Source organism: Urocampus carinirostris, chromosome 12 (assembly GCF_059441175.1).
Source record: "Urocampus carinirostris isolate Australia breed hairy pipefish chromosome 12, RoL_Ucar_1.0, whole genome shotgun sequence".
In the NCBI taxonomy this organism is placed as follows: Eukaryota; Metazoa; Chordata; class Actinopteri; order Syngnathiformes; family Syngnathidae; genus Urocampus; species Urocampus carinirostris.
This window is the reverse complement of record NC_142360.1, coordinates 28,863,091-28,974,315: the sequence shown is the minus strand read 5'-3', so window position 1 is coordinate 28,974,315 and position 111,225 is coordinate 28,863,091. Positions and strand designations below refer to the sequence as shown.

General features: G+C 39.9%; 3 protein-coding genes across 3 annotated transcripts; 2 read left to right on the top strand and 1 right to left on the bottom strand.

The window, feature by feature from the left end:
• Window positions 1-2,197: 2,197 nt before the first annotated feature.
• On the bottom strand, window positions 2,198-46,397 carry kifap3a (kinesin-associated protein 3a). The gene is given in 21 exon segments (XM_088349810.1): window positions 2,198-5,272; window positions 5,274-5,403; window positions 6,733-6,820; window positions 9,281-9,470; window positions 10,222-10,307; window positions 12,611-12,709; window positions 14,252-14,377; window positions 16,811-16,976; window positions 20,102-20,211; window positions 22,301-22,409; window positions 23,688-23,788; window positions 25,044-25,206; window positions 26,523-26,701; window positions 28,846-28,944; window positions 29,053-29,177; window positions 32,581-32,680; window positions 36,578-36,719; window positions 39,113-39,171; window positions 41,643-41,788; window positions 43,584-43,715; window positions 46,244-46,397. Coding segments are annotated over 21 exon segments (2,415 nt in total). The 5' UTR covers window positions 46,285-46,397; the 3' UTR covers window positions 2,198-5,248.
• A 4,548-nt stretch (window positions 46,398-50,945) lies between these two features.
• On the top strand, window positions 50,946-67,012 carry ntmt2 (N-terminal Xaa-Pro-Lys N-methyltransferase). Its single transcript, XM_088350209.1, has 4 exons — window positions 50,946-51,380; window positions 58,270-58,442; window positions 65,176-65,428; window positions 66,756-67,012. Exons 1-4 carry the CDS (start codon window positions 51,188-51,190, stop codon window positions 67,010-67,012), a joined length of 876 nt encoding a protein of 291 aa, XP_088206335.1. The 5' UTR covers window positions 50,946-51,187.
• Window positions 67,013-77,401: 10,389 nt separating this feature from the next.
• On the top strand, window positions 77,402-88,153 carry LOC148355432 (RAB6-interacting golgin-like). Its single transcript, XM_088349580.1, has 6 exons — window positions 77,402-77,634; window positions 77,732-77,881; window positions 80,767-80,893; window positions 84,425-84,526; window positions 85,185-85,325; window positions 86,756-88,153. The coding sequence occupies exons 1-6, from the start codon at window positions 77,580-77,582 to the stop codon at window positions 87,165-87,167; spliced, it is 987 nt and encodes a 328-aa protein (XP_088205706.1). The 5' UTR covers window positions 77,402-77,579; the 3' UTR covers window positions 87,168-88,153.
• The last annotated feature ends 23,072 nt before the right edge of the window (window positions 88,154-111,225 follow it).

The window sequence follows — 111,225 nt, the reverse complement described above, 5'->3', positions numbered from 1 at the left end:
CCTTTTTCTCTCACTCTCTGTGTCTCTCTCTCTTTCACTTTCTGTGTCTCTTTCTTTCTTAGTTTCCCTTTGTCTCTTTCTATCTCTGTGTCTTTTTACCTTCTTTTGCTCTCTCTTCCATTTTTCCTTTTCTCTCTTTTGCTCTCTCCTGCTTTCCCCTTCTCTCCTTCTCTCTTTCTCTCCTTCTCTTTTCTCTCCTTCCCTCTTTCTCACTTTATATTTCTCTTTGGATATCATTCTTTCTCTCTCTTTCTTTCCCCCTCTCTCACTATTTGTCTTTATATCTTTTTTGTATTTCATTCTCTCTCCCTCTCTCTTCTCTCTCTCTTTCTCCCTTTTTTTCTTTCATTGTCCCACCCTCTCTCTTCTTCTCTCCTTCACTTTGTCTTATTTCTTTCTCTCTTTTTCTTTCTCTCTAATATACTAGTCCGGCCCCCGAGAGAATGTTTGTTCTATCGTGTGGCCCCCGAGGTAAAATGAGTTTGACACCCCTGCTTTAGACAGAGCCTGTTTTTCCATTTTCCACCATTCATACTAACAACACATTTTCCAGTTTATATTTGTTTCAGAGGTTTGATTTTTGTTTTCTGGTTGACAGTTTGACAGATGTTTCTGACCTTTTGTTTGTTACTTTGAGCCTGTTTGTAAATATCATTTTTAAGCACTTTGCCTTTTAATGCTTCATGCGTTTGGGTCCACTGCAAAATCTCATCAGTGTATGTAGTACATGAATAATGTTGGCAAAAACATGAACTAATTTCTAGAAGGGCACCATAAATGTTTCCAGACATAGTAGTGTTTTGCATTTAAAGTGCAAGTGTTAGGCGTGTGATTTAAAAATTGCAATCTGTTATAATTTACTGGGTTCTTAATTTAAAAAGTAACTCTGCAGATTACTGACAACAAAAAGTAGCGTGTGACACATGAAGTAACTCGTTACAAATTACGGAATATATTGCGGATAAACAGACTCCCTAAAACAGGAAATAGCCACATTCTAAAACAAATAGAAGAAAACATGTACAGTACACCATCCCGTGGAAGCAGTGAACCCTTCATATTTCTTTGCTTGTACAATGCTCAGAGCTTGCAAACTAACTCTTAGTCGAGACACTCCATATCCATTTTGTGACCGGGTTACAAAGCACTCGAAGGTTCTCCATTTCCGGTTACTGCCCAAGATGTTTTTTTCCAGGCATGGTGTATTGCAAAAAATATTAATAAGGACAAATTCTGCACATGTTTACCAATAACTTCTGTCTTTTGTTTGCCCTATTAATATCCCGTCTGTTTGATATTCCTGTGTAAGCCACACCTTTTGCCCAAGCATGGCCTACCATTCGCTACTGATGAAACCACTAAATATGTACATATAAGCTCACCCCGATGTCATTTTTCTATAGTTATAAAGTTCGTTTGGATACAAGTATATAAGATAGGGAGAATATCTCCATGAGAAGAAATTCAATACATAAATATAAACACGCCTACCCTGCAGCGTATGATTGCAGATTGAGTCGAGGGCAGGACATTGTGATCATGATCTGTGTACAGTTTCCTCTATGTGTTTAACTTTCTTCAGTGTTATCAGGTAAACGGCTAACCCAACTCGCTTCATGAGCCAGGGAACAACCGCATTTGCCCCTTTAATGTCTCGAAATGATCATTTGTTAACAAATGAGAGTGAAACTGTAAATAAAACAGTGGCATCATTTTTAGCACATCTTTCAGATTTAATTTCGCTCTGAAAATGCTGGTCTACTAGTGACTAGTGATCTACAAGTGACAACGCCGAGCGTTCCTCAAAACAACGCCTGCCGTCCTCCGTCAGAGTCCTGTTATCAACAGAACTAGACAAAATATTTTGCATTTGAAACAGCCTGACCTGTCATTGAACTAAAGCCTACTCAGTGAAAATCTTCATTGCATTATAGTCAATCATATAAAATCCTTTATATTCATATGTATAAAATCCTTCATTACTGAGAAGGGTTTTGTAGTGCGTTGGTAAGTCCCAAAACGATTGCAATCACAGCAATGGAAATTTGAGTATTCGTCCCACTCCCTTCCCCACAAGACGTGTTGTCGGTGTGTATATACGCAGATACACAGTACATAGTCTTTGGATTGCAAAACCTTCATTTGAGTACGTATTACACTGTAGACATCAATTGTCATACAATAAAAAAACAGCATAATGGCTACAATACGACTTTAATGGAAAGCATTCAACTCAACAGGTGAAACAATACAGAATCACGAGTGGATAAATACCTTCATTACCAGCTTGTAGTTATTAGAAGTATGTAAGTAGTAATGTGCCCTGCCAACCAATAAAACATCATGCTAGTCAAAAATCAAATTTCCAAGAAAATCACAATGACCCATCCATGGTGAGCTATTTTCAGACCCTACCTAGTGCCTATGGGAGCAATGTTGATGATTATACATTACTATGCAGTTGCACCATAGCTGATATTCAAATATTTTATGATACTATAAAATGAAACCTGGACTAACTTAACCATGATAAATACTACATACTACTACAAGGAATTTTAAACAGACATTTGAAAAAACTATTCCAACAATTACATTTTAAAACTGAGCTTGTTACAGGGACGCTGGAACTGAGGGAGAGGTGTTCAAAACAAGGAGGGTATTTGTTAACAAAACCGGGAACAAAGTAACAAACAAGTAAGCACAAAGAAAGAAAAAAAGTGGCCAATCAAGACACTAGAAACAAAACCGGATGCAACAATGACAGAGGAAAAGACAAAGACCGGACCACCAAAAGACCAAGCCTTCCCTGTCTTGGAGGCGAGGAGAAAGACCCTCAGCCGCTCTTATCTTTCTGTCCCAGTGGCGAGGAAAAAGCCCCTCGGACCACTCCTAGTTTTCTGTCCTGGGGCAGAGGACAAAGCCCCTTGGCGCTTCTGGTTTTCTGTCCTGCAGGGAGGAGGAAGCCCCTATCCCGTCTTGGCGGCAAGGAGAAAGCCCCTCGGCTGCTTTTGGTTTCCTGTCTCGACAGCGAGGAGAAAGCCCCTCGGCCGCGTCAGGTTCCTGTTTTGGAAGCAATGACTTTCAGCTGACCCTTTGTAAAAATGTTTTTCTTAGGCATCTGGCCCTTAAGTAGGAGGTTATGTTTGGGTCCAGTGGGCCTCTTTCCACTAGGGGGTGCCGAGCGGCTTTGAAACTGGCCACAGGTGTGTCCGATATCCACATAGCTATCCTTTAATTATTCTCACAGTTTGCATGGATTTTTGGAAAGCACACATTTTCTTTCCACTGCCACAAGTCTGTTTTCTTTTGTTTCTGTTTTTTTGTTTGGACGTTTTGTTAATGGTTTGGTGTAACTTAGTTTATTGCATTTCCATTTCTGTTTTGTTTCCTGTTTGGACTATGCCAAGTTTGGTTTCGTTGTTCATTGTTTTGTGAACCCTTGTTTGTCAGTTAGTACCTTCCTTTTATTATCAAATACCAAATGCCTCCAGTTCCTGCTTCCCCCACATGGGTCCATCACCCCCGAAACCATAGCAGAGCCAATACAAACAAATGATCCAAGTCTACGCTCCCGTTTTCTTTATTTTGTCATTTATTTTCAGGGTTGGGGAGGGTTACTTTAACTGGATTACTTTCAATTACTTTTGGATGACTCCAATACCAAATACGCTAATAAAAGACGAAAGAAACTAAATATAAATAAAATGACAAAATTTTGTGCAGGCTTGGGGAGTAACGGAATACATGGAACGCAAAAATGATGTTGGCAAGCTGTTTGGATTTATTTTCATTTTGTTTCCGTCGCATTTGATGTTAGTTTTGCCGGAGATCAAAGAGATCAAAGCCAGGAGAGAAAGCTTACCACGTGTTGTGAGTCATCATTTTATTCATATTTACTGTAAATTCCGGACTATAAGCCGCTACTTTTTTCCCAAACGCGGCTAATTTATGTCATTTTTCTAACGGCTGCCAGCGGCGCTCGAGTACAAAAGGTAAGATTTAGGCCGGTGGAATATATGCGCCGAGGAAGACTGCAACTTCTTAGCTTGTGCACAATTTAAATGAGCGTAGACATATCCTCACCATGAAAATTGCAATAAGAAAGGCACATGACGCAGCTTTCAGGCTAAAAGCAATCAAGCAGTCCGATAAAGAAGGAAACAGAGCTATTGCACGTAGACTTTACTTTGCGAGCGTGTTGCTAGCGTGTTTTTAAATAAAGGAGCGTGGGACGACGTCTATATGACAAAATATCTTTCCCATACAGGGGAAGACGACTTTGATGACGCCAATTATAAGGAGGAAGATGAGGACGGTTTACTGTGATTTCTACAAGTACCGTATATTTTTTTAACAGACCCATTTATTGTGTTGCGAGCGTGTTCCTAGTAGCGTTTTGCTACCCTTCACAGGCACGGTTTGAGATGAAAGTTATAATAATATTATAAAGCTTTGAAAACTCTCTCGGTGTACCGTCTTTCTTTGTAAATATGCGTAACCATGTATAATATGTATTTGCAACTGTATATTTTTGTAATGTATTTATTTTAGAGACTTATTCTGATATGTTTTCCACGGGCGAATCAAAAAGAACGGGCGAAAACCACGGGGGCTGACGGGAAGTGGAGTAAAGGTGAGACGTGTTTGTGGACGCAGCGGACAATAGTGGATATATATTTTCCCCACCCTTACCTTTGGAAATATTCGTATTTTTCCTTGGATTATTTTCAACAGGACCTGGACTCTGCAGGTCTGCATCAAACCTTAAGTACCGGTATCGTTTTGTGTTCATTTTGCCGGCTGTGACTTTTGGACTGTGTACTTTATATACTGCTACCATCGCGGGATTCAAAGTCAGGATTGGGTTAATTTTGTGATTGTGTTACATGTTTTAATGTGGGCGCATGCGGCTTATATACAGGTGCGGCTTGTGTAAGTACAAAAGCGGTTATCCTCTTATAATGTGGTGGGTGTGGCTTATAATCAGGTGCGCTCTATAGTCCGGAATTTACGGTAGTTTCTTTTGCCTTTTATTAGCATATTTGGTATTGGAGTCATCCAAAAGTCATTGAAAGTAATCCAGTTAAAGTAACCCTACCCAACCCAGTTTATTTTCTGAAATGCTCCGAAAATGACTCCCAAGTTAGCAAATTGTCACCAGATATTCGTGTCGGAAGTAACGTAACCGATTTTCTATTCAACACGGTACCCATTTATGACATTATTTAACATTAAAAAATCCACACTAAATCCCTGCGTCGTTATTGGTCGTTGACAAGATTCCACGTCAACTGGGAGGAGGTGGCGTAGTTGAAGAGTTGCTCGTCCGGTCGAAATCCGTAAGCGCTGACTGGACGATCGGCTGGAATGTAACTCGGTACGCCAAACTCATCTGAACTGCTGATAAGAGAAAAGGATAAGAAATGAGATGAAAGCCCGGCCCAGACAGCTCAAAAATACAGTGGACGCAACTTCGCAGGTTCGAAAGGTTTCCATCGATAACTCCTTCAATACCATAAATACATTATCAGGAGCATCAGCAACAGAAAGTACCGTAAATTCCGGACTATAAGCCGCTACTTTTTCCCCAAATGTTCAGCCCTGCGGCTTATTCAGTGAAGCGGCCAATTTGTGTCATTTTTCTAACGGCCACCAGGGGCGCTGGAGTATAAAAGGTAAGATTAAGACCGGTGGAATTTTGATCCAAGGTAGACTGCATCCTCTTAGTTTACGTTCGAATTGTCCGTATGACAAAGGTTCGTTCCGATGATGAAAAAAACGCCCTTGATGGCTACAGTTATAGGGAGAAAGACGAGGACGGTTTAACGTGAATTTCGCATTTGCGGTACGGCTTTTTTTAACAGCTGCGCTTTATGTGTTGCGAGCGTGTTCCTAGTAGCGTTTTGCTACCCTTCACAGGCACGGTTTGGGATGAAAGTTATATTATTATTATTAAAGCTTTGAAAACTCGGTGTACCGTCTTTCTTTGTAAATATGTGTAACAGATGTATAATATGTATTTGCACCTGTGTATTTTTGTCATGTATTTATTTTAGAGACTTATTGTGATATGTTTTCTACGAGCGAATCAAAAAGAAAGGGCGGAGCAAAAAAAAGCACACAGGGACCAGACTAGTAGATTTGACAGAAAAAGAGAAAGAGAGATGGAAAGAGATAAAAAAAAAAGATAAAATAAGGGTGATGGGGTAAGAGAGAGAAAGAGAAAGAGGGAGAGAAAGAGAGAGAGAGATAAAGAGAGAAAGAAAGAGACAGAGAGAAAGAAAGAGAAAGAGAGAGAGAGCAAGAAATAGAAAGAGCCTAATAGAGAAGGGGGACAAAAATAAAAAACAAAGATGAAAAAAAGAAAGACAAAGAGAGAGCGAAACAGAGAATCAGGAAATGAGAAAAAGAAAGTGAGAAATTATAAGATGAAAAAAGAAAAAAGAGGGAGAGAAAAAGAGACAAAAAAAAGAAAGACAGAAAAAAATAAAAAGAGGGAAAGAAAAATACAGCTCCAGTCGCTTTGCGAGTGGCGCCTGGCTTTGGCGACATCAAGCGAACATATTTGAAACAGCAGCTTGTTCTTTTTTTCTTGTGCTTCTCTCGGCCTGGTCTCAGCGGTGCTGATTCAGGCCTTCTGTTTGACAACTCTAGTATAGAATTTCAGATCTCAAATTTTCTGTAGGCCTTCAAAAAGGAGTCCGAAAGGCAAAAATAGTCGTCTTGTACCTTCCCAAATATGAGTGCGCCAGCTCTCCATTCTTGAAGGTCGTGTAGAACTCTGGACTGACGCGACCGTCTGCAGACATGATCCCGTCTGGAGAAAATATTGAAAACAAAGGTTCCCAATTTCATACTGGTGGCAAAACAAAGATTTCCAATTTCATACTGGTGGAAAAACAAAGATTTCCAATTTCATACTGGTGGAAAAACAAAGATTTCCAATTTCATACTGGTGGAAAAACAAAGGTTCCCAATTTCATACTGGTGGCAAAACAAAGGTTCCCAATTTCATACTGGTGGAAAAACAAAGGTTCCCAAATTCATACTAGTGGAAAAACAAAGGTTCCCAATTTCATACTGGTGGCAAAACAAAGGTTCCCAATTTCATACTGGTGGCAAAACAAAGGTTCCCAATTTCATACTGGTGGAAAAACACAGGTTCCCAAATTCATACTGGTGGCAAAACAAAGGTTCCCAATTTCATACTGGTGGCAAAACAAAGGTTCCCAATTTCATACTGGTGGCAAAACAAAGGTTCCCAATTTCATACTGGTGGCAAAACAAAGGTTCCCAATTTCATACTGGTGGAAAAACAAAGGTTCCCAAATTCATACTAGTGGAAAAACAAAGGTTCCCAACTTCATACTGGTGGAAAAACAAAGATTTCCAATTTCATACTGGTGGAAAAACAAAGGTTCCCAATTTCATACTGGTGGCAAAACAAAGGTTCCCAACTTCATTCTGGTGGAAAAACAAAGATTTCCAATTTCATACTGGTGGAAAAACAAAGGTTCCCAATTTCATACTGGTGGCAAAACAAAGGTTCCCAATTTCATACTGGTGGAAAAACAAAGGTTCCCAAATTCATACTAGTGGAAAAACAAAGGTTCCCAACTTCATACTGGTGGAAAAACAAAGATTTCCAATTTCATACTGGTGGAAAAACAAAGGTTCCCAATTTCATACTGGTGGCAAAACAAAGGTTCCCAACTTCATTCTGGTGGAAAAACAAAGATTTCCAATTTCATACTGGTGGAAAAACAAAGGTTCCCAATTTCATACTGGTGGAAAAACAAAGATTTCCAAATTCATACTAGTGGAAAAACAAAGGCTTTCTTGGAATCTTGAGACACTGGACTCAGGGGTCTTGCCAACTTCTAAAACAAAATGTGAGGAAACAGTACGTGTTTGTTAATCTAATCCAGGGGTAGGGAACCTATGGCTCGGGAGCCATATGTGTCTCTTTTCATGAGTACATATGGCTCCGAAATAAAATGGAACGATTGCACATCTCTCTGTGGCGTTCCAAAGTCAAGTGAGATCTCTCTCACTATGTGTCTCACTTTTTCATTAACCCTCTTCTCCCCCCCCCCTCTCTCTCCCTCTCTCTCTTTCTCCCTCTATTTTTTGTTTTTTTTTCTACCTATTTCTTCCTCACTCTCTTTTTTCTGTCTCTCTTTTTTCTTTCTCTCATTCTCTCTTTCACCTTCCCTTTCTCACGCTTTCTGTCTTTCACCCGCCATATCTTGCGCTCTTTCCCACTCCTTTTCTCTATTGTTTTCTCCTTTTACTGCTTGTTTTTCTCTCTTTTGCTCTCTTTCTCGTTTTTTTACTTAATTTCTGTCTTTGTCGCCTCTCATTCTTGTCTCTCTCTCTCTTCCTCTTTTTTCCTTCCTTCCCCTCTCCATGTGTCTCACTTTTTCATTAACTATTCTCTCCCTCTCTCTCTCTCTCTCTTTTCTACCCCTTTTCTCCCACTCTCTGTCTCTTTCACTCTCTGTGTCTTTTTAACTTCTTTTGCTCTAACTTCCTTTTTTCCTTTCCTCTCTTTTCTCTTTCTCTCTTCCTACCCTTCGCGCTTTCTTTTCTCTTTTCTCTCTTTCTGTCTCTCTCTCTCTTTCTGTCTCTCTCTCTCCTTCTCTCTCTCTCTCTCCTTCTGTCTCTCTCTCTCCTTCTGTCTCTCTCTCTCTCCTTCTGTCTCTCTCTCTCTCCTTCTGTCTCTGTCTCTCTCTCTCTCCTTCTGTCTCTCTCTCTCTCTCTCTCTCTCTCTCTCTCTCTCTCTCTCTCTCTCCTTCTGTCTCTCTCTGTCTCTCTCTCTCTCGAAAGTGAATATGAAGATATGCTTATTGTTTGCAGTAATTTGTGACATTTTTACAAAAGAACTTTGCATGCACATTGTTTTGAAACCGTTATTAAGGACAAATTTCATAGAAAAAAAAAAATCTTAACTGTGGCTCTCTCAATTTCTTTTTAAAACATTTTTTGCTTTTATGGCTTTTTGGGTCAAAAAGGTTCCTGACCCCTGATCTAATCTATACATATATATTTCATCAGTTCCAATTATTTTCCGATATAATACATGGGTTGTGACGTCATGAACATTGGGGGGCGCCATTGGCCCCCAAACTGCGAGCTTGAGACCCCTGCTCCAGAATAAAACAAGCCATTTCCAGACTGCATTTTTAGAGGTTCTCCATTTGCATAATCGTGGGGAGGACAACGACATGTATCTGCTTTTTGGGAATCCCTTTTCAAGATCGGAGTGTGGTATCACCTGCGCTGTACAGGAGATCGTGTCTCTCTAGAATGTTTCGGTTCTCCATGAAGGAGTCTCCATCGTCCCCGTATAGGAGCGGCTCTCCTGTCTCGTCCATCTGCCGGTTCTCTACCATCTCCAGCCACTGGCAATTGTACCAACGGAATTTTTCATTCTGTATTCTTTTCCCCCACTCTTCATCATATTCCTTAAGAATGAAAAGCAGAGGATAAAAACAGAAAAGTATTAGAATAAACACCTGGAGGAAGACTGTAAGTTCGATAGTACTTTTCTATTGATATTAGCGACGTATTCGCAATATTTAAACTTTTTTTTACCCACAAGTTCTCTATTTATACATCTGAATTGGACAGCAGTAGAAATCATCCTTTACAATGCGACGCTTCTCTCTTGGTGTCAATGTCAGGTCGCTGAAGTTTCCTTTAATCCTCGAGGAACGAGGATAAGCAAATGCATTTTGTTTTTTTACTGCGGCAGTGACAACCGCACAAAAACTAGACCAGAGTCTAGCATCAAGAGTCTGCAGCATTGCGTCGAACCAATTTGCATTCACTTGTCATCGTTCCTCGAGGATTAAAGGAAACTCCAGTGACCTGATTAGGACTCCGATCATTTGGAAAGAGGATAGAAACGTTTTTGTCGTCTTCCACTGCTGTTCTATTTTGACGTACGCATTGAGGATTTGATTAGTGCGAGAGAAAAAAAATGAAATATCATTAGTATGTAGTCAATATTGAATAAGGTACTACTCATTCTTTTCATTGGTCTACTGTAGCTGGGTCAAATGTTTTTCCCCACCACGAAAAAAAACAAGCTGCAGTGCAAAAAGTAGAGGTTTGTAGTCGGTATAATAGTAATAACAGTAATAGAAAATACCAGTAGAATTGCTGGCAAGGCCCTAAAATACTATGATACGACAATAAAGCATCAATACTCACAGCAATGATATCCAGTGTGTTATCACAAACTTTACGAATCTCTGCGTTGCTATCGTGCATCAGGTCAATGAGGTACGTCGGGGCCTCTTTGATGTCATTGTTCAGGAAAAAAATAGGGATGAACAAACCCGGGGTTCCTACGGCTTAAATTAAAGGGCTACATAAGACATTTTTTAATGCATTTGGAAATCACATTGAAGACCAAGTTGACCAAAAAACATATAATGTAAACAAAAACAAAATGGGTCCTTAGTCAGAACAGGCAGATCACTCCTGATTCCAAAGAACTCTTCTGCTACGTTCATGAAGCATTTTTATCATGATGCGTGACTTTTTTACTAAATATTTTTAGATAGATAGATAGATAAAGAGATAGATACAGATATAGAGATACAGATATATAGATAGAGAGATGGATAGATAGAGAGAGGGATAGATAAAGATAGAGATGGATATATATATATATATATATATATATATATATATATATATATAGATAGATAGAGATATAGAGATGGATAGATAGAGATAGATATATAGATAGATAGATATGGATAGATATAGAATGATATAGATAAAGGGATAGATAGAGAGATATATAAATTGAGATATATAGATAAAGAGATGGATAGATAGAAATAGATAGAAATAGATAGATTGATAGATAAATAGAGATAGAGATATATAGAAAAAGATAGAGATAGATATATAAATATAGATTGACAGATATAGAATGATAGATATAGATAGAGGGATAGAGATATATATAAATGGAGATAGATAGAGATGGATAGATAGAAATAGATGGAAAGAAATAGATAGATTGATAGATAGCGATAGATATATAGATATAGATATGGATAGATATAGAATGATAGATATAGATAGGGAGATGGATAGATAGAGATAGATAGATAGAGATATATAGAAAAAGATAGAGATAGATATATAAATATAGACAGATATAGAATGCTAGATATAGATAGAGGGATAGAGATATATATAAATGGAGATATATAGAGATGGATAGATAGAAATAGATGGAAAGAAATAGATAGATTGATAGATAGCGATAGATATATAGATATAGATATGGATAGATATAGAATGATAGATATAGATAGAGAGATGGATAGAGATAGATAGAAAGAGATATATAGAAAAAGATAGAGATAGATATATAAATATAGATGGATCGATATGGATAGATATAGAATGATAGATATAGATAGAGGGATAGAGAGATATATAAATGGAGATATATAGATAGAGAGATGGGTAGATAGAAATAGATAGATAGAAATAGATAGATTGATAGATAGATAGAGATAGAGATAGATGTATAGATAGATAGATATGGATAGATATAGAATGATAGATATAGATAGAGGGATAGAGATATATATAAATGGAGATATATAGATAGAGATGGATAGATAGAAATAGATGGAAAGAAATAGATAGATTGATAGATAGCGATAGATATATAGATATAGATATGGATAAATATAGAATGATAGATATAGATAGAGAGATGGATAGATAGAGATAGATAGAAAGAGATATATAGAAAAAGATAGAGATAGATATATAAATATAGATGGATCGATATGGATAGATATAGAATGATAGATATAGATAGAGGGATAGAGAGATATATAAATGGAGATATATAGATAGAGAGATGGGTAGATAGAAATAGATAGATAGAAATAGATAGATTGATAGATAGATAGAGATAGAGATAGATGTATAGATAGATAGATATGGATAGATATAGAATGATAGATATAGATAGAGAGAGATATGAATGGAGATATATAGAGAGATGGATAGATAGATATATAGATGGATAGATATATAGATAGATAGATAAGGATAGATATAGAATGATAGATATAGATAGTGAGATATATGAATGGAGATATATAGATAGAGAAATGGATAGATAGAAATAGATAGATTGATAGATAGATAGAGATGGATAGAGATAGATAGAGATAGATAGAGATAGATAGCTAGAGAGATAGAGAGAGAGATGGATAGAGAGATAGAGGGATAGATAGAGATAGATAGATAGAAATATAGATAGCTAGAGATAAAGATATAGAGATAGATAGATAAAGATAGAGAGAGAGAGAGAGAGAGAGAGAGAGAGAGAGAGAGAGAGAGAGAGATAGTGATAGAGAGAGAGAGAGGGGGAGATAGATAGATAGATAGACAGGATGTTTTCTAATCTATATGGAACTTCCAAGAATTGTTTTGGGTCGGCTCCACATTTCCAGTCAAGTCAAGTCAAATGTTTTTATTTTTTTTGCTGGGATCGGTTGGACCCGGCATATTCCCTGCCAAGAAAACTTCCCATAATACGATACATAACAAAGGATACGTGTGTCTTTGATGATGACGTCTCTGGTGGCTTTGTGGAAGACCATTTGATAGAAAACATACACAATCTGACAGACAAACTCATCATCCTCTTGTTGGGCTATAGGGAAAAAGATGCATACGTCAGCCACATTTTTTACAGGAGCTATTAAAAATATATATATCAAAAATAATATTATATATGTATGCCTTTTTAACTCTTTCAGTGCCAGACGTTTCTCTCAAATGGGAAGTGCCAGTGCCAGCCAATTGTTACCGTTTTGACTCATTTTTGAAAGCCTACAGAAAAATGTGTTCATAGGATATATCAAGAGAAAGCTTGAAAAAAAGTGAGAATCTATCAACGATGCAAAAACTTTTCAGCCCCTGATGATTCCAGTGACGTGATCACGATTCGGGTCATCGTGACGATCGAGAACGTCCCCTTTAACGTTGAAGAATTTTATTCATAATAATAATAATAATAATAATTTCCTTGTATTGTCATTCTGTGTAACAATGTACACAGAACGAAATGTCGATTGCACCTGACCCGTTGTAGCGAGCCGATGCAGCCGCAGCCAACAGAGGGCGCCGCCGACCACTTTTTAAGTCTTAGGAATGACTCGGCCGGGGCGCGAACCCGAACCTCCCAGTCTCAAAGCGGGCGCCTTACCATCTAGGCTACTGAGCTGGTATAGGCTACTGAGCTGGTATTTGACTATAAGGGATTTTTTACAATCGAATACAAAAGATATTCACTGGATGAGCTGTGAGGCAAGGTCATTGTAGCCTAGACAAGAATGATGTTTACAGAAAAACAACAAGAACGGGGACAAGGGCTGACGGAGGAGCCTGTGACGCGGGAAAAGGAGACATTGTTTGGAGAAGTGTTCTGATAAGCTTTCTTGTTGTGAGTTTATTAGACATGGCGGCGCCTTTCGGTGAGGAGGTGGTGAAGCTGGCACCTGACCCGCCCCATAGGGTGGGGGCATCGTGACGCACCGGTGGCGACGTGGGGAGTTCCTGGCCCACCCATGGGGGAGGAGCCAATGCCCCAGCGTGTAAAAAAAGACGGAAGACAGAAGACTGAAAGAGAAACGGAACGAGAGATCGGAGAATGAGAGGGAGGCTCGACGAAGACTAATTCGACAATAATTCGGCTGAATTCAGTGGAATTCACTTAGTTAAATACTTTAAGAAAATAAATCTGCCCCCGTGTGGAAATGCCTGTCTCTTGTCAATATTTTTCCCTAAATTACGAAATGAGCATGCATTGTTAGGAGAATGAAGTTTGTGTTTGGTTAATGGAGTCAGATAACTAATTCGAACAAGAAAAAATAAAGCTTGAAGTGTGAACAGTCTGTACTTATGTCTTTGTTTTTATCACGTAACTGATAACGGTGTGTACTCGGCATACTGGGCGGTGCCTACGCACTGCCATACCGTTTCATACCGTGGATGCAAGAACAAAACCAGGCACTAAGTGTTGACAAAGACCTTGAGGTTTGAGACTAAGGGAAGAAATGTGCCAAAGCCTTTATAATAGTTGTTTAAAATAAAATAACATTTAAAAAAATAGTATTTTTTACCTTTAGCCACGTATTTATACGTCATGGCACTGAATGAGTGAATGAAAACAAATGGTAATCCTATTTCTCACCATTGAGCAGCTCAATGAGAGCAGGAATGATACCCGACTTAGCGAGCATGGCTGCACAAGAGTCGTCCATGGACACAGTTCCAATCAAGATGACGACCTCTAGGATGAAATCATCTTCGGCAGCGCCTGACAGAAGATCAAAACAATGACTTAGTCTGATTGTTCATTTAAGTGTTTGGAGAAAAACAAGGCGCAAATAGACCATACAGGGTCCCATGTTGCACGTTTTGGAATAGAATAGAATACACCTTTATTGTCATTGTTACAAAATGGGTTGAACATATTGTGACAACAAAATTGGACGTGGCACTCCAGTTTCACATTTTACAGTGAGGATAAAAGAAAACAAAGAAGATAAAGGAACAAAGGAGATGTTTGTATTGTCCTTGTTGCAGGCTTTGTTTTTCTCCGGAGGGGGGTGAGGGACAAACAGAGATGGCCGGAACCAACTAGGTAGGGGTAGGGGGGAAGCTCTGTACACATGTTTGATGTTAATGTACACACGGTCCAGTGTTTTTTCCCCTGGTTGCTCAGTCCACGTATTGAATGAATTTGGGAAGTACAGTCCTTAAACATGCCTGATTGAAGATAAAAGCTCCGTCGAAGTGTGCAAGCTGCTGTTTATTGAAAGCAGCGGGCAGGAGATTTAGCGCTATGCTAACGTTAGCATCCGGTGGAACGTAAACAGCAATCATAATGACCACAGTTAGCTCTCTTGGTAGATAGAAGGGTCTACAGCAGACCTGGGCACTCCGGTCCTGGAGGGCCGTATGTTCTGCATGATTTTTGAGGTTTCTCTGATCCAATACAGGTGATTCCAATCACCAGTATCGTTAACGAGCACTTGCTAGCTTGCTAACAAGGTTATAATTTGTATCACCTGAGTTAAAGAAGAGCAAACTTCAAAATTTGGCAGGACGTATGGCCCTCCAGGACCGGAGTGCCCAGGTCTGGTCTACACGATACTGCTAGAAACTCTATATCGAGTGAGCAGTGAGTGATTCGGCTGTTATTGCAGCGCATAGTCCCCCACCCCTTTTTTACCAGAGTCTCCGTCTCGGTCGTGCCGGTGTAGCGTGCGTCCTGCTAGTTGGACTGTGGCGCCGGGGTAGCTAAGACTCCGTGATGATAAAAATACTGCAATTTCGGACAAAGCTGTTGTTGGAGATCCGCAGCTCAAATTCACTAAATTTGTGGACGATGGATCTGGCATTTGTCAGGAACATGCTTGGAAGCGCTGGTCTGTTGTGGTAGCCTTGTAGTCGAAGGAAAAATATGAGGGATAAAAGAAAACTAAAAACAAAAAGACGAACTGGAGAGCTTGAAGCCGCTGCACTCGCGGTTTCTCAAACAATCCTCATGGTTAGAATCACCCGAGTTAAAGAAGAGAAACCTCCAAAAACATGCAGGCCCTAAAGGACCAGGTTGCCCACATCTGATTTATACTAGCAGCTGAGGGCTGCGTCACGTAAAATGTGAACCCTATCTTTCTAGATAACAGCATCAGGGCAACATACTGTGAATAATTGTGTCAGATTGCAACTCAGACGTGTTTTTTGACCCATTGTCATAGGTGGTTGTTGCAGTGAGGGACCAAATTGCATTCACTTGTCATTGTTCCCCTTTCGTGTTCTTTATTTTATTTTTTATTTTAGTTTATTTCCCTTTGTGGAGGATCTATACAGCATGCACTTACTTTTACTCAAGTAATTATTTAGATACAGAGATTCTTACCTAACTTTAGTTTAACTCCAAATCACTAAATCCCAAGAAATGTTCCTCCTGTGTAATGGGGTAAAAGACGTGCAGCTTCCTCCTTCCACCTCCCTCACGTCAGATGTCATTTCTGCTTCTTGCCAATAGCTAACAAACTTCACAAACTTTCTTTCTGCTTTTTGGCCAAATCGTTCACTGTTTACGGCTTGTCATCTGCAGGATTTGATTTTCTTCTGTGCCATTCTGTTCAGTTTCACTTTCGATGAGATGAACACTTTGGTGCCAAACTGTTTATTTAGGCGCTGCACTTGTAGTGCGCACTTAATTTGAGGGACTCTAATTGTTATCCATACCATTTTGATTTTAACAATGTTGAGATTGTTTTATAATTCCTACTTTTTAGTGCAGTGTTTTCTTTGATATATTGTTCTGTGAACTTGATTATAGGGCTGCAACAACTAATCGATAACATTGATTAAATCAAGCGTTAATAACGCATGACTGGAGTAAAGCTTCGTCTTTACTTTGGTGGCAAATCAAAGCTTCGGGTTTATTTCGGGTTCACTTGATCGAGTTAATCTGTCGGATTTGGGCGGGTTCGGGCTTATATACCCGTGACTCGGGTTGGGTCGGGCTGAATGTTTTAGGCCCGATCTTACCTCCAGTGACCAGTGACATTGTGAGGGCTCGACTTTGAATAGCAGCAGGCGTCAGAACGCTAAAGGGTTAATCACATTAAATATTGATTTCTGCCTAAAATTGGCCCGAGGTCTAACCCAAAACAAAAGGTGATCATTATCACTAAAATGCTTCGACACTTAAACATCAAATGTAATAACATACCTGGTTTCAGTTTTTCTTTCAGGTAGGACACCAAGTTGTATTCTTTTAGAACTAGTGCCCAGTCCAGGTCAGAAATAGTCAGATTTGCAAGAGTCCCAAGACATTCGAATACAAATTCTTCGGATTTGTCCACGGTGATCTGCGAAGCCAAGTCGCCGACGTGGTCCTATCAATCAGCAGAGGAGATAATGGATAAACAAAATGCTATGATCTTGTTTCGGAGCAGACCTTATTGCCTCGCCCCAAAACATAAAAACAAGATGCAGGGAGATCTTGGCGGGAGAGGGAGAGCCGTTTTTTTATCTTCGTCAGAGTCCAAAACAGAGTTCTCATTCGTCTAAGAGACAATCAGCTTTTTTAAATCCTCAGACAACATCTAAAGTTACTTAGCGCCCCCTCGCGATGATGCACTTGTTTTTTCCTCAATGTGCATGCTTTTTGGGAATTGACAATGTTTTTTCAAAAAGTTTTCGTCCTCTTTCGATTTTCCAAAGTTACACAATTTCCCAAAAACTCGTTGGGTTTGGCCTGACACCTCCAAATTCCTGACTTGACCGCTTGTTCCACGCCAAGCAGAATGTAATTACTTGGCAGCCCATTTAAACTCGGGAGAAACAAGCCTGGAACTTCCCGTCTTAAACTAATGTGTTCTCCTTATGTCAAGCTCGACTACAATAAACCACAACACCTGCATACCTAAGATAACCCTTACACAGAGGTGGCTAGAGTACCCAAACATTTTACTCAAGAAAAAGTCCCGTTACTTCAGAATAATATGACTCAAGTACGAGTAAAAGTATTCATGCAAATAATGACTTGAGTAAAAGTCCAAAAAGTACTTGGTAAAACAACTACTTATGTACTTGGTAACTGTAGAAACCTCTTATTCGTTGATTGTTTTTTAATCAGATCATCAAATTAAAATTACATTGAATTTAAAAAGAATGAAGGTAAATTCAAGTACCGTATTTTCTGCACTATAAGGCGCACCTAAAAGCCTTTATTTTTTTCAAAAGCTGACCATGCGCCTTATAATACAGTGCGCCTTATTTATGGATCAATATTAAGTCGCAAAGTCTTCCAACTAACTTGCAGCCGCCGACTCGATTTTCCCCCCAACGCCAAGTAGTCCGCGGTGTATGCTCGGATTTATTTACCGGCGTTTCATTGGCTAACCAATGTGTCAATCATTATTTAAATCGATCACTATTGGCTAAAGTTATTCGGAGGTCAAGGGGTGGATCCTTTTTATCATTTACAGGCTGGCATAGGCTTGAGCGGCAAAACAAAGCCTGCGATTGGCCGAAAAAGATGAATGTGTATAGCACGTGGTTGGTGGCATACAGAAAGCATTTTTTACTATTCTGTATTTGTAAATATTTTACTCTCCTGGATTTACTACACTCACGGATATAAGAGGACCAAGGCTGCACATTATTATTGAACACAACGACTTCGGTGAGCTACTCCGGCTATATATTTTCCCCGTATCTTGTTTCAGACTGAACTCGATGTTTCTGTGATAAGCGGTGCAGATAATGGATGGAATGGAGTGTCTATTTTTAAATTAAACTCAATTCCAAGTGTTTATTGTTATATGCACAGTAGAGTTGCGAGCGAAAAAGAAAATAGATATTAAGGAATGGTTGGCATTTCTTGAATCACAAGACTTTAACCTTCCGAATGATGGAACGATGCATTTGAGTGACATCGTACGGACACCGCATCCGCACGTGTTCTCGACACGTATTTGCGTCTTTGCAAGCTTTGGGAATGTAAAGGGGGTAAGAAGTTGGACTGAACTATCTGACTGTTTTGTCGACGTTCCCATTGTAGCGCCTTATAATCCGGTGCGTCTTATGTATGTCGAATATAGGACCAAAAACTATTTTTTCGGGGTGCGCCCTATAACCCGGTGCGCCTTATAGTGCGGAAAATACTTTAATAAACAATAAAATAACAAGTGTAAATGTAAATGTTCTGCATTTATATAACGCTTTTCAAGTCAATGAAGACCTCACGTAAACACAAGTAGCACATTTGAAACCCCGGTATTTTTAATACGCTCTGCAGGCAAAACCACAAACTAACCCGGGGCTCGGCAAACCAAAATGTTAAAAGAGCCATATTGGACCAAAAAATAAATAAATAAAAAAACATTTGTCAGGAGCTGCAAAAAAATTAAAAGCCTTATATAATCCTTTTAATGAACGCAACATATGCTGTAGGAATCAATATTATCCCACTATCGAAATGACTACGTTGGAAGCAGCACATCCTTTGGAGAATGGCTACTCAGATGTATGATACTGCCTCAAGTCTATTAATCAATTACAGAATGTTAAGTTGTTTTGATGAAATTAAAGAGCTGCAATTAAGAAATCTTATTTTTGGTGTCATTTTATTTTGAGGATTCAAAAAAACAATAACAAAGGTGCATCATGTGCCCCTTATCAGGGCAACAAAAAGAGTGCAATAAAACGCAGAATGCATCTCTAAAAATAAAATAGGAACATTTTGAAAAGGGAAATAAAATCACAAGAATACAGTTCAAGTTTGATTTCTATGCCTTTATCTTTTATCTTTGAGTCCATGAATGATGACACACACACACGCTGGTTTGCTACCTGCCTGGCTGTGACGCGGCTCCTTTAAAAGGGGCGGGGCTTGGGCTACACAGTTTGGCTCTCAGTGAGAGCCTTTTGGGCGACATGGAAAGGAAATAAAATGATCTGCATTTATATAGCGCGTTTCAAGTCAATGAAGACTTCCCAAAGCGCTTTACCATGTGCTTCACATTTCCCAATAGTGGCCGTGCAGCCATGTAAGGCGCAAACCTGCTTATTGGGGGTTCAGTGTCTTGCCCAAGGACACTTCGACATGTAACACGGAGCAGCCGGGATTCGAACTGTGATCTCTTGATCCCAAGACGAGCGCTCTACCTCCTGAGCTACTGCCGCCCCAAGCGAAAGAGAATGCATATATTTACTTAGAGGGAAATTAATTTATTTTGTAACGAGTTCAATGGAGCCGAATTTAGCGGAGTAAGAGTACCGTTTCGTCTTTACAAATCTATTGAAGTAAAAATTATAGTCGTTTAGAAATATTCCCAGAAGTGCAAAATGTCCCAAAACTTGATGACTATATCAAGTCTATGGTTCACGGTTGCTGCATCCCTTAACCGCCTGTTTCCATTTGGTCTCGAACAGGGGACCTTTCGGGTGCTAGGCAAATGTGCTAACCGCTGCACTACAGAAACACTAGGCAGTAGTACTTTGCTCTAGGACTTACCAAGAATAAACTTTTGGTAGGGCCATTGTGCTGGGATATATTTCTGATCATCTTCATCACCAGAACGTCTTTTAATTTCACTCGCTTCATCAGCATCCTCAAGCCGTTTCCTATAGAAGAAAAATAAGGAGTTTGAACAATTTTTATTGACACTTTTAACAGCAATTAAACATATTCACAATTTCATTATATCATTTTCTAACAATATGAGGTTTTATCGACACTTTTAACAGCAATTAAAAGGAGTTAAAGGTTAACTTTCGCCTTGTAAAGGTCCAATACCAACTGTATTATTACGATACCAAACTGTATGTAACATCCTACATGCCAACATTTCTTGTGTAAATATTGTGTAAATTATAACTATAACCTTATCCTCCATGTTTTATAACCTCATCTTCTCTGTTCCTTTATCTTCTTGGCTTTTTTACCTCACTGTGAATGTGTGAAACTGGAGTGTCATACCCAATTTCGTTGTCACAATATGTTAACCCATTTTGTAACAATGACAATAAAAGTATATTCTATTCTATTCTTCTTCTTCTAGCTCAGGAGGTAGAGCGCTCGTCTTGGGATCAAGGGATCCCAGTTCGAATCCCGGCTTGTCCGTGTTACATGTCGAAGTGTCCTTGGGTAAGACACTGAACCCCTAATACCCCCAATAAGCAGGTTAGCGTCTTACATGGCTGCATTACAAAGGCCGCTATTGGGAAATGTAGAGCACATTGTAAAGCGCTTTGGGAAGTCATTGACTTGAAAAGCGCTATAGAAATGCAGATCATTTCATTTCATTTTCATTTAAATTCTGGGAGCATAATCTAAAAAATAGAGCAGTAGGGTCCACGGATGCCCAGGGGTTGAAAAACGTCTTTCCAGGAGGTATGCGACACAATGTCTAAGACAGAGGTGTCAAACTCAGTTTCACCGCGGGCCAAATCAGTGTAATGCAATTATTTTCAATTATTTTTGCTCATGCCCCTATTTTGGCTTTGGAAGGTAAACAACACTTATGCAATTATGGCTGCAAGTCGCTTGGGTCAGGTCTCGATCAGTTTTGCACCGTCATAATTTCTATCTGTTAAAAGGTATAAAATGCACAATAAAATCAATTCTACTTCACAATTGTGTCTATCTTTATATTTGAAGCCTAAAATGTGAATAAAGCTTAAAAAGTTTACATGACACTGCTGTCACAGTCTTGTTCCACGGACAGACTGAAGAGATCATTTCTTCCTCGTGCCATGAGGCTCTTTAACTCCACCCGGCAGAGTAAAGGCCCACATTAAACCACACCCCCTACATTGCATATCACCCTATTTTTATTACAGTGTGTATTTTCCGTAGAACTAATTAAATATTCTATATTAACACGTTATATTGGGTATTTATGTATTCTATTTATTTTATTTGATTATTTTATTTTTCAACACAAGGATACTGCTGGAAGTGTGAATTTCCCTACGGGGATGAATAAAGTATCTATCTATCTATCTAAATTGTGCTTTTATGGTCAATGAGTTTTCCTCTTAAAATTTATTTTTTCATAGGAATGAATCAACCGATTATTCATTCTAATAACGAATTGACCCCAATATCCTCTTTAATATTAATGAGTGAATGAATGAAAACTTTATTCGAACATTAAAATGAAAACAGAACAAAAACAATAACTCAACAACAAAATATTACATAATATGTTTGAAAAGGGGTAGTCAGAAGCAAATGCTTATATTCCCTACCCCTTCGACTTCCCTAATAAACACACCAATTATATAACAACCATTGTAATAATATTAATAATAACAGTTATGATATAACAATAGCAACAATAAAACAAAGGTAACCATAGTTCTCTCGTATCACTCATACCCGATTTTCTTCATCTCTGTATTCTGCCAGGAGTGTTTTTTGGTATTTATATTTGAACAAGTGAATAGTTGGACATCGTTTGATCTCGTCTTGCAAACCGTTCCAGAGCTTGACTCCACACACAGACACACACATACTTTTCCTGGTTGTTCTCACCTTTGGGATTATGAATTGACTACAGCCCTTTAAGTTATAAAGTCCTTCATTCCGAATGAATAATTTATGGATGTTTTCTGGCACTATGTTTTTGTTGACCTTAGATAGCAGTTGTGCAGTCAAAAAAATTACTAAATCATCTAATTTTAATAATTTGGACTATAGGTAACATACCTGCACACATGACTTGGGCGTTGGCCTCATTGGCAGCCAAATTAATGCACAGAGAAATGAGTTCCAAATCCATCTTTTGTTCTCCAATGTCGTGAATCATCTTCATAAGCTGTTGATCACAAAGTAATAAATTCAGGCATGAAAATGGGTCAGGCGTTAAAAAGGAGAGAATGGTGTGAAGGGAATATCTTCAGGTACACTCTACAACCCAACGAAATATCGAAGTATGTCGACAAAGACTGTTTCAGTGATCGCACACACAGAAACCTTGGGATCATTGCACAAAACCAAAATTAGTTTGGTTGAATTTAGCCTCGAATTGGTTGCATAAAAGCGGGTCTAATTTAGCTTGGCTCAGTTAAGACGGTCAGATATTCTCTAAAGCAGGCACGTCCAATGTCCGGCCCGAGGGCCAGTTACGGACCGTGAGCAACTTTTCACTGGCCTGCGGCCTCTGTCATAAAATTAATAATTTGTGGCTTGCCAGTAAACAACAACAACAACAAAAACAATTCATGGGAGCAGTCCTTTGGCCAAACGCCCTCGTCTTTCGACAAGAATTGGCGACTGTTAATAGAAAAAGGATAGTTGACTGTGAGGGCCGCCACTTCCAGGACAACATAAGAGTATTTTTTCACTGAACTCCGAAACAAAGAACAAAGAATATGATATCAAGAGTCACTGTCAGGCGTCACATGCCGACTACAAAAAGCTAACTGGAAATGAAAGCTGTGAAAATGTGAAGCAACTGGAAGCTATTTTAGCACCACAGCAGCGCTTTTTCACGAGACCCTTGCGGGTCAAATGAAAGTTCTGCAAACTTTTCAGTGATTTAAAAAAAAAAAAACTGTTCCAAATAACACCATGCTGAATAGTCTGCCCTCACACATTTTAGCTAACAAAATCTTGCCCGCTTTCTGAAAAGTTTGGACACCCCTGCTCTAAAGCTAGTCTGCTCCAGACCAGACCAACAACCGGGCTAAGATTATCCCCAAAGATACATCTGGCACTAATACTGTCAATCATGTCAAGAATTAATAGGTTGTATACTATTGTTATCATCTCAACTGGTGGGTCACAACCCAAAAGTGGGCCGAGGGCCTTTCCCATGGCAAAATAATGCTAAAAAAACAGTGTCAATCACACTCCCTAACAGTAGATGGCGACAGTTCCCAGCTTGATCTTCCGGTTTAGTCAATCGGCACCGTCTGAAATGTGTTTGAGAGGGACCGCATCTTGTTTTATTGTGATTTTGTAGGTTTCATTTCCTTTCACTCCACCTAATAATGGGTCCCAAGAAGGTTAGTGATAAGTAGAAATAGATGTGGAAAAAAATTGACGATGAAGTAGAAGAAACAAAGATTCAAACAGAAAAACACACACTTACCTGTGGTATGCAGTCTGTGTCGGCAAACAGGGGCTTGAATCTGTCCTCTATGCTGATGTGATACAGGACGCACAAACTGAGCTGTCTCTGACTGTCATCAGCTGTAACAAAAATTGAGAAAAAGATTAGGGATTCGATTTTCCACGTATCTAATATGTGTGAGTGTTCTTTATCAAGCCATTCCTATTTCCGGTGTATTTTTCGGGGTGATATAAAATCTAAAATCTAAATGCCATTATAGGGCGGCAGTGGCTCAGGAGGTAGAGCGCTCGTCTTGGGATCAAGAGATCGCAGTTCAAATTCCGGCTACTCCGTGTTACATGTCGAAGTGTCCTTGGGTAAGACACTGAACCCCTAATGCCCCCAATAAGCAGGTTAGCCCCTTACATGGCTGCACGGCCGCTATTAGGAAATGTGAAGCACATTGTAAAGCGCTTTGGGAAGTCTTGACTTGAAAAGCGCTATATAAATGCAGATTTCATTTCATTTCATTATATTTATTGTACTTTTACAACCATAGGGCGAAATTAAAAGTTTAATTTTCCTCATATTGTGCGGCGCGCCCTATCTTGCGGTGAGCCCTCTATGTCATGTAAAGCGGCGGGCGAGCGTAGGACACTATGAGGTTTCCGTTTACAGTACACCGCTTAATGCTCAATTCCGATTTATGGGCTAAAATCTGATGTTTTTGTGAGATCGTCCGCATTTCCAACTGAAATTACCCATCTCTATATCCAACGCTATTATATCCTGCTTGCATGGAAGAGGACGCGTTACGTCACACAAAATGCATTGTTAGCGGAAGTGCTCATGGATGCTAATGCCATAGCGTATCTAACAATTTGAAAGTTAATGTGCTAACGGAGGTGGAACCGAGTTGTATTAAGTAAATCCAAAACCTTACTCTCCCTCCGTTGAATGCTTTTCGTATTTTCGTCCGTCATGATGCGTTGATTTCTACGCTACTTGAATGAGTTGATCCGAAAAAGCCGGCTCTTTAAAAAGAGCTGGTCTTTTCACCGCACAACTCGAGATCGGCGTGCAGACGAAAACTCGAACCGCGAGACCAAAACAACATCTGCCGGATCTGCCTGATGTAAAGTTTGGAGTGCGGTAAATCTTTGTTTAAAAAAAAATGTAATCGGGTAATAATGACAATTTTGTGTCAAAAAGGTTGCGTCCCGGGGACCCCACGTTGATTTGAGACTATGCGTCCACAGCAAAAATGATGCGTCTAAGACGCAGGGCAAACGAGAACACTGCCGTAGAGTATGTCACCCCAAACCTTTGAACAGTAGAGTATGTTTTGTAGGTAACTAGGTTGGACGATCACAAGCAAGTTTTCAGACAGATTACCGAGGAGTGAAGAGAGTTTGGTAATTAGTCCAGCTTGAACCATTTGGTCGCGCAGAGCAGTGTCAAAGGAAAGGTTGAGCAGAAGGCGCAATGTAGTGCTTAGTAGGTCTTCATGCTCGCATGGCACCAACTGGGCCAGCTTCTCAACTGCATTTACCTCCGCCTACAAAACACAGAAATAGACATATCGTCAACTCAAGTCATGTTTATTTGTATAGCCCTTAATCACAGGAAGTCTCAAGGGGCTATACAGACTACAGACTAATATTACACTATATACCACTGTACATTTTATTCTTTCAGGAGAACAGATTACCGTAAATTCCGGACTATAAGCCGCTACTTTTTTCCCCAAACGTTCAACCCTGCGGCTTATTCAGTGATGCGGCCAATTTATGTCATTTTTCTAACATCCGCCAGCGGCGCTCGAGTACAAAAGGTAAGATTTAGACCGGTGGAATATATGCGCCGAGGAAGACTGCAACTTCTTAGCTTGTGCACAAATTAAATTAGCGTAGAAATATCCTCACCATGCAAATTGCAAAAAGAAAGGCACATGACGCAGCTTTCAAGCTAAATGCAATCGAGCAGTCCGATAAAGAAGGAAACAGAGCTACTGCACGTAAACTTTACTTTCCTAGCGTGTTTTTGAATAAGGGAGCGTGGGACGACGTCTGTATGACATAGTCTCTTTCCCATACTGGGGAAGACGACTTTAATGAAGCCAGTTATGAGGAGGAAGATGAGGACGGTTTACCGTGATTACTACAAGTACGATGTGTTTTTTTAACAGAGCCGTTTACTGTGTTGCGAGCGTGTTCCTAGTTCCTAGTAGCGTTTTGCTACCCTTCACAGGCACGGTTTGGGATGAAAGTTATAATATTATTATTAAAGCTTTGAAAACTCTCTCTGAGTACCGTCTTTCTTTGTAAATATGTGTAACCATGTATAATATGTATTTGAAACTGTATATTTTTGTAATGTATTTATTTTAGAGACTTATTCTGATATGTTTTGCACGGGCGAATCAAAAAGAAGGGGCGAAAACCACGGGGACTGACGGGAAGTGGAGTAAAGGTGAGACGTGTTTGTGGACGCAGCGGACAATAGTGGATATATATTTTTCCCACCGTTACCTTTGGAAATATATATTTTTTTCCCTTGGATTATTTTCAACGGGACCCGGACTCTGCAGGTCTGCATCAAACCTTAAGTACCGGTATCATTTTCTGTTCATTTTGCCGGCTGTGGTTTTTGGACTGTGTACTTTATATTCAGTTACAATCGCGGGACTTCAAGTCGGGTCTGGGTTAATGTTACATGTTTTAATGTGGGCGCATGCGGCTTATATACAGGTGTGCCTTGTGTACAAAAGCGGTTATCCTCTTAAAATGTGGTGGGTGCGGCTTATAATCAGGTGCGCTCTATAGTCCGAAATTTACGGTAATGTTAACAGAATCTTACAGCAGAGACGCTCACCATGTCATTTTTGTTTTCCAAGAAGATGGAAAGTTTTTTCAGGAAAGAAACTACGACCAAAAGAAGTTCTTCATCCTTCCTATCCAGAATCTTTACGAGCATGTTCACTATGTTTTTGTTCCTCATCTTCAATTCAGTGTGTGTGTCTTCAGCAAGGTTCAGCAAGAGACACAGAGAAACTACAGGAAGAGAAAAACACAGAGTAAATAGAGTGATATGTCATTCTAAGCAGACTTGTTGAGAAACATGGCAACATTTTCAAGTATTTACCACAGAGGTTGACAGATTATCGGGCGGGCTGATTATTAGCACTGATATTTGGAAATTTAATGGATAATGGTATCGGCATTTTGATGCAGCTGAACCTCTCTCTCCGTCTCTTCCATCCCTCAGTCTCCCACGCAACCCACCCAGCGCCTTCTGATTGAATAAGCGCCCGGTGGCAGGGCCACTCAAGCAGGAAGAATAACGGTAGAGCGGAGTTAACAGCAGCGGCTCTGCTATCTCCTGAGTCATGACATGCCTGTGAATCAAGACTAATATTGAGATTTTAGGTCCTTGCCGTGATAGAAAACGTCCATCCATCCATTATCTTCTGCTTATCCAAGGTTGGGTCGCGGGGACAGCAGCTTTAAAAGGGAAGCCCAGACGTCCCTACCCCTAGCCACCTCCTCCAGCTCATCAGACGGGATCCCGAGGCGTTTGCAAGCCTGCCGAGAGACATAGTTTCTCCAGCGTGTCCTGGGTCGCCCCCGGGGCCTCCTGCCGGTGGGACATGCCCGGAACACCTTCCGAGGGAGGCGTCCAGGAGGCATCCTTATCAGATAGCCGAGCCACCTCAACTGGCTCCTCTCAATGCGGAGGAGCAGTGGCTCTTACACAGAGTCCCTCCCGGATGACTGAGCTTCTCACCTTATCTCTAATTTTTGTGAATTTCCCTGCGGGGATGAATAAAGTATCTATCTATCTATCTATCTATCTAAGGGAGAACCCAAACACCCTGCGGAGGAAACTCATTTTGGCCACTTGTATCCAGGATTGTGTTCTTTCGGTCATGACCCAAAGTTCATGACCATAGGTGAGGGTAGGAATGTAGATCGACCGGTAGATCGGATAAGACTGTGCGGTACCCCATACTCCCGAAGCACCCCCCACAGGGCCTCCCGAGGAACACGGTCAAATGCCTTCTCCAAGTCCACAAAACACATGTAGACCGGACAGGCAAACTCCCATGCACCATCAAAGACCCTGCAGAGTGTGTAGAGCTGGTCCAGTGTTCCACGGCCAGGACGAAAACCACACTGTTCCTCCTGAATCCGAGATTCGACCTCCTGCCGGACCCTCCTCTCCAGTACCCCTGAATAGACCTTACCAGGGAGGCTGAGAAGTGTGATTCCCCTGTAGTTGGAACACACTCTCCGGTCCCCCTTCTTAAAGAGGGGAACCACCACCCCAGTCTGCCAGTCCAGAGGCACTGTCCCCGATGTCCACGCGATGTTGCAGAGGCGTGTCAATATTGAGATTTTAGGTCCTTGCCGTGATAGAAAACGTGTGTGTAACTAAAAAAATAGCGTAAAAAGTGTAGTTAGCTTGTTTTAGCGAAAAATCTTCAGGTGGAGATCTATACATTAGCTCTCATCATAACATTAGTTCATCCATCAAGCTAAAGTGTTTGTGAGTGAGAAAGCATAAAAGGCATGCTAAAGCTAAAGTGGATGTGATTACATTAATTCGTTAACCAAGTAAATGTGTTTGTGATTGAGAGGGAGCATAAAAAACATAAAAAGCATGCTAAAGCTAAAGTAGAAGTCATGAGCTCTTATCATAACATTTGTTTGTCAATCTGGCTCCAAACCACAATTTATGTTCATTGTATTGACATTTTTATTTATTTATTGGAAAAAAAATCAGGAACTTATAAAGGCATACTTTTATTTCCTAAACTGTGAAAGATTAGTCATGTTAGTTGTGTTGAAATTCATATATTCAATCATTTATTTACTGTGAAAATTCTCAGATCACTATTAAAAATTGTATTCGAATTTAAAACAAATGTTCTTTGCTTTTTTTTTTGCAATGTTAAAAATTTCAATTTCCCATATTTAAGCTTTTACAGCAAATGAACATCTGCTCCAAATATCGGTTATTGGCCCTAATATTAATAATCGGTATCGGCCTTGACTAACCCGTATCGGTCCATCCTAAATTTACAATCACCTTGAAAACACAACCTTAGAATTCCAAGATTTTCAAGCACCTGTCTAAATCCTACTAAAAACACAAGTTTAATCCTTTGGTCCACTACGTTTAGGAGAAACTTTACCTCTTAGAAGCTGCTCCTGTTTAGTGAGAAGGCTTTGATACTTCTTTAGGGACTTCTCGTGTTCTTTCTTCAGGTTTTGATTCTCGGAAAATTCTTCATGTGAGGCCAGTCAAAGATCAAGCGCATATAAAGTCAAGACAATGACATCCCGACATTCCGTTGCTTCTAAAAATATAAGTAGGACGAATGTTGAGATATAAAGGATATAGGCCTTCCTCTTCCTTTGGAGCTCTTCTTGCCATAGGTCATACCTCTTCAGCTCATGTTCGATAATGTTCATACACAGTGCTCCAATCTTGAAATGTGTGACCAGTCCATGAAACTGTACAAAACTAAAACATATTCGCTTGATTAGATCATAAAACGGACCTTTTGTGAAACGTACTTCAGACAAAATATGTAAAAGTTGACCCGAAGCAAGGACTTGCATAGAAGAGCATGTACATACAAGGGTTAAGTACCGTAAATTCCGGACTATAGAGCGCACCTGATTATAAGCCGCACCCACCACTTTTTAGGAGGATAACCGCCTTTGTACTTACACAAGCCCCACCTGTATATAAGCCGCAAGCGCCCTTATTAAAAACATGTAACACAATCACGGAGTTAACCCAAACCCGCAATTGTGACTGAATATGAAGTAATCAGTCCAAAAACAACAGCCGGCAAAATGAACAGAAAATGATACCGGTAGTTAAGATATGACGCAGACCTGCAGAGTCCGGGTTCCGTTGAAAATAATCCAAGGCAAAAAAAAAATGTATATTTCCAAAGGTAAGGGTGGGAAAAATATATATCCACTATTGTCTGCTGCGTCCACAAAGTCTCACCTTTACTCCACTTCCCATCAGCCCCCGTTGTATTCGCCCCTTCTTTTTGATTCGCCCGTGGAAAACATATCAGAATAAGTTTCTAAAATAAATACATTACAAAAATATACAGTTGCAAATGCATATTCAACATGGTTACACATATTTACAAAGAAAGACGGTACACCGAGAGAGTTTTCAAAGCTTTAATAATAATATTATAACTTTCATCCCAAACCGTGCCTGTGAAGGGTAGCAAAACGCTACTAGGAACACGCTCGCAACACAAGGAAACGGGTCTGTTAAAAAAAAAAAAAAATACGGTACTTGTAAAAATCATGGTAAACCGTGCTCATCTTCCTCCTTCAAACTGACGTTATTAAAGTCGTCTTCCCCAGTATGGGAAAGAGACTTTGTCATATAGACGTCGTCCTACGCTCCTTTATTCAAAAACACGCCAGCTACACACTCGCATATATTCCACCGGTCTGAATCTTACCTTTTGTACTCGAGCGCCGCTGGCAGCTGTCAGAGAAAATACATAAATTGGCCGCATCACTGAATAAGCCGCAGGGTTGAAAGTTTGGGGAAAAAGTAGCGGCTTATAGTCCGGAATTTACGGTACTCACAAAAACAAAACAAAAACAACCACAGAAAAAGCACTTTTCTCTAAAGATCGAAAATCACATTGAAATTGCAATACTAGTCAGAAAAAAATACAATCCCCCCTTCCCCCAAATCGTGCTGCTCTACTGCAGGTCATCGAATATGATATGTAAATGTAAATCTTCCTGTGTTCATTCCTGCTTTTAACTTTTCCACAACTTTTTCCCCAGACCTGCCTGGTGTGTTCTTTGGTATTCATAATGCTATCATTATGCTTCATAATGCTGTCTGTCCTGATGCATTTAAACTGAGACTTAATGACAGTTGCACTCCGTCAGTATTAGTCATTTAGGTCAACATTGGATCATTCAGAAGTAATCAGGGAACTTCTGAGGTAAGTTGGCCGAGCTGAGAGATCAGGGGGGCAATATTTTTGCAGTACCCACTTTTTCATAGTTTTCGTTATAAATATACCGTAAATTCCGGACTATAAGTCGCTACTTTTTTCCCAAACCTTCAACCCTGCGGCTTATTCAGTGATGCGGCCAATTTATGTCATTTTTCTAACGTCCGCCAGCGGCGCTCGAGTACAAAAGGTAAGATTTAGACCGGTGGAATATATGCGCCGAGGAAGACTGCAACTTCTTAGCTTGTGCACAAATCAAATTAGCGTAGACATATCCTCATCATGCAAATTGCAAAAAGAAAGGCACATGACGTAGCTTTCAAGCTAAAAGCAAACGAGCAGTCCGATAAAGAAGGAAACAGAGCTACTGCACGTAAACTTTACTTTGCGAGCGTGTTGCCAGCGTGTTTTTGAATGAGGGAGCGTGGGACGACGTCTATATGACAAAGCCTCTTTCACATACTGGGGAAGTCGACTTTGATGACGTCTGTTATAAGGAGGAAGATGAGGACGATTTAGAAAGAATAGAATAGAAGAAGTACGGTATGTTTATTTTAACATACCCGTTCACTGTGTTGCGAGCGTGTTACTAGTAGCGTTTTACTGCCCTTCACAGGCACGGTTTGGGATGAAAGTTATAATATTATAATTAAAGCTTTGAAAATATGTATTTGCACCTGTATATTTTTGTAATGTATTTATTTGAGAAACTTATTCTGATATGTTTGCGAATTAAAAAAGAGGGGCGGAGCAAACGCGGGCTGACGGGAAGTGGGGTAGGATTTGGGCACAACACCGGCTCGGGAGCTTTTATACCCGTGGTCCACACGAGAAAATGACGCAGAAATGACGCGATGAGGAAGCAGAACAGTCGCAGTTACCTTTGGAAATATAGACTTTTTTTCCTTGGATTAGTTTCAACGAGTACCCGGACTCTGCAGGTCTGCATCAAACCTTAAGTACCGGTATCATTTTCTGTTCATTTCGCCGGCTGTGGTTTTTGGACTGTGTACTTTATATTCAGTTACAATCGCTGGACTCAAAGCCGGGTTTGGGCTAATTTTGTGATTGTTCATGTTTTAATGTGGGCGCATGCGGCTTATATACAGGTGCGGCTTGTGTAAGTACAAAATCGGTTTTCCTTTTAAAATGTGGTGGGTGCTTATAATCAGGTGCGCTCCTCAGTCCGGAATTTACAGTAATATGAAATAATTTGGTTCCACTTCATGATTGTGACTCACATCTTACTTGGTAAAATATTTTTCAGTTGTTTGGCTTTAATTTTGAAGCCTAAAATGTGGCAATATGACACAAAGTTCTTGAGGGCCAATACTTTCACTTGGCACTTTATATGTATAATTGCCAGCCACCCTAGTGAGGATAAGCAGTTGAGACAATGGTGGGATGAAAGTATGATTATCCTGTTACAATAAAACTCGTTATAAAATAAATATATAATAGTGAGTATGTGTACAGGGTTGGGTAGGGTTACTTCAACTTGATTACTTTCAATTACTTTTGGATGACTCCAATAGCAAATATGCTAATAAAAGACAAAAGAAACTAAATATGAATAAAATTACTAAATTTAGTGCAGGCTTGGGGAGTAAAGGAATACACGGAACGGCAAAAAAGATGTCGGCAAGCTGTTTGGATTTATTTTCATTTTGTTTCTGTCGCATTTTATGTTAGTTTTGCCGGAGATCAAAGAGATCAAAGCCAGGAGAGAAAGCTTTCCACGTGTTGTGAGTCATCATTTTATTCATATTTAGTTTCTTTTGTCTTTTATTAGCATATTTGGTATTGGAGTCATCCAAAAGTCATTGAAAGTCATCCAGTTAAAGTAACCCTACCCAGCCCTGTACGTGTATTTATCAAAATAGTTGGAATTTGAGAAGAAAACAACTTAAATACCTGGAAAAGCAGAAAAAGATGCAAATTATAGTTGTTGCCAGGTCAACGCTTTGCTTCCAGTCTTCCCTCAGAACTCGAGCCAATGCAGCCAATGCCATCTCTGCCATCAGATTGAGAAATAATCATTCAAAATGTCAAATGAGAAATTTCCGACAAACAAATCAATTAACGTTGCTATTTTTTGTGAAAAGGTTCGAATATTACTACAAGAACTTTCTCACGTTTGGGAATTGCATATATGGCCCAACTTTAATGACATGTGCGTTTTCTAAAGTATGAACTATGAACCAACGCACATCATCATTGTCGGTTATGCTACCACATTGTCATTAAAATACCCTGGGCTGGAAATTTGGTTTTGTTTTCTATTTTTGACCCTACTGTCTTGCCGTAGTCAGCTGAGGCCTGGGGTGTCAAAGTCCTTTTAGCTGGGGGCCAAATGCTAAAAGCAAAATCTCACGGGGGCCAGATAAGTAGATTGAAGAGGGGGAGAGATAAAGAGAGGAGGAAAGAGAGAAAGCGAGAGATAGAACAATTCAGAAAGAAAGAGAGAAGGAAAAATGGAGAGAAAAAAGGAAGAGACATAGAGGGAGCACTATTAAGAGAGAAAGGGAGATAAAAAGAAGAAAAAGAAAGAGACAGAAAAAGAGAGAAAGACACAAAAAAAGATAAAGAGAGAAAAGTAATGAGGGAAAGAGAGAAAATAGTGAGCGTGAGAAAGAGAGTGAGGAGTAAGAAAGAGAAAGTGAGTAAAAAATTAAGCACAAAAGAGAGAAGGAAAAAAAAGAGTGAGGAAAAATAGAAAAAAGGGAGGGAAATAGAGAAAGTGAGAAAGGTCAGGAAAAAAAGAAAGAAAGAGTGAAAAAGATTGAGAAAGCTTGTAAGAAAAAGAGAAAAAGTGTGAGATAGAGATATAATGAAAGAAGAAAGAGAAAAAATAAAGGAGATAAAGAGAGAAAGAGAGGGGAGAAAAAAGACAGCAAAAAAAGAGAAACACAGCTCCAGTTGCTTTGCGAGTGACGTCTGGCTTTGTCAACATCAAGTGGACGTATTTAAAACTGCAGCTCATAATTCTCTTGTGCTTCTTTTGGGCAATGTTTCGGGTTAAAACCCTTGGGAGGTCGGATCCGGCCTGCGGCCTCATGTTGGACCAAGTGAGATTACTCCAAGAGTGCGACAACAGCTCATCAAGGAGGTTACAAAAGAACTTCGAAAAACATCCAAGGAACTGTAGGCCTCGCTGGCTTCAATTAAGGTAAGGTTTCATTATTACAATAGGAAAGACATTGGCATCCATTCGAGAAATCCCAGGCAAAAACCACTGCTGTCAAGAACAAACACAGAGTCGTCTCACGTTTGCCATAAAGCATCTTGATGATCCTCAAAACCTTTGGAGGAACATTCCGTGGACTTCTGAGTCAAAAATTGAACTTTTTAGAAGGTGTGTCAGCAAAATGGCACAGCATTTGACATAAAAGAACATGATGCCAACAGTAAATCATGGTCGTGGCAGTGTGATAGTTTGGGGCTGCTTTGCTGCTTCAAGACCAGGACAACTTGCTGTGATTGACGGAATCGTGAATTCTGGTGTTTCCCAGATGATCCTAAAGCAGAACGTCCGGCCATTAGTTCGGGCCCTTAAACTAGAGTGCTCCTGGATGATGCAACAGGACGACGAGCAAAAACGCACCAGCAAGTCCACCTCAGAATGGCTCAAAATAAACAAAATGAAGGTTCTGGAGTCGCCAAGTCAAAGTCCAGATTTAAATCCAATTGAGATGCTGTGGTGGGACCTTAAACGGGCAGGTCATGTTGGAAAACTTTCCATGGGGCAGATTTGAACCCGTTTTGCAAAGAAGAATGGGCCAAAATCGCTTCACAGCGTTGTGAAAGACTCATTACCAATTATTATAAACATTTGATTTCTGTTATCGCTGCCAAAGGTGGCCCAACTCGCTATTTGGTTCAGGGAGCAAAAACTTTTCACATAGGGCCAGAAAAGTTGTGATTTTCTGTGCCTTAATAAACGAAAACTGCATTTTGTATTTCCTCGGGTCGTCTCTGTCTGATATTAAAATTGGTTTGTGAGTGACAGTTATTCAAAAAACACAGAATTAAGGAAAACTTTACCTTTTCACGGCACGGTATTCTCACAAAATACTGTGACAATTCATTGAAGAAGGGTTCTAATCAATGTTCCCTGGAATTTTCCTTACGGGTCTGAGCGTTCACACAAAGTCGGTGAGCAACGCTTGAAACAACAGTGAGCAACGGCAATTCCAAGTGTGGCAATTAAATCATTATCGAACATGTCCAAAATTTGACATCACGTTACATTTTGCTGAGTTTCCGGCAATGTAAAATTATTTTTCACTTATGAGGAATTGACTCATGTATTATTGCAAAGGTTGTACGGCCTACAAATCAAAGCGGCGCTGCCACGAGCGGCTGCCTTTTCCAGCAGCTGCCCTATTGTTTTATTGTCTGCTCCTATCTTCGGTGTTTTTTCTTCCCGTTTTGACAACTACACTATGGATTACTTCTATCCTATGGACATGGGTTTTAACGCACAAAAAATGCGTGTATTCAAGGAATTTCAACTCCTTGCCCTGAAGAATTCTCGTGCCGGCGTGATGAAGGGGCCTATCGTGGAGGAAAAGCCGGAGCTAGCGAAGCGGCGTTATAAGTCTTCGGTACCATCCGTAATCATGGTAAATGCGAACTCACGACCAAATAAGATCATCGAGTGCTGGTGGAAAACATCGAAGCGCACAGGGAGCGCAGTTGCTGTGTTTTGCGGAAACGTGGCTCACGTTTAGCATTCCGGACGCTAACGTGTAGCCACCCGGAGCTACCCGGAGCAATCCGGCTTCAACGCCGCTAAACAGAGACACGAAAGCCGGGGGGAATCGGAGAGGAGGCGGGCTTGCTAACACGAGGTGGTGTATCCCTGGATTTTCACAAAGAAAAGTTTTCCATCTGCCGCAGGGATGTCGAATTTTTGGACTGGCGTGACGTCATCCACTTCGCTACAAGCACCCCTAGGGCATCATGTTCATCTGTTAATAAACAACAGGGTAGACTGCTGGAAGTGTGAATTTCCCTACGGGGATGAATAAAGTATCTATCTATCTATCTATCTATCTAAATGTCATTTGTTTTTACAACAATTCTTTCACAAGATTTTCATTTTTTTTCCCCTGCTATCTTTTGACGCATAATACTAACATTTTGGGGGCTTATTTAGTCGGTTGCACGATACAGAACTGTATTTAATCACCTTTTTGGGGGGAAGTACTAGTTGGCAACAAGATTCACTTGATATAATTGGAAATTATTTGAATGCAACACAAACCTTTTCCTCTTTTTCCCCTGTTTTTTCCTCCTTTTTTAAAATTCCTTTTTTTTTTAAAATCTCATTGTGTTTATTTTTTCCTAGCTGTTACTTTTTCTTCTCTATTTACTTTTTTTCCTTTGTTTCTTTCTTTTCTTTTTTTTCTGGCTTTTTTCTCAGCTTTTCACTACTTTTTCATTTTGGTATTTTTTTCTTTTTGTTCTATTTCCTCCCCTTCCTTTAAGTAATTTCGTGTACAATTTTACATAATATTTGGTCGTGTAGGGATTAAAGAAGCAAAAACAACCTGAAGAGCCGTTTGGGACCCGAAAGAGCCGGTTCTCTTTAGTGAGCCGAGCCGAAGAAGCCGGTTCCAGAAAAACTCTACTGACTTCACTCAACTTCGTTCTACTTCGACATTGACTTCCAAATACCGCCTTTAGAACACAGCATCAGGGGAACCCGTGTATTTTTACCTTCATGCACTGTAACTTTGACTTAATTCGCTTCCTTATAAGCAATTTCGAGCCCTGATTTTTGTGCGCTGGCTAGATTTTCTTGTACGCTGAGAATGTGCAGGCAGTGCGCGATTGCGCACGCGCGCAGCTTAGAGGAAACATTGGTTTTAATGTAAATATAATTACAGTTTGAAGTAGTACAAACCATTCTGTTTGAGCTCCTCCAAGTTGTCTGGGTTATGGGCAAGTTGAAAAATCAATGTGGCCCCCCTGATCTTTTCTTGGATGTCCTCATAAAGAAGTTCCAAATAGTCATCAATGTTGTTGATGTTTGCCTCTTCGTTGAGCTAAAGAGAAAAAATAGCTATATTTATTGGTAAAGCCTGAAATGGTATATCATTGTCAATAATATACAGATAAGCATTTTCCCTGAATTTCCACACTCAGAGAAGCGCAAGAGGAAAAAAAGCTGCAGGCTAAAATATGACAACTTGATATTGCCAAAGTGTCTCTGTCTCTCTCTATCTCACACACACACACACACACACACACACACACGCACAAACGCACGCACGGGAACACGCCCATAACCGTACATTCACAACTCCTGAAAACGTAGGTAAACACGCCCAAAAACATAAGTAAACACACTCAAAAACGTAAGCAAACACGCCCTAAAACGTAGGAAAACATACCCAAAAATGTACGTAAACACGCCCAAAAATGTTAGTAAACAGGCCCAAAGACGTAAGTATACACGCCCTAAAACGTATGTAAACACGCCCAAAAACGTAAGCAAACACGCCCTAAAACGTATGTAAACACGCCCAAAAATGTAAGTAAACATGCCCATAAACGTAAATCAACACGCCTGAAAACGTAGGTAAACACGCCTGAAAACATACGTGAACACGCCCGAAAACATACGTGAACACGCTTGAAAACATTTGTGAACACGCCCGAAAACATACGTGAACACGCCTATAAACGTACATTCATAACTCCTGAAAACATAAATAAAAACACCCAAAAACGTAAGCAAACACGCCCTAAATCAGAGGAAAACATGCCCAAAAACATGTAAACACGCCCAAAAATGTAGGAGAACATGCCCAAAAATGTATGTAAACATGCCCAAAAACGTAAGTAAACACGCTCAAAAACCTAAGTAAACACACCCAAAAATGTAAGTAAACAGGCCCAAAAACGTAAGTAAACACGCCTGAAAACGTAGAAAAACATGCCCAAAAGCGTATGTAAACACGCCCAAAAATGTAAGCAAACACACCCAAGAACCTAAGTAAACATGCCCAAAAACCTAAGTACATACGCCCGAACATGTAAGTAAACACAGCCAAACATGTAAGTAAACACGCCCATAAACGTACATTAACACGCCTGAAAACGTAGGTAAACACGCCTGAAAACATACGTGAACATGCCGAAAACATTCGCGAACATGCCCGAAAACATACGTGAACACGCCCATAAACGTACATTCACAACTCCTTAAAGCATAAGTAAACACGCCCAAAACGAAGGAAAACATGCCCAGAAACGTATGTAAACACGCCCAAAAATATAAGTAAACAGGCCCAGAAACATAAGTAAACACGCCTAAAACGTAAGAGAACATGCCCAAAAACGTATGTAAACACGCCCAAAAACGTATGTAAACACGCCCAAAAACGTAAGCAAACACGGCATAAAACGTATGTAAACACGCCCAAAAATGTAAGTAAACACGCTCAAAAACCTAAGTAAACACGCCCAAAAAGGTAAGCAAACACGCCCTAAAACGGATGTAAACACGCCCTAAAATGTAAGTAAACACGCTCAAAAATGTAAGTAAACACGCCCTAAAACATATGTAAACACGCCCAAAAACGTATGTAAACACGCTCCAAAACGTAAGTAAACACGCCCTAAAACGTAAGTAAACACGCCCTAAAAATTATGTAAACACGCCCAAAAATTTAAGTAAACACGTTTAAAAACGTAAGTAAACACGCCCTAAAACGTAGGAAAACATGCCCAGAAACGTATGTAAACACGCCCAAAAATATAAGTAAACAGGCCCAGAAACATAAGTAAACACGCCTAAAACGTAAGAGAACATGCCCAAAAACGTATGTAAACACGCCCAAAAATGTAAGTAAACACGCCCAAAAACGTAAGCAAACACGCCATAAAACGTATGTAAACACGCCCAAAAATGTAAGTAAACACGCTCAAAAACCTAAGTAAACACGCCCAAAAACGTAAGCAAACACGCCCTAAAACGGATGTAAACACGCCCTAAAATGTAAGTAAACACGCTCAAAAATGTAAGTAAACACGCCCTAAAACATATGTAAACACGCCCAAAAACGTATGTAAACACGCTCAAAAACGTAAGTAAACACGCCCTAAAACTTATGTAAACACGCCCAAAAATTTAAGTAAACACGTTTAAAAACGTAAGTAAACACGCCCTAAAACGTAGGAAAACATGCCCAAAAACATATGTAAACACGCCCAAAACCCTAAGTAAACACGCCCCAAAATGTAAGCAAACGCACCCAGAAACGTAAGTAAACAAGCACGAAAACGTACGTAACGCACCGCTTTTAACCGACAATAACGTTAACAGCGGAAACAATGAGTTAGAAGACTCCGTCACTGGAAAAAAAAAAGTATTATTCCCAACCCAGTCTATAAACAAATACATATAGCATTCAGTACACATCTAACATGTTACCTCGACACCTGCACAGGGTGCGAAATCCCGAGGAGAGGTGGCTTTTCTATCTTGCTCTTCTGTGAAAAAAGGAGACAATGCAAATGATGACAGAACATGAGAAATGGATCTTATGTCATTAGAGCAGGAGTCTCCAACATGGTCCCAGCAGGCACAAGGGTGCCCCCTGAAGGATTTTATATTTTATTTATTTGACTATAAAGGATTTTATACAATTTTTTACAAGTTACATTTATTGAATGCAATGAAGATTTGTCACAGAGAAGGCTTAAGGTCAGGGACAGGTCGCGCCGTTCCAAGTGTGAAGCGTTTTGGCTGGGGAATTTTGATAACGGGGCGCTGACGAAGAGCTTTGCTGATATGAGTTTTCTTTAGACGTGGCGGCGCCCTTCGGCGAGGAGGTGGTGAAGCTGGCATCTGGTCCGCCCCATGGGAGGAGTCAGCACGCCCCATGGGAGGGCCCGACACGGCGTCTTGGGAAAAAGACTTGGGCAGAGAAAGAATTTCAAGAAGATCGATCGCGAGGGACAATCGAAAAGGAGGCTCGAGGAAGCCTCGAGCGACCATAATTCGGCTAATTTGATGGAATTAATTTAGTTAAATACTTTAAGAAAAGAAATCTGCCCCCGTGTGAAAATGTCGGCTATTCGTGTTCATTTTCCCGAAAAGAAAAGAGCATGCATTGTTGGGTGAATGAAGATTATGTTTAGTTAATGAAGTCAGATAACTAATTTGAACAATTTGGTAAACGATAAATTTTTAATAGTTTAATTCCCAACACCCCTAAGGACCTTTTCTGAAAATAGCTCACCAGTACTGGGTCTTAGTGATTTTCTAGTAAAATGATTTTTAAGGGGTTGACTGACTCTATTTAAGCCTACTTCCAATTATTAACCTGGTAGTAACATAGTAACGACATAGTAATAACAAAAGTTATCATTTTAGAAATTCCAACAAATAAATTCCAGTTCATGGGCTTCATGGACAGAAAAATATCTATTCAAGTATTTTTAAGTAATTAGGTAAGAGAATAGAACGAGAATCTATTTGGATTATGAACAGATTTGTTTATTCATCTTTTCATTGGTTTATTTTACAGGAAATACAACAAACTTAATACCAATTTATGGGTTTTATAAAGCGAAGAGTAAAAAATGTGTTTTTTTAGCTAGCTATCTGGCTACCTTCTTAGCTAGCCATAGTCCTACTTTTTTAGCTATTTAGCAGGCTATATAACCAGCTTGTTTACATGCATGCTATCTAGCTCCCTTTTATTTTTTTACTTTTAAAGCTATCTTCCTACATTTTATTAGCTTTTTAGCTATTCAACAAGCTAACATGCTAGCTTTTTACAGATTTTGAATCCGATCTAGCTAACATTTGACCTTTTTTGCTAATTAGCCAGCTCAATATTGGCCTTCTTTCTAGCTAGCCGTCTCGCCTTGTTTCCAGCTTTCTATCGGGCTATCCAGATTACTTTTTTTCCATTTAGCTAGCTATATAGCTCCCTTTTATTGTTTTACCTTCCTAGCTAACTACATTTGACTATGAAGGATTTTATACGATTGAATACAAATTACATTTAATGCAAAAGATATTCACTGAGGGCAGCACAGCGGCACAGTGGTTAGCGCGTGTGCGGCACGGTCCTGAGGTCATGAGCTCGAACTTCCTGTGTGGAGTTTGCATGTTCTCCCCGTCCTTGCGTAGGTTTCCTCCGGGCACTCCGGTTTCCTCCCACATTCCAAAAACATGCATGTCAGGTGGATTGGCCAGTCCAAATTGTCCCTAGGTGTGAATGAGCGAGCGAATTGTCTGTCCCTGTGTGCCTTGCGATTGGCTGGCAACCAGTTCAGGGTGTCCCCTGCCCACTGCCCGAAGATGGCTGGGATGGGCTCCAGCACCCTCGCTACCCTACTAAGGATAAGCGGTTCGGATAATGGATGGATGGATATTCACTAACTGGGCTGTGGTGCGAGGTCAGGGCACCCTGATGGAAAATGTTGTTTACTGGAACGGCGGGAACAGGACGTACGGCTGATAAGATAATCAGCACATCCAGACGCTGTTGACGCAGAAAGGCCCTGATGACGTAGAAACGCTCTGTGTTGTTTTGAGTACCCCAGACATCGGGATGCTCTTCTACGAGATGGTGAATCCCGGGGGGCTTCCTTGGCGCGCCCATGGGAGGAGTCGGCACGCCATTATGCGGGGAGAAGATGGCCAATAGGAGAGCGCTAAAGGACTTGAGGAAAAGGCTTCCCACAGATGCCAACGTCGCTAATTCAGCCGTTTTCGATGGAGTACACTTAGTTAAATTGTTAGGGAATATAGATCTGCCCCCGTGTGCAGGTTGTCTTTGGTTAATGGAGTCAGATAACTAATTTGAACAATTTGTTAAACGGTATACTTTGATAATTAATTCCAACACTCTCTAGCTATTTAGCAAGCCATCGAGCCAAATTGCGCTAACGACTAACAAAAAGTAGTTTGTAGGTTGGAGACCCCCGGGGTAGAGCATGCCTCTTACCATTTGACTGCTTGCGGACTTGAAGGTAGAACAGCAGTTGTTCGACCTCGTTTAGTTTTGAAGGATGAATCAAACTACATTCTTCCACCACTTTCCGAGCCAGCAATGATGTGTCTGTGTTTGAATTCAAGCTTTTCAGACGAATGCTACAAGATAAAAAAAGTGAAATATATTAAATAGGACATCATTTTGCGTCAGCCACACAACTCGGGATTGCTCGATAGTGTTCGTTTGTGCACAGCATTTTTCCCGATCGTTCTAATTTGTAGCCCTATAGCAGGGATGTCAAACTCAATTGCACAAGGGGCCAAAATTCAAAACACACTTAAGGTCACGGGCCAACCAGGATAAACATTTATTGAACACACTTAAACTGAATGTTTTTGGAACATAAATATGAATAAAAACAGAATATTAAATTTAAACCTTACATCACTTATACAGTATTTATTATTTTGCTCTAAATAAAAATATCTTGTTAAATGATACAACTTAGAACTTAACTTAAACAACTTAACATTAAAATAACGTTCAAATTCCTTTGCTCCTATGTCAATGTATACATTAAAAAAACTTAAATATCCCAAAAGATTTTGCTCTCCTTAATATATCTCCTGTCAAAAGTAGAAATATGAAAATGCTACACAAATTATTTTGTAAAAACGTCACAACATTCTAAGAACAGGGAGCCTGATGTGCTTACCTTTGGCGCAGACGGAGGATGGCGAGAGATGGGAGGGAGTGCTTGCACTTTTTGCATAGCTCCGCCCATCCCTCCCACTCACCCAATCAAATAACTTTAAGTTCTCTTCCCGTGTTGTGGCGTATTTACAATTTGGTCCGTGGATTTATTAAAAAGTATCTGAACACTGAACACAGATTATATAATGAGCTTTTATATAAAGGATTCTTTAGCGCTGTACAGCCAAAACGAGTTTTTTTTGTGTGACACCTTGACTGTAAATCATAGTGAAAAACGTGCCCTATATATTCTGAAAAGCACTGCCTCAATAATCAGTTTAAGTTTGGCTTTGCGTATATCCGAACAGAATTAATGGCTCAGTTTTTGAACGAGATGGAGAAAATTTGCACGCAATTAAATTTGTTTCTGAGCCATAGGTACTCATAGAAAGAAACATATATGCCTCACGAGCCATAGGTTCCCGACCCCTCATATATACGTCAAATATGAAGGACAGGGGTTGGGTAGGGTTACTTTCAATTACTCCAATACCAAATATGCTACTAAAAGACAAAATAAACTAAATATGAATAAAATGACTAAATTTTGTGCAGGCTTGGGGAGTAACGGAATACATGGAACGGCAAAAATGATGTTGGCAAGCTGTTTGGATTCGTTTTGTCGGAGATCAAAGCCAGGAGAGAAAGCTTACCACGTGGTGTGAGTCATAATTGTATTCATATTTAGTATATATATATCCATACCGGATCCATATCCCCCAATGGTCACCTAATGACTCCCAACACATCAGTTGGGTTGAGCGAAGGGGCTGGGAATCCCCTCCTCTGTATCAATCTCCCAGAAAGAGCCAGAATTGTGAATGTGTTCTTGACTCTAGCCATAAATATTATATAAAACGTTGAAATTTGGTTCCACTGTACAATTGGTTTTAACATGTTTTAAGTTTTTGTGTCTTTACGTTTGAAGCCAGAAATGTGGCAATAAGACAAAAACTCGTTGGGGGGGGTCTGCACTGAACAAGAATGAGTTTGCCCACCCTTGGTCTACTGAAATGGATATTAGAGTTAATCAGGGTTGAGATAACGATCAATCACAGTTTAACTGTTACGCCGAATAGTCATTTGTTGGCCACTGATTTTCAGATTATTATCATAATTGACTATTTCTGTTGACTTTCCCTTTCGGGCTGTGCACAATTTAAACACATGGTGGTAAATTAATAAAGCAACAATGCATACATTTTCTGACATTCTTTGCGACTTTCAACCATGGCATCCCCCTGCTCTCCAAGGATCATTGCCTCTACCTCATACTGGACCACAATGGCTTTCTCGGTTGGGTGGACATCAAGTGTACACCCCTTTACTTTCCTGTAATGGAGAGATCAAAAAAAGAAAAAATCTTAGGAACAATAAACAGTTGACAGTTTGCAAAAAAATCAACATTTGTCAACGGCTCTATGTAGCATACCACTTATAGTGCAATCACTTTCGAGACCCTGTTTCTGACAAGGTCAAATTCAAACAGTTTTTATAAACTTTTAAACTTACCAATTTTTCCAGTATCATTTAAAGAAATACGGCCTGAATCTTGTATTTTGCCACAAATATATCTGTAATTTACATATGCAGTTTTTAATCTTTTGTGGATCTGATTTATGAGTTAATCTTGTTGAGATATATATGGGTGTTGGGTAAAATAATAATATAACAATAATATGTAACTTAAATTTTCAGTTGCAGGAAGTTTTATCACTGGTGAAGGATTTTATTCATTTGACTGTAAAGGATTTTATACGATCGAATACAAATTACATTTAATGCAAAAGATATTTACTGGCGGGGCGGTGGTGTGAGGTCATTGCAACCTAGTGGAGAATATTGTTTACAGGAATGGCGGGAACGGGACGTAAGGCTGATAAGATAATCGGCACATCCGACGACGCAGAAAGGCCCTGATGACGGAGGACGGGGGGCAATGTTTTGAGAAACGCTCTGCTGTTTTGAGTTTTCCAGACATCGAGGCGAGGTGGTGGAGCCCATGTGAGGCTTCCCTGGCACGCCCATGGGAGGAGCCGGCACACCAGCTTGCGGAAAGACATGGGGCGAGAGGAAAAAGCGGGAGAACTTGAAGAGAGGCTTCACAGATACTCGAGCGACGCTAATTCGGCCATATTTGATAGAGTTCACTTAGTTAATTTGTTTATAAAATTAAATCTGGCCCCGGGTGAAAATGTCGTTTTTTCTTGTTCATCTTTTCCATCAAGAAACGAGCGCGCATTTTTGGGTGAATGTAGGTGGTGTTTGGTTAATGGAGTCAGAACAATTTGGTAAACGGTACATTTTAATATTTAAAACCTAACACTGGGAAACGCTACCTTCTTTTTTTTTATAGCCCATAATAAATGTCCATGATTGACACAAAATCCTGTCAATAATACACATTTCAAAGTCTTTTGTTTAGATGAAGCATGCACCTGTCCTCTTGGGCGCAACCGGTAGGGGCGATGACGCTTCGTAGGAGAATACCATACAAACTAATGCCGGCTGCCGTAGATCAAGAGGGAAGGAGAAATTTGATGGCAAAGCAAAGCCACAAAGAGCAATGGTAGAGCGCTCATCTTTGGATCGAGAGGTCACAGGTTCAAGTCCCAACTCCACTGAGGTAAATGTCAAAGTGTCCTAGGGCAAGACACTGAACCCTTAATTCCCCCAGACAAGCAGGTAAGAGCGTTGCATGGCTGACGTTGCTATCGGTGTGTGTGAATGGGTAAGCGTGAAGCACATTATAAAGCGCTTTAGGAGGTCTTCAGTAACTTGAAAAGCGCTATATAAATATATATCAATGCAAATGCATTGTCTGCATCATTTCAAGGCAAACTTGTTGAGAAACATAGTAACAATTTCAAGCATTTACAAACACATTTACCCACAAGTTAAGCACTTTTCAAGCCTTGAAAACAATAATTTTCAATTATGTCAAGCACTCGTTTGACAAGGATTGGGCACCAACAGTCAGTACTAGTATGGCACCAGTCTAGAAGTAAACAGTAGAATAGAATAGAAAAAAATATACCTTTATTGTCATTGTTACAAAATGGGTTAGCATATTGTGACAACAGAATTGGGCATGACACTCCAGGTTCACACATTCACAGTGAGGTAAAAAAAAGCCAAGAAGATAAAGAAACAGAGAAGATAAGGTTATAAAACAAGGAGGATAAAGTTATAGTTATAATTTACACAATATTTACACAAGAAATGTCGGCATGTAGGATGTTACATACAGTTTGGTATCGTAATACAGTTTGGTATTGTAAGGGTTTGTGCAATTATGCATTTGGTGCAAAAAATAGTCATCATAGTGCAAAAAAATAGTCAACATTAGTAGGAACCAAGTTGGATAAAAACCCATTTTGGTGCCTCATTCCAGTAAAATACAGACTATAAGCCACACCACTAAGTAATAATAATAATAAATAACACATTTTTAGTACGCAGGTGCCCATGTGCACAGTGGAAACAAGTCAGTCTCCCCTTGTGGAGTTTGCATGTTCTCCCTGTGCCTGCGAGGGTTTTCTCCGGGCATTCTGTTTTCCTCCCACCTTCCAAAAACATGCATGTCAGGTGAATTGACCGGTCTAAATTGTCCCTAGGTGTGAACGAGCGAGTGAGTTGTTTGTCTCTGTGTGCCCTGCAACTCTCTGGCAACCAGTTCAGGGTGTCCCCTGCCCACAGCCCGAAGATAGCTGCGATCAGCACCCCCGCGACCCTACTGAGGATAAGCGGTGCAGATAATGGATGGATGGATGGAAGGAACGCCTTGATGCATCATTCCTCAGCCTTAGCCCAACAAAGCTAACAGCTTCCAAGCTTTAAATTGAAAAGAAACCAGTTACCTTCTGAGATACCGCGGATCCCCAGAATGCAAGCTGTCCATTTCAAAAAACGGATACGCTATCCGCAAATGTATCCCGACAAAAATGAAACGGCTTTGCGATTTTAGTCAGCAAAACGAATTGCTCTCAAAGCGGTCTACGAGACATCACGTGACGTCACTTTTGTTATTTTCGTGAACATGTGGGCTTTATGAGCTGGCTCTTTAACCTGAACAACGAGAGTCGGCTCCCCTATATGATTAAATAGGTAAAGGTTCACCGCAGTAGATTGAAAGATTAAAGACAATTATGATAAAGGGATGTGATACAATTTTCTAAATGAATGATTCGCCTGTTTTGAGAATACTGTTTCATAATATTGGAACAGATAGAAAGAAAGAGCCGTTCGGGAGCGGCTTTTTTTTGTGGGCCGAGTCAGAAAAGCCAGTTCTCTAAAAAGAGCAGGAATTCTCATCTGTACGTCAGACGCCGTGCATTATTTCTGCCCCACGAAGAGGACTGCGCCTGCGCACTTCACTGCGTGTTATGAACCAAATAGAAACGTAAATAATACATTAACTTCAATTCGATTTAAATGTAAATTGTTTTGATTGGTGTTTGGATTAGGAGAATCTTAACTGTTTATCTCTACGACATTTTAACGATGGTTTTATATTACGTTCAAAAACAAATATAGTGGGACCTCGCTACTTCGCGGTTCCACGTTCGCGGGTTCAGAGCTTTGCGGGTCTAAAAAATGATAATAATAAAATAAAATAATTTTAAAAAAATGGAAATGTTTTTTTTTTACCGGGTTCAGAGCTTCGCAGGTCTAAAAAATAAGAATAATTAAATAAAATAATTTAAAAAAAAAGAAAATATTTTTTTTTCTTTAAGCATTTTTGAAGGGGTGTCTTATTCCACGGATTTTCACTTTTTGCGGGTGGTTTTGGTCCCCATTAACCGCGATAACCGAGGGATTACTGTAATACTGCGTCAACATTCTCCATGTTCACACACACACACACACACACACACACACACCATTCATCATTTGCTTCATCGTTCCACCATTCACTTCCTTTCCTAATACCTCGACCAACTTTTCTCATTCCACACACTTCTTTTGCACTCCTCAACACTGCCTCTTTAAACCACTTCCATTCCATTTCCACACCCTCCACTTCTCTTCTACTAACCCGTTCATACTCTTCCCCTATCCTCTCTTTAAACTCTCTCTCCTTTTCTGTCTTTTTCAACTTTGACATTTTCACCTCTTCCGGGGCAGCAGTAGCTCAGGAGGTAGAGCGCTCGTCTTGGGATCAAGGGATCCAAAACCCTGTTCAAAAACCGATATGTTCGACCGCCGAAATAATTTTTCCCATTAAAAAGAATGTAAATCGTTATAATCCGTTCCGACACTCTGAATGTTTATCTTGAATGTTTAACGTAAACAGAAGCTAACCAAGGCTAATCATACGTTTGCGTTATCGTAATCTTCAGTACGAAAGATGACGCTAACATGAACGTGTAGAAATAAAAAAATCAGGTCGTTTACAAGTTATTTAGCATCCGGGTCTCCGCAACAAGTGGTAAGCGGTTCATTGGAAAGGGGGGTGCGTTCCAACACCCTGAATGTTGGGCTCCGTTCCAACACCCTGAATGTTTACCAAGAATGTTTAACGAAGACTTAAAGCTAACCCAGGCTAATCGTACGTTCGCGTTATCGTAATCTTCCGTCCGAAAGATGACGCTAACATGAACGTGTAAAAATTAAAAAAAAGGATAAAGAAAAGAATTATGAATAGGATTTCTTACCTTTGTGTTGGTCAGCAGAAGGCGCAGGCAAGATCAGACACTCGCACACCTCCTTCATATTTGGCTATTATTTCTTTCTTAAATGCAATAGTTGTACGCACTACTTTTCTTTTTTCACCTGTAGCAACTTTGCTGCTTGCACTGACTTTCTTCGGAGGCATAATAAGGGGCTACAATTTTTGGTCGGACTCCGATTTGTTCGAACTGAGAGGCGTTCGAAAACCGAGGTTCCACTGTATTTGCAATCACCAACTCATTTTCTACACATAACTCAATCAATTTCTTCCGACTCTCATTTCTTCCTGGTACTCCATATCTACCAACCACATTTTCAACCATTCCATCACTCAATCCAGCATTCAGGTCACCTAGTATTACCACTTTCCTCCCCTTTTGCACTTTCCACACATTCGGACGAATCCTTCCAGAACTCCTCTCTCTCCTCAGCACTTCTTTCTGAACCAGGTCCATATGCTGTTATAAACATCCATACTTCTACACCCCACTTTTACCGCACTGAAGGATTTTATTTATATGACTATAAGGGATTTTATACAATTGTATACAACTTACATTTATTGAATGTAATGAAGATTTTTCACAGAGAAGGCTTAAGGTCAATGACAGGTCGTGCCGTTCCGAATACGAATGTTTAGTTTAGTTCTGGTGATCACAGAGTTCTGACGCAGGTGGCGGGCGATGTTTGGAGAACAAGGCCCTGAGGACGTGGAAGCGCTTGGTGTTGTTTTGAGTTTCTTCAGACATCGAGGTGACGAGGTGGAGCCCACATGGGCGTTCCTGGCCCGCTCATGGGGGTGGCCGACACGCCGGCTTGGGAGGAAGGCGTGGGCAGAGAAAGAACTTCAGAAGATCGATCGCGAGGGACAATCGAGAGAGAGGCTGGACGAAGAGCGACAATAATTCGGCTAATTCGATGGAATCCACTTAGTTTATTATTTAAGAAAATAAATCTGCCCACCGTGTGAAAATGTCGGCTATTGTTGTCCATATTTTCCCGAAAAGAAACGAGCATGCATTGTTGAGTGAATGAAGGTTATGTTTGGTTAATGGAGTCAGATAACTAATTCGAACAATTTGGTAAACGCTACATTTTTAATAGTTTAATTCCCAACAGCACCCACATCAATCTCAAAGATGTCTCTTTCCACTCCACCAGTTTTTCCTTTGCCTTCTCACTCACAAGCACAGCCACTCTTTCTCTAGCATGTCCACCCGTAGCTCCAGACTTTCTACCATACATACCTCCAAGCTGTAATCTACCCTTTCCTTTCATCTTTCTTTCACTCAACGCTAACACATCAACCTTACTTTTAGTCATCATCCTTCCAATCTCCTCTTTCTTCCACCTAGTCACTTTACTTCCACATCCTCTCATATTTGGTGACAGTATAACTATGGTTTGTGAAACCTTTTCGGTCTCCCACCCTCCTTTCTTGGCCTCCCCAGTCCCCCTCACTCCACACACACACATATATATATATCTCATCTCATTAGCTGCACCGCTTATCCTCAGTAGGGTCGCGGGGGTGCTGGAACTCATCCCAGCAATCATCGGGCAGTGGACAGGGGACACCCTCAACTGGTTGCCAACCAATCGCAGGGAACACAGGGACAGACAACTCGCTCGCTCATTCACACCTAGGGACAATTTGGACCGGCCAATCCACCTGAAAAGCATGTCTTTGGAATGTGGGAGGAAACCCACGCAAGCACGGGGAGAACATACAAACTCCGCACAGTAAGTCCGGTGGCTGGATTTGAACCCACACAGGAGGTTCCCAAGACTTTAGAACTGTGCCGCACACAGTATTATACTCTCTCAGGCACATACCGAGTTCCAACAAAGATCAAAATCTTTCACAAGAAATCAGGTGGGTTACTCTAGAGGTGAAAATACCGCCCAAACTCGACTTAGCATTTTTGTTTTTGCTGACACGCCAGTTTTTCAAGAAAGACATTACCCTCATCCAGGCCAGAACAACATCCAATTTCAACCCAAAATCTTGCAGACAGTTAGACAGGTTGACCTATCTGTGAAAAAAAGTAGAATAAGCACTTTTGGTTTTGCTGACTCTGCATTTTTGCCAGAAAGACACGCCACTCTCCCAGTATAAAACTGCATTGAATATCAACCCCATCTTTTACAGACAGTCAGGTAGGTTAACCCAGATCTGTATACTGCGTGAAAAAGCTGACTCAGCATTTTGGGACTGACTCAGCAGCTTTTCCCAGAAAGACATTCTACTCTGTCAGGCCGGAACAAGTTTTGTTAGGATCGCAATCTTTTACATGTAGTCAGGTAGGTCGCTCTAGAGGTGACAGAACCTGCCAAAAAGGGCAATGCCCCCCAATAAAAGGTTTGTGTCTCACCAATGGTGATGCTCTAATGGCAGACAGATATTCCAGTTTCTTTGGTCGAAAACATCCCTCCAAAAGATTTTTTTGTTTTGGAGAAATTAAACATTTTCTTGAAAAATTGGAAGATAATAACAGTTTCAATCATGAAATTAAAATGAAAATGTTTTTTTCTGTTTTTAATGCCCACAAGATACCCTAGAAAAGAAATAGAGGAGTGTCTAAGGACAAGATGTGGGCCAATTATAGGAGCCGCATTCTATGGCCGTCAGGGGTAGAGTTTTGACCTTCTGGACTCTCTGGAATTTCCGTGTCTAAAATTCACTCCCCTCTGTTCAAGTTACTTGTCCTAAGACAGAAGTCTTATGCCAGAGCGCTAGCTGAGTGATCGGTAAGAAATGCAGTGCTGTCTCAGCACTGCTCGCTCCGTGATAAACATAAGCGGTATTTTTTTTCTTTAAATATTTTTCTTCTGTTTCCTTTTTCTCCTAGATTGTTACTTTTCTTTCTTCTGGTTGTTATTATTTTTCCTTTTTTATTTGAATTTTTCCCTAGATTTCTCTTTTTTGCTTTAATCCTACCCTTTTTAAAAGTTTTGTGCATCTTATAATAGTAGTACGTGACTTGACGTTTCAATTTCGAGCGGAGATGTTTTGAACTTTTATCTTGGCGTTAAAAGCAGCAGCTGAAGGGAGCGTGTCCAAAGGGACTCCGTTTTTCAGCTACTACCGACCTCCCGGGTTTTGGTCCTGGGGTCTTGTATTCGTTCAAATGGAGATTTCGCTCGCAGAAGACAACTCGTCACCCAACTTTGATTATAAAGGAGCTCAGCAGGCATTTCGGGATCGCTGGAAGCACACCGATGACACAATGTGTCGCCACAGCTTGTCCTTTCACTTGCACCATACCATGAGGAGCGACTTCTTTGCCAGCTACCTGTACCTGCTGGAGAAGATTCCTCTCGGTAAGATGTTTAACCCAGCACTCTGACCTTAAGTCGTTCAGACCTTTCTCTGAAATTGACAGCCAATTTTTTTTCCACATTTTGACTCCTTTGCTACAGTATACAGAGATCCGTGTTCATTTTACCTCTGAAAAGTGATGAGTCCCGGGGACTCGCATGCTCAAATATCTATGGGTCTCAACAGAGATCGATGGGTCCCCAAAATTTAGTGTTATCGAGGTTTAAATTTTAATTCGGTGACATATATATTTATATATATAATATAAATCTATATATTGACCAGCTCGGTGGCCTTGGGGGTAGGGCGCCCGCCCAGAGACTGGGAGGTTCTGGTTCAAGCCTCGGCCGAGTCATACCTAAGACTTAAACATTGGTACCTGTTGCCTCCCTGCTTGGCGTTCAGTATTAGGGGTTGGAATTGGGGGGTTTGGTCACCTAATGACTCCTCACCCTAACCCTAACCCTAACACCTCAGTTGGGTTGAGCGAGGGGGCTGGGAATCCCCTCCTCTGAATCAATCTCCCAAAAAGAGTCAGAAATGACTCTAGCCACCTCACACTAGGGGGATATGGCTGTGGTATATACATAATATATTCATTCAGTTTTAATCATCACAGTTTATGTCAGGTCCTGCACGGTTGCCATGGCGCCCAGCCGGCACCGCCCCTTGACACCAGCTGACTCACATTTACCGATTACTTCTGTGGGTACTTAAACATGCTCTTTTGAACTGCGCTTTACCAGATCGTTGTTGAAAACTTGTTTGTTGCACTCCGGTGTAACATTCTGAGAGATTCCTGCAAGTTCTGTTTAATTCTGGAAATTCCTCGTTTATAGTTTTGCCTGTGTTTGACCCGTTTTGTTTTTTGGTCTGGTCCGTTTGTGTTTTGGACAACTTTTCTTTCTCAATTAAAGTGCGAGGACGTCTACGCAAATGAGTTCCTACTTCCTGCTTCTCGTTACATTTCGTGACAGTTTATTGGTAATACAAATCAGTTATCACTTCAAAAGTTTTCAGTTCACAACAATATTGTACTTTATGCAAAATAATATTGCTGAAATAATTATAGCAATCTATATTTTCATTCAGTTTTAATCATCACAGTTAATTGGTAATACAAAGCAGTTATTACTTCAGATTTTTCAGTTCATATGTTCTTCGTAGTCCTTTTCTTGCTCGGAGTATTCTTTTGTTTATTTTCTTTTGTCGAATCATTTGCTTCAACACACGTGTTTTCCTTGCCTCCGTGATCTTCCGAAAAATTTCGCCGCCGTTTTTTCGTACCGGAATTATTGCCGTTGTTATCACTTTCTGCATTATGTTTTGACTTATTACTGACACTGAAGAAATTACCAACTTTGTGTTGATTTTCACCTAATACTATCTGTTTTTTCTGAGCCATACTTAACCCTCACCAACTCGACGACAACCACCACAACAATGACGTCATCTCGAAGCAACGAGATCTCGTTTGCCGAGATCGGCGTGCAGACAAAAACTCGAACCGCGAGACCAAAACAACAATGGCGGATCTGCCTGACGAAAAGTTTGGAGTGCGGTAAATCCTTTTTAAAAAAAAAGTTATCGGGTAATAACGACAATTTTGTGTCAAAAAAGTTGCGTCCCGGGGACGCACGTTGATTTGACACTACTTCTTCTTTTGTTTTGTAGTTTATTGCATATTTTATTTGTTACTTCCTTTTCTCCTTTGACCTAGCTTATTTCTTCCTTTTTCCTGCTTTTCTCTTCTTTTATCCATATTTTTCCTTTTTCTCTTGCTTTTTCTCGTTTAATTTTTTGTTCCTTTTTTTTATTTGTCAAAATTTATTTTTCTTTTTTTCATGATTTGTTCCCCTGTTTGTCATTTTGTGCATAACGTTTCATGATAATTGGTAGCATATGGATGAAAGCAAAAAAAAGAATCTCAAGAGCCGTTTGTATGGTCTTTTCGCACCCAAACTCGAAAAAAAGCCCGGCCGAAAGAGCCGCTTCTCTAAAAAAAGGCGGAAACTTGCGGAAACATTGACTGTACTTAATGTAAACCACACGTGTCTCTCTATATTTTAATGTCTTAGAGATAAAAACTAATACAATAATAATGTTTTTTTTAATAGCAAACTCCAGCCTATCGGAGTCAAACAACCAAACTGTCACACCCCAGCACTTATTCTGTGATCTCTCTGAACACAATAAAAGATACATTGATATCAATGACAATAAACACAATTCAATTCAAAATCCAAGAAAGAATAAACCAGTTATAACCGAAGAGTGAAGTAGTAAAGGGTCTCTGTATTGGCATAAGACATGTCAAAATAATGCTGTAACCCTCATTTGGAAAAAAAAGGGTTTTTCTCTTTTACCATTGTTTAGTAAACAACAGCAAAACATTTCCAAGTTTCTTAAAAATCCTCATTTCTAAGAAAACTTGTGAAAGAATGCATTTCAAGCAGAACTTTCACTTCTGAGCTTTTTTTCGCATTAGTGATACCTCGAATATCTGAACCAGGGGTCTCAAAGTCAATTGAGTTGGGGACCGCTGAAGCTAAGATTCAATTGATTTTGGGACAAATGGGGTTTTCCCACAAAAACAGCACTGATTAAAAAGATTCCACTGTTCTTAAAGGGACAGTGTTTTCTATCTGTCCTCTAAATGTCGCTGTCACGTGTATACAAACAAAAATGAGTCCAAGAAAGACTACAAACTACGAAGACTGAAAGTAAGCCAAAAGCAAACTTTTTTTTCTCTCCCAAGTCTCCACTCTTAGGCAGTCCCCTCTTTATCGCAAGACCCTGTTCACCAGTACTCTTTTTAAAGGTACTCCCAAATCTCCTTTTCCAGACTTTCACTCGCCCAAGATTCCTTCTCAAGTTTCCTCTTGTCAGCATCCCCAGTTCCTGATCTATAGTTTTTTTGTTCATTAAATAAATGGTTCCCACTGCGCCGCCGTGCTGCCCACACATGTATATATACATATGTATATATACTATACATAAAGACATTATACTCTCTCAGGCCCATACCGAGTTCCAACAAAGATCACAATCTTTCACAAGAAATCAGGTGGGTTACTCTAGAGGTGAAAATACCGCCCAAACCCGACTTAGCATTTTTGTTTTTGCTGACACGGCAGTTTGTCAAGAAAGACATTACCCTCATCCAGGCCAGAACAACATCCAATTTCAACGCAATATCTTGCAGAAAGTTAGACAGGTTGACCTATATGTGAAAAAAAGTAGAATAAGCACTTTTGGTTTTGCTGACTCTGCATTTTTGCCAGAAAGACACGCCACTCTCCCAGTACAAAACTGTATTGAATATCAACCCCATCTTTTACAGACAGTCAGGTAGGTTACCCCAGATCTGTATACTGCATGAAAAAGTTGACTCAGCATTTTGGGACTGACTCAGCAGCTTTTCCCAGAAAGACATTCTACTCTGTCAGGCCGGAACAAGTTTTGTTAGGATCGCAATCTTTTACATGTAGTCAGGTAGGTCGCTCTAGAGGTGACAGACCCTGCCAAAAAGGGCAATGCCCCCCAATAAAAGGTTTGTGTCTCACCAATGGTGATGCTCTAATGGCAGACAGATATTCCAGTTTCTTTGGTCGGAAACATCCCTCCAAAAGATTTTTTTGTTTTGGAGAAATTAAACATTTTCTTGAAAAATTGAAGGATAATAAAAGTTTCAATCATGAAATTGAAATAAAAATCTTTTGCCAGAAAGACACGCCACTCTCCCAGTACAAAACTGTATTGAATATCAACCCCATCTTTTACAGACAGTCAGGTAGGTTACCCCAGATCTGTATACTACATGAAAAAGCTGACTCAGCATTTTTGGACTGACTCACTTTTGGACTGTTCACCAATACTCTTTTTAAAGGTACTCCCAAATCTCCTTTTCCAGACTTTCACCAGCCCAAGATTCCTTCTCAAGTTTCCCTTTGTCAGCATCCCCAGTTCCTGATAGTTTTTTTGTTCATTAAATAAATGGCTCCTATTGGGGTTTGATCACATCCCCGTTTTAGGTCTCCCTGTGTCCTGCATTTGGGTCTGTCCGACTCTCCGTGACACAATAATTACACTTTTATTTCTATCAACATTTTGCCATTAGCACTAACTCCATTCAAATCAAAATTTTAGCTGGTAGGATGGATATTTAACAAGGGGATAAGCAGTGAATGAGGCTGGGTGCGTGTTCAACAATGCAAAATGGATGGACAACACGGCAGATGGACAACACGACAAAACCGACTAACTCCGGGCATAAGAAAATTAGGCAATTTTCTAGAGCAGGGGTCGGGAACCGTTTTGACCAAAATATCTATAAAAGCTAAAATATTTTTGATCAAACAATCCATAAAAGCTAAAATATTTGTTATTTCTCTTTTGAAAGAGCCACACCATGTATTTGAAGACTGTCACGAAACGGAACGGGGAGCAGGAAGTTGGAACTCATTTGCGTAGACGTCCTCGCACTTTAATTGAGAAAGAAAAGTTGTCCAAAACACAAACGGACCAGACCAAAAAAATAAAACGGGTCAAAACACAAGCAAAACTACAAACGAGGCATTTCCAGAATTAAACAAAAAAGATCACGGAGGCAAGGAAAACACGTGTGTTGAAGCGAATGATTCGACAAAAGAAAATAAACAAAAGAATACTCCGAGCAAGAAAAGGACTACGAAGAACATATGAACTGAAAAATCTGAAGTGATAACTGCTTTGTATTACCAATTAACTGTGATGATTAAAACTGAATGAAAATATAGATTACTATAATTATTTCAGCAATATTATTTTGTATAATGTGCGATATTGTTGTGAACTGAAAACTTTTGAAGTGATAACTGATTTGTATTACCAATAAACTGTCACGAAAACAGAAGCAATGGGTAAATGCGAGTCAGCCGGTGTCAAGGGGCGGTGCCAGCTGGGCGCCGTGGCAACCGTCCATAACCTGACAAAGTCAAAATTCAACAGAACCGCCAAACCCACTCTTCAGAGAAAATCAAATTCTTCAGCACATTTTAGTTTACCTTGTGACGTTAAATGATTTAATAAAATTTATTAAATAATAACTATGCCGGAGCCTGTGTTCTATATTAATATAAATACACCACTTAAAATTGGTCTCCCTCCCTCAGGTACTAGAGTGTTGAGGCTCATTTTTGTCCTAGATAATGGTTTCAAAACAAGGTGCTAGCAAAGTTATTTTGTAAAAATGTCACAAAATACTGCAATCGAGGATATCAACATATTTACCTTCAGTGTAGACAGCGCTGGGCAAAGGAAAAGGCTGTGTATTGCGTTTTGTGTAAAGCTCTGCCTGATCCTACTGCTATACATTCTTTGCTAGAGCTTCCGGGTAAAATGTTTGTTTTGGGTTAAAGCTTGTTCTGTGGCTTTTCGTCATAAAGTGTCTCAACAATGAAATTGTATAATGAGCTTCGATATAAAGCATTATTTAGTTGTTTACCACCAAGACTGTCTGTTGACTTTAAACTGAAGTTAAAATAGTGTCCTTTAAATACTAGACCATACCCTTGCCGTTGTTAGGTATTACATATTAAAATGAATCGTTTACCAAATTGTTCGAACTAGTTATCTGACTCCATTAACCAAACAACCTACATTCACATAACAATGCGCGCTTGTTTCTTGACGGAAAAGATGAACAAGAGAGTCGACATTTTCACACGGGGGCAGATTTAATTTCTTAAGCAATTTAACTAAGTGAACTCCATCGTAAATGGCCGAATTAGTCGAATTAGCGTCGTTGGAGTCTCTGGCATCTGTGGGAAGCCTCTCTGAAGTCCTCCAGCCTTTTTTCCTCTCGGCCCACGTCTCCCCGCAAGATGGCGTCTCGACTCCCCTCAAGGGCGTGCCAAGGAAGCCCCCCGTGGGCGTCGCGATGTCTGGAAAACTCAAAACAACACCGAGCGTTTCTACGTCATCAGGGCCTTGTTCTCAAAACATCGCCTGCCGTCCTCTTATCTGAGTCCTGTTATCAAATTTCCCTAGTCAAAATATTTTGCATTTGGAACGGCGTGACCTGTCATTGAACTATAGCCTACTCGGTGAAAATCTTCATTGCACTCAATAAATGCAACTTGTATTCAATCGTATAAGATCCTTTATAGTCAAATGTATAAAATCCTTCAGTGGTTACGATGGCGTCCAGCACGTTGTTGGAATATATTCTCGGTTTTTCAGCTGAAGCCTGAATCGTGCCAATATGTCAAACAAGTATTTGGCAATGGTCGGGGGGGTCAATACTTTCGCTAGGCCGGACTGTAAAAGGGAAGGTAGATAGGTTGGTCGTTTTGGTTGTAACATTTCTCAGAATTCACTGTGTGAATATAACTTGTTTTTATATTCCTAAATCTAAAAACAATCACACACACACACACACATGAAGTAACGGTTCAATTATCAGTCTAATTGCATCTCTTGTACGTTTATCAGTTTTGTACTCTTTTATTTTGAAGTTGCATTTCCGGTGTATTTATCTGTTTCCTGTGTGACTAAAATTAACTAGACGCACGGGGGCGCGCAGTGTGGCCGCAGCCCTGGCCGAGGCGAGAGGTGATGGCCCCGATGGGTCACCGGACGGAGCTAATACACTTATTTACCTTAATGCTTGTTTTTATTTGTTTAATTCTGCCAACATAGAGTTTATATAAGTTTTAACTTTATCAAAATGTAACTTGTATTCAATCTTATAAAATCCTTTATAGTCAAATGTATGAAATCCTTCACCGTATATGGCTCACGAACCATAGGTCCCCGACCTTGGGCCGCTTGCCAGATATAAGCACCAAAACTGCACTAAATCCGTACATTTTACTTTCATGAGGTAATGTGATATTCTTTTTCCAACAGTAAAACTGTATCCTGTCACCTGTGAGTACATTAAAGGAGAAAAGCAGTTCTACTACAGAGCTCAGCAGTTCTACGAAAATGTGGATGCCTCAGAGGAGGGAATGATGGGTGGCTTTTTGGATGTGTCTGATGTGGATCTGGAAGGTTCACGGCAATTTCTCAACAGGTTTGTGGTAAGTGTCTTGGTCATTTCCACTGACTGAAGCTGATGAATTTCGACAAACAATTTAGAATAGAATATGCCTTTATTGTCATTGTTACAATATGGGTTATGCTGTGACAACGAAATTGGACGTGGCACTCCAGGTCCACATTTACAGTGAGGATAAGGAAACAAAGAGATAAAGGAACAAAGAACTAACTGTCTTTGTTGTAAGTAGGCTTTGTTTTCCTTGGGGGGGGGGGCATTGATGAGGGGGGTGAGGGACAAACAGAGTTGGTGGATACAACCACCACCATGGCTCCTGATGCAAACATTTTGTGAACATTTCTTGCTTTTGAGTTGAATTTAGATTGTCCTAAGCAGTGTTCCCTCTAAGCTGCGCGCGTGCGCAATCGCGCACTGCCTGCACATTCTCAGCGCACAAGAAAATCTATCCAGCGCAATGTTCCCTCTAAGCTGCGTGTGTGAGTTTTTAAAGTTTTTTGAGAACCGGCTTCTTCAGCTCGGCTCACTGAAAGGAACCGTCTCTTTCGGGTCTCAAACGGCTCTTCGGGTTGTTTTTGCTTCTTTCATCTCTATATGACCAAATATTATGTAAAATTATGCACAAAATGACTTAAAGGAAGGGGGAATAAAACAAAAAAGAAAAAAATACCAAAATGAAAAAGTAGTGTAAAGCTGAGGAAAAAAAAAACAAAAGGAAGAAAAAAAGAAGGACAAATTCAGAAAAAAAGAAAAGAAAAAGTAACAACTAGGAAAAAATAAACACAATGAGATTTTTTTTAAAAGGGATTAAAAAAATGAGCAAAAAAACAGGGAAAAAGAAGAAAAAGTTTGTGTTAAATATGAATAAAATGTTGACTCACAACATGTGGTAAGCCTTCTCTCCTGGCTTTGATCTCTTTGATCTCCGACAAAACTAACATAAAATGCGACAGAAACAAAATGAAAATAAATCCAAACAGCTTGCCAACATCATTTTTGCCGTTCCATGTATTCCGTTACTCCCCAAGCCTGCACAAAATTTAGTAATTCTATTCATATTTAGTTTCTTTTGTCTTTTATTCGCATATTTGGTATTGGAGTAATCCAAAAGTCATTGAAAGTAATCCAGTTAAAGTAACCCTACCCAACCCTGGATACTGGCTAACTGGTTTCTGCACAACCGGTTTTAGAATTTGCTCTGCGATATGGGCCATTTTGAATTAGGGTTTGTCACGAGACGTGGTGGCGTGGAAGGTGACCGGACCAGAACGGAGGCAGGAGGCATGAAGGGAGAACTCAAATGCGTTGACGATCCATAGGTTTTATTTAATAAAATAAAAGTCGCCCAATACTCCGGGGCAAAACAGAACAATACAGAGTTCCTCCGGCACGAACTCAACAGGACAAGGCATAACAGACTAAAACAGGACAAGGCATAACAGAACGGGATTGTGAATAATGAGTAATGAACCAGCACCCGCCAAACCCAAAATCCAGCCTTAAATAGCAGAACAGCAATCAGCTGATCTGCTTCAGCTTGAGTTCGGGGCGTGGCATACTGGTCGTCATGGCGACCGTGACAGAGCCCCCCTCTTAAGGGACAGCTCCCGAGGTCCCAAAAAAGAAAAAATTACTACCTCGCGCCCCGGAATGTTGACGATCGCGATTGGGGCAACCCTGCTCCCTCCTCCGAACACGCAGGAACGGGGAGAGGCAGACGCCATCTGCGTCGGGCGGATCGGAATCGGCGCTCGGCAGGGGGGGTCTGGCGGCCAACTGGACAGGGGATGACAGGCAAAGGCAGAACCGACGAGAACAGGACAGATAAACAGGACAGGCAAAATCAGAACAGGTAAAGAGGACAGGCCTCTACAGAAGAGTCGCACTCAGGACAGGCCGATGCAGAAGAGTCGCACTCAGGACAGGCCGATGCAGAAGAGTCGCACTCAGGTCAGGCCAATGCAGAAGAGTCGCACTCAGGTCAGGCCAATGCAGAAGAGTCGCACTCAGGTCAGGCCGATGCAGAAGAGTCGCACTCAGGTCAGGCCGATGCAGAAGAGTCGCACTCAGGTCAGGCCGATGCAGAAGAGTCGCACTCAGGTCAGGCCGATGCAGAAGAGTCGCACTCAGGTCAGGCCGATGCAGAAGAGTCGCACTCAGGACAGGCCGATGCAGAAGAGTCGCACTCAGGACAGGCCGATGCAGAAGAGTCGCACTCAGGTCAGGCCGATGCAGAAGAGTCGCACTCAGGACAGGCCGATGCAGAAGAGTCGCACTCAGGACAGGCCGATGCAGAAGAGTCGCACTCAGGACAGGCCGATGCAGAAGAGTCGCACTCAGGACAGGCCGATGCAGAAGAGTCGCACTCAGGTCAGGCCGATGCAGAAGAGTCGCACTCAGGTCAGGCCGATGCAGAAGAGTCGCACTCAGGTCAGGCCGATGCAGAAGAGTCGCACTCAGGTCAGGCCGATGCAGAAGAGTCGCACTCAGGTCAGGCCGATGCAGAAGAGTCGCACTCAGGTCAGGCCGATGCAGAAGAGTCGCACTCAGGTCAGGCCGATGCAGAAGAGTCGCACTCAGGTCAGGCCGATGCAGAAGAGTCGCACTCAGGTCAGGCCGATGCAGAAGAGTCGCACTCAGGTCAGGCCGATGCAGAAGAGTCAGACTCAGGTCAGGCCGATGCAGAAGAGTCAGACTCAGGTCAGGCCGATGCAGAAGAGTCAGACTCAGGGGGGGATCAGATTCAGAAGAGTCAGACTCAGGGGGAACAGATTCAGAACAGTCAGACTCAGGGGGAACAGATTCAGAACAGTCAGACTCAGGGGGAACAGATTCAGAACAGTCAGACTCAGGGGGAACAGATTCAGAACAGACAAGACAGGACAGGAAAGACTGAACAAAATCAGTACAGGGAGACTCAAGGCAGGCATGGGAGTCGAACAGGCAGGCATGGGAGTCGAACAGGCAGGCATGGGAGTCGAACAGGCAGGCATGGGAGTCGAACAGGCAGGCATGGGAGTCGAACAGGCAGGCTTGGGAGTCGAACAGGCAGGCTTGGGAGTCGAACAGGCAGGCTTGGGAGTCGAACAGGCAGGCTTGGGAGTCGAACAGGCAGGCTTGGGAGTCGGAGTCGGCCCGACGGGCAGCGGAGTCGGAGTTGGCCCGACGGGCAGCGGAGTCGGAGTCGGACTTGCACGCAGGGAAGAGGGAATAGCAGGCAATCGGCACGGGAGTCGGGCAGGCAGGCGTCAATTCTTCCTGGGACCCCATTCGAGGCACAGCAAGGGCCACGACGGGCGGGGCCGTGGTTCGAACGGGCAGGGAAGGCCAACTCAGTAGGCGCCTGCCAAACTGCGCACTCCAGCTCTCCCCAATGTCGCGCTGGGATCGTTCGCTGAGTTCTATTTGTTGGCGGGTTCATTCTGTCACGAGACGTGGTGGCGTGGAAGGTGACCGGACCAGAACGGAGGCAGGAGGCATGAAGGGAGAACTCAAATGCGTTGACGATCCATAGGTTTTATTTAATAAAATAAAAGTCGCCCAATACTCCGGGGCAAAACAGAACAATACAGAGTTCCTCCGGCACGAACTCAACAGGACAAGGCATAACAGACTAAAACAGGACAAGGCATAACAGAACGGGATTGTGAATAATGAGTAATGAACCAGCACCCGCCAAACCCAAAATCCAGCCTTAAATAACAGAACAGCAATCAGCTGATCTGCTTCAGCTTGAGTTCGGGGCGTGGCATACTGGTCGTCATGGCGACCGTGACAGGGTTGGGCTTCATGGATAGAGTTTCTATGTAAAGCCGTGCCAATGGGCTATAGAAGGAGCTGCAATTAAAGGGGAAGCTATTATTTTTTTGGTCATGGTGAGACAAAAGCTGGTCTGCCTTTACTTTTGAATTAAACGCCATTCACCCGAAAAAATGCCAAACGTTACACACAAAAACTTGGAATATTTCTGCACAAACTGTGAAAATCTAACGTTGTCCTAGCCTAAATTTTGAAAACTATTGGCCTACGAAATGTGGTTACACCGATCAGATACAATTGCTTCTCTAGTTTTCCCCTCAAAATCTCCACCTCAGCAGTTTGAGTCCTACACCCCCTTCTTGCCAGTATTTTTTGGTTGCTGTTAAATGAATGCCTCCCTGGTAGGGGTTGATCACTTCCCTTGTATTCTGTCCCCTTGTCTCCTGCATTGGTGTGTGCTCGGAGCCTTGTGACACTGCAACCTAGAGGTTGACAAACACTTTCCAGAAGACACAGCTTCTGGAGCAAAGAACTTTGAATTTTATAAAAATGCTCCTAATTGAGCATTGAAGGGAATATTATTACTGCACTCAAAGTCATGTTGGTTTTGCTAGTGTAAGGTTTTAACATTTATTAAACTGAAAATCAGACTCCTAATTCTCTAATTCGGAGAAGTTATCGAGTATAGTCCACATATTAATTAATTAGCCGAATCCAACAGTTGAACACATCTTTCTTCCTCGCTAATTACAATTGTGTGTGGAAAAAGAGCGAGCGAGCGGGGGCTTCAGAGTTGCCCGCTTTTATGACACATGGTGATCAAATGTCCAGCCCCATGACCAAGCCTCTGGCTGATTGGTCCGCGCCGTCCTTGATGCAAATTTCCCAAACGTCAGAATGGGGCACGACAGACACATTCTAAAGCCCCAGGGAGGTGATAAGTAAACCATACAAAATATTCCAAAGCACAGTTGTTTAAAAGGTTTCACTTAAGGTTGCGGCGACACAAAGTATTTTTTAGTATAAGTGGAATCAAAAAGCGTATTAAATAGTTTATAACTTCACTAGTCATATCGTTTTGCTTTTTAAAAATGTGAACAATGTGATCTGGTTTTAAGTGCACAATCCTTTCATTCAAAACGTTTGAGAAGTGGATATTATTTCTTGATTTGGGTTAAAGCTTGTATTTATGGTAGGATTGTGGGTCCTGAAGTCAGACCAGTTGAGAACCACTGTGCTTAAAGGTTTTTAATGGTCTAAATAAGTAAACGTTTTATTCATCTATTTGTTTGTTGTAGTAAAAAAAATACCCAAACGTGTCATTCTCACAACATAAAAACAAAAGAACTGATTCTGGATTACAGAAGGAATGGTAGGAATCCAGAACCACTCATCATAAAAGGAGACCGTGTGTAGAGAGAGTCCACTCCTTCAAATTTCTGGGTGTGCACATCTTCGACGACCTCTCCTGGTCTGCAAACACCAGAGTGGTGGTATGGAAGGCCCAGCAGCGACTGCACTTCCTGAGAGTGCTCAGGAAAAATAATCTAAAACAGCAGCAGCAGGTTTCATTTTACAAAGCCACAATGGAGAGCATTCTAACATACTGCATTATGGTGTGGTATGCTGGGTGCACAGCAGCAGACAGGAAAAAGCTCCAGAGGGTCATCAAAACAGCCCAGAAAATCGTCGGTTGCTCTCTGCCCAGTCTGGAGGACATTGCCTGCTCTCGCTACCTCAGCAGAGCAGAAAACATCATCAAGGACTTTTCTCTCCCCGGCCACCACCTCTTCGACCTGCTGCCTTCCAGCAAGCGCTACAGATAGATAGATAGATAGATAGATACTTTGTTCATCCCCGAAGGGAAATTCACATTTCCAGCAGCATCCCTGAGCTGAGAACAATCGAGAACAATCGAAAATAACACGGGAGCTGCTGGAGTGGCTGCCATTCGTGACGGCGCCGGAAGAAAAGATTCAATTTGAATCATGTACAAACAAACAAACAATTGAATCATGTACAAACAAACATAAGTGGAGTGTTAATAAAATGGGGGGAAAAAAATTCTGATACTGATATAACCAGGTAAAACTAATTTTAAGTTACCTGTCCAAATGAATGTTGTGCCATCTCACCTTTCCCACTCTCTCTCCTCTCACCTTTCCCACTCTCTCTCCTGCAGTTGACTTGCTGCTGCTCGCTCCTGAAACTAATACTTACCTCCTTTAGTCTTAAGGACCATTTTTTTATAGGTTACATGGAAATATGAATTAAAACCTAATTTCATGTCACACAAAGCAAAAACAAACAGACTCAGAGACAGTTTCTTCCGCACAGCCATTACCACCCTAAACAGACACCGCACAAAAAACTGAAAACTCTTGCAAAAAACTACCTCACACGAATGTAAAATGGTACTCACGCCTATGTTCTTACACATGCTGACTGCACTATGTTTGTTCACTGCTCAAAACAGACACTGCACAAAAAAACTGAAAACTCTTGCCAACACTACCTCATACGAATATAATGGTACTCATGTCTATGTTCTTGCACATGTCGACTGCACTATGTTTACTGCTCACCTTGCACAATGTCTGACCATTTCTTTTTTCTGCACTATGATGTCTATGTTTGCACCAATGCATATGCTGACTATTTTTTTGCACTATGATGACTTTTGCACTAAATGCATAATTGCACAACCCTTACGATACCAACGGTATCACGATAACAACTGTATGTAACATCCCACATGCCGACATTTCTTGTGTAAATACCATGTAAATTATAACTATAGCCTTATCCTCCTTGTTTTATAACCGTATCTTCTCTGTTCCTTTATCTTCTGGCTCATACCTCACTGTGAATGTGTAAAACTGGAGTGTCATGCCCAATTTCCTTGTCACGATATGTTAACCCATTTTGTAACAATGACAATAAAGGTATATTCTATTCTATTCTAACATCTATTTGGCTTTTCTCCGATTTATTCAAAGGGCCCTGGGAAGGCCGGCACTCACTGTGCTCTGGACTGCGGTTCCGGCATTGGTCGTGTGACTAAAGGGGTTCTCCTCCCTGTGTTTGAGAAAATGGAGATGGCAGACATGATGGAGCACTTCCTCCTTCATGCACATGAATGTTACCTGGGTGATGATGCAGACCGCATTGAGACATACTACTGCTATAACCTGCAAGAATTGAGACCTCCAAAGAACAAGTATGATGTCATCTGGATGCAATGGGTGGCATGTAAGTACAGCTTACAGGAGTTGAATTTGCGTTGTCATGCTTGGTGGTTTGGTCCACTCATTGCCAGCTTTGGAGAGATCCTGACGCTTTTACTAAAATCTGGTGCTAACCCCAACCCAAGCACTGACATTTGGGAACCAAAAATACCATATTTTAGCATCCCTTCAAGATTCAAGATTATCTATTAGATGTGTTAGGGTTAGGGGTGATGGACCCATGTGGGGGAGGAACTGGAAACAAGGGGTGCTGAAAACAATGAAGGTATTTCTTAACAAAACCTGGACCAAAGTAACAACTGAACAAGGGGACAAAAAAACAAATGGCATGTCCAAATAAAAACAGGACAAAGTCCAAACAAAAATGCAAAGACACAATGTCCAGACGAATGTGTCCAGATCAAGATGTAGATCAAAATGTCTTTTTCAAAGGGTGCAGGATAATTTTAACAACAGTTCAGAACAGGATCCAAAAAAAAAAGTAAAAAAAAAGAATGAATAAAGGCAGAATGAAAGACAGTATAATCTAAAATCTAATCTAAAATCTAAAATTTGATTTATTTTCATGATTGTGTCCCATGTTTTCATCTATAAGTTTTTAATTTATACATTTGAAGCCTGAAAATGCCAATATGTCAAAAACTTCTTGGGGGGACCATATTTATGCAAGGCACTGTACCATGATTGAAGGGACAACGTGTAACATTTAGTGCCTCCGAGTGGCACAAAAACATTTAATTTCATCCATTAAAAAAAATGCATGAACTATCATTCCCTTAGGTCGATTACCTTACATCTCAAAATAAAACACAAAATAAGAAAGCCAGAGGACACAATAAAACATCAAACAGACTATCGTAAAACAAGAAACATAACGGCGAAAGAACAGAACAGCGAAAGATAAACACGACAATGCAGGAGCAGCTTATCTTCTCAGGCGAATGGTTGAGCGGTTCACAAGGTGATACAACTTTTTGAAGGACGGAAAACATTTTACTCAACTGTAGGACCCTATCTAATCAAGGGAATTCCAATTCTAACATTATAGTAAATGAATAATACATGTATTTACAAATATCCCCTCAAATACCATTGTTCATTTCTATTAGAAATCATAAATCAAGAAATGTTTATTTCTTTTACATCGTGGAATCCCTACTTAGGTCCCCGCTATGTTTCTCTGCCGTCTTGTTGCTTGCTTTGGTAATGGTTTTAGTTTGCATGAGACAACATTGCCATCTAGTGGGCAAATATTACACACTGGTGCTTTAAGCTTTCCAGTAGAATAACATTTTCCCGACACGATCTGTTGTTTTTTTGTTTCCCTGTAGGCCACCTGACCGACAAAGACTTGATGAACTTCCTTATGCGCTGCAGGAAGAGTTTGCGTCCAAACGGTGTGATTATTATGAAAGACAATATGGCGCGACAGGGCTGCAAGTTGGACCCTATTGACAGCAGCATTAGTCGACACCTCGATATCATGAAGAGCATTGTGTTTAAGGCCGGTCTAGAGATTTTGGCTGTCGAGATGCAAGAGGGGTTACCAGACACTCTCATGCCTGTCTGGATGATTGCAATGAAATAGAATTGAGCAAAAAAGACTAGATAGATATAGATAGATAGATAGATAGATAGATAGATAGATAGATAGATAGATACTATTCATCCCTGTAGGGAAATTCACACTTCCAGCCGTATCCTTGTGTTGAAAATGAAACAATAATAAAGTAAAAGTAATATAATACATAAATACCCAATTTAACGTGTTGATATAGAGTACAGTGGAACCTCGGTTCTCGACCATAATCCGTTCCAGAACCCTGTTCGAAAACCGATTTGTTCGTTTACCGAAATCATTTTTCCCATTAAAAACAATGTTAATCGTTTTAATCCGTTCTAACACCCTGAATGTTTACCTTGAATGTTCAACGTAAACATAAAGCTAACCCAGGCTAATCGTACGTTCGTGTTATCGTAATCTTCCGTACGAAAGATTACGCTAACATGAACGTGTAAAAATAAAAAAAAAAGGATAAAGAAAAGAATTATGAATAGGATTTCTTACCTTTGTGGTGGTCAGCAGAAGGCGCAGGTGGACGGTGGGGTATTGCCTAGCAAGATCAGACACTCGCACACCTCCTTCATATTTTGCTATTATTTCTTTCTTAAATGCAATAGTTGTACGCACTACTTTTCTTTTTTCACCTGAAGCAACTTTGCTGCTTGCACTGACTTTCTTCGGGGGCATAATTAGGGGCTAAAACACTTCGTACACCTATATTAAAAGCGGAAGCAAAACGAAGCACGTCCGCACACTATAACAGTTGGTCACGAAAAGAGCGATCTACACCCGTATGCCGCTCAGCATCGCACCCTAGCGTACGCACTCACGCATTACCAGCGTTCGAACACTGATTTTTTGACCGAACAGCGAAGCAAGAATTTCTCTAAATTTTTGGTCGGACTCCGATTTGTTCGAACTGAGAGGCGTTCGAAAACCGAGGTTCCACTGTATTTAAATAGTGCTACATAAAATACACACTGTAATAAAAATAGGGTAATATGCAATGTGGGGGTGTGGTTTAATGTGGGCTTTTACTCCCCGGGTGGGGTTAAAGAGCCTCATGGCATGAGGAAGAAATGATCTCCTCAGTCTGTGACAGCAGTCTGTCGCTGAAGCTGCTCTTCCCTTTGGAGATGATGCTGCATAGCGGACGTGATAAATTGTCCATGACTAGTTGTGTTAGCTTACAGCAGTGCTTCTCGATTGTTTTCTTTCATGCCCCCAGTCTCCCTAGGAATAAGAAAACCTCTTGCACCCCCCAAGTGAGAGTGCCACTGCCCCCTAGTGTAGTGGGGTTGCAATTGCGTGTTATCATAGGACAGTTAAAAAAAAAAAGAAAAACTTCCCCGATGTCAAACGTGCCCCCTTTGACAGAGCCACTATTCGAAAAGTATGTAAAAAAAACACGAAAAGTGTTAATATGACGAAAAAAAACACGAAGGAGGTTAATAAAAACAACACATAAGGGGTCAAACACATATGTCAAAAAAACACATAGGGGTTAGTTTCTTGTCAAAACATGTAGGGGTTTAGTGTGTCAAAAAAAAAATAGGTTATTAAGTTATGAAAACATGTAAGGGGTTTAGTATGTCAAAAAAGAAACACCTAAGGGGTTAATATATTGTAACCACATGTAAGTGTCATGATTGCCAATTGAGAGCACCTGCGACGGCTTAATTGGCGCCAACAGCCCGGACAGCTGATTGGCTTACACTCTCTTTTTAAACCCCCGGCTTCCAAGTGGAAGGCGTCAGATTGTTATGCGAACTGTTGCCACCAGCTCAGTAAGCCTTTCGTCCGACTCCGTTCCTGCCCTGTTTTTCTCTGCCTGACTTTCATCGCCAACCTATTTCCGGAACTGACTTCGACCCGTTCTGCCTGCCTGTTACCTGACCTGTTTTGCCCCGTTACCTGCCTGCCTCCTGTTACCGACCTCGTTTACGAACTCGACACCGCCTTTGATCTCCAGTCCTGGCCAACGACTTGCTATTCCCGCCTGTCTCTGATCCTCCTCGCCAAACACGGAGGCTTGTCTGCTCGCCAGTCCGACTCCGTGTTGGCGACGAAAGTCAGGCAGAAAAAAACAGGGCAGGAACGGAGTCAGACCAAAAGGCTTACTGAGCTGGTGGCAAGAGTTCGCATAACGATCTGACGCCTTCCTCTTGGAAGCCGGGGGTTTAAAAAGAGAGTGTCAGCCAATCAGCTGTCCGGGCTGTTGGCGCCAATTAAGCCGTTGCAGGTGCTCTCAATCGGCAATCATGACAGTAAGGGGTTTAGTATGTAAAAAACACGTAATGGGTTAGTCTGTCTAAAACAACATAGGGGTTAGTTTGTTGTAAAAACATGTAGGGGTTTAGTATGTCCATAAAAAACACGTAAGGGGTTAGTATATTGTAACCACATGTAAGGGGTTTAATATGTAAAAAACATGTAAGTGGTTAGTATGTCTAAAAAACACATAGGGGTTAGTTTGTTGTAAAAACATGTAGGGGTATAGTATGTAAAAACACGTTAATGGGTTAGTTCGTATGTCCAAAAACACGTAAGGGGTTAGTATGTCTAAAAACCACATAGGGGTTAGTCTGTTGTAAAAACATGAAGGGGTTTAGTATGTAAAACAAACAAGAAATAAGTTAGTACGTTATAAAAACATGTAAGGGGTTTAGTATGTCAAAAAAGAAACACGTAAGGGGTTAGTGTATTGTAACCACGTTAGGCGTTTAGTATGTAAAAAAACATGTTAGTGGTTAGTATGTCTAAAAACAACATAGGGGTTAGTTTGTTGTAAAAACATGTAGGGGTATAGTAAGTCAAAAAAGAAACACGTATGGGGTTAGTATATTGTAACAACATGTAAGGGGTTTAGTATGTAAAAAACACGCTAATGGGTTAGTTCGTATGTCAAAAAACACGTAAGGGGTTAGTATGTCTAAAAACCACATAGGGGTTAGTCTGTTGTAAAAACATGCAGGGGTTTAGTATGTCAAAATAAACCAAGACATAAGTTAGTATGTTATAAAACATGAATGGGGTTTAGTCTGTCAAAAAAGAAACTTGCAAGGAGTTAGTATATTGTAACCACATGTAAGGGGTTTAGTATGTAAAAAACACATAAGGGATTAGTTTTTCTAAAAACCACGTAGGGGTTAGTTTGTTGTAAAAACATGCAGGGGTTTAGTATGTAAAACAAACAAGAAATAAGTTAGTATGTTATAAAAACATGTAAGGGGTTTAGTATGTAAAAACACGTTAATGGGTTAGTTCGTATGTCAAAAAACACGTAAGGGGTTAGTATGTCTAAAAACCAAATAGGTTTAGTTTGTTGTAAAACCATATAGGGGCTTAGTATATCAAAAAAAATCAAAAAAAGGTTAGTATGTTATAAAAACATGTAAGGGGTTTAATCCGTCAAAAAACATGTAAGGAGGTTAGTATGTAAAAACACTTTAGGGGTTAGTATGTCAAAAACACACGGAAGGGGCTTAGTACAGTGCTTTTTAATGATTTACTGTCATGCCCCCACTAGGACGAAGAAAAGCTTCCATGCCCTCCCGTCCCCAAGTGACAGTGCAACTGCCTCCTGGTGTAGTGGAGGTGCAATTGCACTTTATTCTGGGACGGATTATAAATTAAAAAAAAACTGACAGAGCCAGGCTCACCCCTGGGGGGCCCACCCTACTATTTGAGAAGAACTGGCTTACAGATGAACAGTAAAATTTAACCCTGTAAGACCCTGATATGGAAAATTATAAAATACATTTCTTTTATGACTTGGTTTGTGTTATAGTCAAGTCAAGTCATTTTTATTTGTATAGCCCTTAATCACAAAGAGTCTCAAAGGGCTGCACAGGTTATTGCACAGACTATTATTTCAGACTATTATTACACCATCCCCTGATCTGGAACCAACATGAGGGCAAGGAAAAACTCAAAAACCTCAACATGAGGCAAATGAAGAAACCTTGAGAAGGGACCGCACATGTGGCATCCCCCTTTCAGGATTACCAGACAGTAAAATATGTTGCAATTACAAATAATACAGGGATATTGTCCACAAAGAGGCATTTGAAGATTAAAAAAAATGTTTTTGGAGAACATTATGTTACTATAAAAGATAAATCCAATCCAAAGTAACAAACTGTTATACTCAAGTTTTGCAGACTGTTATGCACCTGTGAGCCATGCTTCTTGAAGAATTTCCAGCTGTAAATCATTGCGAGTCTGAAAAATAACACCCAATGACTTTGTTAATGTGAAGAAAACCAGTGTTAAATGATCACTGAATAGGAGCTAGATGGAAGAAAAACATGGCGGCGACTACTAGGTATGAATTACACTCTGTCAAACTGATACAAATTTCTCCACTTATGAATAAGATAATTCGTGTATTTTTGTCTAGTATTCGATTTAAATGTTTTAGGTTTTCTTTTTTAAATGAATGAAAGTCTTTTGTATGAGGCACAAAATATTACACACTGTCCCTTTAAGGCAGTGGTGCCAAGCTTACGGCCCTCGGGCCGGATCAGGCCCACCGACAGATTGAATCCAGCCCACGGAAGAAGCGCAAGAGAAGAAAAGTTGAAAAACAACATACAGTTTGAAAAATGTCCACTTGATGTCGTCATAGAGGACAAGCCACTCACAAAGCAACTGGAGCGCAATGTTTTTCTTTTGCTCTCACTTTCTTTCTCTCCTTTTCTTTATGTATTTCTCTTTTTCCCTTGGTCTCTCTTTATTTCTATTGCTTAATTTCTTTCTCTCTTTCTTTCTCTCTCACTTTATGCCCCTCTTGCTCTTATCCTCTCTTTTTTTCTTTCGTACTTTATTTCTTACCTTCTCTCTTTCTTCCCCCCTCCCTCTCTTTTCCTCTTTCCCTTTATTTGTCTTTCTCTCTCTTTCTCTTTCCCTTGTTCTTTTTTCTCTCTCATTCTTTTTTCTCCCTCATTTTGTCTTTCTTTTTCTTTCTCACTCTCTAACTTTCTTTTTTCACTCTGTTCCTTTCTCTCTCTTTACACTTAACACATAAAAGACTGGTAATTGGCCTTGTTTAAAAACATTCTTTGCAAAATGTTATAAGTGAGTCCTTTATATATTTATATGCTAAAATCAAACTTAGTTTCAGGATATACAGGGACTTTGAAAATGCAGTTTTTCCTGAAAGATTTTCGGTCTTTCTCTACTTATATGATTTTCTGTTTTAACTTTGTTCCTTTAAACTAAGGGTGAGCAATACTTGAATTCTGGTATCAATCCGATCCAGGTAAATACAGGGTAGTATCGATCGATACGGCTCTGATACTGATACTTTTGCTTGAAAATGTTGAGGCTTGAATAATTAAACCGCTCCCCACTCGAGTTAGTTTATAAATACGATATTTATTTTCGATTGAACGGAAACTTTTAACAGTATAAAATGCAGCCACTACAATTCCGAAAACAACAGGACTGCTATTTTAAATGTATGTATTTGTGTATTTTATTTATATGTTGAGACATTTCAGGTGTAATTGTGTTCAGTAAAGTATTTAAAACATGGCTTGTTGTTCGTTTTCCGACACATTTGTCGAACTAAGTTACATTTTAGCTAAAAGATGTTGTGTTCCAAAAGTCAAAACCGGCATAATAGAAACGTTTATTTATTAAATATGAGTAACATGTGACAAATACGACTGTAACAAAATAACAACTTAAGATCTACAAATAAAAACACAGAACACAGAATTGCAGAGGAATAAATGGTCTTTATTGTCAATAGACAGTGGAACCTCGGTTCTCGACCATAATCCGTTCCAGAACTCTGTTCGAGAACCGATTTGTTCAATCACCGAAATCATTTTTCCCATTAAAAATAATGTAAATCGTTTTAATCCGTTCCAACACCCTGAATGTTTACCATGAATGTTTAACGTAAACATGAAGCTAACCCAGGCTAATCGTACGTTCGCGTTATCGTAATCTTCCGTACGAAAGATGACGCTAACATGAACGCATTTGGGCAGTCACAGGTGCCCTGAATCAGCAATCATGACACTTGGGGCACGCTAACTATTAATCAAGATGGCCTTCACTTTAGTGCTGGGAAGTCTGGTCACGAGCTTGCCTCTCTTTTCCTTCTTCCTTGACTTCACAGTGACACATTCTACCTTTTGTGTTCACTGTTCATTTTGCTCTTTTATTATGTTCTCACGCCAACTAGCGACCAGAATTACTCGATTCATTTAAACATGTGATTTATGTTTACGAATGAGATTTGTTTCATGTACTCATGTGACCTTGCTTAAGCCAATTGGATGTGTTGTTTTATGCCTGTATTTTCAATAAATGAGCCAGAAGCCATTGGGTGTGTGTGATTCCTCTCGGAGCCTATCTTGGAAGCAGACTGAAGGATTTTATACATTTGACTTTAAAGGATTTTATACGATTGAATACAAGTAAAATTTATTGAGTGCAATGAAGATTTTCACCGAGTAGGCTATAGTTCAATGGCAGGTCGCGCCGTTCGAATGCAGAATATTTTGTCTAGTTCTGTTGATAACAGGACTCTGACGGAGGACGGCAGGCGATGTTTTGAGAACAAGGCCCTGATGGCGTAGAAACGCTTGGTGTTGTTTTGGTTAATTCCAGACATCGCGGCGCTCTTCTGCGAGGTGGTGGAGCCCGGGGGGCTTCATTGGCACGCCCATGGGAGGAGTCGGCACACCATCTTGCGGAAAGACGTGGAACGATAGAAAAAAGCTAGAGCACTTCAGAAAAGACTCTAGCGTCACTAATTCGACTAATTTGGCCATTTTCGATGGAGTACACTTAGTTAAACTGCTGATGAAATTAAATCTGCCCCCGTGTGAAAATATCGGCATTTCTTGTCCATCTTTTCCATCAAGAAATGAGCACACATTGTTAGGTGAATGTAGGTTGTGTTTGGTTAGGAGTCAGATAACTCATTCGAACAATTTGGCAAACGATACATTTTGATATTTAAAACCTAACAAGACCTAGGGAAAGCTCAGTGGGACGCACCTGCGATGGAAGGGCTGTCAAAAACATAATCTCTTTCTTTATCTGAATACAATCTCAATAACAATGACAATAACAATCCACGGTGAACCCACTGCTGATTTCTTTGTACTCTTCGGACTTTCTTCAGAGTCTGACGAAAGACGCTAAAATTGTATTGTACTCAGCTCAGGGATGCTGCTGGAAATGTGAATTTCCCTGCGAGGATGAATAAAGTATCTATCTATCTATCTATCTATCTATCTATCTATCTATCTATCTATCTATCTATCTATCTATCTATCTATCTATCTATCTATCTATCTATCTATCTATCTATCTATCTATCTATCTATCTATCTATCTATCTATCTATCTATCAATCAATCAATCAATCAATCAATCTATCTATCTATCTATCTATCTATCTATCTATCTATCTATCTATCTATCTATCTATCTATCTATCTATCTATCTATCTATCTATCAATCAATCAATCAATCAATCAATCTATCTATCTATCTATCTATCTATCTATCTATCTATCTATCTATCTATCTATCTATCTATCTATCTATCTATCTATCTATCTATCTATCTATCTATCTATCTATCTATCTATCTATCTATCCATCCATCCATCCATCCATCCATCCATCCATCCATCCATCCATCCATCTATCTATCTATCTATCTATCTATCTATCTATCTATCTATCTATCTATCTATCTATCTATCTATCTATCTAACAGCAGTTGCTGTACTTTACTGTTTTGGTGGGTAGACGCATTGGCTGGAGCGCCTGCCCAGCTGTTTGACTGACAGCATACACCAGCCTATCACAGTCTCGCACACAGACAGTCACGCCCATCAACCTGCCCCCATGATAGCATTTGCTGTGTCTACAAAGTATTGAAGCCGCAAAAAGTAAACTACGATACAGCAAGGGATATGTGTATTTGTCAAGAACCGGAACAGGAGGAGGACCCAGATGCGTGACGTTTCTCACACAAGCTTTATTTTACGGGAAATGGGGCGGTCATGCACGTTAACCCAAACGCCAGTTATTCGGCAATTGTCGGGCGGAAGACGTGAGGCAGCAGTCTGGCGTGGAATGACAGGAAGCCAGAGGCGGAGGAGATCAATACCAATTGCACGATATCGGACAGATGGGGTCGATACCGGACAGGACGGGACAGACAGGATTGATATCAGGCACTGGAGACTGGAGTCTGATAAGAAGCAGGACGAAATAGACGGAAACAATACCAGACAAGTATTTCTGTTGTAGTATTCCAATAGTTACTATTTTGTATTATAGTATTACTGTAGTATTAGTTTTGGAGTATTACTGTAGAGGTATTTTTAAGTATTTCTGTAAAAGTATTTTCCATTTCTGTAGTATAGTCTTTCCATAGTAGTATTTTTTTGTATTTCTGTAGTATTTTAGGGCAGCAGGGCGGCGCAGTGGTTAGCGCGTCCGCGGCACAGTTCTGAGGTCATGAGATCCTTCCTGTGTGGAGTTTGCATGTTCTCTCCGTGCTTGCGTGGGTTTCCTCCGGGAAATCCGGTTTCCTCCCACATTCCAAAAACATGAATGTCAGGTGAATTGGCTGGTTCAAATTGTCCCTAGGTGTGAATGAGCGAGTGACTTGTCTGTCTCTATGTGCCCTGTGATTGGCTGGGAACCAGTTGAGGGTGTCGCCTGCCCACTGCCCGAAGACAGCTGGGATAGGCTCCAGCACCCCCGCGACCCTACTGAGGATAAGCGGTGCAGATAATGAATGAATGAATGTAGTATTTTATAGTATTTCCATAGTCGTATGGTTGTAGTATTTCTTTAGTGATTTTAGTAATATCATTGTAGTCGTATCTTTCTATTTTAGTATATTTTTCTTGATCTGAATGAAGGCAAAATCATATATCTGTTTTTAAGCACGAAATTTGAGTTTTAGTTTTGTAGTAGTCTTCTAGTATTTATGTGGTAGTAGACAATGTTGGCACGAAAAAGAGGTATTTATTAGTATTACTTCATTTACTTTTATTAATTTATTAATTTTGACTTTTTGCATTTGGCCGGAGTTTCCCCACCCCTGCTTCAGAGTGTTTTGTTGACATGATGGCTTTTAGAGAAACTTGAAAACAAAAAAAAAATTGCGCATACGTAATCATACCTGTCAAAGTGTACGGTTTTGCTGTACAAAGTACGTTTACTATGCATTTTAAGACGAGTACGACGTATGAGAAAATCTGTACGGAAAAACGGGTACCATCCGGTATACACCGACTATCACAAAACGGCGAATCAATCAAGTCAAACGAGTTCGCCGCGGTAGCCTCTATCTCGGTATCGTTTTTTTTCCGTTGCAAACGAAGCGAGCGGTTTGATGTAGTGAAATGAAGTCCGTCTCTTTTTAGAGAACCGGCTTTTTCGGCTCAACTCATTAAAGAAACGGCTCACTTGCTTTGGTGCATTATATTACAAATTATGATGTTGTATAAAGAAGTTATGAAAAAAAAGGAAGTATACAATGAGAAAATGAAAAAAGACATGTTTGTGATTATCTCTTTAATCAGTATATTACCAACAATAATTTAATGCAGAGCATGAATTCATAATTTGAATAAGAACATGTATTATTCTACTTCATTATATTTGCATGTATTCTTTTCCTTATACAGTGAACATCCAAGCGACTTCATTTTTGAACTTTTTTTTTTATAATAAACCTCATTCATGTCGAGCAACTCAGGATCTCACAACAAAATGTTAATTAACAATATATATGATATAACGAAACACATGTAGAATATAACATGTCAAACTACATAAATATCGCACGGCGGCGCAGTGGTTTGCGCGTGTGCGGCACAGTTCTAAGGTCTTGGGAACCTCATGTGTGGGTTTAAATCCAGCTACCGGACTTACTGTGCGGAGTTTGTATGTTCTCCCCGTGCTTCCGTGGGTTTCCTCCGGGCACTCTGGTTTCCTCCCACATTCCAAAAACATTCATGTCAGGTGAATTGGCCGGTCCAAATTGTCCCTAAGTGTGAATAAGCGAGCGAGTTGTCTGTCCCCGTGTGCCCTGCGATTTGCTGGCAACCAGTTCAGAGTGTCCCCTGCCCACTGCCCGATGATTGCTGGGATGGGCTCCAGTCCCCCCGCGACCCTACTGAGGATAAGCGGTTGCAGCTGATGAGAACTACATAAATAAACACGTTTAAGAAAAATATGGTCTTAGATTATATTTTGTAAGGGAAAATACGACAGTTTGTAAGGGCATGGAGCTCTGGAAGTTGACAGGTATGCGTAATGGAGGTGCGTTAACTCAGGCACGACGACATTGACGCGTGGGCAGACAATGAGTTGCTTTTTTAAAAATTATTTTTAATACTCAGGCATATCATTGGACAACTAGGTTCTTCGCAGGGCCTTGACGTGGCATACACAAACAAAAATCATGGCTGCCAAGTGACTGCTTGAGTGGTTTATTTGCCTGCAAGTTGCCAAAAGTTGACTTATCTTGTTCTCTAAGTAATTTAAGCCTTTTTGTTTCCCTTATTTTCATTACTGTGCGTTTTAAATGATAAAATGAGCGGCTGGGCAGGGTTTTCAGAAGATGAACTGCAGAGATTAAAGCAAAACGGTAACGCCTCTTACGTGTGCATTCCATTTCTACCAAGAAATGTTTTTCTGGATGTGTTGCAAAATAAAATCACGGCAGTTAAATTCCGTTCTTACAGAAGCGAGTACACGCAAAGTACGACCGCCTCGTCGTAGTCGGCAGCAATTGCAAAGAGAGAAGCTTTTACAAGAATCTGCTCATGGTACCACTCGATCCGAGTTACCTGAACTTCCACCCGAGCAGCGTCTCAATAAGCTTCCATTGAAAGGTGATCTTTTTTGTATTTAATGTTTTTGTTTTATTCAACATGGCATCATTCCAAACACAATCGGCATGAAACAAGTCAAACAACAATACAAAGCCATCAAGTTAAACAAAACAGAGTGCATACCTGTCGCGCTCCAGGGCTCCATGCCCTTACAAACTGTAGTATTTTCCCTTACAAAATACAAAATAATCTTACACCATATTATTTTTTCAAACGTGTTTATTTATGTAGTTTAACATGTTATATTCTGCATGTGTTTCGTTATATCGTATATATTGTTGTGAGATACTGAGTTGCTCGACATGAATGAGGTTTATTATACAAAAAGTTCAAAAAAGAAGTCGCTTGGACGTTCACTATATAAGGAAAAAATACATGCAAATATAATTAAGTAGAATAATACAGTTTCTCATTCAAATTATTATTCCATTTTCCGAATTAAATTATTGTTGGTAATATACTGATTAAAGGGATAACCTCAAACCTGTCTTTTTTCATTTTCTTCCTTTATACTTACTTTTTTTCTTAACTTCTTTATACAACATCATAATTCGTAATATAATGCATCAAAGCAAGTGAGCCGTATGAGGGCTCCCTTTAATGAGTTGAGCCGAAAAAGACGATTCTCTAAAAATAGACGGACTTCCTTTCACTACACAACTACCACATGAAATCTGAGGCGGCAGACTCATGCGCACGGTCGCTTCGTATGCAATGAAAAAAAAAACGATACCGAGATAGAGGATACCGCGGCAAACTCGTTTGACTTGATTGATTTGCTGTTTCCTCATAGTCGGTGTATACCGGATGGTACCCATAATTGACAAATGTGCGTTTTTCCGTACAGATTTTCTCATACGTCGTACACGTCTTAAAATGCATAATAAATGTACTTTTTACGGCAAAAACGTACAGGTTGTCAGATATAAGAGTGCTGTAGACCACTAGGGTCTTGGGGGCACCATTTCCTGTGGTGTGTCTTGGGCAAATACAGCCCGGTGGCGCCCATACCTCTCCAGGCCAACAAATTTTACCACCTGCTCTCAAACTGGGGACTTTTCCTTAAATGAAGTAAAATGCAAAATATTATTTATGACCTAATTGATTAAATACAATGAGAAGATTCTTAAAGCCGGGGTGCGGGAATTGAAAAAAAATGGTACTCTCTAATGCCATCTCCTGGCTTAAATTCATGATTGCAGCCTTAGGCAGCCTATTCGTGATTGTCGTGCAAGTACATGCATTTCTTAGATACTTCGTTTTTCATCTTTTGGGGAGTTTGGATTGGCGTTTGGACTTTACTAGAAGCAGCCCTTTTCTTTTCTTATCTTACTTTCACCATTTTTATGCTCCAATGAGGAAATAAATAGTTCAAAAAAGACTGCCGGGAGTAGCATGACCTCTCTCTCCAGCACTCTCCTAGTCCCGTTGGCCCGAACCTAATGTGTTCCTCCCCGGACAGCTCTGATAAAAGTAAGATAAAAGTAGATAGGCGCAATAGGAAAAGAAGCATAATGGATTTTTGATCCCAGTTGGGCATTGCTGACACATACTTAATAGTTACTCTTTAAGGACACCGGAATGAATGAATGAATGAAAACTTTATTCGGACATCAAAATAAAAACAGAACAAAAACAACAACTCGACAACAAAATAACGTTACATAATATGTTCGAAAAGGGGTAGTAAGAAGCAAATGCTTATATTACCTACCCCTTCATCTTCCCCACCAAATATACCAATGATATAACAACAATTGTAATGATATTAATAATAACAGTTATGATATAAGAATAGCAACAATAACACAAAGTTATCTAGACGCACTATTCCCAATCTCCCATACCACTCATACCCCACCCTCCTCATCTCTGTATTCCGCCAGGAATGTTCCTTTGTATCTAAACCTGAACAAGTGAATAGTTCGATCTCGTCTTGCAATCCGTTCCAAAGCTTGACTTCACACACAGACACACACATACTTTTTCCTAGTGGTTCTCACCTTTGGGATTATGAATTCACAAGCCCCTTAAGTTATTGTTTCCCTCTTTCCGAATGAATAATTTACGGATGTTTTCTGGCACTATGTTTTCCTGGACCTTAAATAGCAGTTGTGCAGTGGAAAATTTGACTAAATCATCTAATTTTAATAATTTGGACTGCATGAATAAAATATTAGTATGATCTTGATATCCTACCCTGTGTATGGTTCTAATTGCACGTTTTTGGAGGATAATAAGGGGCTGTAGTGAACTTTTGTAATTATTGCCCCAGACTTCTGCACAATATGTTAAGTATGGCAAAACTAGAGAACAATATAATAAATACAATGCATTATAGTTTCAAATGAATTTGGCTTTATTAATTATTGAAATGCACCTCAAACGATACCCCACCTTTAAGTATATGATATATTATCTAGACATTAGTGCTATGTATTACATATGAACAAGTCATTATTTTTTGTGTATTTGTTTCAATGGAACATATGGTCATTATCACTCCTGATAGCTGATAATGGTGGAATATTAAGTCATGAACATTTTAAAAGCCAATGGGACTTCAATCCATTAAAATTTGAATTCAACCAATTTGTGAATGCCATTCCAAAGTAATTTGTCTCTATAACAGCTGAAATTCTGAAATGTTAACAAACAAACCCCCACATATCTCAAACTCTTATAAAAGGGGGTGTCAATTCTGCACAGCAAATGTAATAACTTCATAAACGCATGTTGGTTTAAGATCAGGCGATGGTGTGATTGTAATCCTGTGCAGTCTTTTGAGACATTTTTTGTGATTAAAGGCTATACAAATAAATGTGACTTGACTTGACGTAAGATGTTACTTAACAAAAAATAACGTTTTGAGCTTATTGCTCCAGGATGTCCGACTGTCACCAACGATGCATTGCAGCTTTCCGGCGAAGAAAGGAGACAAGAAAAGTCTGAAGGAGCTACAGAGGAACAAAATCCGGTAGTAATGGAGCTTGAAAAACAAGAAATCGAATTGTTAGTGGTTTTGATTGTCTTCTTTTAAGGCAGTGTTTCTCACTTGGTCTGACTAGAGGACACACCATTCCGCCCTAATGACAAGCTGCGACCCAAAGAAGAAACAATTTTACGCTTCTCAAATATATCCAATTAAAGGATTGCGCAGTTTAAAGCAGAAATATTATAATATATTCACCTTTTTTCCTCAACAGACAAATTTACAAGCAAAACCAGAACAAATTTAAGGACAATATACTGTATACTCTCATATAAGCCTACATCGCAAAAAAGGCTTCTTTAAAATAGCCACATACATAAAGAAATTCAAAACACGAATAAATCGTGTACTTAAATATTGCTTATTATTTAGTTATTCAGTTAATAATCATTCGTTTACCGATAAGCGGCTTAAAATGTAAAAAAATGTCAATTTACTGTACTTTTCACCAGCGCTTTGATGGCAGACACTAATTATTTTCAGATTTTGCAACTGTTTCCTCTTTTGCCTCGGTCTTTGTTTTGTTTTGTTTTCCTCCCCCTTATCACTAGGGCTGTGATGATTAGGAATTTCTGGCGACCATTAATTGTCACACAAATAATCACAATTGACAAACATATTGTCAATTTTATTCCCCTATGCATTATATGCTACTATCAGGATATGAGTTTAATATTACATATGCTGTACACCTTAATAAAGAAGAGCAATTTATTGGTCAAGAAATCAAGTCAAGAAATAATAAAGAAATCGGTATTAACTTAACATGATTTTCCTTGTATTAAAACAACTGCAACAGTGCAGGATTTCAGCCTGTTAGGTTAAACCTTTTGAAGTGAGGGTCAAACAGAGTTCCCGAATGTTTGAATTATAAGCGACTCAGTACATTTTTGAAGGAAAAAAACATTTTGTACATTAATAAGCTGCACCTGACTATAAAGCTGCATGTGCCGATATTGAAACATGAGATATTTACAGAGAAAGATGGTACACAGAAAGAGTTTTAATAATATACGGTACCTTAACTCCTTAACGTTCCGACAGCTGCCGGTGTGAGGCCAGCCTTTTGATAAACAAATACGTGTCTGTCACTGAAATATGTCATGTCACAAATTATTGGAAAGCTTAAATTCTTGGGATTCAAGATACGGAGACAATTTCAAATATACTTAGCAGAAAAACATCACGACCATTCTAAAACAATATACCTGAAAACTATAAAGCTGGTGTAACTCACCAACAGGGTTGGGTAGGGTTACTTTAACGTGATTACTTTCAATGACTTTTGGATTACTCCAATACCAAATATGCTAATAAAAGACAATATAAACTAAATATGAATACAATTATGACTCACAACATGTGGTAAGCTTTCTCTCCTGGCTTTGATTTCTTTGATCTCCGGCAAAACTAACATAAAATGCGACAGAAACAAAATGAAAATAAATCCTAACAGCTTGCCAACATCATTTTTGCCGTTCCATGTGTTCCGTTACTCCCCAAGCCTGCACAAAATGTAGTCAATTTATTCATAATTAGTTTCTTTTGTCTTCTATTAGCATATTTGGTATTGGAGTCATCCAAAAGTAATTGAAAGTAATCAAGTTAAAGTAACCCTACCCAACCCTGCTCACCAATATGCCCCCTGGCCGTCTTCAACTTTTTTTTTTTAATGTTAGCCAAAATGGCTATGTCACATCAAGGACAATCCATCAAATCCAACTGTTCAAATATTTACTCCAAAACAAATAATGCCAACAGATAAATAGGAATCCGCCTAAACATTTCTGTTTCGTTGGACATTGCTTCTTGTAATCGGTTCGTTTCTCCACATTATTTACGTTTATAAATAAACAGACTCGTAAATGATTTCCAATATGTTAGTTAGCCCTTACTTTTCGATGCAGTACAGTATATTCCATGTGTTTCACTGTTACATTTAGTGCTCTGGCACCCCTGGCGGCCGTTAGAAAAAACGCACAAATTAGACGCATCATTGCATAAGCTGCAGGGTTGAAAGCTTGTGAAAAAAGTCGCGGCTTATAGTCCGAATTTTACACTTCAAGTGAATACATAACTCTTTGCCTCACTTCCAAGTTTTAAGGTTTCAACACATTTTAAGTGTATGCAGCTAACAGCAGTGGAAAAAAATTCCTTTGCTTCTAGTTCTTCGGCTTTGAAAGCAAAGACCAATAAAAGTAAAAGGAGGTACAGTATGTAACTTAGTAAATATACAGTTTCTCTTAGAAAAATCAACTTGAATATGAACTTGTAAACCTAAAATTGCACAGGGCAAACAAGAATAGATCTTGGCGTTCTGGACTCAAAGCTCAGGATCTCTGTGTGACAATGACATTTTTTAGTTGATAGAAAATGTATATAGAATTTGAATATAGCCAAACAAAAACATATTTGTCTTTTAGACTTTGCCTTAACTATTGTTAGGAATTTAATTATATTAAAATGTACCGTTTTACCAAATTGTTCGAATTAGTTATCTGACTCCATTAACCAAACACAACCTACATTCTCCTCGTTTCTTGATGGAAAAATGAACAAGAGACCGGCATTTCCACACGAGGGCAGATTTAATTTCTTAAATAATTTAGCTAAGTGAACTCCATCGAATTAGCCGAATTAGTGTCGCTCAAGTCTCCGTCAAGCCTCCTCTCTCGATCTTCTGCCTTTCTTCCTCTGCCCACGTTTTTTCCGTGTGCCGGCTCTTCCCATGGGCGTGCCAGGAAAACCCCCACGTGGTGTCCACCACCTCGCCTCGATGTCTGGAGAAACTTAAAACAGGAGAGCGTTTCTACGTCATCAGGGCCTTGTTCTCCAAACATCGCCTGCTGTCCCCCGTCAAGAGTCCTGTTATCAAAATTCCCCAGCCAAAACATTCCGCATTTGGATCAGCATGACCTGTCATTGAACTTTAGCCTACCCGGTGAAAATCTTCATTGCACTCGATAAATGTAACTTGTATTTAATCGTATTATATACTTTATAGTAAAATGGCTAAAATCCTTCACTATACTGTAAAATTCAAAACAACAAAATGATATGGGCTTTACTGGCCTAAAGCTCAACTGTGTGTGTGTCCCTGATTTTCTGCTGGTTGACGTTTATTCATTTCAGTCAAGGTTGGTCACAAAGGGGGTGAAGATAAAGGAAAACTGTAATTGCAAATGTGAAAAATATTTGTGATCAGACAAAGATGTCATATTTGCGAGAGTCCTGCTTATGAGAAATTTTCTTGGGACCCATTATTATGGGCATAAAAAGGAAATAAAACCAACAAAATCCCTTAAAAATGATGTAGGTCCTCTCTAACACACCGATTGACAGAACGGGATGAGATTGAGCAGAGCATTATCACCATCTTCTGTAAAGGAGTGTTATCCACTCTTTGTTTTTTTCTTGTTTTTAGCATTATTTTTCCAAGGCAAAGGCCTGCGACCTAGTAAAAACTTGTCCCGACCCACCAGTTGAGAAACACTGTGTTAAGGGATCTTTACATGACAGTTTCCAGTCAACAATTTTCAAACACATTTCAGTCGTGACAAGAATCGCCTGGAGCAACTGCAACAGAATCAAAAGATTATAGAAGAAAAGAATAAGCGCAAGAAGAACCTTCTTACGAAAACGATTGCTGAAAAGTAAGTGTCTTTTCTTCCAACCATCGCCAAGTCACATTGTTGAGCCAACACATCAGGAGTATCAGTACGAGATTGAATGGAGCAAGATAGGAATTGTTGGTTAAATAGCATTTTTAAAGTAGCAATTTACAAAAAAACAACATGCTGTTAGGAATTAATTATTATAATGTACCCAAAACTCCAGCAAAGCACTCAGAGCGATTTGATTAGGTGAGCGGTAGGAATGGGCAGAGCTGTATACACAGCGCACCCACTTCATCTCCCCTTTGCCCATCGCCGTCTCACACCCAGGGTAAAAATTTGGTATGGTATTTAGTGACATATTTACAAAAGAACTTTGCTCGCACCTTGTTTTGAAACCATTATTTAGGACGAAAATGAGCCTCAACACTCCCAAGTCACTCCGAGAGGGAGACCAATTTTAAGTGGTACATTTATATAGATATGGGATACAGGCACTGTCATTATTCTTATTTCATACATTTTATCAGCTAATGTCACACAATGAAATAAAATGCACGGAAAATTGAGTTTGTGTCTGATGTCTGAGTTTGTTGAAATTTGGCTTCAAATATATGGTGCGGCTCTCTCTTGTTTTTACGGTTCTTTGGGTCAAAAAGGTTCCTGAATCCTGATATCAATGTTTATGGGTCTATAGGTCCAGACAAACAAAAGCTGAGGCTGTGAAGCTTAACAGAATCCAGAAAGAGCTTAACGCCATTGACGACCTGGTTTCTAATGACATTGCCACTCTGAGAGGAATGATCGAGCAAGCCAGCCTGGACTACACTGCTGCCAGGTAGCAACACTTATCGCCTGCATCAGTGGCTCTGGGTTTGGTCGAACCCTAAGGGTTCATTAAGGTAGTCTCCTGGGTGCGGTGGAGCCTCTGCTACTTGGGCAATAAGAATGCGGCTCTTTGTCTCATCATATTTTCTATATACTGTGGCTCTCTGCCTTGTTTCATGTTTAGTTTTTTTTTGTGTGTGTAATGAGGGTGGACACTTTCTCTCCAAAAGCCACCTCAGTCCTTTCCCGGACCCGATAACAATCCACAGAGCATCTGCTTGTGATTAGCAGTTTTGTGTGCTCTTTTACTACACTCAGTGTCCATTTTAATTGATGAATGTCTTCTCAATTTAACGAGACGCTAAAAGCTAGCTGTCGCCATGCTTTGCAGCCATGCCCTGCTGTTTGAGTGACAGCATAAACCAGCCTATCACAGTCACGCTCACCCAAAACCTGCCCGCGAAATATTATTTGTTGTGTGCTGTCTGATGGCAGTACACAATGCACGATATCAATATCAATGACAATAAAGACGATTTCATTAAAAAGCCGCGAACAGTCCGTTCGCATTGGTGAGAAAGATTCATGTTCTATTGTCCTCAACACTGGTACGCCTCAGGGCTGTCCATTGTCTCCAACTTTGTTTTCCCTATTCACACATGATTGTCAACCCGATTCTGACCATTCACTATTCGCTAAATATGCGGACGACACCACGGTTACTGGCTTTATTTCAAATGGAGACGAAACTGAATACCGAGCAGAAATTAATTCACATTCCACCTGGTGTCATGAGAGTAATCTGTTATTGAATGTAGGTAAAACTAAGATGATAATAGATTTCCGTACTAAGCCTCCCCCGCATGTGCCACTGTCAATTAATGGTAGTGGGGTGGAACTGGTCCATTCATTCAAGTTTCTGGGTACTTACTTGTCAGCTGACCTCACATGGACTGTCAATGCTACTGATATTCTAAAGTCAGCCAGACAAAGGCTCTACTTCCTCCGTCAACTCAAATCATTCGGAGTCCGTCAATTCATTCTAGTCAATTTTTATCGTGCTATCATTGAATGCGTTTTAACTAGGTCCATCACAGTTTGGTTTGGTCGCGTCAATCAGAAAGAATGCATAGTATTTACATCGATCGAACTAGAAAACGGACACAAAAAATTATAGACGATCCCAGTCACCCTGCTCGCAGGTACTTTGATTACCTGCCGTCAGGTCGCCGTCTTCTTTCCATTGCGAGCAAGACTTCAGGTCTTAAAGAGAATTTTTACCCTTCCGCTATCCGTATGTTCAACGGGAATTGATTTATGTTATTATGTATAGTATTATTATGCCAACGGCGTTCCTCCGACCTATTCTACTCTAGTCTTGTTATTTACATCTTCTTTCTTTTTAAACTATTCTATATAATTACCTTGTATTTCTTGCAGAAAGCGATACAACAGAGCAGAAGCTGAGTACGTGGAGGCCAAATTAGACCTTCACAAGAAAACGGACATCAAAGAGCAGCTGACGGAGCACCTCTATGCCATCATCCAACAAAATGAACTACGTAAAGCCCTCAAGCTGGAAGAACTGATGCAGCAGTTGGAGCTCCAGGCCACTGCGGAGATGCTAGAAGAACAAAAGGTCAAAGAAGACCTCGCGGAAAGCCATTCGAAAGGACACAATGGGGTTGTGGAGATCCCAAAAGAAACGGTGAAGTTGGCTCCAGAAGAGGAAGATCTGAAGAAGGATGAAGACGCGCTGGAACATGAATTCAGTAATCGAGAATTGCTAAAGAAAGACGATAGAGCAGAAGAAAAAAAAGGTCCTCAAAATGACATAGTAAGTCCTAAATGAATCACTGCCCATTCCTTAATGAAAAATATGGGAGGGGAGAGGGGTGTCGAACACTCGGCTCGTGGGCGGAATCAGACAACGCTGTGGAGCGCGAGTTAAATAAAAGGCTGCAAGTTCAAATATGTCCACTTGATGTTGCCAAAGCCAGGTGCCCCTCCCAAAGCAAATGTAACTGTTTGTTTTATTTCTTTCTGTCTCTCATTTTTCTCTTTCTTTCTTCTTCTCTATTTCTTTTCTGTTTCTCTCTCTGTTTTTCTTTTTTTTTACACACTCTCTCTCCCTTTCTCTATTTTTTTACTGTTTCACTCTCTGATCCTCTCGTTCCTACTTTCTTTCCCTTGCTCTCTTTCTCTCTCCTTCTTTCTGTCTTTGTCTGTCTCTCATTTGCTCTCTCTCTCTCTCTTTTGTTTCTTTCAATCTCTTTTGTCTCTACTTCTGTCTGTCTTTCTCTCCTCTCGTTTTCTCTCCCTGTCTCTGGCTCTCTTTTTCTTTTCTTGCTCTTTTTCTCTTTTCGTCTGACTCTTTTTTTAGTCTTTTTCTCTTTTTTTTCTCTTTGTCTCTCACTCTTTCCCTTCTCTCTTTTCCCCAACTCTCTTGATTTATCTCTCTGTCCCTCCCTGTTTTGCTCTCTGTTTCTATCTTCTTTATTTTATTTCCTTTCTTTTCCTTCTTTTCTTTCTTTCTCATTCTTTTATTTTTTGTCTTTTTATTTGTAAACGTATTTTTGCAATCCACCATGTCTGGAGAAAAAAGAAAAATGTCTCGGAGAGTACCCGGTAAAGGAGAAGGAGATCTTCGAGTGGTTTGAAGACAAAGGACAAAATGGATATGGAGTGCCTCGTATAAGGGTTTATTTGAAAGCTCATAAGATTGGACAAGTAAGGAAATATGAAGATTTCCCTGCTTCCAAAGGTTGGTGTATGGTTTTTATTTTTATTTTTTAAATTATGTGGCTAGTTTAAAGACGTTTTAGGGGTCTGTTTCTACGCGAGGATATACTGTCATTTGTATCACATTTCGGTTTCAGTGATCCAAAGGGTAACTGAGTTACATTTTAAATTAAGTAACTGAAACTAATTACTATTTTTAGTAACTTGCACAACAATAGAGAGCCATATTAACAGCCCAGTTGGATAGAATTGGTTCTAAAACAAAATCTGGGTTTAGGAGTCTGGCTTGGACAAAATTTCATGAACATTACGTGATTGGGATATTTTTTTAGACCAACAGAGAAGATCTTGAAGGCCCTGATGGCCCACTACCGCTTCGTCCATACATTCCCTTTAATAATTTAGTGCACATGATTCCAACTTCATTGACTATGTATGTGTCTCATCTCATTAGCTACACCGCTTATCCTCAGTAGGGTCGCGGGGGCGCTGGAGCCCATCCCAGCAATCATTGGGCAGTGGGCAGGGGACACCCTGACCTGGTTGCCAGCCAATCGCAGGGCACACAGGGATAGACAACTCACTCGCTCATTCACACCTAGGGACAATTTGGACCAGCCAATTCACCTGACATGCATGTTTTTGGGAATGTGGGAGGGAACCCACGTAAGCACGGGGAGAACATACAAACTCCGCACAGGAAGTCTGGAGCTGGATTTGAACCCACGCAGGAGGTTCCCAAGACATGAACTGTGCCGCACATGCCCTAACCACTGCGCCGCCGTGCTGCCCTATTTGTATGTGTGTCACCTTAAATATTATGAACCTCTAAAACAGGAATGTTCAAAGTCTGGCCCACGGGAGAATTGTGGCCCATGGTCAACTTCCATCCGGGCCCTCGGCCTCTGACATAAAATCAACGTCTGGCCTGCATGTTGATTTCGAGCATCTTTAACAATTACTGTCCAATGTCCAACTTGCTGTTTTTATGGAAGATTTTAGAAAAACTGGTTTTCATGCAACTGTATTATTTTTTTTTAAAGGGAAAAAATATCTTAGAGAAACTACAGTCTTGTTTTAGGATCGATCACATTACAGAGACTGCTCTTTTATATACTTTATATTAAATCAGGTTCAATATGGATTTTAATCCATTTGAAGCCCCGGTGCTACTGGATCTGAGTACTGCATTTGACGCAGTAGATCGCCACATTTTATGAAATAGAATCAGAAACCTGGTGGGCATTTTCTAGGACAGTTTTCAACTCTTTTTATTCCGACTTCACAGACCGACCTTTCTTAGGAAGTATGGATGCATATACGTCCAGAACCCATAGTTAAATGCGGGGTTCCCCAAGGTTCAATTTTAGGCCCGGTACTTTTTTAATCTTTAAGCAGCCATCTTCTGCCATTCCTATCAGTGTGGATGAGACTTCCTCAGGTGCCTTTCCTCACATGGTGAGTCTGTGTCGTGACATAGTGGTGTTTGTTTTATTTGGATGATTTTGCTTTCATTTTATTTTAAACATAGTATGTGTATGTGCATTTGGTGTTTTGGGTTGTTGGATGGATGGAAAGGGTACAATTGTATTTCCTTATTGTACACAGTTTTCATATAGCACTTTTTTTACAAATAAATTTGGATTTGATTGGAGTAATTACATTGAGAAGCAGTACTGTTACCGGTATACTGTACAGTATTACGTAGTTCACACACTAAACGCAGTTTCTTATTTACCCGCTAGAGGGCACCAGCAGCCTATTTCATAAAATCAATCATGTCTGCCCTGCAAATAGACTTAAGACATTGTGTTACAGCATTAGAAATCGTCTTAGGGTGATTTTCTGGAGGTCGAAGAATGAGAATAATACAAATTTTATTCTATATTATGAATATTATAATAGCAACATCATACCTGACGCGCTACAGGGCTCCATGCCCTTACAAACTGTCGTATTTTCCCTTACAAAATACAAAATAATCTTACACCATATTTTTTTTTCCAAACGTGTTTATTTATGTAGTTTAACATGTTATATTGTACATCTGTTTCGTTATATCATATATATTGTTAATTAACATTTTGTTGTGAGATACTGAGTTGCTCGACATGAATGAGGTTTATTATAAAAAAAAGTTCAAAAAATAAGTAGCTTGGATGTTCACTGTTGAAGGAAAAAATACATGCAGATATAATTAGGTAGAATATTTGAAATAATGAATTCATTTTCTTCATTAAATTATTGTTGGTAATATACTGATGAAAGGGATAACCACAAACCTGTCTTTTTTCATTTTCTCCTTTTATACTTCCTTTTTTTTCTAAACTTCTTTATACAACCTAATAATTCGTAATATAATGCATCAAAGCAAGTGAGCCGTTTGAGAGCCGGCTCTCTTAAATGAGTTGAGCCGAAAAAGCCGGTTCTCTAAAAAGAGACGGACTTCCTTTCACTACACAACTACCAAGGAATGATGCATGATGGGAAATCCCCAGGCGGCAGACGCATGCGCACAGTAGCATCAAACCGCTCGCTTCGTTTGCAACGGAGAAAAACGATACCAAGATAGAGGCTACCGCGGCCAACTCGTTTGACTCGATTGATTTGCTGTTTCGTGATCGTCGGTGTATACCGGATGGTACCCCTAATTGACAAATTTGTGTTTTTTTGTAGAGATTTTCTCGTACGTCGTACACGTCTTAAAATGCATCATCAACGTACTTTGTACAAACGTACAGGTTGACAGGTTGAACTTCATATATTACTGATGTGTTCATAAAACATTACAAAAAGAAAAACGTTTGTCAAGAAATGGCAGGGTGGAAAACATTCAGAGACACTGTTTAAGAAAACAAGCTATAATTATAATTGTATCCATCCCTGACTTTAACCACGATGTATTTCTTAGTGTCATAAAAACGTGAAACATCTGATTTTTTTTCAAAAATCATGACACCGAAAAAGAATCGCCCTTACACCAGTGGTCTTTAACCTTTTCTGTACTAGTAAAACTCGTAGTACTAATAAGCCTGAATCCATTGAGTAATCACTCCAGTTGTAGATGACATATGAAAGGACTTTAGATTTGATCTCATCCATTTTTACTCACGGCACTGCGTTGATAATTATGATTCAAATCATTTAGCATTCATATTAATTCACCGTGTCCATTTCATTTTGGTGTATTGTTCGAAGTTTATATTGCCAATAAATGATTTTCATCATGGCCCCAAGCAATGTTCCCTGTCATTTTGCAGGGGTCTGATCGTTCACACAAAGTCGGTGAGCAACGCTTGAAACAACAGTGAGCAACGGCAATCCCAAGTGTGGCAACTGAGTTATTATCAAACATGTCCGAAACTTGACATCACGTTACATTTTGCTGAGTTTCCGGCAATGCAAAATTATTTTTCTCTTTTGAATGAATTGACTCATGTACGATTGCAAAGGTGGCAGGGCCTTCAAACGTCGTTTGTTCTTACAATTCTTTCACAAGATATCCATTTCTTTTTATTTCCTGATATATTTTGTCGCATAATATTAACATTTTGGGGGGCTTATTTAGTCGGTTGTAAGATACAGAACTGTACTTAATCACATTTTTTAGTGGAAGTACAATGTTGGCAACATGATTCACTTGATATCATTGGAAATGATTTGAATGCAACACAAACTTTTTCTTCTTTTTTCTGTGTTTTTTTTCTACTTTTTTAAAAATTCCTTTAAAAAAAATCTCATTGTGTTTATTTTTTTTGAGCTGTTACTTTTTTCTTTTTGTTCTCTATTTACTTTTTTTTCCTACATTTCTTTCTTTTTTTTTCTGGCTTTTTTCAGAATGTTTCCTTCTTTTTTCTCTTCCTTTTGTTTCTTTTTTTCTCAGCTTTTCACAACTTTTTCATTTTGTTATTTTTTTTCTTTTTTGTTCTATTCCCCCCTCCCTTTAAGTCATGTTGTGCATCATTTTACATAATATTTGGTCATTTTGGGATTAAAGAAGCAAAAACAACCTGAAGAGCCGTGTAGGACTCCTTTTAGTGAGCCGAGCCGAAGAAGCCAGTTTTTGAAAAACTCTACTGACTTTACTCAACTTCGTTCTACTTTGACATAGACTTCAAAATACCAATACAGCGTCAGGGGAACCCGTGTATTTTTACCTTCATGCACTGTAACTTTGACTTAAGTCGCTTCTTAATTAGCAATTTTGAGCCCTCATTTTTGTGCGCTGGCTAGATTTTCTTGTGCACTGAGAATGTGTGAGCAGTGCGCAATTGCGCACGCGCGCAGCTTAGAGGTAAAAAATGTTAAGTACAGTTCTGTATCTTACAACCCACTCAATAAGTCCGCAAAAATGTTATAATTATGCGACAAAAGATACCAGGAACAAAAGAAATGGATATCTTGTGAAAGAATTGTAAGAACAAAACGACGTCTGTAGGCCGTACAACCTTAGCAATCGTACATGAGTCAATTCATTCAAAAGAGAAAAATAAATTTGCATTGCTGGAAACTCAGCAAAATGTAACTTGATTTCAAGTTTTGGACATGTTTGATAATGATTTAGTTGCCACACTTGGGGTTGCCGTTGCTCACTGTTGTTTCAAGCGTTGCTCACCGACTTTGAGTGAACGCTCAGACCCGTGGAAAATTACAGGGAACTTTGCTTGTGTCGCAGGTGGGTGCAGCAAGGGTACAACAAATGGTGAGCAGCCAAATTGAGGCCAACTGGCAAAAAATACACACAAGAAGATAATGGGGGCTAACCCAGCTAGGACACGGTAGGCTAGAAAAGGGATAACGGGACCGGTCGGCAGAAAAACTGAAGGGTGGCCAACCAAAAGCACACAATAGGCAGCCAGGCTACCCAGAAACCGACAACGAAAAACTGATGCGCCAACAAAAACAATCTCGACGGGAATATACCAATGGACTTGTTAGGCCAGGGGTCGGGAACCTATGGCTCGTGAGCCATATATGGCTCTTTCTATGAGTACCTGTGGCTCAGAGACAAATTTGATCGCATGCAAATTTTCTCCATCTCGTTCAAAACTTGAGCCTTTAATCCTGTTCACGCAAAGCCAAACCAAAACTGAATTACGAAGCAGTACTTCGCAGAATATACAGGGCACGTTTTTTACTACAATTTACAGCCAAGGTGTCAAGTCAAGTCAAATTTTTTTATACAGCCCTTAATCACAAAAATGTCTCAAAGGACTGCACAGGATTACAATGACCTGATCTCAAACCAACATGCGGGCAAGGAACAACTCAAAACCTCAGTGTGAGGAGATAAGAGAAACCTTGAGAAGGGACCTCACAAGTGGTATCCCCCTTTCAGGACGACCAGGGTGAATTACATTTAGCATTATAGTACACAAACACATTAAACACTAGGTAACATGTTGAAAATTTGTCCGGAAAGTACATGACAGCAGCGATGCCCCCAGCCTGTAAACTAGTCCAGAAAGTCTATGACGGCCACGACGCAGCTTCCCATCTCTGCCAGCTGGTCCATGCAGGCGTTCACATGCTTCAGGTCAGACACTGGTCCGCTGACTCATCTCAAATCGTCCTTCTCCTTCGTATCACCACCAGGCAGGCAGTCGGAAAAAGACAGGACAATACAGAATATGAGGTCGGCATCAATCATAAGCTTTGGAATGTGTCACACAAAAAAACACACAAATAAAACTCGTCTTGGCTGTACAACGCTAAAGAATCCTTTATATAAAAGCTCACTATTTAATCTGTGTTCAGTGTTCAGATACCTCATGATGAAATCCACAGAACAAACTGTAAATACGGCAAAACACCAGAAAAGAACTTAGTCATTTGATTGGTTGAGTGGGAAGGATGGGTGGAACTATGCAAAAAGTGCAAGCACTCCCACCCATCTCTCTCCCTACGCCCTCTGCGCCAAAGGTAAGCACATCAGGCTCCCTATTTGCAGAATGTTGTGACGTTTTTACAAAATAACTGCTTGCATCTGGTTTTGAAACCAATATGTGTGAAAAAAAGGGTCAAAATGAGTTTAACCGATCTTGAGTAATCGCAAGAAAAAGACAAGTTTAAAGTGGTATGTCTGTTGATTTTGGGACACGGGCTCTGGCATTATTCTTTTTTCATAATTTTTAATCAAATCATCAAAAATAAATGTGCTGAAGACTAAGCTTTTGTCTGGGGCGCGGGTTTAGCAATTTAGTAAATTTGTCTCATAATATATGGTGTGGCTCTTTCCCAAAATCAAATTAATATATTTTGCTTTTATGGCTCTTTGAGTCAAAAAGATTCCCGACCCCTGTGTTAGGCTATCCGGCTATCCACTGCTAAAGGAGGCTAACCCGGACAATCAACGCCAAGCTGATGAACCACAACAACTAAAAGTGGCAACCGCGACACTAACGGAGAGATATCCTATCCATAATATTCCAATTGCAAGACACGCGGCGAAAAACACAAATGAAAAGGCACAATTTACTACTTAAACGGTAGTGAAAGGAAAAAAAGGAACACACACTAACGGCAGCTTTTGGAGCTCGAAGATTGCAACTCGGACCAAACAATCACAAGTCCCCCAGCAACACGGTAGGCAAAGTTCCAAGATCTTCAAGCAGAAATGAGCCGTGTGCAATCACTGTTTACTACAATCGGCGTCTGTTTTGGAGTATTTAGTATTTTTTCATCACACCAGTAGAGGATATATGCCAAAGCGGTTAATTTCGAGACTAAATGTTTTATTTTGCGACATATTTGCATGATTGTGTCTATCTTTTGTAATTCCTCTAAGCCTAGAGCACACCTGTTGCCGTTTTCACATATTTTGCATATTCTTCACGTCACATATTTTTTGGACCATTCAAGATGGAGTTTACCGGAGCAATCCTGAAAACCAGCACATATTTGCTACTACACCCAAAGAAAATGAGAATAAGGGCTGCGTGAAATGTGAGAAAAATACTACTACGGAAATATTACAAAAATACTACTGCAGAAACCTTACAAACATACTACAAATAAACAACAGAAAATTCCACTATGGAAATACTTCAAATATACTACAGAAATACTACTATGTAACTACAACAAAAATAAAACCAGAGTAATACTCCAAAAATATGACAGGTATCCTCCAAAATTCCACAATGGAATTCCTACAAAAATACTACTGCAGAAACATCACAAACGTACTGCAAATATACATAAAAAAAAACTCCACTATGGAAATACTTCAAAAATACAACCAGAGTAATATCCCAAAAATATGAAAGGTATCCTACAAAATTCCACAATGGAATTACTACAAAAATACTACTATGGAAATATTACAAAAATACTACTGCAGAAACATTACAAATATACTACGAATATACAACAAAAAGTTCACTATGGAAATACTTCAAAAATACTGCAGAAATACTACTATGGAAGAACAACAAAAATACAACCAGAGTAATACTCCAGAAATATGACAGGTATCCTACAAAATTCCACAATGGAATTACTACAAAAATACTATGAAAATATTACAAAAATACTACTGCAGAAACATTACAAACATACTGCAAATATACAACAAAAAAATCCACTATGGAAATACTTTAAAAATACTACTATGGAAATACTCCAAAAATATGACAGGTATCCTACAAAGTTCCACAAAGGAATTACTACAAAAATACTCCAAAAATACTATAAAAATATTACAAAAATACAACCGCAGAAACATTACAAACATACTACAAATATACATAAAAAAACTCCGCTATGGAAATACTTTAAAAATACTACAGAAATACTACTATGGAACTACTACAAAAATACAACCAGAGTAACACTACAAAAATATGACAGGTATCCTATGAAATTCCACAATGGAATTACTCCAAAAATACTACTGTGGAAATATGACAAAAATACTACTGCAGAAACATTACAAACGTACTACAAATACATATATATATACAACAAAAAATCCACTATGGAAATACTTTAAAAATACTACAGAAATACAACCAGAGTAATACTACAAAATGATTACAGGTATCCTACAAAGTTACATAATAGAATTAATACATAGATACTCCACATATACTATGAAAATATTACAAAAATACTACTGCAGAAACATTACAAACATACTACAAATATACAACAAAAAAATCCACTATGGAAATACTTTAAAAATACTACAGAAATACTACTATGGAAATACTACAAAAATATGACAGGTATCCTACAAAATTCCACAATGGAATTACTACAAAACTACTCCCATGAAAATATTACAAAAATACTACTCCAGAAACATTACAAACGTACTACAAATATACAACAAAAAAAATCCACTATGGAAATACTACTATGGAAATACTCCAAAAATATGACAGGTATCCTACAAAATTCCACAATGGAATTACTACAAAAATACTACCATGAAAATATTACAAAAATACTACTGCAGAAACATTACAAACGTACTACAAATATACATCAAAAAACTCCACTATGGAAATACTTTAAAAATACTACAGAAATACAACCAGAGTAATACTACAAAATTATTACAGGTATCCTACAAAGTTACATAATAGAATTAATACATAGATACTCCACATATACTATGAAAATATTACAAAAATACTACTCCAGAAACATTACAAACATACTACAAATATACATCAAAAAACTCCTCTATGGAAATACTTTAAAAATACTACAGAAATACTACTATGGAAATACTCCAAAAATATGACAGGTATCCTACAAAGTTCCACAATGGAATTACTACAAAAATACTCCAAAAATACTATGAAAATATTACAAAAATACTACAAATATACATCAAAAAACTCCACTATGGAAACACTTGAAAAATACTACAGAAAAACTACTATGAAAATACTACAAAAATACAACCAGAGTAATTTTCCAAAAATACGACAGTTATACTATCCAATACTTTGTTAAATCCGTAAATGAAATGCATTACTTTTAACGCATACTGATATCGGCGTAAAATTCCTTTTTTTGGAACTTCAAATACTACAATTTGAGGACACAGTACTGCATTTTCTTCACGGCGTTGTGTCAAAGCCAATCGTGGAAGGTAATTGTATGCGGAATTTGGACACGAGGAACCGAAGGGGCCCCGCTTTTGCTCGTTAAAACTATTTTCTTTGCGCTTAATGAGTTGAAAGGTTGCCGGTCACATCTGGCGCTCTGACGCCGTAAAAGCAATTAGTTGCAAAGTTAAAATGTGGACAAAAAGCAGCCACGCTCCGTTTTCTCCACCGTTTCCACAACAAGACATGGCGAGGGTGGGAAAACTACGGCACGCGGGCCACACGCCGGGCTTTTTCCTCCGGCCCGCCGAACGAAAACGGTCGAAATACTACAATATATATAATAGTACGTGAAGAACTACTGATAAAAAAACGTTGTGTGTAAGAATACTACTAAACCAGGGGTGTCAAACTCATCTTAACTCGGGGGGCCACGCGATAGAACAAACATTCTGTCAGGGGCCGGACTAGGAGATTAAAGAGAAAGAAAAAGAGAGATAAAGAAATAAGAGGAAGAGGGAGGGTAAAGGAGAGAGGGCAGGACAAAAAAAGAAAAAGAGAGAGAGGGAGAGAGCGTGAGAAACAAAAGAGATCAAAAGAAAGGGAGAGGAAGAAAGAAATCCAAAGAGAAAAAGAAAGACAGAAGGAGAGAAAAGAGAAAAGAAAGCACGAAGGGTAGGAAGAGAGAAAGAGAAAAGAGAGAAAAGGAAAAAAGGAAGTTAGAGCAGAATAAGTTAGAAAGACACAGAGAGTGAAAGAAACAAAGAGAAACAAAGGAAGAGAAAAAGAGAGGGAAAGAGACAGAGACAGAGAGTGGGAGAAAAGGGGTGGAAAAGAAAGAGAGAGAGAGAAAGAAAAAGAAATACAAGAACAGTGTCTTTGTTCAAGGCACCTGGCTTTGGCAACATCAAGCTGACACATTTCAACCTTCAGCTTGTTTTTCTCTTGCGCTTCTCTGAGTGTTGTCTCGCGGGCCAGATTCAATCCCTTAGCAGGCCTGATCTGGCCCGCGGGCCGCCTGTTTGACACCTGTGTACTAAACGAATACTACAAAAATAATCAAAAATTAATATCAAATGTACTGTAAATGTACAAACAGGGACCTCGTATATTATTTTGCTTTCATTCTGAAAAACACATCTATAGTAATACTACAAAACTACGACTTCAGTAATACTATACTACAAAAATACAATTACAGAAATATTACAACAGGAATACTACAAATGTACAACCACAGAAATAATTGAAAATTACCATTAAAATACTACTATGAAAATACTTCCCAAACATTTACAGAAATACTACAAAAAAACTACTTTGAAATACTTCAAAAACATTGTCACACAAATACTAAAAAAATACCACTACAGTAATATTATAATACAAATATTATAAAAGAAATACGACAAAAACACTGCTGTAAAATACATCAAAAACACTTGTACACAAATACTACAAATACACCACTACAGTTATACAGTACCGTAATACAAAAATACTACTGAAGATATATTACAGCAGAACTACAACAACACTACTACAAAAATATTGAAACAAAAATGCTACTAAAATACTACTAATATGCTACAAAGATTCTACAATGGTAATAATGCAAAAATACCACAGAAATACTGCAAAGATACTTGAGAATTACAACTCCAGTAATGCTGAGTAAATACCACAGATATACTGCAAAAATTATACTTTGGAAATATTAAAAAAAATACTGCTGTAGAAACATTACAAACATACTACAAATATACAACAGAAAATTCCACTATGGAAATACTTCAAAACACTACAGAAATACTACTATGGAACTTCTACAAAATACAACCAGAGTAATACTACAATAATATGACAGGTATCCTACGAAATTCCACAATGGAATTACTACAAAACTACTACAAAAATACCACTATAGAAATATTACAAAAATACTACTGCAGAAACATTACAAACATACTACAAATATACAACAAAAAAATCCACTATGGAAATACTTTAAAAATACTACATAAATACTACTATGGAAATACTACAAAATACAACCAGCGTAATACTACAATAATATGACAGGTATCCTACGAAATTCCAAAATGGAATTACTACAAAAATACTACAAAAATACCACTATAGAAATATTACAAAAATACTACTGCAGAAACATTACAAACATACTACAAATATACAACAAAAAAATCCACTATGGAAATACTTTAAAAATACTACAGAAATACTACTATGGAACTACTACAAAATACAACCAGAGTAATACTACAATAATATGACAGTTATCCTACGAAATTCCACAATGGAATTACTACAAAAATACTACAAAAATACCACTATGAAAATATTACAAAAATACTACTGCAGAAACATTACAAACATACTACAAATATACAACAAAAAATCCACTATGGAAATACTTGAAAAATACTACAGAAATACTACTATGGAAATACTACAAAAATACAACCATAGTAATACTACAAAAATATGACCGGTATCCTACAAAATTTTACAATGGAATTACTACAAAATTACTCCAAAAATACTACTATGGAAATATTACAAAAATACTACTGCAGAAACATTACAAACATACTACAAATATACAACAACAAAAATCCACTTTGCAATTACTTTAAAAATACTACAGAAATACTACAAAAATATGACAGGTACCCTACGAAATTCCACAATGGAACTATACAAAAATACTACAAAAATACTACTATGGAAATATTACAAAAATACAAAGTTCCACAATGGAATTACTACAGAATAGCTACAAAAATACTACTATGAAAATATTACCAAATACCACTGCGGAAACATTACAAACCTACTACAGATATACTACAAAAAACATCCACTTTGGAAATACTTCAAATTTACTGCATAAATACTACTACAGAAATACTCCAAAAATCATATATAATTCTGCTTTAATTGTGAGCGTTTCAAAAGCAATTTGATGAAACTAAGCTATTTAAAAACAGATATAACATTTAAATTTCTGCATGTACATTTATTCCTAAATGAACAAAAAATGGCATCGGTCTCCAGGATGAGGCCCTCGGCCTCGTTTGTGGCCCTGAAATCCAAATAGTGGTCCACCCCTGATCTATAGCAATAACAAACAAAAATCCAATTGTGGACCATAGCTCTGTACTCATTAGCGTTGAGTTGATTTTCTTAAAGTGACTTTGCTTCTTTTGTCTTCTCGGACCGCGTCTTGTGTCGCTCAACCATTGGTTTCCTCGCAAATCAACTCGGAAATGAGGACGGATCATGAAATCGGATACCTCGGAGAGGTCAGAGTTCCCCGGTTTGCCCTTAAAGAGAAGAAGAGAAAAAAAGGGCAGAAAATCCAGCGCTCCTTTTTCATTTGGATTAAAAAAAAAAAATGAAAGGTGACCACGAGGGACGCCACTTCCAGGACGAGCGAAAATGGAAGTATTTTTTTCACCGTAATCCGAAACAACTGCGTTCCCCTAATTTGCCAAAAGACTGCGTCTGTTTTTAGAGAATATGTTATCAAGAGGCGCTGCCCGACTACAAAAGGCTAGCTGGAAATTAACGCTGTGAAAATGTGAAGCAGCGTCCCTTTTTCATGAAACCCTGCCAGTCAACTGAAAATACTACAAAGGCGAGCTACGAAGTCTGATCGCTGTCAGGAATTTAATATCAAAATGTAGCGTTTACCAAAATGTTCGAATTAATTATCTGATTCCATTAACCAAACACAACCTGCATTCTCCTAACAATGCACGCTCGTTTCTTAATGGAAAAATGAACAAGAGACCGGCATTTCCACACGAGGGCAGATTTAATTTCTTAAATAATTTAGCTAAGTGAACTCCATCGAATTAGCCGAATTAGTGTCGCTCGACTCCCTGTCAAGCCTCCTCTCTCGATCTTCTTCCTTTCTTCCTCTGCCCAAATTTTTTTCCGCAAGCTGGTGTGCCGGCTCCTCCCATGGGCGTGCCAGGAAACCCCCCACGTGGGGTCCACCCCCTCGCCTCGACGTCTGGAGAAACTCAAAACAGCAGAGCGTTTCTACGTCATCAGGGCCTTGTGCTCCAAACATCGCCTGCCGTCCCCCCGTCAGAGTCCTGTTATCAAAATTCCCCAGCCAAAACATTCCGCATTCGGATCAGCGTGACCTGTCATTAAACTTCAGCCTACTCGGTGAAAATCTTCATTGCACTCGATAAATGTAACTATGTATTTAATCGTATAAAATCCTTTATAGTCAAATGTATAAAATCCTTCATCGCCGAGCACTGCAAACCTCTGACGAATGGTGAATTCATGAAAGAGTGTTCATAGAATGCCAGGCTGAATAGTGGGCCCTCACGCATTTCCAGCTTACCAAATCTGGCCCCCAGCTTTCTCAGAAGTTTGGACACCCCCTGGTTTAAATGGCAAGCATACATCAGGATTGAGTAGAATGTTAATGATAAATGGCCAAGTTTGACTTGAATCGGACATGAAATGTATTTCTTTTACAATCCGAGCACGGCAGCAGATGTTGTTTAATGCTCGTTCATCTGTAAGACATATGAGTCTGATTGGAGATGTATTTTGTGTCATCAAATGGACAGTGTATAATATTTGACCACTAGATGTCGCTGTATTGTGTAGTAAAAAATGAGCGCTCAAGATAGATGCCTGAAGTAGAACATTGATGAAGGCCTAGGTGTGAAATGTAACCGTTACCTATCAATTAATGCAACAACATCAAATCAGAATGACGCGATGTGATTTCTCAGAGACAGAACATAGAAAGAGAACAGACAGAGTGAGAAAAAGAGATAAACACAAGAGAGAACGTGAAAGAAAAGGAGAGAGAGAAAATAAGAGCAAGAGTAGGAGAAATCAAACAAGAGAATAAAAAGAATGACAAAGAGGGAGAAAGAGAGAGGAACAGAAACAGAACAGAGAGAGAGAAAACAGGGAGGGACAAAGAGAGAGAGTTGACGAGAGAGAGAACATGAGAGAGAATAAGAGAGAGGGAAGGAGAGGGAAAACAAGGGAGAAAAAGAGAGAAAAAAGAAAGTGACAAACAGAAGGAGAAAAAGAGAGAAAGAGAAAACAGAGAGGGTGAGAGAAAGAGAGAAAACAAGAGAGAAATGAAAGAGAAGGAGAGAGAGATTGAATAAGAGAGAGCGGAGAGGGAAAACAAGCAAGAGAGAGGGAATAGAGAGAGTGAAAAAGAGAGAGGGAAGGAGAGGGAAAACAAGTGAGAAATAGAGAGAAAAAAGACAGGGACAAAGAGAAGGAGAAAAAGCGAGAAAGAGAAAACAGAGAGGGTGAGAGAAAGAGAGAAAACAAGAGAGAAAATGAAAGAGAAGGAGAGAGAGATTGAATAAGAGAGAGCGGAGAGGGAAAACAAGCAAGAGAGAGGGAATAGAGAGAGTGAAAAAGAGAGAGGGAAGGAGAGGGAAAACAAGTGAGAAATAGAGAGAAAAAAGACAGGGACAAAGAGAAGGAGAAAAAGAGAGAAAGAGAAAACAGAGAGGGTGAGAGAAAGAGAGAAAACAAGAGAGAAAATGAAAGAGAAGGAGAGAGAGATTGAATAAGAGAGAGAGGAGAGGGAAAACAAGCAAGAGAGAGAGAATAGAGAGAGTGAAAAAGAGAGAACATGATAGATAACAAACGAGAGAGAAAGAGAAATAGAGTGACAGAGGGGGAAAGGAAAGAGAAGAAGAGAGAGAGAGAAAAAGAGAGCGTGAAAATGAGAGAGAAAAATAAAGAAGGGAAGTCAGAAAGAGAAAGAGAAAGAAAGAGAAAAAAAGTAATAGATCTCCGGTTGCTTTGCGAGTGGTGCCTGGAGAATATATTTCAAACTGCAGCTCATTTTCCTCCTGCGCTTCTTTTGGGTGTCTATTCACAGGCCAGATTAAAACCCTTGGCAGGCCTGATCCAGCCCGTGAGCCGCATGTTTGACACCAGTTTCTTATAGGGACTATTACTTAGCGACTCCTGGTGGTGAAAAAAAAATCCAATCAAAAATAATCAAACATGTACTCTTTAAATAATAAGTCAAACTTCATGAACTATCACGCAAATCTGCATTTTTTTTTTGTCATTAGATGATCCTCGCCTAGAGGAAGCCGACATTATTGGTTGACATCTTGCTGCCAACCTGCGGTATATTTCTTTTTTAAAACAGAAGGACAGAAAAAAATGAGAACACATTATAACCTTTGTTCATTTTAACTATTGCTTTTTTCCCTTGTGACACTTTTCGTTTTTCTTTTTTTCTTTTTGATTTATTTTCTCACTTTTTCCCTTTTCTGTTTTCCTCTTTTCTCTGGCTTTTTTCTCTCTTTGACTTTTCATTTCTTTATATTCTTAATTTCCCCCTTTTTTTTCTTCATTTTCTTTCAATCAATATGCTTGGTTGGATTGTATTGTCGATATCAAGCAGTGATTGGCCCCAAATTGTCTTTATTTCCACGAAGACCAGACTCAATATATGGCGTTTGGCGATGCCGTGTTGAGTTCAGGCGTCAGAAACTTGGCTGGGACTTTTGACTGTCGCCTGTTAAGAATTTAATATTAAAATGTAGCGTTTACCAAATTGTTCGAACTAGTTATCTGACTCCATTAACCAAACACAACCTACATTCGCCTAACAATGCGCGCTTGTTTCTTGATGAAAAAATGAACTCCATCGAATATATGGCCGAATTAGTGTCGCTCGAGTGTCCGTCAAGCCTCCTCTCTCGATCTTCTCGCTTCCTTCTCTCGGCCCACGTTTTTTCCGCAAGCTGGTGTGCCGGCTCCTCCCATGGGCGTGCAAGGAAAGCCCCCACGTGGGGTCCACCACCTCGCCTCGATATCTGAAATGGTCAAAACTTCCCCGAACGCTTCTACGTCATCAGGGCCCCTCTGCGTCGAGAAGTGCTGATTATCATTCTCCACTCGGTTGCACTGACCTGCCCCACAGCTCAGCCAGTGAATATCTTTTGCATTAAATGTCATTTGTATTTGATCGTACAAAATCCTTTATAGTCAAATGTATAAAATCCCTCACGCCTCAGGTTTGACCCACATATCAACAATGTTGTCAGACGAGCTTCTTTTGGCTGCATCTTTTAGGAAAGTCAAATTAGAAACTATATATGAATAAAATAATGACTCACAACACGTGGTAAGCTTTCTCTTCTGGCTTTGATCTCTTTGATCTCCGGCAAAACTAACATAAAATGCGACAGAAACAAAATGAAAATAAATCTAAACAGCTTGCCAACATCATTTTTGCCGTTCCATGTGTTCCGTTGCTCCCCAAGCCTGCACTAAATTGAGTCATTTTATTCATATTTAGTTTATTTTGTCTTTTATTAGCATATCTGGTATTGGAGTAATCCAAAAGAAATTGAAAGTAATCCAGTTAAAGTAACCCTACCCAACCCTGTACGTAACGCACTGCTTTTGACCGCTAATAACGGTGACGAAAAAAAAGGGGTTCCGAGCATTGTTCCCTCTATGGGCCAGAGCTTTTCCGCGCACAAGAAATTCTAGCCAGCTCACAAAAATCAGGGCTGGAAATTGCTAATTAAGAAGCGAATTAAGTCAAAGTTACAGTGCATGAAGGTAAAAATACACGGGTTCCCCTGACGTTGTGTCCTAAATGCGGTATTTTGAAGTGAATGTCGAAGTAGAACAAGGTTGAGTAAAGTCAGTAGAGTTTTTCGGGAACCGGCTTCTTCGGCTCGGCTCACTAAAAAGAACCGGCTCTTTCGGGTCCTAAACGGCTCTTCAGGTTTTTTTCTCTTCTACACGACCAAATATGATGTAAAATTGTGCACAAAATGAATTAAAGGAAGGGGGGGGAAATAGAACAAAAAAGAAAAAAAATACCAAAATGAAAAAATAGTGAAAAGCTGAGAAAAAAGGAAGAGTAAAAAAGAAGGAAACATTTAGAAAAAAGCCAGAAAAAAGAAAAGAAAGAAAAAAAGTAAATAGAGAACAAAAAGAAAAAAGTAACAGCTTGAAAAAAATAAACACAATGAGATTTTTTAAAGGAATTTAAAAAAAATGGAAAAAAACAGGGAAAAAGAAGAAAAAGTTTGTGTTGCATTCAAATAATTTCCAATTGTATCAAGTGAATCTTGTTGCCAACATTGTACTTCCACTAAAAAATATGATTAAATACAGTTTTGTATCGTGCAACCGACGAAATAAGCCCCCAAAAATGTTAATATTATGCGACAAAATATAGCAGGAAATAAAAAGAAATGAACATCTTGTGAAAGAATTGTAAAAACAAATGGCGTTTGTAGGCCCTGCAACCTTTGCAATAGTACATAAGTTAATTCATTCAAAAGTGAAAATAATTTTGCATTGCCGGAAACTCAGCAAAATGTAACATGATGTCAAGTTTTGGACATGTTTGATAATGACCTTGTTGCCACACTTGGGATTGCTGTTGCTCACTGTTGTTTCAAGCGTTGCTCACCGACTTTGTGTGAACGCTCGGACCCGTAAGGAAAATTACAGGGAACATCGGTCCCGAGACCCCGTTACCGAAACAAAATCCCCGACCGACTTTTCGCCGCTTATGTCACGAAAATATTTCGTTGGGTTCACACAGAAATCCCACTGGTTTCTTCACATCCAGCGAAAGAAAGAAAGGGGCCCGAGAGGGTCATATTTTGCCTTTGACGCATGGTAATCCCCCCCCCCCCCTCCCATCATCCCCCCCTTCTTCACAGACGTTGGCAGCGAAATGGACTCGTAGGCCGGAAAATGGAATTTGGGAGGAAAACTAATGATGAAAAAGTCTAGTGCGCTCGCTGCCTTCATCAATTACGCGGAAAGAAGGAGAGAAAGACATCTGGATTCAATCGGCTTTTCTTTGATGGCACGGAGTACTCTTTTCCCGGATTGGGGGCAGGAACCCAGGGGATACCAGGGAGGCGGCTCACAGTCCCGAGTCCTGGTTCGGGAACGCCCCCCTCCTCTAGAACACATCCACGACTACGCTCCCCTCCATCGGCGACGATACACTAAACCGGAATGTCTAAGAGCGCTTTGAGACGCCAAAACCAGTTTTTGGTAGCATTTTTCCTTTTACAGGGTCCTTCCTCTAGACTCTAGAGTCTAGAGTGACCTACCTGATCGCTTGTTAAATGTTGGGATCCTTGCCAAACGTGTTCTGAGAGAGTAGAATGTCTTTCTGGGAAAGCTGCTGAGTCAGAAGAGAAAATGCAGCTGTTTTAGCGTTTTTCACAAATAGGGGATCCTACATGACTGCCTTTAAAAGATGGTGTTGATATTCAATGTCGTTGTGGGCCTGAGAGAATAGAATGTCTTTCTGGGAAAGCTGCTGAGTCAGAAGAGATAATGCAGCTGTTTTAGCGTTTTTCACAAATAGGGGATCCCACATGACTGCCTTTAAAATATGGTGTTGATATTCAATGTCGTTCTGGTCCTGAGAGAATAGAATGTCTTTCTGGGAAAGCTGAGTCAGAAAAGAAAATGCAGCTGTTTGTGCATTGTTCACATCTAGGGTGACTTACCTGACTTCCTGTAGAAGATAGTGTTGATATTCAATGTCGTTCTGGTCCTGGGAGACTGAAATGTTTTTTCTGGGGAAAAATGCTGAGTCAGAAAAGAAAAGGCAGCTGTTTTGGCGTTTTTCACAAATAGGGGAACCTACATGACTGCCTGTAAAGGATAGTGTTGATATTCAATGTCCTTCTGGTCCTGAGAGAATAGAATGTCTTTCTGGGAAAGCTGGTGAGTCAAAAAATAAAAGGCAGCTGTTTGTGCATTGTTTACATCTAGGGTAACTTACCTGACTGCCTGTAGAAGATGGTGTTGAAATTCAATGTCGTTCTGGTCCTGGGAGACTGAAATGTTTTTTCTGGGGAAAAATGCTGAGTCAGAAAAGAAAAGGCAGCTGTTTTGGCGTTTTTCACAAATAGGGGAACCTACATGACTGCCTGTAAAGGATAGTGTTGATATTCAATGTCCTTCTGGTCCTGAGAGAATAGAATGTCTTTCTGTGAAAGCTGCTGAGTCAACAGAGAAAAGGCAGCTGTTTTGGCATTTGTCACATCCAGGGGAACCTACATGACTGCCTGCAAAAGATGGTGTTGATATTCAATGTCCTTCTAGTCCTGAGAGAATAGAATGTCTTTCTGGGAAAGCTGCTGAGTCAGAAGAGAAAATGCAGCTGTTTGTGCATTTGTCACATCCAGGGGAACCTACATGACTGCCTGCAAAAGATGGTGTTGATATTCAATGTCGTTGTGGGCCTGAGAGAATAGAATGTCTTTCTGGGAAAGCTGCTGAGTCAGAAGAGAAAATGCAGCTGTTTGTGCATTGTTCACATCTAGGGTGACTTACCTGACTTCCTGTAGAAGATAGTGTTGATATTCAATGTCGTTCTGGTCCTGGGAGACTGAAATGTTTTTTCTGGGGAAAAATGCTGAGTCAGAAAAGAAAAGGCAGCTGTTTTGGCGTTTTTCACAAATAGGGGAACCTACATGACTGCCTGTAAAGGATAGTGTTGATATTCAATGTCCTTCTAGTCCTGAGAATGTCTTTCTGGGAAAGCTGGTGAGTCAAAAAATAAAAGGCAGCTGTTTGTGCATTGTTTACATCTAGGGTAACTTACCTGACTGCCTGTAGAAGATGGTGTTGAAATTCAATGTTGTTCTGGTCCTGGGAGACTGAAATGTTTTTTTTCTGGGGAAAAATGCTGAGTCAGAAAAGAAAAGGCAGCTGTTTTGGCGTTTTTCACAAATAGGGGATCCCACATGACTGCCTTTAAAAGATGGTGTTGATATTCAATGTCGTTCTGGTCCTGTGAGAATAGAATGTCTTTCTGGGAAAGCCGCTGAGTCAGAAAAGAAAAGGCAGCTGTTCTGGTATTTTTTACATCTAGGGGAACCTACATGACTGCCTGTAAAATATGGTGTTGATATTCAATGTCCTTCTTTTACTGGAAGACTGAAATGTCTTTCTCAGAAAAAAAGCCGAGTTAGAAAATAAAAAAAAGTTCTGAGTCAGCTGTTTGTGCATTGTTCACCTCTAGGGTAAGCTACCTGACTGCCTGTAAAATATGTTGTTGATAATTAATGTCGTTCTGGTCCTGGGAGACTGAAATGTCTTTCTGGGGAAAAATGCTGAGTCAGAAAAAAAAATCTGAGTCATCTGTTTGTGTATTGTTCACATCTAGGGTAACCTACCTGACTGCCTGTGAAATATGGTGTTTTTGTATTCGTTCTGGTCGTGAGAGAGTAGAATGTCTTTCTGGGAAAGCTGCTGAGTCAGAAAAGAAAAGGCAGCTGTTTTGGCATTTTTTTCTGTAAAAGGATAGTGGGATGTTTGGGCTCGTTCTAAGGGATGGGCAGGGCACCCGTATGATGCGGCAGGGGTAAACCAGTGAAAGCTGTCAGAACAGAAGTGTGTGTTGTGTCACCCTGACCCAAGTGACATGGCCGCTTTCTTGTGTCCCGTTTCATCTGGAGGGACGAAAGCATGACCAACTTGGGTGCCGAGGTTCCTAACTTGTTTGGGTGTTTGGGCATTTGGGTTGGCCATGGTCCCAAAAAAATTGTGTTTTTTGCTATTTTTTCCCTTTTATTTTCTTTGTTATTGTATGTGTTTGTCTTGCTATCGGTCACCCCTCTTGAGGGATATGACCAAGATAGATAGATGGATAGATGGATGGATAGATATAGAGATAGATGGATGGATAAATATAGAGATAGATAGATAGATAGATAGATTCACACAATGTCTTGAGGACATTAAGAAGGGTTGACGTATATGTGAAAAATGCCCCCAAAATTGACTCAGCACTTTTGGTTTTGCTGACAAAGCATTTTTTTTTCAAAAAGACATTCCCCTCTTCCAGAACAGAACAACAAGTTATTTCAACACAATGCCTTGCAGACAGCTAGAGGGACCTTTTTTTGTAAAAAAAAAAAAAAAAAAAAAACTTGCCCCAAAAAGCTGACTCAGCATTTTTGGTTTTGCTGACACCGCAACTTTCCCAGAAAGACAGTCTACTCTCTCTGGCCGGGACAATTTTGGCTAGGATCAAAATATTTGACAAGCAATCAGATCTCAAAGCAGGTGATGCTCTAATGGCTCACAGCCATTCTAGTTTTACAGACTGCAGTAAAACCTTTCACTAAGACAAGAAACAATATAACTTATATTAGCTAACTTGCACTGGCTCCGGGTCCACTTAAGATGTGACTTTTACTTATATAAAACTGTTTGCATGGACTGGGCCCCTCTTACCTCTCATTTGATTTCCCCCAATGTTCCTACACAGAGCCTCCGCTCAGAAAATCTCGTCTGCCTGTAACTCCAAGAGCCAAGAGGAAATATGCAGGCTCGATAGCTTTCTCCATACGGGCCCCGGTGCTGTGCAATACTCTGCCCCCTGGGATAAGATCTGCAACCTCATAGAAAGTGTTTAAATCTCTTCTTGTTCCACGGACAGACTGAAGAGATCACTTCTTCCTCATGCCTCAGGCTCTTTAACTCCACCCGGGGGAGTAAAAGCCCAAATTAAACCCCACCCCCACATTAGCAGTAGCACTATTTAAATACTCTATATCAACACGTTATATTGGGTATATTTGTATTCTATATCTTTTATTTTATCATTTTATTTTTCAAACAAGGATACTGCTGGAAGTGTGAATTTCCCTACGGTGATGAACATAGTATCTATCTGTCCATGCATCTATTAGATCTATTAGATCAGGGGGTGATGTCATTGTGTCCTGTGCAAACCCCTGAGACATTTTGTGATTAAGGAATATACAAATAAATGTGGTTTTTCATCACTAGGAGGCGCTAAATAATACACAATGTCCCTTTAACATGCTACTTTAACCCTCATTGGCCTTTCAGCTGTGCCAGGCTGAGAAGCAGTGGTACAGACGATTAGTTTGGTTGCAAAAGAGGAGGTGATTTTTTTTGGTGGCACCAGGATCACAATCTTTCAGACTCAATCAGGTAGGTCACTCTAGAGGATAAAATCCTACAAAAACCTGACCCTTTTAGTTTTGCTGACTCGGCAGTTTTCCAGAAAGACATTCCCCTTTTCAAGGGCCAGAACAACTTTTAATTTCAACACAATGTCTTGCAGTCAGTTAGAAGGGTTGACCTTTTTTTTTTTGTAAAATGTTTAAAAAGTCAAGTCAGAACCTTTGGTTTTGCTGACTCAGCAGCTGTCCCATAATAACACTCCACTCTCCCAGGACAGAATGACTGTCATGATTACTGATTCGGGGTACCTGCGGCTGCCCCGTTGGCGCCAATAGCCCTGGTCGCTGATTGGTTCCCTGACCCTTTTTAAACTCCCGGCTTTCAGAAGGATGGTGTCGGACCGTCCTGCGAACCTACGCTTTTGCTAGGCAAGCTCTGTACCTTCTGACAATCTCCTGCCCTGTTTTCTCCTGCTTGATACCAGACCTGTTTCTGGACCCGTTTCTGCACTGGTCTTCCGTCCATCGACCTGTTTTGCCCTGTTTCCTGCCTGATAGTTGTTGCCGACCTTTCTTCTGGACTCGTTACCGCCCTTGCTCCCCCGTCCCGGCTATCGATCAGCTTTTCCGCCGCCCACGACTATCCTTGCTCGACACGGAAGTGCCACTTCCGCGTTCCTACCATCAGCTACCCGTGTCCGACAATCATCGGATCGTGGAAGCAAGCACTGCTTTCTTTCGTAATAAAAATGAACGCTATTGGGTCCTGTCTCCGTCACTGGCTTGTGACAAATGACATTAAAGATCAACACAAGGCAGTCAGGTAGGTTATCCCAGATGTGAAGGCTGCTGGTTTTGCTGACTCGGCAGCTTTCCCAGAAAAACATTCTCCCCTCTCAGGCTAGAAGTTTACCGGAATCACAATCTTTTACAAGCAAGTAGAATTATATACTGGCGCACAGCCCTTCTAGCAATGTTCCCTCTAAGCTGCGTGTGTGCGCAATTGCGCACTGCCCAGAGCTTTTCCGCTCACAAGAAAATCTAGCCAGCTCACAAAAATGAGGACTCGAAATTGCTATATAAAAAGCGAATTAAGTCAAAGTTACAGTGCATGAAGGTAAAA

What these genes read in the sequence shown, in the direction of transcription:
- LOC148355432 (XM_088349580.1), top strand. Translation starts at nt 77,580, where the DNA reads ATGAGCGGCTGGGCAGGGTTTTCAGAAGATGAACTGCAGAGATTAAAG. An exon ending in GCAGAGATTAAAGCAAAACG is followed by an intron (nt 77,635 to 77,731) that starts GTAACGCCTCTT and finishes CCGTTCTTACAG; the next exon opens with AAGCGAGTACACGCAAAGTA. An exon ending in ACGAAAACGATTGCTGAAAA is followed by an intron (nt 84,527 to 85,184) that starts GTAAGTGTCTTT and finishes ATGGGTCTATAG; the next exon opens with GTCCAGACAAACAAAAGCTG.
- ntmt2 (XM_088350209.1), top strand. Translation starts at nt 51,188, where the DNA reads ATGGAGATTTCGCTCGCAGAAGACAACTCGTCACCCAACTTTGATTAT. An exon ending in GCTGGAGAAGATTCCTCTCG is followed by an intron (nt 51,381 to 58,269) that starts GTAAGATGTTTA and finishes TTTTTCCAACAG; the next exon opens with TAAAACTGTATCCTGTCACC. An exon ending in CTGGATGCAATGGGTGGCAT is followed by an intron (nt 65,429 to 66,755) that starts GTAAGTACAGCT and finishes GTTTCCCTGTAG; the next exon opens with GCCACCTGACCGACAAAGAC.